The sequence below is a fragment of the Amblyomma mixtum genome, chromosome 4 (assembly GCF_055824585.1).
Source record: "Amblyomma mixtum isolate Tamu chromosome 4, ASM5582458v1, whole genome shotgun sequence".
In the NCBI taxonomy this organism is placed as follows: domain Eukaryota; kingdom Metazoa; phylum Arthropoda; class Arachnida; order Ixodida; family Ixodidae; genus Amblyomma; species Amblyomma mixtum.
In genome coordinates, this window is record NC_143015.1 from 51,941,217 (window position 1) to 52,085,395 (window position 144,179).

The 144,179-nt window shown below is 47.2% G+C and overlaps 1 protein-coding gene and 1 pseudogene across 1 annotated transcript; one reads left to right on the forward strand and one right to left on the reverse strand.

Annotated features, from left to right (window-relative positions):
• Window positions 1–38,623: 38,623 nt before the first annotated feature.
• LOC149346487 (beta-1,4-mannosyl-glycoprotein 4-beta-N-acetylglucosaminyltransferase-like) lies at window positions 38,624–74,165 on the reverse strand. Its single transcript, XM_089541353.1, has 4 exons — window positions 74,153–74,165; window positions 71,122–71,306; window positions 57,862–58,845; window positions 38,624–38,830 (listed from the first exon to the last, which is right to left on the reverse strand). The coding sequence occupies exons 1-4, from the start codon at window positions 74,163–74,165 to the stop codon at window positions 38,624–38,626; spliced, it is 1,389 nt and encodes a 462-aa protein (XP_089397479.1).
• Window positions 74,166–96,486: 22,321 nt separating this feature from the next.
• LOC149346488 (uncharacterized) lies at window positions 96,487–97,215 on the forward strand (annotated as a pseudogene).
• The last annotated feature ends 46,964 nt before the right edge of the window (window positions 97,216–144,179 follow it).

Here is a 144,179-nt window from a genome sequence, read left to right on the forward strand (position 1 = left end):
CACTTCTTAACCAGACCTTTCGTCACCTGAGATTACTTGCCGGTATAATGTAGAAGCGTGAAAAATCATGCTTGACGAGATGTTGCATCACATGGACCACAGACCATGAGAATGCCAAAGGGAATACATCCCAGTATGCGACTTCCGTCAGATGTTATAAGTAAGGTTATAAATATTTACAAGTGTGCAGCTGATACGTGCGTCAAACGATAACCTCAGCCTATAGAGAGCTCTCATTGGCCTCTAATGCAGCCTGTATTTTCAAAGATGATAAAGTGCCACTTCACTGCACTTTCGACTGCGCTGTCAATTTTATTACCATAAATAATTCAATTCAAAGGATGCTACAAACCTATGTACTCACTCTGAAACTCATTTTTTCATGCAACTCCGCAGAATTGAGCAGACGATTCTAGAGCACTGAAGCTCTAGGCGCGTATAAATATAGTCAAACCTTACCACAGGTGGTGTGTTCCGGGTACCGCACTTGTGTGCCATTCGCCAGCGCTTGGGAGGAAATAGTCCCTGCCAATTCATTGCCTTTTTTGAAATTTTGCATATTTTCCCCAAGCAACCGCACTGGAACGCTCCAGAGAATCCTGCTCTCCTCTGAACACGCTGCTGCGCAAAAACACTTGCAACGAAAGCTCCTGGAATCAGCTGTCAGCGCAATAAAGGCGCCATGCATTAAGGCGCAACGGCATTTTACGTCACTGCACTAACAGCGCTAACAACAAGCCAGCATGTGACCGGGACTGGCATAAACCGCCGGGGACCAGTCTGATGATGTCATCATCCTGACCGGTGCACCTCTCCAGCGCAGGACCGGCTATCGTAAATAATCCAACTGCAAACGGGGCCCACTGGAAGGACGCAGCATGTGTAAAAGTGAGCCCGGAATTCCATATGAGGAGGTCTTGGAAGCTATTCACCGAAGACTCCCATTTCGAGAAACCTTAATGCCGTCGGCCCCCTTGCTGATCCTTTGTGCTGTTACTTTCTATGTACTGTATAAAAATTGCCAGAAGCTCAGCTTGGTTAAGGCCAGAAATTGCGATAGCAACTTCATCCGTTTCTTCAGCCCGCCGTCATTTCCTAGCTTGAGCGAATCGTTGCAGCCTTGCCTTGTGCATGTCGGACGACATTGCATGGCTGAAACGCACAGCATGGTTACTCTGGGACGACAGCGACGAGACGAGTTGCGGCCCTGTCTCTCCCCGTATGGCGTGACGTCATCACAGCGAGCGTGTCCTCGCGAAAGCGCCACGCATCTGCTGCTCGGCGCACCGTGGTTACGCTGGGACGACCACGACGAGCCGAGTTGGGGCTTTGTCTCTCTCCGTCTGGCCTGACGTCACAGCGGAGGTCATGCTAAAGGTCAAACGTGGTTACACCGCTGGGATGACGCTGAAGGGTTCGAACTGCGAGCAGTTTTGCTTTCGCAATAAAAAACCCTTTTTGATTACCTTCCGATTGCCTTCTTTCGTCAGCTAGCCTGCCCCTACGTGGAAGACGCGCCGACTCTTAAAAAACTCAGCGGCACTAAATTCCCGACCAGATCATCCCAAGAATGGTGACAACGGCCAGTTGTCAGGCAGCAACTACGCACTGGCGTCACTATGCGAGCCTCCACTGTTTAAATGACTAGAAGATCCCGCTGTTTTACAGGGCGCTTTCGAAGAAAATTTATGTCCGGCATTCGCTAAAAGCTTTCAGAATGCATCGGATTTCGTGTTACATTCAGGCCCCTCTCCTCTATGAAATGTGCTTCGCCGCCCAGAACCTCACGGGCGCTCACGGCGAAGGAAATAAAGCCGCAACTGCATTGTAGTTAGTTCCCTCTTCCCACCCAGCATGAACCAAAATGGCACATTCCAGGTAGTGCCCTATTTGGGATCTATCTGACTGCAATTTGCAGGACTGCCGCTCATTAGACATCTGAAATTTGACATATGCGGCTCCAGGAATCAAGGAAATTTACAAGGAATCCATTCAAATTCGCATCCATTCAAGCACTGCCGTGCGGATAATAAGAAAGGTTATACAGTTCCTACGGAAACTTCTTGCTTCGAAACTGAGAATCGTCCTGGTCCAGGCTTCCAACCCAGGACCACTTCCTCATCGAGGCGGTCTCTCTACCTACTAATCAAACCGAGACGGCAGCATATATACAGCCGCCCCGCTTATCTCATTTCGTGGAGCGACTTCCCGTAGAGAGAGCCTTCTCGCACTGGAGCAGGATGAAGGTTTCTGCCGTATGGAGCCGCGGAAGCTTGCAGCACATGGCTCATGTAATGGCGCAGGCGACCAAGAGACCATCTGCTTCAAGCTGGCAGATGATGGTCTCCTTCCTAAAGATTGTACATTCTTCATGGAGATGACACGACTGATTACCAGCGTTAACACGTTTTGGCGGGCTAGTTGGTTAAGCATCTTGAATAAACAGCGCGAACAGAAGACGAGCACAAAGCACAAGGAAACGAACGACACAGCGCTGACTAACAACTGAGGGTTTATTGCTGATCATACAAGTATAAATATATAGATGTCGGCAGAGGGGCAAAGGTGATTATTCAAGATGATTACTCGTGTTTACGCGTCGCGCTTCCACGCAGGTGACGAGAGCTGTTCATCAGCTATTACCGGTATACTGCGTTAGCTGGTGAGTCATCAAGTCAAAATAGGTATGAAAATCTGTGTTGCAAGTTATTTCGGCCGACAGTAACCATCAGGATGTTCCAACATATGCTGGACCTTGTTTTGATTGCCAATGGGGAAAGCGCGTAGTGGTTTCCATTGGGTACTCTTCAGCCAGTCCAGATTGCGTCACAACGCAGAGTTGTAGCACATGATGCCATGGTCCTCTACCTAAAGTCCTTCGCATAAATTTGCTTTGGTTGGGGTTAAAGGAGTACTTTGCGAACTGGGCGGAAATGGTTCTGCTGCGAAGAGTTATTCGCATAAAGACTGAGAATGCTTACAAGAAACTTTTAGAAGGCTCGGCTTTCCGACTCATTTGTAACCGACAGCGCGATCCATTTTTCCAGCCCGGTCATTTCAAATTGCTGTAAACATCTTTAGATTTTGTCGCACGCATACTTCAGTGCATCGCAAAAAGGCAGTTCCGCGGAGAGGGTCAACCATAATCTGAAGTCCGCGCTTGTTGCACAAATAGTTCCTAAGAAGCACTAAGATATGAGGTTGCCGAAAGCGATTTCTGCGACACAAAGAACAACTATTGAGTTGGCAGATTTTTCACTAGCAATATGTTTAGCATAAGGGAAAGAACTGCGCTTTTGCCAGGACGTTTTCAACTACGAAGCATCGGCGGCAGGACATATTGCCGTGAATTTTTGTAGTTTTTGTTTTTTCGCTCCTGAAAGCTGCCGGCAAGCCTCTTTATCACTGTGCTTGCGATGGAAGAACCCACCAGATTTATCTCAGTTGATTGAATCCATGCGGAGCCACGTCTACGTTGTTTCAGACAGTTCTACTAACTTCGCACGGTGTATCTCGGAAGTTCGCTATCAGCTATAAATTCAGCATGGCCTAGGTCGGCGGACATCCTCTTCGATGACCGCCGAGCACGCCTGTTGCTACAACGACGAGTCATTCATTTCTTTGTGGGAGCAAGTCTGTGCAAATAAAGCTTCGTTTGGAAGCCATTCTGGCTGTCTTCCTGCTCTCCGGACTGCAGTCACCCCTACGTGACATCTGGTGCAGATGATCACCTGATGTCCTGCAATGGCCCCCACGATGTAACCTAGTGCACACTTAACGCCCGTCGTGCTTTGCCAGCCGGGTGAGCCACCGACTTTGCATGGAGAAGGACACGAAGGCTGGACGTGTACGACTGAACGCCTGGAACGACAGCGCCAAGATTCGTAACGTTTATTTCGCATTTGACGCTCCTGCCAGAACGTGATTAGGGAGCCACGGACCATCCCTCACGACCTAGATGATTGCAGAAGCACCTACTGAAGCATTCATCAGCGTGGTACGAAAAAAAAAAAACGAAAGCCCTGGTGCAGTCACGAATTCCGCAACCAAACGAGACCGTCACTGCTTATGTGGAAAAATCGCACCCTTAGACGCTTCAACTGTGGCATGACAAAGGAAATGAAGCTCATCTTTCTGAGGCGTGGCTTAAAGCAGCAGCTGTTCGCCGGCCTGATCGGGAGTCCTTCAAAAACCGTTGTCGAATCCGTAACTAGTCTAAGCTTCTACTGTCGAAAAGACCGTTTACGCCCTAGCCTCTCCGTACAACCGACCACTTCAAGTGCTCAAAAGAACCCCCCCCCCTCCCCTCCGATGATACCCTTGCAAAAGGGGATAACCTGCGGTATCTAATACACGAAATTGTTCGCGAAGAGCTTCGCCGACTGCCGCCATCCTCAACACAGGAGACGCAGCACACTCAGGTGGCGTCGCTCAAGGAGATCATCTATGAAGTACAGCATGACTTGGCTCGCCGTCACCGAGAACACCAACGGAAGCTGAAGGCGTAACCTACGCCGCTGCACTACGCTGTCCGGCGCCCCGACGAGACCCCCCAAGCCCTCTTCGACGGGCACCAGCTCTACAAGATCGCCGGCCCCTAGCTCCCGCACGCCAACCTTACCAGCGACGCGACAGCTTTAGGAAATCTGACGAGTGTAGGACGCCCGATATCCGCCCAGTGTTTCCGTTGGGGCCACGCCGGGCACGTACTTCGCCACTGCCCGTACAGACGCATCGGCCTGCGGGGTTTTGTTATTGACACCCCACGACCACTTCCCGGGCAGCGACCACGGAAAATCGACGACTACATGCGCAGACGGGTGTACGTGTCGTCAAGCCGCCTCTCCAGCACCCAATCGCCGTCCATCACACGGTTTGCATTGCATGGCAGCAGCTATGTCGCGGCTGTCCGAGGAAGGTCCGCGAACCCCCGTAGGGGAAACTCAACAAACCAACCTGCGGAGGTCAGGTTGCTTGTCGAGGAAACGATGAATATCCTCCAGCGACCACGCGTATGAAGACGCCGCATACAATGACAACCTCGACCACGATGAGAAAACGCCGTTAAAATGACGCCGCCATCCAAAAAGGCTTCGACCACACGCCCAACCCACGATTCACATACCTGACGAAGCCGCCCGATACACCACTTACAAGTGGTTATCGATGGCCAGAAAGTCACTGCTCTACTCGACACAGGAGCCGATTATTCGGTGATGAATGGAACATTCGTTGTGTAGCTGAGGAAACTAACGACCGCTTGGGACGGCCCAAAAAGTCTCACCGCAGGAGGCCACCTACTTACGCCATCAGGACGATGTGCAGTGCTAGTGATTGTAAGGGACAAACGTATTCCGCGACCTTCGTAGCGCTACGGCAGTGTTTCCACGAAGTAATCTTGTGCATGGATTTCCTTAATGAGCATCAGGCGATCAAAGACCTGCGATCCAAGCTGATCACTCTTTTGGCGGACGAAGCCATCTCGTCGATGAAAAGTCCGGAACGGAACGTTGCGATGTGTTTTCTGGAGGAAGAAGTGAGTGTCCCAACCCGCTCAAGCATCATCCTCACCGTAGGCGCCACGGAAGCGAATAATACTGGAGCCATCATTGAGGTTTTTATTGGATTGGTAAAACGTTTATTTGAGCCCGCCATGAAACGAGTGCGTGCGCCCGTGCACCGAACAGGGCCTACGTCGTCGTCTGGGCGCCAGCCGAGTGGCCTGGGTGCCCGCTCGGCTCGTTGGTCCCTGCCTGGCCGGCGCCTCGATGAGCTGCTGAACGGCCCAGAGTTGCTCTCGTCAAGGGGAACATGTAATTGCTTTTCGACCCAGGAATCGGCATCGCAATAGGCGTCGCACATTTCCGTAAAGGCCAAACCGAAGTACTGCTGACTAACTTCAGCGAAGAATCCCGGTAAGTGAACAGATGAACGATGAATGGCTTTTCGGAGAAATATCCTGCATACGAGACTACTCCGCCTTCTCCAACCTAACTGCGCAAGACACGCCTGACCAAGAAAACTCGCCCACTTTCGACAAAAACCCAGCCCTGCCCCGGAACAAACCAGACCAGAACCGCAATCTGCTTCGAAGCTCCACCGAGTGTTTCTCATCATCGGCGAAGGTCCGGAAAATGCCGAATGTCAAGCATTACATTATAACCGACTAGAACGTCCGACCTCACCGCCAAAGTCCCTACCGCGTGTCGCTGCGGGAACTGACTGAAGTCATCCTGCATTAGAGCCAAACAATCCAACGGAGGACAGCTGCATACTACCCGCAGATTGACCGAGCGCCTGAAGGAGACCATCGCCGATATGCTCGCCATGTATGTCCATGCCGAACACAAAATCTGGGCGTCAAACTGCCTTGCACTGTCTTTGCCTACAACACCGCAGTGCAGGAGGCTACTCAGATGACGCCTTTTAGGCTCGTCCATGGCAGGGAGGCCATGACAACGCTAGACGCAATGCTGCCCAGCGTTACCGAAGAAGATAACATCGACGTCACCGCCTACCTTCAGCGCGCAGAACAAGCTTGAAGACTTGCCCGATTACGATCAAAGACCAACAGCGGACCTACACCACACGCTACAGCCGAGGAAGACGCAACGCGGAATACAAGCCAGGCGACCGGGTCTAGACTTGAGCGCCAATTCACCTCCGCGGATTGAGTGAAAGCTTTCGCGTCGCTATTGCGGATCGTACAAGGTTCTTCGTCGAATAAGTGAACTGGATTATGAAGTCGTCCTTGACGACATGACTGCATCCCAACGACGCTGCCTACGACAAGAAGTTCTGCATGTCGTCTGTCTGAGCCTTATTATGCGCTCTAAAGCAGACTTGTTTCCATACGCGGTGTTCATTTTTTCAGAGTCCTTTTATGTGTTTCTCGCCGCCTTAGGCTTTAAAGCATCGGGTTGATGCTTTTTGGCAGCTGAGTAATGCCGCAAATGTTTGTTGTGTTTGTTGGTTCTTCAAACCTGCCGGCGCGCCGCTTTCTGACTTTGTCATGCAAGAAGCGACCAGATTTATCTCGATTGAGCGCATCCAGGCGGAGCCTTTTACGTTGTTGAATAATGTTCTAGTAACTTTAGACGTCTTATCTCGAAAGTTCGCTATCAACTTTAAATTCAGCACGGCCCAGAGAGGCGGGAATTCTGTTCGACGACCGCGTAGCCCACCTGTTGCTACGCCACCGAGGCATTCATTTCTTTGTGGGTGCAGTCATCCCAAATGAAGAGTTTCGTTCGCAAATTATTCTCACTGATTTCCTGCTGAACGCCTGAAAGACGTGGTCGACGACGCAAGGGAGCACCTCCGCGTCTCTCGAGAGCCGAAGGCTTGCCGCTAGAATAACAGTCGGCGCGGAATGCAGTTCGAGGTTGGTGGCCTGGTATCGAATCGGAAGGAACCACATAAGATGCATCAACATGTTTCGTCGCATACTTTGCCAGCAGACGAAATGGGTCATAAAGGGTCTAATGGAGGTCCAGCCTTCCATATTTGATCTATGATTGCACCTCTAGGCAATATCTGTCTCTCCTCGCGTTCTAGATGTGAGACAGTCATCATCATTGACAGCCGCACTGCGTCCACTAGAGAACAGAGGTGTCTCTCACACCTGCCCTTTCAACCCTCTCCTCTGCCAGCTGCGGCCCCCTTATCCCTGCAAACTTCTTTACCCCATCCGCCACCTAACTTTCTGCCACCCCTCTGCGACGTTCACTTTTTCTTCCAGCATATTACTTGATGGAACAGTGCTATGCTCCAGATGACGCAGGCACCAAGGATCCTTGCGTGAACTAGAATGCCCTAGCTCGATAGCCGATATCGTATCCTTGCTGGGAGAAGCTGCGCTTTCGGCGGTGAAAACAACGGTAGGTTAAAAATTTATCGCAGAAATGGACCCACTAGAGGGCGGTTTTGGCCACTGTTTAGTCATTTTACTTTTTTTCTTTCTTTTCTTTATTTCATTTCATTTCCTCACAACAGAGAAAAGGAGGAAGTTCGTTCGAACTTCCCGGCCAAGTCGCCATCCAACCCTTACTTGCAGGCTGAGTGGAGGCCCGTGGCCGCCCTATAGCATGCCTGTTGTCCAGCTTGGTACCTACCTCACCGAACGACGTAACTTGGACAAAGTTCGCCCCGTTGACTGAATCCTTGCTCCCGTTGAAAGATCAGCCGTTGTCCTGTGGTAGCTGACGAGGCTACCAAACCCTTTCGGCGGTTAACACTTGTGGAGACCTTGCTCCGCTCGTCTTCTGTGGTTTGCTTCCCCGCGAGGCGTTTCCCTTGATGGTTACCTTAACAATCATAGGAGGGCGACGGCATCGCGGCGACACAAGCTCCACGGCCAGCGTGATTGTTGGGCGTGGACGAAACGACATTCTCATCGGCTGGAGATTTCGGCGTGCACTAACCTTCAGGTGCGGCGCTCCGCTCTCCGCCAGCGGTGCGAGGCCTCATGGTGGGAACATTATCCCACCAGCTCATCCCGTCTGGCCTCGGAGTTCTCTCGCCTTAAAGTGGGCGAACTTTCGCTCATAACCGCGCTGGTTAGTCGGACGTCCACGATCCTTTGGCGTATTATGTTGCTAGCTGGCGGTATTGTTGTTGTAGCAATAAATGCCTGTTTGTGCCAGCAAGATTTTCGTTCCTTTGTTACCTCATAGCAAGGCCCGCAGTGGCTGGCATGCGCTCGTTAGCACTCGACATCATGGGACGTGGTTCAGTGGTTTTCAACTGCGTCAACCGCGGTTAAGCCAGCAAAACGTATATATGACTAATGTCATATATACGTTTGACTTATATTCGTTATACGTTGTGATATATTCGTTGACTAATACGAATATAATCACAAACGTACATAATGACTAATGTCATTTTCTTTACAACGAAAGCTGACTCCGCTGTAATTCTTGACGAGTTAAAATGTGGCACTTTCAAAGATGAAACTCGAAGAATGTTTCTTAGTTCACGTGATGAAAAATGGTTTGTTACACTCTAATCGAAATGGTATATTTGTGTAAAGAAAACATATCGTAGTTCCGCAAAGTGTGGTGAACGCCGCTCGTCATACATCCGGCTGGCAGCTATAATTCTTCGGCTGCCAGTAATACACCACCATGGTTGGAGCCCTTCATCCACCTTTAACAAGAAAACGTCTGTTGTAACTAAATATAACGCAACGCGTTCATATCCGTCACATGTCAACTTTTATAATATAAAGCATGCTTGGACAATTATTTTGCGCAAGTAATAAATACTTTCACTAATGATTCAAATTTAATAAATAACCTTACCATTTATTGCTAGGAAAGAAAAATTGCACTATATTACAGTTAGTTCATAAATGCAGTGAAATTGCACTTCAATGGCCTCTTGAAATTCATGCGCAAAAATAGTGTAAACAAACTAAAAAAACACCAATCTATATAGACGCGTCGCGCACAGTCATTTGTTTATTCCATTGCAGCCAATTATTCCCTCATCTCTCTTATGCACTTCTACAAAAAGGGCCATTACACAGATATGAGAATGAAGAAAAAAAAACTACGTAAACAAAGGCATGAACAAACATTTGCAACCTTCATTGCGCTAAAAAGAAATGATATATTAACTCATCTTTCTACTCAGAGCTCTTTCCGCCGTTTGAAGGCTCCGAAGCAAGTTATTTTCGCCGTGGTCTCAGGAATGGACATTGAGAGTCTGCGCTAGGCCATGTTCGTTCACGTTTGTACCCTACTTCGCCCTGCCCTCGCCCTGTGATGCCACGCGTAACCGCACACCGTTCCGTCCTTAGCCAATGTGACCTTGGTAACGACCCTGAACACCCACGAATTCCTTACAAGCTTACTTTTCAACGGAAAGGCTTTTGTGAACACGATTTTTTTTTCATGTACAGTGTGATTCCACTGTGACAATCAACATAAGCGCAGATCTTCCCTCGGGAGGCTTGCATTCTATCACTGTTAACGTTTATGATATCGTCAGAAGAATACCGTGTTTTTTTTATGGCAGTCCCGCTACCTTGAATATTTTCATAACAGTGCCTCACATTATTCCATAGTCCCCGCAGGGAGGCGTCTGCAGCATGCAGACGTTGGTGAGTGGCGACACCACGGGGTTAACCCGAGCATCCGCAGGGACATCCCCACAGGGGGATGATGGTGAACAATGCGTCACCACGGACCCGAGCATCCGCGCTTAGCCGTGCGTGGCATCGCCGTGTCCGGGGAAAAGGGGATCCTGGTGGTTGAGTCGATGCCGAGCGTCTGGACCTTTAAGGCCCCTCGGCGGAGGCAACACACCACTTTGGCCCCAGCTTCCTGTAGACGGCACCTCCGGCCTGACCCGACCGGGGGAAATCGGCAGTCGCCTTTTCCTATCCTCCCCTCTATCTTTCACTTTCCTATCTCTTTCTTACAACTCTCCTGTCTCCTCCTCTTTTCTTCGTGTTTTCATCTTTTTCCTGGCGGCGAGGGTTAACCGTGTGTGACCAACTACCCTGAGTTGAGTCATATTAGGTTATAGTTAAGGTGTACAGCTGGCGTGGGCAGGACTTGCTCGCAAGTTCCTGTCCCGTCCCCTTGTTGGGCTCCATGGTGGGTGGCTGGCACCATGACCGAAAAACTAGAATTTTTATGGCTCCCCCTTTTTCCAAACCAGATCGCTCTCTCAAGAGAGGGCGGAACGAAGCAGAACACTTTTTTCAAAAAAGAAAAGTCAGTTTTCCTAAGTACCATGTGATTCATAGTGAAGTACAAGATAAGCAAGCTAGAATCCTGTCCCCCTTCCTAGTGTCAAAGTGTTTGACAGAAGCCTTGGGCATTGGCTACAAGGTATCTAAAATGGCCAGCGGTGACTTACTGCTCGAACTGCGTGACAACGTCCAACATTCAAAACTCGCAAACATTGTATCTGTTGGGGATATTCCTGTCTCCGTGACGTCACACCGATCTCTAAACACCGTCCGAGGTGTTATATCCGAAAATGACTTTGTCCACATCACTGAAAAAGAGATGCTCGAAGGTCTGAGTGACCAAGACGTGATAGATGTTCACAGAATCAAGATCCGGAAGGATAATAAGGAAATAGACACAAAACACATGATCCTAACGTTCAACACCAGCACACTGCCCGACACAGTCGAAGTAGGATATCTAAAAGTTAACGTAAGACCATACATTCCCAACCCTCGCCGATGTTTCAACTGCCAACGGTTCGGTCACGGCTCACAAAGTTGCCGCGGCCGGAAAACGTGCGCGAAATGCGCCTCGAAGGATCATTCTGATCAATGTGACGCAGCCCCGCACTGCGCAAACTGTGAAGGTGACCATGCAGCGTACTCCAGGGCGTGTCCGTCCTGGAAAAAAGAAAAGGAGATAATCATTATAAAGACAAGGGAAAACATTTCATTTAAAGAAGCGAGAAGGCGTTTTACACTCACCAACTCATTCTCCTTCACAACAAAACAAAACTTCGCCGATGTGGTGCGTGGGCGCGGCGCACCACACCAGGCTCCGGCACCCGTCCAGGTCACACACAGTGAGCCTGCGGCGGTGCCATCCGCGCCCCAAGGCAGAGCAGCTAACGCTGCTCCGCCAACTGCAAGTCAGGCTGCGCAGACCCCCGGGTCGGCGGGCCTCAAGACCTCTTCCCACAGGTCGAGGTCAAACTCGAACGCGAACGTGCCTCCTGCACGGTCGTCCAGCGCCTCCGCAGAGGCGATGGACACGGCCCCGGGCAGCCCCGCGCCGTCCACTTCGGACGGTCGGCGGAGCTCACTGGATCGATCAAAAAAAGACAGGCCTCGAGTCACGGGGCCAACAACAACTTGATCTACCTTTCCACCCTATAGAAACACAAAAGTAAGATGGCTTTAATAATACAATGGAACTGTAGAGGACTTTTAAACAATTACAGTGACATAAAAGACATACTAGGAGCACATGCTCCTGTCGCCTTATGTCTACAAGAAACAAATTTAGGTCCACAAAAAAATAACTTTCTAAAGAATTACACTGTTTTCCGCCGCGATCGGGAACAGGCGAGCCGACTATCGGGAGGCGTAGCCATCATAATGAAAAGCGGCGTCCCGGCTCGAGAGCTTAAACTAAAAACAAGACTTGAAGCTGTCGCAGCCACTCTGGTTGCCCATAAAACCATCACAGTGTGCTCACTATATATCGATCCGCACTTTAATTTAACACTACATGACTTAGAGGATCTTTTAGAGCAGCTACCAGAGCCATACCTGGTAGTTGGAGATTTTAATGCACATTCATATTTTTGGGGAAGTGAGAAAACTGACGCTAGAGGCCATCTCGTAGAGGATTTTATTTTATGCAATGGCGTCTGTTTACTCAACTCTAATAAACCCACATACTGCTCCCCAACCTCGGGGAAAATGAGTGTTTTAGATTTGTCTTTTAGTTCACCGTCTGTTTTTAAGGATTTTAACTGGAGTGTTTTAGACAATCCATATGGAAGTGATCATCTCCCTGTCGTAATAAGTCTTTCATCCTCGCTAACAGTTATTCCCACAAAACCACGGTGTTGGAAGCTAAATTTAGCTGACTGGCAACTTTTTACAGCACAAGCTACATTAGAGAAAATAGTTTTAGAAAATGTTGACATCAATGAGATAAATGAAAAATTCACGAATTGTATCTTAGCTGCCGCACATTTAGCTATTCCTCAATCCTCTGGAATAGTAAAACAAAATCACAAATACTGGCACACAAAAGAATGTAAAGATGCAAAAAAGAAACAAAACAAAGCCTGGGGCATTTTTCGGAGATATCCAACACATGAGAATCTCATAAACTTTAAAAAAGCAAGAGCAAAAACACGATACATCAGACGCAACGCAGAAAGGGCATCATGGCAACAGTACATATCCTCGATAAACAGCTCAATAACATCCAAAAAAATGTGGGAGCAGGTGCGGAAATTCACTGGAAATTTTACTCCTTTCACATTTCCAATGCTAACAACACCCGGTACTCAAACGACATTAGAAGAGCAGGCCAACATATTGGGTGAGCATTTTGCTACAGTATCAAGCTCAGCCAACTACACACACTCCTTTCATAAGCACAAAACAATAGTAGAAAAACAAAAACTTCCCTTCAGAACATGCATACACGAAGACTACAATCAGCTTATTACAATGCAGGAACTAAACACAGTACTAACATCCGGTAAAAAGACAGCACCAGGCCCAGACAATATTCATTATGCCATGCTTGCTCACCTCTCTGAGACTGCCATAGAGGCGCTCCTAAAATTTTTCAATAGAATATGGATGAGTGGAGAAATCCCCCAAGCATGGAGAGAAGCAATCATAGTACCCTTTCTAAAACCTGGCAAACCACCAACTAGTCCCTCCAGTTACAGGCCAATAGCACTCACTAGCTGTATAGCAAAATCATTCGAAAGCATTCTAAACATCAGACTAACCTTCACACTTCAGTCCCGGCAACTTTTAGATATACACCAATGCGGGTTTAAAAAGACATGTTCCACAACCGATCACCTTGTTCGCTTTGAGAACACAGTCCGGGAAGCGTTCATCCACAAGCAACACTGTATCGGGGTCTTCTTCGATCTGGAGAAGGCTTACGATACCACGTGGAGGTTCGGTATCCTCCGTGACCTAGCGTACCTAGGTATCCGCGGCAGGATGCTGAGCTGTTTGAACGACTTCCTAACCAACCGCACGTTCCGAGTCCGCCTAGGCGCAACCTTCTCCAACACTTTTATTCAAGAAACTGGTGTACCCCAAGGGTGCATCCTCAGCACGACCTTATTTGTCATCAAAATGAACTCTATAGGAAAAGTAATCCCAAAATCCATCATGTACTCAGTTTACGTAGACGACCTCCAAATAGCATGCACGTCTTCAAGCATACCTACCTGTGAGCGGCAAATACAAATAACAATAAATAAACTGGCTACCTGGGCAGATAAAAACGGATTTAGATTTTCCCCTCAGAAAACAGTAGCGGTTCTGTTCTCTTTGAGACGAGGCCTACAGGCCGACCCCACACTATATCTAAACCAGACCCCATTACCTATCAAACAAGAGCATAAATTTCTAGGAGTAACTTTCGATAAAAAACTCACTTTCTTGCCACATATAAATAGCTTAAAGAAAAAAGGTTCCCAGGCCCTCAATATACTGAAACTACTGTCAAGAAAACGCTGGGGGTCTGATAGGGCATGCCTGTTACATATATATCGTTCTCTGGTTCGCTCTAAGTTAGACTATGGGTCCATAGTATATGGCTCAGCAAGACCATCCTACATAAAACGACTGGATCCTATCCACAATCTTGGTTTAAGGCTGTCTTCCGGTGCTTACAGAACTTCACCAATAGCAAGTCTGTATGTGGAAACGAATGAACCTTCCTTAGAAGATCGAAGAACTGCACTAACTTGTACATACATCCTCAAAATCCTTTCTCAGCCCAAACATCTCTGTTACCCAATTGTGACGAAATGCCCATCCCGAATACTCTTCAATAACAAGCCTCACGCGATTAAGCCGTTGCTCTTGCGCTTCGAAGAAAAATGCCAAGCTCTGAACATACTAAACGAAATTAAAGATATTGCCCCAAGACACGAAGCGCTACCACCGTGGTACTCTCTCCCCACAGTGTGTGACGTCACACTAACACGCTTCAGTAAAACCTGTACGCCACACGACCATATATTACAAGAATATCTAGCACTACAAGAAAAATACAGAAATTACACTGCATTTTATACTGACGGGTCAAAAACTCATGCTCATGTAGGAAGCGCAGTAATACAAGGTAAAAATGAAAATGCAGTACGACTGCCCTCATGTGCTACTGTTTTCACCGCGGAGTGTTATGCTATTAGTGTTGCGGTACAGAAAATAACAAATGAAAACATCAAAAACAGCATAATTTATACAGATTCACTGAGCGTCCTTACAGCATTAAACTCCAAAAATGCCACAGAGCCACTGATTGGAAGCATCATACACAATATAGTAAAGGTCACAACACGAAAACATGTTATAAAATTCTGCTGGGTTCCCAGTCACGTTGGCATTAGGGATAATGAGAGAGCCGACACGTGTGCTGCACAAGCCAGAGCCATGGAGGTGAAACATGTGGGCTTGCCTCCGAGGGATTACATGAAGTTAGTGCACAGCAAACTAAGAGCCAAATGGCAAGCTTCTTGGGAAAATGAAAGAAACAACAAGCTGCATACCGTAAAGCCTATTTTGAAAGAATGGAAATCATGCCGCCATAAAGAACGTTTTATCGATGTAATTTTATGTCGTTTACGCATAGGCCACACACACATCACCCATAACTTCTTATTAACAAAAAAGGACAAACCTGTGTGTGAAATGTGTGGTGAGGAGCTCACAGTTAATCACATTTTAATTTCTTGTTCCCATCTCGAAGAACTTAGGAGAAAGTTTTTTGCTGTATTTTACAATCAACAGATTCCATTTCATCCCGCATTGCTTTTAGGCGAGCAGACACTTGTCGAGTTTTCACTTGTTTGTAACTTTCTAAAGAAAGCCAATGTTTTAAACCTGTTATAATGTAACCTTTATACACTTGACATAACATCATCTAACCTTGTGTTTGGCGCATGATAGCCATAGTTGCTTATGCGCCATAAAACCCCATATAACTAACTAACATTATTCCATAGCAGTCTCGCAGTTAAAATTGATGTTCAATAATCCTGAAATTGGAACCGACGAGTGCATTCGAGAACCCGCAGTCAACGACCAGCCTACAGCGTACATTTACAGATTTCAAACTGACAGTCATACTCAATTTTAAATACATTTAGCAGAACAGAGAGGCACTAGCGGAGACGCATCTCATATAAAGATCAAGAAATTTTTTTACTTTTCAAGACACGGATGTTTGCTGGTACCTGTTGTATAAGCACGATTCACGCTATGCATAGCAGGTGTCTTAGCTATGCTTTCAGAGGCAGACAAAAGCTGATTTAACCTGAACCTAAAAGATTGACGCGCTTCTTAATGATAAAATCACTACTAAATTACGCGCGTATCATCTCCGATATCTTCGCTTGTTGTCAGATCGGAGCACTAAAAATTATCAATGAAAAGTCGCTGGATTTATTTTTGTACAAAGTATTGCTTAACTGACGCGCCAACCAATGGCTTGAAAATTTATGAGATTGTAGGCTTGCGGCTGTGCAAAGAACATCAAAAATTCAAACTAATTTCGTTAAAATATTTGCGGCTTTTCGACGAGTCCAGTCCTCTTCCCAGGACCTGTTACTACCCGTCTAAAAAAGAATAATTAAGAACAGCCGGTGGAATTAGCATTCAAATACCCATTCCTTCTACGTACAACAGACGAGCGGAACAAGTTGCTTCCATAACGCCAAAACAGTGCTGACGCATTTAGTATATTCGGTTGCTAACGGTATGCGTTGTCAGAGTGGAAATACAGTATGATTTTATGTTTGAAGACAGATGGGCGGTGGTGATTAGGAAATGGTGCAGCAATAATATACAGTTACACGGCAGAGCTAAAAGGAGGGGGACGGGAATTTGTGAACTTTAATTAAGAGCATTAAGAGCAGTGTAGGTTTTGGTAACTCATACATTGTGTTGCCACGTGTACTGTTCTGGTTCACGGCATTCCTATTGTGCCTACCTCAACGAGCTAAAGGACTGCGCAGAAGAACGACCGAGCAGCTGGTGCCGCCGCCTTCTATAAACAGACCGCGGTGGGCCTTTTTTCACCGACTAGCTGTAGCTCTCACCGCAGTTCAGCCAGATGTCGCTGGTACTAGTCATGGGATCGGAGAAACAAGGAACGGAACACGTGCACACACCTATCTTATCCTAACAAGACTAAAACATACTTCGGCGCTTCAGCGAATAACATAGCAGTTGATGAAAAAGACCGAGCACCGCGTACCTCTGCGCTATTTACAGTGTATGGCTCTGCTCTGGTTAGGTCTTACATGGCGGTACCAGCTGGGCGAGTGTTCTGCGCGTTCCCTCCGCACGTGTCGCCATGCTCAGCAGAGTAGACACAGAACAACGCAAGTGGCAATATACCTTTCTGGTTTTGTCACTTGCCTTTTGTGAGCTTGATCGAAATAAGAACCTCCCGCCGAGGATTTTTGTAAAACCATGCAGAATGTTGTAAATAAACTGAATAACGAAATATGGAACTCTTATGGCACGTATAGCACCTTGCATTATCAAAGAGATATTTATCTCCATAGCAAACTGAATTATGACTATTTGGGACTATTCGAGTAAAAGCTGCTAGAGAGAGAAAAAGCTCACAAAAAATTCAGTGTGGAACTGTTTGATGCGGAACATTATTTAGAGTAAGCACACATCACACTCACTGCATGACAGGCTTTGCGGTCAAAGCCTAGGATTTCTTTCCGACAGTGACATATCAGCGGATCTTGCTTGCAGGTTGTGTATTCGGCGGAATACTCCACGTTGCTACTGCTTCAAAAGTTCTTTCCACCTAAACTCATTCCTTTACATACCTCTTAACAAAAACTAACTAGGAAGTGCGGTTAAGTGCACATCTCGTAATGTATTTAGCGATTTGTTTAGGTGATAGCGTCCAAAATGTCGCCGATTAAGCTACGCAACCAAGCAAAAACCAATACACCCTGCCAACAGGCCCCTCATGAATTCTGCCGGGATATGTACGAGATATACACAGTATTACTTCCAGAACTGGGAAGAAGTCCTCCCACTTCTTATAACCTCAACATAAGTGTTAGAGTTCAGATGAGGGGTGTTTCCAAAAACCCTCGCAATGTTTCTGAAAGCACGCGCCGATGTTCAGCGCCTACATTTCGAGTTTGTGTTCACATTGCTTTACCGGTTATGGTCTAGCCACTTGGTAATTGCTGCATACAGTATGTTACATGTGGCACCTTCTGCTGTGCATAATGTGGTACGTGCTGTCTCCACATACCTCATTTTTCCCCTCGATGAGCCATACGAGGACTCCGATTAATCGCTGGCGGAACTGGGCATCCTGGCGGTTTCGAGCCTGCGTCAGGTAAATGGTACGCCGAGTTTCAATCAGTAGCTGGTGCATTGTCTCTTGCTTTTCTTCGCTGTGACTCCCTATTGGAAGGCGTCCAAAGTTCTAGCCTGGCACAGGCTGTGGCTACTGAGGGAGTGTCAGAAGCAAAATTGTAGTTATCGTTCAATGCAGTACGCTGTAGAATAAGCAACCTGGTTTGTACAATGTCTATTAAGACCACTGACGCGAATATATAGCCACAGTACCGCACAAAGGCAGATGCATTTCACGACTTAACGAACGCACCGCTGTTTCAGCATTTTTGACGACCGCATTCGCCAAGACAACAGGTGGCATCACTATACCCATTGCAAGAGAAAACAAAATACACAAGCTGCAAATAGCTTGTGTAATTTCCAATTGCCAATACCAATTAACGTCGTCCGAAAGTGACTCAGGCAATGAGGTATGCCGTAGTGAAGGGCTCCGGAAATTTCGCCCACCTGAGGTTCTTTAACGTGCCGACATCGCGCAGTACATGGGCCTCTAGGATCTCGCCTCCATCTCAAGCTGCCAATGCCTGATAGCGCAGGAGAGTCTCCTGCTAACTTTTAAATCATTGTGGCTACACGTGTTGCCCTGCAAATCATACTAATTTCTAGCAGTTGGAGAGGAGGAATAACCGCGAACTTGACAGGACTGAAGAACGAGAAGAGGACAGGACGAGCGGTAACTAGCAACTGAACTTTATTGAAAAAAGACATGTAGCAGCAAAGGTTGCATCTGCGCATAGCGTACGAGAACGGAGATAATTTCAAGCAGCTTCCAGTCTGGCTAATGTTGAAGCTACATATTAGCAGGCTGACTCACTGGCTGTGGCACTTCTACTCAGCTCCTCGGCTAGTTGCTACCGTAGCAGCACACTTCCGACGCTGCTACTGTCGTCTGCATGAAAGGATTACAACGCAAGTGTTCAGCGGAGAGTTTCAACAAAACATCCTGCGCATCGCAGCAAAATGAGCGGCGACTTGACCTGGGGCCCAAAGAGGACGAACGCATCCCTAGGATAAGTATCAAATGAAGCTGCAAAAAATACTGGAATTGCAACCTCCAGTTTCTGCATTAAAACTGCGGTCAACAACGTGCACAAATCATAAGCCAGGCAGCTAAATGGTGAATGGTTTTCCTACCTCCTGACAGCGGCGGCGACAGTGCTGTTGATGCAGTACCTGGGGGTGGTGGTGATGGTGCTGCAAAACTCGCCACGTTTATAGGGGAGCCTTCCGGAGTTCATCCTGTTGATGCATTGTTCACTGCACGTGCCGCTAGGGAACAGACGAGAACCTTTCGTTGCCTCGATTCCTGAACAATATTTTAAAAGCATCTGTAGCCTGGCAGGCAGGCCACTTCCGCCCTTGGGCGGCAACTAATCTGTCCTCAAGAGTGCCACCAACGGTCGGTTGTCTTGAAAGCCAGACATTAGCCGCTGAGCCCTTCTGCAAATTGTGAATAGGCGTGCTCGAGAGCCGCCGTCACTGACTGACAACTCCGTCGAGGCCCTTGCCAAGAACGGATACAGGAGCAGCATCTGCAGCATCGAGCAGCATTCCAGCAGCATTTGCTCTCTTCGGCGCAATTGCGAGCTAGATGTATCGCCTATTCTCAGAGCGATATCAAACGCTTCCTTAGAAAATAGCGTGGAAGTGTTTCTGTAAACAGGCATCAATGGAAAATAGACAGCTTGAAGTTGGTTTACTACAAGCATCATATGCAAGCGGTGCAGCCTAAGAAGTTATAGTCGCATTTGTTGTTTTAATGAACGCATTTAGTCATCGGTCCGGAATTGAGCAAAATCTAGAAATGCTTTGCTTTTGGTCTTCCTTGTTCCTTCTTCCTTCTTTGGTCTTGGGAAATGGTCATTCTTAGAAATGTTGTGGTCTTCCTTGTTCGTACACGCGGTGGTGGTCCTTACTGCCGCAGCTGCGTATGAACAAAACACGCTTATGCAGGCACAGCGTTTTATTTTTCCCCGCAAATCGCACTTCATAATGTTGCTTTAGTAGGTCGTCTTACATTTTGTTTTCTCCATCGTCAGAGTTGTTTCAAATAGTTGCTGCTTCCTTATTATAAGGCGAACGTGTACTGGAGCTTTGTCTTTAGCATTTCTGCTTCCAAGAAACAGCCAGGGCTGATTTTATTTAGATAGACTGATGTCAAAACCGAAAACAGGAGAGCTGACAAAAGGTCGTAGATAAAAAGGTTCGGATATTTCTTCTTCCAAGCGATATCCCCGTTCACTCCATTTGTTTTTCCGTGACAAAGTTGCAAAAACTTCAACGACTTGCGCTGCTCTGCACCAAATCGAAAGACGCCAATTTAAAGCTTTCGCACGGCTCCCTCTGCTTTGAGCGCTGTTTTCCGTTTACGCGGCACGCGCAAATCTTGTCCTGCAGATGCCTTGTAATATTTTACATCGTAGTCGGTGCTCTTCATGACAACTGTATAGTTGCCTTTGTCAGTGGGGAAGATTACGATATCCGTGTTTCTACGAAGGATCTTCATGCATCACCTTCCGAGTAAGAAGGGGGTAGCTGGCAGGACGACGTGGGAGCTGAGCTAAGACAATGGCTGGTCGGGTTCGTGTTTCACCTCGACGATTGTTTTCAACTCAAAGTATACCCTGTTAAACAGCACTAATGCTTTTTCTTGCATCCGGTGCTGGTAATGTGTTGAGGTTAGAAATATCTAAAATCTATAACATAGTGTGTCGTTGATAACGCTGGTACTCCAACAATAGTACATATTATCAGTTCACCGACCAAAGAAATGTAAATAACAATAACGGCACTCGGTTTACGAGCCAGAAAAACTGTCGACTCTCGAATGTTCACACAAATGACACTAAAATGCTATACATTTGCAGCAATTTCGTGTTTCCTCTTTAAAATGAGAATCACATTTGACACCAGTGGATCATTGAAAAAAAGCGCTGAAAGATTGGTTGCGTATTCAAAATTTTCTGCTGAATAATATTTTTGGCTTGTTTGTGCTTATGTTAGCTCAGTTTGTATTCTGTGTTATTATGGTACCTTATAATTGCATAGTCGTCCTTTGTAATTACTCGCTCCAACCTGCTTGCTGTTAGTTCATATTTCCTACACATAATGCTTAACCGAGGGTCCTCGTGCAGTCTGTGGCTCTAGGACTTTCGTCTGCGTGCAGTTATGAATGTACCTATTTTCAGTAGCAAATAAAGTTTGATTTTTTTGGTTCCAGTAATAAACACGCATTGATCGACCAAGATTTATTGATAGTTTCAGCAAAAAACAAGCATTGATTGACCATCAAATTCACTTTAGTAGAACGCCCTTACGGGCTAGTTGATTCATCTCAGTCATACGTAAGACTGCACGAATAAAACAAGGCAGGAGATATAAAACGAAAACAACGCCACGCGCACGAGCGCATATTTCCAATGTTTATAGATGTGTGAACGAACATGATGTGTAGGCGTAGGGCCGAAGCACGCAATCATTTTTTCATCTAGCATAGGCATTGTTTTAAGATAGGATACACTAATCGTGTTTTTGTTTCATGAGTACACGAAACAAAAAAAATTGAAATCACATCATGGGGGTAGACCATATAAACCAAGTGCACAATCAGACATACTGTCTCTAGGAGCTTCATGCCAAAGCAAAAAAAAAGAAAGAAAACAAGAACTGATCGGAATCAACCTTTATAAGGGTGAGGGGAAAAACAATATGAGAGTTTACTTCGGAAATAGCGGACTGGAAAACACAATAAAAGTAAAGAAAGGCAATGGGAATGAGGAAAAAGAATGGTAGCCAGTATGTAAAAGCAAGCATTAAAGGATGAAAACAACAAGGCACAAATGTATAGGTGAACATAAACACCTAAGAAATGAATAAATACTTTTTCGGGCCTGAAAAGCAAGTTACAGTCAAGAATCTGACATTAACACATCACAAAGTTATAAGTGATATTCTGAATAAGCGATTCCGTTCCGTGAGAGTGGAATAGACGGAATGCTGCCACATTTTTAATCAATTTTCACAACGTGAAAAGCTTCGACGACGTCCATTGCGGTCTTATCAATTAGGGCTGAACAAAAACGTGGTGTTTTCAAAGACCAAAGTGTAAAGCAAGAAAAATATGATTAAAATCAAACCCACATATAGCGGCCAAAGTTATAACGAACGTTCGCTTATTACGGACGATGGCGGCGCAATGGTCAAATTATGTATCAGAACCATGGTAATACACCTCAGATACAATGAACAACATTGGCCACACCACTTGACTATAGCGAACAAGGAGGCGCCGAAAATCTGATCCGAAGTCGAAAAATTCGGGCTCCCAACAAGCGCCGAGACTGAAGAGCGCCTCTCAGCACTCGGGGCGGCACTTCGCAAAGAATATGAAAAACTAAAAAGGAATAAAAAAGGCGGCATATAGGTCACTGCTGGCCAAGTGCACGGAGATTTTCTTTAAGGTCGCTCATACCATGCGTGTGCGATTATGCAGTACTCAGCCTGTCTATTTTAGGCGCATTTTTTTGCACATCTGTTCTGTACTGCATGTTTATAACGGAAGGTACGGTCGATGCTTAATTTTTATTCTTAACAGACAAGTTTCATTGTCAGTTCCGATCACTCTTATTTTGGTTCACAGCTCTGCCTGGAGAATTAGCAGCATGTACAATCAGCCCGGAATCATTCATCATCATTCATCATTTATTATCCCTTAAGGGCCCTGGTTAGGGCATTACATAAGGGGGGGGGGACAAGAAAGTATGGCCATGGTCATATTTATACATACAAGAAAAACAACGAGGCATGGTGATGTACGTGCATTTCCATGATCAGTGCATTTTGAAATATAGGGAAAACAAACGGACGAAAATTACACAGGCAGTTATGCTCCGCATACTTTTAACAAACAACAAAACAGTATATTCACACACAAAAAGGAAAAGCAATCGGGTACTGAACAAAAAAATGCAGTGTATTATTTAACAAACAACAAAACAGTATATTCACGCACAAAAAGGAAAAGCAATCGGGTACTGAACAAAAAAATGCAGTGTATTAGAGAAAAACTATAGCAAAAGAAAAATGAAATCCTATTGCTGCTCATCAGTTTATTTAGAAAAATGAGCGGATGTTAACTGCCTGAATTTTGAGTTGTCACGCTCATGGGCAATAGTTTCGGGAAGTGAATTCCAGTCATCAATAGCCAAGGGCAAGAATGATTTATTAAATGAATTTGTGGAACCAGTAATACGCTGCACGCTCAGGGAATTGAAGAGCCGACGGGACGTTCGTACAGGTGGTACCAGAAGGGAGGTTCGCAGGTCAGGACGGTTGTAATATAGATTATGAAATAAACTCAGCCGTAATGTCTTCCTTCGATGAGTTAACGAGTCGAGATCAATGGATGATTTGATGGCACGAACGCTGATCCGTGTATCATATTTTGAGCAGATGAAGCGAGCTGCACGATTCTGGATGCTTTCTAGTAAGTCAATTAAGTATTGTTGATGAGGGCTCCATATTGCGCAGGCATATTCAAGTTTAGGTCTAATGTATACTTCATATGCGAGCTTACGAATGTTACTGGGGGATAAAGAGAGAGAACGTCTGATGAAGCCAAGTGTTTTAGATGTGTCCGCCACAAGTTTCGTGATATGCTCAGACCAGTTCAGTTTGTCTGTGATATAACTCCCAGATATCGGTATGATTCTACACGTGAAATGATCATGGAGTTCAATGAGTATGAATAATCAAGGTTGGAGCGTTTTCGGGAGACTTGCATGCTCTTACACTTGGACACATTCAGTTTCATCAGCCAGGTGGCGCACCAGGTTTCTATTGTGTTGAGGTCTTTCTGCAGGAGCAACTGGTCAGATGTATTAGTGATGCGACGATAAAGTACACAATCGTCAGCGAAAAGGCGGATTGTGGATGAAATGCCTGTAGGGAGGTCGTTTATAAAGACTAAAAATAAAAGTGGACCGAGGACAGAGCCTTGGGGTACGCCTGAAATGACATTTGAGTTTTTGGAGCGATGGTCGCCAATAACAGTGAACTGAGTGCGGTCTGAAAGGAAGGAGGAAATCCATGATAGTACCAAGGGGTCAAGAGAGAGGGATGAGAGTTTAAACATCAGACGTTGATGTGGGACACGGTCAAAGGCCTTAGAGAAATCCAGATAGATAATATCAGTTTGAAATGAAGAATCCAAATTGAGGTTAAGGTCCGTAGTAAATTCGTAAAGCTGGGTATCACACGAGAAACCAGAACGGAATCCATGCTGGTTGGCAAAGAAGAAGGAATTTTTGTCTAGATGAAGAGCAACCTGTGAGTATATGATATGTTCTAGCATTTTGCAAGCAATACATGTTAATGAAATAGGGCGATAGTTTGATGGATCAGAGCGATCACCTGACTTGAAAACCGGAACAACCCTACTTAACTTCCAGTCATTTGGAATCGAACTACTTGAAATTGATTGGCTAAAGATTATTTGTAATATCTGACATGAAATTTCTCTAGAGCCTTTTAGTATCTTTGTAGGTATCTCGTCAGGTCCAGGGGCGCTAGACGACTTCAAACTGTCGATAAGTTTACCTATGCCTTCGGCAGAAATGGAGATTGGGGGCATCTGGCTGAAATGAGAGCTGTTATGGTTGGGTACATGAAGGAAGGGTTCATGAGTGAAAACGGAAGAGAAGTAATTGTTCATAACATCTGCACAGCGATCTGCAGAGACGTGCGAGCCATCTTGCTCACGCAAGATAATACCCTGCGGCGAGTTATGGTTTGGCAACAGAATCTTCCAGAATTTCTGGGGGTTATTTTTAATTATGTTTTGCAAATCATTATTAAAAAATTTCTTTTTGGAGCGTCTCAAAAGATTCGTATAATTACGGAGACATTCGAAGTATTTATCCCATTTTGAAACGGTGGCTGAATTTTTGGCTGCTCGGAAAAGACGCTTTTTCTTTTTTAATAATCTTCGAAGAGAATTGGAAAACCAATGCTTATCAGCATCTCCGCGTATGCACACAAGAGGCACATATGACTCCATCAGCGATAGCATTTTCTGTTTGTAAACCAACCAGTTACTATTAACTGTTCGAGAGGGAGCAGAGTTACGGAAATGACAAAGAAACTTTTCTAGAACCTGGTTAATTTGAGCATAGTCAGCTTTGTTATAGTCGCGAATATATTTTATTGATGGTTTGCGGGAAGGAATGGCAAATGACAAATTAAAAAATAGCAGGTTATGATCGCTAAGGCCACTGGTACACGAGGGAGACTTAAACAACTCAGGCTTCGGGACGAATACAAGATCGAGGACGTTGTTACCACGCGTTGGAGTATTAACACACTGAACCATGTTAAACATTAGAATTAATTCAAGAAATTTTTTTGACTGACGAGAAGGTGCTGACAGCTGATCCCAGTCGATGTCGGGATAGTTAAAATCGCCACAAAGGACTAAGTGTGCACGGGGAAAGCGGGACCGCAAGTCTAGAAAGACTGAATACAATTCATCAACAAAAGAACAGTCAGAATCTGGCGGCCGGTAACAGGCGATAAGTAAGGTCGCGGTAAAAGTAAGGGACAGGTTAACACAAACTAATTCAAGGCTACAGCCGACTGGCACGAAGTGCGAGCGTATGCTAGATTTTATCAGAACCAGAACACCCCCTCCTCTTCGGCCAGCTCTGTCAAATCTGTAGATAGTGAAAGATTTACTGCCCTCGAGTAGTTCATTGTCTCGAATGTCATCGGTAAGCCATGACTCAGTAAGGATAGCAATATCTGAGCAGTGATCTTCGAGTAGCGCTTCCACAGCCTCTCTCTTGGGTAAGTAGCTGCGAATATTTGTTAGCATGACAGCCATGTGATGATAAGATGGGATGGCGCGTGAAACATGCAAAGGCTGGGGCGGCGCTTTAGAGGGAAACTTGGAGGCGGACGATGACTGCTATGATGAAAGCTCGACTACTGAATCTGTGTCGGCGTTATATATGTATTGCTTTTTGTTGATAAGCAGCTTGTCGTAACGTATTTTAAACGTGACATCTCTTCCCTTGCCAAAACAATATAACTTCTTTCGGGCTAATTGAACATGCGTTGAATAATCTTCTCGAACAGAAAAGTTTGTTTCTTTCAGCTTTGGTCCTGCAGCCAGAATCTTTGACTTGACCTTAAAATGTGCCAGTTTCACAATGATTGGGCGGTTTTTCGATTCCTGAAAGCGGCCCATTCGGTGGGCGCGTTCTATATCATCACTGTTTATCGACAGTTCAAGGTGTTGTGAACAGAAGGTGACAACCTGCGCCTCTGATTGCTCCCAGGTTTCGTCGCTCGTGTCCGCGATACCAAAAAAGATTAAATTCGACCTGCGGAAGCGATTTTCTGCGTCGTCGCACTTTTCCGTGAGCATTTTAATTTCAGAGGAAAGTCGGGTAATGTCGGCGTTCGAGCTTGAGGGCGCAGCTTGTTCTTCGGTTTGACCAGCATGTACAATTTTTTCCAAAGCATCAACCCGCAATGAAAGGGCGCTGACGTTCTTTTCAATACTAATCTGTGCACCGCGTATGCTGGAAAGCTCGGACAAAACAGTATTCTGGGACAATTCAAGGCGCGATATTGCCGCAGCGATTGATTCTAGGGTTGCTGGGGTGTCGGTTTGGTCAGGTCCAGGGTTCATTTCAACATCGCCAGAGAGCATAAGCAAGACACGAAAAAAATAGGCGTTGATGCAATGTAAACACATGTCGAACAACAGTTTGCGGCAAGAATCAATGAACTCAAGTGGGCACGACACCGCGAATAAAAAAGGGTCGCTTGTACGGGTAGAACAAGCGTTCGGTAAGTAACTAACCTGCGTAAGGAACGGAGTTGACATGACCGTGTTTGAAGCGGTGACGTGCCCCAAGTCGCGCCGGTGCTTGTGCCACGTATTTATACACGAAGATCCCGCGTTCATTGTGCCACCAGGTTGCCAGATGAGAGGTTCGTTCCACTCCGGAGACAGCGTGAATGCCGAGGTTTGCTGATCAGTGTTCTCGATCCGAGGTAGCTGAAGGAACGGCTTCGTGGGATGATGTTCCTCGACCGGGTAGAAGTGGCCGAAGAAAGGCAGCGTCGATACGGTCCATATCAGGACAGCCTGCGTAAGGAACGGAGTTGACATGACCGTGTTTGAAGCGGTGACGTGCCCAAAAGGCGAACAGAGCATGTCAAGAAAACAAAAATATTTTACCTGCCTATTTTCAGCTGAAGTGTACAACTAGCCCCATGTTAGGAGAAGGTAAGTGACGCCAACCAAGTAAAATACAGGAAAAACACGACGTTTCGGGACCGGCTCGGCCCCTTCTTCACGGTGTGACTACGGGCGAGCGCAGCTTGGCTTTTTTAAGCCCCTGTGTGGAGGACCTGCGGGTCAATGGCCGCAGCCCATGGACGTAGGATGAGGGGAGAGTCCCCAGGGAACGATTACATTCTCTCGTGTTTGCTGTATGTGCCACGACTCGAGTAGAAGCCTCCTGCGTGGGTTAGCTTCCGTTTCCAATACAATGGTGCTGTCGAAGTCAATTGGGTGGTCACACCCTTCACAGTGTTCGGCCACGGCGCTGCGTTGACGATTCATGTGACGGACGTCCGCTTTGTGTTGGTTCATCCTTTCCGCGAAGTTCTTCGTTTCCCCTATGTACGACGCCGGGCAGACGGAACACGGAATTTTGTACACGACGCCCTGGGCCTTTTCTCTGGGCTGCCGGTTTTTTGGGCGGGGGAGAAGGCGACCGATAGTGCTGGTCGGTTTGTGCGTTGTCAGCACCCCTTCTTTTCCGAGAATGCGACCGAGCGTCTCGCTCACGCCTCTCACGTAGGGGATGCAAACACGTTTCCGCTTCTGGCATGCGTCTGAGGAAATAATAGACCGGATTTTGTTTTGCCTTTCTTGTTTCCTGATAATGCGCCGGATGAATGAGCTTGGGTAGCCGTTCTTTTGGAGGTCAGAAATGACTCGGTTCTTCTCCTTCCTTTTATCTTCACTTGAGGAACATATGGAGTCGGCTCTCTTCAGTAATGACGTCACGACAGATGCTTTGTGCGGGATGGGATGGTTCGAATCGAAATGTAGGTACCGTCCTGTGTGGGTTGGCTTCCTGTGCACCGAGGACTGCAGGCCTTTGTCGTGCCTTGTAAGTAGGACATCCAGAAAAGGCAGGCTGCCCTGCTGTTCATGTTCAACAGTAAATTGTATGGCCGGTTCAACTGAATTTAGATGACGCTGGAGGTTTTCTATCTCTGAGGTTTTCACCACACAAAAGCAGTCGTCTACATAACAGAGGAATAACTTTGGCTTGGGATTAAAGGAGGAGAGGGCCCGGCTTTCGACGTCTTCCATGGTTAGGTTAGCCACTGTGACTGAAATTGATGCCCCCATAGCAGTTCCGGTTGTTTGCTTGAAAAATTCTCCGTTGTAGGTGAAAAAGGTACTGCGCAGACAGAGGTCGAGAAGGCGACATACCTCATCGACGTTGAGTGGAGTTCTCTCGTGCAGCGTTTGGTCGTTTTCGAGTGCGCGGCGAGCAACGGACACAGCAAGGGGAACCGGTACGCAGGTAAATAGCGACACCACGTCAAACGAGACTAGGCTTTCGTCTTCCTCCACGGTAAGGTTCGAGACAAGTTGGACGAAATGCCGCGAATTCTGTACATGCGTGGGTGTTCTGCCGGCGAGCGGCGCCAGCACCTTGTGCAGGTAGTCAGAGAGACGTCGCAGAGGAGACAGGGTGAAGTCTACAATTGGCCGAAGGGGGACGCCAGGTTTGTGAGTTTTAGGTAGCCCGTAAAAACCTGGAGCTGAGCCGTTTCTGGAGATGAGGCGGAGGTAAAGCCATTTGAAATCAGGATGCCGCTTGAACATCTCTGCCAGGGTTTTGTTGAGTGTTGCCTGAGTGTTTGAAGTCGGATCCTTGCGAACCTTCTCATACGCCCCACTGCTCAAAAGGGCTGACGCCTTCTCCTCGTAGTCGCGTCGGTCCATCACCACTGTAGAGTTGCCCTTGTCTGCCGGGAGTATGACGATGTCGGTGTCGTCCCTGAGACCGCGTAGGGCTTTTCGTTCCAGTTGAGACAGATTGCTCGGAAATTTGGGGGGTACCTTGGCGATGACACCAATCGCTTTCAGGCGGACCTCTTCCCTGACGTGCGGCTCCAGGTGCTGGATCGCATCTTCAACAGCCGCGACTAGTTTTGGGAGGGCGGGACCAGATGATATGTTGAATCCATGTCCTTTTGCGAGAACAGAGGATTCGGGCGGTGTTAAGCGACGGGAGGAGAGGTTCTTTACAAAGCCAGAGTTATGGGGGTCAGGCTGTTTCTTCTGCCGCTGCTGTAGGGCAAACAACTTCTTGTTTTGACACTCACGATGTTTGTTGGCTGCAGTGGAGGCCGCTTCCATGGCAAAGGCGTCCACCCGCGGGAAGAGCTCAGGCATCCTGTGTTCTAGTTGGCGGCGCGCGAAGAACCGGTCCAGCTCCTTTTTGCGGAGAACGGAATGGCACTCGTGTATCCGCGCACTTAATAACTGTTGCTCCGTTTTGGACACCAGCCGTAGGCCTTCTGCGGTGGTTACAGGGCGCTTTAGGCGAAGGCTCACGGGTATCACATCCTTTTCCTTGCAGGTCTTGTTGAAGTTTAGATGTGTCCGGAAGACAGCAATACTCTTGGTGATGTTGACGTATCGCTTCACTAGCTGCATGGTCTCGATGCCGAAGTCTTGGCGTATAGACTCAAAAGAAAACATTCGACAGAAGTCTGTCTGGTTGGGAAATTTAATGTTAGGAGAAGGTAAGTGACGCCAACCAAGTAAAATACAGGAAAAACACGACGTTTCGGGACCGGCTCGGCCCCTTCTTCACGGTGTGACTACGGGGGAGCGCAGCTTGGCTTTTTTAAGCCCCTGTGTGGAGGACCTGCGGGTCAATGGCCGCAGCCCATGGACGTAGGATGAGGGGAGAGTCCCCAGGGAACGATTAACATTCTCTCGTGTTTGCTGTATGTGCCACGACTCGAGTAGAAGCCTCCTGCGTGGGTTAGCTTCCGTTTCCAATACAATGGTGCTGTCGAAGTCAATTGGGTGGTCACACCCTTCACAGTGTTCGGCCACGGCGCTGCGTTGACGATTCATGTGACGGACGTCCGCTTTGTGTTGGTTCATCCTTTCCGCGAAGTTCTTCGTTTCCCCTATGTACGACGCCGGGCAGACGGAACACGGAATTTTGTACACGACGCCCTGGGCCTTTTCTCTGGGCTGCCGGTTTTTTGGGCGGGGGAGAAGGCGACCGATAGTGCTGGTCGGTTTGTGCGTTGTCAGCACCCCTTCTTTTCCGAGAATGCGACCGAGCGTCTCGCTCACGCCTCTCACGTAGGGGATGCAAACACGTTTCCGCTTCTGGCATGCGTCTGAGGAAATAATAGACCGGATTTTGTTTTGCCTTTCTTGTTTCCTGATAATGCGCCGGATGAATGAGCTTGGGTAGCCGTTCTTTTGGAGGTCAGAAATGACTCGGTTCTTCTCCTTCCTTTTATCTTCACTTGAGGAACATATGGAGTCGGCTCTCTTCAGTAAGAAGGGGTGCTGACAACGCACAAACCGACCAGCACTATCGGTCGCCTTCTCCCCCGCCCAAAAAACCGGCAGCCCAGAGAAAAGGCCCAGGGCGTCGTGTACAAAATTCCGTGTTCCGTCTGCCCGGCGTCGTACATAGGGGAAACGAAGAACTTCGCGGAAAGGATGAACCAACACAAAGCGGACGTCCGTCACATGAATCGTCAACGCAGCGCCGTGGCCGAACACTGTGAAGGGTGTGACCACCCAATTGACTTCGACAGCACCATTGTATTGGAAACGGAAGCTAACCCACGCAGGAGGCTTCTACTCGAGTCGTGGCACATACAGCAAACACGAGAGAATGTTAATCGTTCCCTGGGGACTCTCCCCTCATCCTACGTCCATGGGCTGCGGCCATTGACCCGCAGGTCCTCCACACAGGGGCTTAAAAAAGCCAAGCTGCGCTCGCCCGTAGTCACACCGTGAAGAAGGGGCCGAGCCTGTCCCGAAACGTCGTGTTTTTCCTGTATTTTACTTGGTTGGCGTCACTTACCTTCTCCTAACATTAAATTTCCCAACCAGACAGACTTCTGTCGAATGTTTTCTTTTGAGTCTATACGCCAAGACTTCGGCATCGAGACCATGCAGCTAGTGAAGCGATACGTCAACATCACCAAGAGTATTGCTGTCTTCCGGACACATCTAAACTTCAACAAGACCTGCAAGGAAAAGGATGTGATATCCGTGAGCCTTCGCCTAAAGCGCCCTGTAACCACCGCAGAAGGCCTACGGCTGGTGTCCAAAACGGAGCAACAGTTATTAAGTGCGCGGATACACGAGTGCCATTCCGTTCTCCGCAAAAAGGAGCTGGACCGGTTCTTCGCGCGCCGCCAACTAGAACACAGGATGCCTGAGCTCTTCCCGCGGGTGGACGCCTTTGCCATGGAAGCGGCCTCCACTGCAGCCAACAAACATCGTGAGTGTCAAAACAAGAAGTTGTTTGCCCTACAGCAGCGGCAGAAGAAACAGCCTGACCCCCATAACTCTGGCTTTGTAAAGAACCTCTCCTCCCGTCGCTTAACACCGCCCGAATCCTCTGTTCTCGCAAAAGGACATGGATTCAACATATCATCTGGTCCCGCCCTCCCAAAACTAGTCGCGGCTGTTGAAGATGCGATCCAGCACCTGGAGCCGCACGTCAGGGAAGAGGTCCGCCTGAAAGCGATTGGTGTCATCGCCAAGGTACCCCCCAAATTTCCGAGCAATCTGTCTCAACTGGAACGAAAAGCCCTACGCGGTCTCAGGGACGACACCGACATCGTCATACTCCCGGCAGACAAGGGCAACTCTACAGTGGTGATGGACCGACGCGACTACGAGGAGAAGGCGTCAGCCCTTTTGAGCAGTGGGGCGTATGAGAAGGTTCGCAAGGATCCGACTTCAAACACTCAGGCAACACTCAACAAAACCCTGGCAGAGATGTTCAAGCGGCATCCTGATTTCAAATGGCTTTACCTCCGCCTCATCTCCAGAAACGGCTCAGCTCCAGGTTTTTACGGGCTACCTAAAACTCACAAACCTGGCGTCCCCCTTCGGCCAATTGTAGACTTCACCCTGTCTCCTCTGCGACGTCTCTCTGACTACCTGCACAAGGTGCTGGCGCCGCTCGCCGGCAGAACACCCACGCATGTACAGAATTCGCGGCATTTCGTCCAACTTGTCTCGAACCTTACCGTGGAGGAAGACGAAAGCCTAGTCTCGTTTGACGTGGTGTCGCTATTTACCTGCGTACCGGTTCCCCTTGCTGTGTCCGTTGCTCGCCGCGCACTCGAAAACGACCAAACGCTGCACGAGAGAACTCCACTCAACGTCGATGAGGTATGTCGCCTTCTCGACCTCTGTCTGCGCAGTACCTTTTTCACCTACAACGGAGAATTTTTCAAGCAAACAACCGGAACTGCTATGGGGGCATCAATTTCAGTCACAGTGGCTAACCTAACCATGGAAGACGTCGAAAGCCGGGCCCTCTCCTCCTTTAATCCCAAGCCAAAGTTATTCCTCCGTTATGTAGACGACTGCTTTTGTGTGGTGAAAACCTCAGAGATAGAAAACCTCCAGCGTCATCTAAATTCAGTTGAACCGGCCATACAATTTACTGTTGAACATGAACAGCAGGGCAGCCTGCCTTTTCTGGATGTCCTACTTACAAGGCACGACAAAGGCCTGCAGTCCTCGGTGCACAGGAAGCCAACCCACACAGGACGGTACCTACATTTCGATTCGAACCATCCCATCCCGCACAAAGCATCTGTCGTGACGTCATTACTGAAGAGAGCCGACTCCATATGTTCCTCAAGTGAAGATAAAAGGAAGGAGAAGAACCGAGTCATTTCTGACCTCCAAAAGAACGGCTACCCAAGCTCATTCATCCGGCGCATTATCAGGAAACAAGAAAGGCAAAACAAAATCCGGTCTATTATTTCCTCAGACGCATGCCAGAAGCGGAAACGTGTTTGCATCCCCTACGTGAGAGGCGTGAGCGAGACGCTCGGTCGCATTCTCGGAAAAGAAGGGGTGCTGACAACGCACAAACCGACCAGCACTATCGGTCGCCTTCTCCCCCGCCCAAAAAACCGGCAGCCCAGAGAAAAGGCCCAGGGCGTCGTGTACAAAATTCCGTGTTCCGTCTGCCCGGCGTCGTACATAGGGGAAACGAAGAACTTCGCGGAAAGGATGAACCAACACAAAGCGGACGTCCGTCACATGAATCGTCAACGCAGCGCCGTGGCCGAACACTGTGAAGGGTGTGACCACCCAATTGACTTCGACAGCACCATTGTATTGGAAACGGAAGCTAACCCACGCAGGAGGCTTCTACTCGAGTCGTGGCACATACAGCAAACACGAGAGAATGTTAATCGTTCCCTGGGGACTCTCCCCTCATCCTACGTCCATGGGCTGCGGCCATTGACCCGCAGGTCCTCCACACAGGGGCTTAAAAAAGCCAAGCTGCGCTCGCCCGTAGTCACACCGTGAAGAAGGGGCCGAGCCGGTCCCGAAACGTCGTGTTTTTGCTGTATTTTACTTGGTTGGCGTCACTTACCTTCTCCTAACATTAAATTTCCCAACCAGACAGACTTCTGTCGAATGTTTTCTTTTGAACTAGCCCCATTCATGTGTCTGGGTAAATGGCCTACTGAAATGCATAACCGAAAATAGGTTGTAAAGGAATATCTAGCTGCAAAGCATAAATGTATGACATATGCGTGTTCGCGTTTCATTCCGGCCTGACTGTACAGTGCAGTTGCATGGAAAGGAAATCGTTACCTTTTCAGCATGTACAGCTGAAATATGACTGCATATAGAGTTCTGTGCTTGTCTAATAGATTTTAACGGCGTGCTACGTTCTTTAAGGTCGCGTATCAACGGGTGCATTTGCCTTATACAAGGGCAGTTACTCTTCAGTCGCTCATAATAGATAGCAGATAAAGGAGAGAAAACCTAGTTTTTGCATGGCTACCTATGTTTGGAAAGGCCTCTTTAAAAAAAAATGCTTCGACTGTGGAACCGGATCGGTCGGGCGGGGCATCTTTTCTCCGGCGAAGCTCTCATGCTATCAGTGCGTGAGGCGTGAGTTTGGAAAACGAAACGCATATCTTTATAGAACTACCTTTGTTTTGCCATCTTTTAAATTTTCACATGAATTTACTAGGCGAATACCACATCTTCTCAGCACTTAGATTTCAGGGCGGACTTTTGTTGCCTTTTGTCTGTGGAAAAAACTATCAAATGTCCCCTCCTGCACTGCACTTCAAAAGCTTCGTTTACAGCTGCGCTAAGTAGCACTACAAAAACCACCGGTTTCACTACCTAGAATCCGTGAGATTTTGTAATATATATGCTAATCAAGATCATGAACAAGATTGCGATGTATTGTGCCCCAAGCAACAAGCGCTTTTTTATCATGGCTGAAATAAAAAAGGAATCTTAATGTCTGAAAATTTTTGACATGAAGAAGATGTATTAAGGCGCTGCCTACATTCCTCCCACATCATCTGCCAGCATGTATTGAGTCATCTCCCTATGACTGTAGCTGGCTTAATGCTCAGTTTCAAGGCAGCCATTCACTTTTCTGCTCTATTTTTCGCCCCAGTACTCGGACATTAGGACACAGGGTGCGCATAGGCAAATGACACGACTAACTACAGTTATAAGAGCGTTTCTCCGAAGCATAGGACGCCTCTTTCGAAGCGTGTCCTGGTCGGACCATAGAGTTGGCGGCATTCGTCAGATTCAGAGCTTCACACTTCGTCAGGAATTCTTATTTGTTCTCCGACTGCATCTCGTGCAAAAAAAGAAGAGCACATAAAGGAGGGGCCTTTCTGTTTGTCGTTTAGCGGCTGAGGCTTTGCCCGATAAATGGTAGCTATTTAAAAGACTACGTTTAGATTTGTCCACAATAGGAATCTGTAAGAAGAAACCAAGTAGAGTTTAAATTGAGCATTACGTCACAAAAAGCAAAATATTCTGATTCGAAGCAACCATGTTGCAACGTCCCACTTTTCTCGTGTCCCATATTTGTAGTCTAAATTTAGCAACTCGAATTACCTTCGATCCTGTCAAAATTAAGACCACATTTAGAAAATCACGGTTCTTAGTTCTCAAACATTGGGTAAGCGATTAAGAGAACGGTTCGCTGCTTAATCACAAATAGAGCGATCTGCTTAAGTCAGCTGATGCGAAGAGTCTGTGTGCGCCATAAGCAACGGGGTAGCGTATATAAGTAGAATAACTTCCTTCATTTTCTTTTCTACTAAACAGTATAGTTCTTTGACAACGCTGCGGAAACGATTAATATTCTTTCCAAGTTGAAAACAGCGGTCAGTGCCCACGGATAACTTCAACAAGGTCTGATGCAACGGACTCATAGGGCGGGCGCTAAAGAAGTATCATTGTAATATAAATAAGAAGTAACCACTGTGGTACGGGAGGCAAGTGTACACTATAGCCTGGTAACGTCTTGCATTCCCTGGCAATCGTAGGTTTTCCGCTTTGTCAATGAAAAGCGGGCCTTCCGTCTAGCTATTATTAAGAAACTCTTCGTGCCCCAGGCCAGCTATGTTCCTTGTTTGTATTGGTTGCTTCTACTAGTCCTAGTGACGTCGTACAAGCATGGCTGAGTTCTTCTAAAGAGAACGAGGGGGTTGTACCTTCCTCACGCATATTGAATTCTAATAACAATGGTTGGTTCACTGCAGCAGTTTTTAATCACTGCTTTCATACAATCAGCCTACTTAAGGGTATGTTTGATATTCTTGCTTTCTGTGACTGTTAGCTTCCGCCATTTCTGTCATAAAGAGCACCTGTTTCTATTCCCTTATCTTCTGAATAGTTCATAGAGGACTCGAATTTGGCAGCCTTGATGCCGTAGGTAGCATAAAGGGCTCTCCCACACCGTCCACCCTTACTGTTCAACTGCGTTTCTACGTGGCAGTCGCGGAGGACGTACCTGTACTACGTTCGGCGCTCTGAACGTGGGTGGGGCTTGCGTACTCTTAAGGTTCGCTTACACGACATATAAATATCCCCAAAAATAGGCAACTGGGCATCCATCGCCGTAGCTCAGTTGGTAGAGCACCGGACGCGATATTCAGTTAGTGTGTTCAGATCCCATGGGCGGTATGCGGTTGTTTTTCTTCTGCTTTTATTAGTCGCCCATTGATAAAAACTAAAATAAAAAACGTCCCTTATGCCCCTTGGTTTCGGTGACTGCTAGCTTCCGTCATTTACAACAAAAGGTATAGTTCGTCTGCATTTCGTTCCATCTTGCGCAACGTATTCAAGGACGAACTCATACCAGCGACTCCAACTTTCCAAGTTCGAGCCAAAAGCGCTGAGATAACGGTCAACTATGGACTACCCGAAGACACGTCCGCTGTTTCCTGTTACCCTGAGTCAAATTTTGTTGTGTTATGTAGGTGAGAAAGTTGTCACTAATTTCGCGAACTCCAGCAGTAATATCACAGCGCCGCCGGGGTTTGATAGCAATGAATATCAAGAACATGATTTTCACCGCCACTCTATTCACTGCCGGGCAGTCACATTTACTAATGCCCCTGTTGTGCAAGATACTGATGACTGCTGCTTGGAAACTTCCCAACTCCACCTTTCTCCGCGCTAATTGCCTGTTCTCATTTGCATTTCTGACCATCGCAGTCGAAAAACAAAACATTTCTGCCGTCAGAACAAGTTTTCTGCAATGTTTTGTCCAAAACTTTAGTAACAATAGACATTTTTGTTGTAACAAACATAATTGGGTGTAGTTATTAGAGAAAAGTACTACTGAAGTGCTGCCTACATAAATGTATTACGGATAAAACAGACCACTAAAAATGACTACAAAACAACTGAAGAAATCAGGCGTAAATATAACACTACAAAATATTTTGCATTATTATTGACAGACCTGGTTTGCATGAAATGTGTGATTTAATGTAATCTACTAGGGTGAGGTTAAGTAAAGTAAATATAGGTAGCGCCTAAAAGAAGTCGAAGTTTCTTGCTCCTTCGGGGTACTCACTACTACTTCCGCACGCGCTCGCGGGTTTTGTAGTGCCGAAAATTGGTTCCTTCGTACAGAGATACGGACATGCAAGATTGAGCACGGCAGCCCTTGCTGAAGTGCTCTCTGCAGTGCGACTATTCTGAGACCGTGCCAAACCTCATGACTGAAATTTAACATACCATCCTTGCCGCGACTTTTGAGCACCTAGTACTGAAAGTTTGTACGAGCCGACATATTCATCGCTAGCTGCGTGTCAGCTTATTTGTTCATGTTAAGTTGTGTTGTGGCGAACAGTTGGGATTATTCAAGTTGTTAAGAGCAAACATACATTCGGCTGCATGTTTTTATTTTGGACAGGTTATTTTAACATGCTTGGTCATTCCCGGCAGCCTGCGTACAACACAGTGACTTCGAGAAGTTTGGGAGCTATTGAAGCTAAATAACATGCACTAACACGTATCGGAGTCCTTAGCTTGTGTAAGTCCTCCTGATAATCTGCTGGCTTTACTTACAAGTGGTAAGAAAGTGATTGATTCGCAGTGCCTTCTCAGATTGTTTAGATAAGGCACAAAGCCTCAACCAGTTCGTAAAGGTTATAATGAGACTGTATGAGAGGCAAGAACCCCTATAACATACAACGAAGCCTCTCTGTACCTATTAAGTACTTCAGCACATTCAGAGTTTGATACGAAACGTAAGTGGGAATGTTTTCACCAGCTTGAAGTGATGTAAACAAGGCAGGTTCGAGCAGCAGGAACGATAGGATATTTAAAGGCACAATGTGATAACAGGGGGGGGGGGGTGTTGTTTTAATGGTCTTTATTAAACTAGAAATAAATAGGCAGTGGAAAACTATATGAGGTATTCTTTTAATTGCCGGAGATTCACGTGCGGACGACAATAGAGAACGCGTTGAATGTACGGCACAGATAACCAGCCGTGCCAAAGGGCTGGATTTCAATATAAGCGGCAAGACTGCCTCAGCAAGCAGGCAAATTGCATCTTGTCCATTTTTTGCTGACGGGGCACCAGACTCTGGGCTGAAACACTAAATATTAAGTCATTATTAAGTTATCTGTAGATAAAGTATATCTGCGGTTGGCAAACAAGCAGGAGTCTAGGAAACCATAGCTTGCAATGGCAGTTTGGCTATACGTGGGAAACCTTAAGTTTTGTCACAAAGGTAAACAAATACGTGGTACGCTTCGAAAGAGCGGCATTGTAGCTACAGCGGTCACTTGATACTAGTTCCAAGGAAAGCACGGAGTCCTTCCGAGAACCACCTGTACCTCAGCACTTTCCGGGGATCTTGAAGATCACGTCCGCAAACCAGAAATCGTTCAAGCATTTATACAGTCATGAGGTATCGGAAGCGATCGACGTTCTTCTTGACGTACATCGGGGCCGCCTCGTATGGATCACAGCTCAAAAGTGGCGGGCTGTTGTCGAAGTATCTTCCACTCTTGCGCAGAGATTCGATGTATAAGGGATCTCTCTTCTCAGCGAGGTCACCCCACCGTATCCCGTCATCCCTTTGCGCCGCCGCCAGTTTTACCTGCGTAGTGACATGCAGCACTCCATGAATGACTTTTGAGCAGAAGTTTTTGAAATGGCTGCAGAAAACGAATAAGCACAATTTGCAGCTCCGATCTACAGAAAACGGCAGAACATATATTCATACGAATTTTTCGCAGGCTGAAACTATTAGAAAACAGTGAAACAAATATACCGTTAGAACGCATGTACGAAAAACGACGTTTCCAGTCACGTAGAAGTCAGCAGAATGCCATACTACAAGTTGGAAACATTTAGGGCCCAACCGTGAAATAAGTTTACGACGCACTTAGTAACAAACTGTTAATTAGAGCTGGATACGTATTGCATAACTGCACTAGGTGGTGTTGCGCAGACTGCGTGTCGTAGTTGTGGTGTGGTATGAGGGCAAGCAAGAGTGTGGTATACAGACTGCACGTTCATAGCTTATCAAGGTGCAGCTGTGAGAATAAGGTCAAATCTCATTCGAATCTGCGGTAAACTGCACCTCTAATTTTTCTAAGATTCCTTACACGGTTCAGCCCTAAATGTTTCCAAATGTTTATTACATGCGCGTTTTAGCCCTTTTGCGGGCTCGTTTCGTAGATAATACACAATATCGAGATTAGTCCTCCTGCAGATATCCTAAATGACACTGCAATGATATGTGAGTGAAATAAACTCAAGAAGATGCACACCCGGACGCGTTTCCAAGTATACGCACGTCGAGGTTCTAAAACTGGCATGCTTTACGTTATGCGAATATTTTAGCTCTTTCCGGTCATTTTTTAATTTCATTTTATCGCAGCAGTTACTTCCTATAGCCAGACTAGAAAAAATGCGAAGTCAGGGGAGAGGGAAGTAGTCTGTGAAGAAATGCTCCGTCTTGTGTTATGATGCAAAGACAGCTATGACTTGTTTAAACCGAAGCTGCCGCTTTGTGGAGAGATAGTGGTAATGTAGAGTGAGTTCATCTTGGCAACTTTTTACCTTAGAGAAGGGAATATGTTGAAGACACTGGAGAGGACATTGATGAAATGGGCAGTCATAGAATGGGGGCGCGTTAGAAGCAGCGAGAAAGTGTAAGTAGGCTACGCTTTTCTAATAGCCTGTATATTTTACACTTTTGCGCAAGATTACTCGGCGCCGTAATTCAGGCTATGCTTTTGAGTTCTCGAGTTAGATGCAGTACGAGGAACAAACTTGATCTCTGGACGGAAGGTAGTGCGAGTTTTTTTTACATAAAGCGCTGGCCCGGAAGCAAGCGAATAATGGTTGCTGCTAGCCACAAACGGCTGTGCTCGAGGCTTTATAAATGACATTTACATATTTATTAGTTCGATATGTTAACAAAGGCCTCCACAAAGGCACTGCCTAAACGGGAGGATGTGCAGTTTCGAAAAATTATCTGACCACAAAGAAATAAATAATAAATTTTCAGAGCAGTACACACCACATAGCACGCGATTACTTGTATGATTTACCAACCCTTTTATACCGTTGGACCACTACGTCTGGCAGCCGCAGCGGTGGCTCAGTGGCTATGGTGCTCGGCTGCTGGCCCGAAAGACGCGGGTTCGATCCCGGCCGCGGCGGCTGAATTTCTTTGGAGGAGAAATTCGAGGCCCGTGTACTGTGCGATGTCAGTACACGTTAAAGAACCCCAGGTGGTCAAAATTTCCGGAGCCCTCCACTACGGCGTCTCTCATAGTCTTTGTCGCTTTGAGGCGTTAAAACCCCATAAACCAAACCAAACCACTACGTCTCGCATTAGAGAGCCATGAAAGGCAGCGCCCAATTGCAGCAAAGAGCGTGCTGATTTAAAGCTAACGCCGGTAGAAGAGATCAAAACCATTTGAATGAACGAAAGAAGGTCCCGACGCTTGTGCAAGATGTTAAAACTTAGCCCTAACCTTTGCGGCGCCTGGCACCATCTCCTTTTGAACAACCGCAGTTATGGCTTTTGTAAACTTCATAAGGCATCGACTTACACATTTCCACTGTAGGAGACACGTCAGTAATATGGCGATGGCTTCATAGAGCGTGAAAGGCTCAAAAAACGAAATCAATTAGTCAAATTTCTGCGAAGCTGAAATGCGAGGGCGAATTTGTGATATGCATCAGTAAATTAGCGCGAAAATTCGGTTCTCAGCACAGAAATTGAGAACAAACACTAGAAAATGAACAATTTGGAGAAAAGAAGTTCCAAGAAAGTAGCAAGAGGTGTCGGCTTTATTAATTTAGTCGGCTAGTTCCCAATAACCTTTTGCTTGCCGCATACCTTCCAGAACTGCTAAATGAGTATGAAAACTTATGGATCGTTGCTGTTTCTACCTGTCATTTTTTGTTTCCTAAAATGCCAATTAATCCGTAACTTTATTGCACGTCTGATTAGAGAACGACAAAAATATCCAACTCCTCCAAACAAGTAAACTGATAAAACCAAAAGTATGTGCGTGCAAAATGATTGGACTAGCAATGCATTGATATGAACGCCTCTAGGGCTTTCGTGTATTCATGGAAAAGAGACATTCTTGTTTTACAGTGGCACTTCAGTAGCCCTTACCTATTGTAAAGTCTTGCCCGAGCAGAAATGCAAAACGAAATTAATCAAAAATTCTATCACTCAGACCCAAAAATCTCTTTTAAAAAACTTATATCCCTGTAGAACGTTTGAAATCTTTGTCAATTTGGAAAAAGGGAGACAACTTAAGGCTCAAATTTTGGTGAAACGCAATAGAAGTATTCGATTCGCAATATTTTATCTCTCAAAATGCCTGAAATAGAAAATATCCCAGAAGTAGACCATATATTTCATGAAATGCTTGTAGGTCAAATTATTGGCAGATTCAGGCCAGTATAGTATGAAAACCATGGAGGACTTAAAACACTAATTTTTCCGTGAAGACATTAGCCAGCAGAGAAAGAATGCTTAGAGAGAAGCTCAGCCATGGGCGAACTCGGAAACAACGCCTGTACCAATACAGCAGCTTTTTAGGCACTTTTTCTGATGCCTTAGAGCGCTCAGCTATCAGCGCAGCCTGGCTACGACAGCCAGTAATTTTGATAGGCTTTTCGGAAGTAATCCAGTGGGTAAAAATTCGGCAGAGACGTTTAAGACTACCTAATTATGGGAATACGAAAGTGTTCAACCTGCCACAATGAAATCCATGTACGAAGCCGCCAGCATGCCCTCCATTGTCTCCTTCGTTTCCAGTCGAACGATGTATGACATCACCACACACACACCTCTACTATGACACCACCCGGAAAAGCGGTACGACGAAGAGTTGCATCAACATTTTGATACGAAAGTCTGAGAAGGAATGCAACTGAAGGTGCATAGGTTGTCGGTTCGAATCTCTCTCTCTCAGGTTAGCCTCCAATTTCGCTAGCGCATGCAAGCTATACGCAACAAGAAATATTATAGCACCACCTGCAACGCTGTAGGACAAACAGTTACGTTACAATTTTTGTATGAATGACGGGAAATTTCTCGCCACATGAAGGTCGGCCAGCGGTCTGTATAAATAGACGAAAGGCATATGTATAGGATTGTCTCAAGTGGCGGTGCTGGGCTTGCTGTGTGTGTCTACAGCATATCGGTGACGTCACCAGACTTTGCTTGCCGTCACTGGGATTTTTTCTAACAGCGAAAGAAACCTCCCCCTCTCTCTCTCACACACCCACACACACCCCCCCACACCCACACACCCCCACACACACCCACACACACCCCCACACACACCCACAAACACACCCACACACACCCACACACACACCCACACACACGCACACACACCCCCACACACACACACCCCCACACACACACACCCCCACACACACACACCCCCACACGCACACACACACACCCCCACACGCACACACCCCCCCACGCACACCCCCCCCCACACACACACCCCACACACACACACACCCCACACACACACACACACACACCCCCCACACACACACACACACACCCACACACACATCCCACACACACACACACACCCCACACACACACACGCACACGCACACACACGCGCGCGCAGACACACACACGCACACACACGCACACACGCACACGCACACACACCAGAGGTGCCCCGGCAGAGGCGGTTCGTTCCAACTGGAAGACTGAAGCTTCTTTCTTCGCACCAGGGGTGCCCCGTCAGAGACGGTCTCAAGATGTGTTGACACGCAGGGATAAAAAATGGAATAACTGAAAATTTATATACAAATATTTACAGAATATACAAGTTAGATACAACGGCAAAAAGACAAACAACCAAAAGGCGGAACTGGCTAATACTAGGGGAGGCCCCTACTCGGCGTAGCCGAAGATGCGTAGCATCTGACCTTAGCGCAGAACCTCGCTTCCGGCTCCGGGACCCGGTTTTAAAGCCCTAAAGGCCCGGCCCACATTCCGTAGCTTCCAATCATGTTACGGTCTTAACATCATTGGTTCATCCAGGGCATAGCCAGCCCTCCAGCTTCCGTAATGTAGAGCACTCTCTTCACCACAAAATAAAAACAAACACAAATAGGTATTCGTGTCAGCACGTGCGCGAATCGGTACCGCGGGGCGGGGTGGACACCCGTACCGTTGGCGCGTTCGCGAGCCGCCACGTTCCAAATAGGAGACGCTTCGTTTTGAGCGCCCCCAGCCGCGTTCCGATGACGCCGGTAACACTACCGATCCCTTACACGCCCTTCCCAAGATTCTACAAAGGGCTCAAATGCCACTTTTAGAATTGTAACAAAGGGATCGGTACGGGTCACAAAACCACCCTGTGGGTGACATGCCGCAGCTACACCAGCACTGGCACCAACAAAACCAAAAACAAAAAAATGCACAGGGCACCTACACAACATTACGCAAAATGCACACTTAAATACACACAGTGGCATGCCTGCCGTGCGCCGTAACACAGCGTCCAAGTTGGTGTGTTGCACCCAGTTCACCACCTCTAAAAACACACTCATCCTCGCGAATGGGCACACATGCGCACAGACACTTGCAACCGGAGCTTTCATTGGCACTCATATAGGGTCCGTAAGCGGCCACGTGAGCCTCCTTGGTCGCACCGAGCGTCCCTGCGCGCGTTCGAGCCACCACGCGTCTCAACAGGATGAACGCCTAATGGCCACTATACTCATTAGGTTTGTTCTACAGCGGGACGAGAGCTCGAAAGCCGGTGCCCTCCAGGATCAAAAACGTCATGATCCTCGATTGGTCCAAATATATGACCATGCGACGCCCATAAGGGCACGCTCTCGTCAGCGCGCCTGTACGGACGGCGTGCTGCGTAAGGAACATCTCTCCTGCCCAGTTCAACTGTAACAGTGCGGCCGGCTTCTCTGCCCATAATTTGGCGTACCGCCGCACGGAACGTGCTGTTCCAAACGCCGACTTTCAGTGCGAAAGCTATGCGCCTGTCTCCTGGTACTTTTGAGCATTTGGAGCTATTTGCACCGTTCCTGCACGGACAAACATTTAAATCGCCGCTCCCTGCTTGATAGGCGCTGGCCGGCTGCGTGGCATCATCTGCAGCACGAGCTGACTCGCCGTCGCTTGACCCGAGCTTGTCTTGTGGCAAGTCGTCACGCATTTCCTTCTCCTCGAAGGACCTGGTCGGACGCCCATCGGGTGCGTGCGACAATTGCGCGGCACTCTGCCCGGTAGGCGCAACAGGCCCACCTCCGTTCTCTGCCTCAGATGAAAGGGTCTCGCCATCAGCAACGCTACGAGGGCCTTCATGCGCTATGACCGACACAGTGTGCCGTTCCAGCAACGTTAGCCTTTCTCCGGTCACTAGCTCCGTGTCAGAGATCACAATCTCATGCATAGAGCCTGCAGGAATTAGATCACTCTCCTGCTTGGTCGCGGACAATTTGGTCTCGATTAGCTCTAGACCATCAGAATTGGGCGGCTCTTTTTCTTTGCTAGCCGCCCGCAGTGGCGGAAAGGCTGTGATCCCTTCAGAAATCTCGTTTTCGCTCTCTGCGGCATTTCCTAACAAAGAGGCGTCCGCGAATATCGGCTGATTGCCTACAGCGACCTGACTGCTCTTTCCTCCACCTGTGCTTGAGCAGCATAATCCGTTGTCTTCCAGCACAGGCGGCCTCACCTCTCGGGACTCGGAGCAGTTCTCCCTGGCTGATCCACTGGCTCTCCTACTCTCCTTGATCTTAGAGATCTCGAGCTCTACCTGCTGGCGTCTGGCTTCGATTACCTTCAAGAAATACTTAACCTCCTGAGGTTCTTCCTCACGAAGCAGCGCCTTTCCGCCATTCACTTTCCCGAGTTGAACCTGAAGGTCCGCTAAGCGCGCCTTCGCTAACTCAACCTGGTACCTCACATCGAGTGAGGGCTGGCATGGATAACTCTCCATACCGCCGTCTGTACTCCTCAACTGTCCTACCGGCTCGAACACATGCACAGGGACGTGAACAATGCGACGAAGGAAACTCACAGTTTCGATGCGTCGATCCGCATTGCCAGCTCCTTGGCGTCGGAATCCACCGCCACCTTCACCGGACGCTGCGATGAGCTGTCGCACGCCGCTGGTCCTGTGCCCGCGGTCGTCACTTGCTGCGACCCGCCAGTGACCGTCGAGTTCTCGACGCGCTGCTTTCCTTGACCGGATGCAGTCCCGCGTCGCTGGACACCTGCCGTGGTCCTTGCGTCCTTGCCGCCGTCTCTCCGCAGGTCCTTTCTCGAACGCTGCGGTTGCCTGATCGTCGCCTTTCTCCCTGCCTTCAGTCTTTTACTGCGCCGTCTTCCGATGGCCGCAGGATCCTGTCGACTGCGCCAGTAAAGTTTCACAGGTTCCCTGTCTTCCTCGCACCAGAGGTGCCCCGCCAGAGACGGTTTGTTCCAACTGGAAGACTGAAGCTTCTTTCTTCGCACCAGGGGTGCCCCGTCAGAGACGGTCTCAAGATGTGTTGACACGCAGGGATAAAAAATGGAATAACTGAAAATTTATATACAAATATTTACAGAATATACAAGTTAGATACAACGGCAAAAAGACAAACAACCAAAAGGCGGAACTGGCTAATACTAGGGGAGGCCCCTACTCGGCGTAGCCGAAGATGCGTAGCATCTGACCTTAGCGCAGAACCTCGGTTCCGGCTCCGGGACCCGGTTTTAAAGCCGTAAAGGCCCGGCCCACATTCCGTAGCTTCCAATCATGTTGCGGTCTTAACATCATTGGTTCATCCAGGGCATAGCCAGCCCTCCAGCTTCCGTAAGATAGAGCACTCTCTTCACCACAAAATAAAAACAAACACAAATAGACATTCGTGCCAGCACGTGCGCGAATCGGTACCGCGGGGCGGGGTGGACACCCGTACCGTTGGCGCGTTCGCGAGCCGCCACGTTCCAAATAGGAGACGCTTCACTTTGAGCGCCCCCAGTCGCGTTCCGATGACGCCGCGTACACTACCGATCCCTCACTGTCGGCCAGCGGTCTGTATAAATAGACGAAAGGCATATGTATAGGATTGTCTCAAGTGGCGGTGCTGGGCTTGCTGTGTGTGTCTACAGCAGATTGGTGACGTCACCAGATTTTGCTTGCCGTCACTGGCATTTTTTCTAACAGCGAGAGAACCCTCCCCCTCTCTCTCTCTCTCACCCACCCACTCACCCACCCACCCACCCACCCACCCACCCACCCACACACACACACACACACACACACACACACACACACACACACACACACACACACACACGCACGCACACACACACACACACACATACACACACACATGCCACCTGCTTCTCTCGTAATGTAAGTAGGAGTGCTGCCACATTGAAATGCGTTCTCCTAAGCCATGGGTACATGAATTCTTGTGAACCGGACACCATGGTACTGCCGATGCTGTATTACACGGTGCAGGACACAGAATTGGCGAGGCTCGAGACGCTCCAGGGAAAAAAGATAGGGACGATTCGTTGGTAAATTGGTCAATGTATTTGTCTATAGCAATGTAATAGCGTGAAGTAGTGTGTTTGAATACTGGTATTAAAGTAACTGTACAGCAGGTACGCTATATGCACTAAATGTTACAATAGGCTGTTTTTCATCGTCGTCGTTAGCCTAACGGCGCCCACTGCAGTACAAAGACCTATTCCACACTCACTCTTATTGTATTACTAGAATTTATGCGCTGTTTACTGTTAGACTTCAAAATAAAATTTATTTATTTATTTTTTATTTATTTCAAATACCCTCATGGCCCTGCGGGCATTAATAAGGGAAGTGAAACAAGCACAGATGAAAAAAAAATACATTACAGCACTACAGCACTACATACTGTTCACTGCACTGAGTATTACAAATTTCAACAATTCATGAAAACCTAGACGAAAAAGAAAAAGAACGAGAAAAGAGAACAAAAACAAAAAACTACAAATCAGCAACACAGAGTTCATGTTTTGCTGTCATGCTGACACATGTCATGAGCAAGAAAAGCTCATGACATGTGGGCCCTTCACTGAAAAATTAGGTAAACAATTACGACATTCGTGAAGTGCGTCATAAAAAATGTGTTCTCTTTTTTGCTCATGCAAGAAACTAGTGGTTCAAGTTTAAGCCACCTAGGTTTCTAGCTCTGCAGTGTGCCTACACATCATCATTTGCTTCAACTCTTCGACTCGCCTGCAAAACTGTACTTGGTACTGCGTTCTTTTTGTTCTGTTTCTCTCAGAAGAGGCATCTGCAAGCAGCCATAAAGATAAGACCTAAGCAGAGAGTCAGCGCTCATAACTTCTCTTTCCCGTAGACAAAGACAAGGCACCTAATTACTAAAAGAGAGATTATCTAGCAAGTAGGCCGCAACGTACGTGGAATTAATTTAGTTTAGTTTATTCAAAGTAGACTAATTGAATTTTCAGTTTTTGTAAAGTATCGAGTTATTTTTATGGTCTAGTAATTTAGTAATGTAATTAATCGCCAGCCGGCAGTAATTTCGAAGAAAAACTTATTATTTGCTTTCAAAATTGCTTTCATTACTATGCACTGCTACTCTCGAAAGCAGAACAACGCGCGGGAAGAATTACGTAGGACTGTGCCTCCGGTACCACCCGTCTTCTCTGCTCACGCGTTGTTACCCGTGGGCATTGAATGAGTAGGCGGGAGCTTTTAGGGTTCACGCAGGCAGCGTGGCAGTGTTCGGAGGAGAAAAGAGGAGGCCAGTGACGGGCAGGGAAGAAAGAATCTTATCCAGGGTATTTACAATTTAAAACTATAACGTTAGGGCTCTCGTTGCTCAGAAAATGTGGCGTCTTCGTCGGTGCTGGCATTGCGAGCATAAAATCCCTGGAATAGCAACCGAGGTGGGCCACGTAGGTCGCGTGACCTTGTGACGTCATCACAACCTGCCCACCGGATTGTGAGCAAAATAACCACCATGGCAGGGGTCAGTTAAATTTATAATTGGCCGCGAGAACTCAAACCAGCAGGAGTGACCTTACTGGCACAAGCCGCATCGCGCCAGCATCTTCCTTCTAAGGGCCATCGCTTAACCATTGTGTCAGGAGTGGTATAAAGACTCCCAGGGACCTATGAATGCGAAGTCGAGAGTGACCAATTTGCCATATATGGGCGTTAACATATTGAAAACATCGTCTCACGCCTCTAACGCGGAGTTTGTGTCGCCTCCAAATTTTTGTTACAACTGAGACGTGGCAGTCGCCGACCGAAAACAAAGCTCACCTACATTCTCGACACCATCGTCACACACTCTGCTAACACAGCGTTCCTGTCAGATAGTCGCGGCGTACGCCTCGCAGCCCGGACCCCGCACTCTGAGTCTGTCAGCACTGACGTGCAGCTGGCGCTAGGCCCCAGCTCGAAGCCAACCGGTATTTGGAACGTCTGTTTTGAAGCTGGCTTCCAACGATGTCTGCGGGTAGCAAGCGCTACTCGACCAGGTCGAAGCTATGTTTGCCGCCCCCCCTAATTTATGGTGACACGCGGGCCAGGATGCTCGGCGTGTGGAGCGCTTGGACAGATTTGAGTATTATCGCAACTTTGCCCTTGAGGTAGAAAAAGGGCTCAACAGCGTCCTATACCGTAAGCGGCAGTGCAGTGCACTTTAGCCCCCCCCCCCTTCCCCCCCCCCCCCCCGTCACAAGTAGCAGCAAAAATGAGCTTTATTTGTAAAAAGCGCAAAAAAGGGTTCTGTTCTCTAACAATCCGCGCTATTTCCCTTTTAATTTGGTCATAACGTCAATGTGACGATGCAAAGCAGGTGGCAAAGCAAAATCCCCATCACAGGCACATCCGGTCTGGTTGCGGCACCACCGCTAGCCAGCGTCCTGCCTCCTCACCAAGTTCGGGTGAGTCATATGCGATACGCTGCGCCAATTCCTCACACAAGTGACGTCAGGTTTCTTTTTCCGGGTCAGGATTAGCGGCGATAAATCTGGTTACGCATGTGAAACTTGTCCTTTTCCGCCATATGTAGGCGTTACCTCCGGTCCGCCAGTCGTCTTTGGGCTCGAGACGCTGTTATGGAAGTAAGTAAATTTTTTTTTATTGCGCAAATATGGTCTTGAGCATAAGAGAGGTATATATTTCGACCTGGTGGCGATATATACAATATACATAATTGTGCAAGCCAGTATACATGTGCAAGCCGGTGTCGGCTACAAATGCCAACATGGCCCGGTATCGGGGGCCCATCGGTCCTGATTCGAGTGTCTGGTAGTCTGCTCGATAGCAACCCTGAATGCAGAAGTGTCGCTTCTTGCCTCCCGAAGTCCTGGGCAAGTTACCATAAAATGAGCCAACGTCGTCTCTGTAGCAGAAGCGGGTTAGGAGGGGCAGTTCAGAAGGCGGTTCTGTGATGTGCAGCAGGCCCTGACCGCAAGCGTCCTGAACGCCACCACGTGACGGCGAGTTAAATCGCCGGAAAGGTTGGATCCACGCAGAGCAATGAAAGCACGCATGGAGCAGCGGATAAATTTCGTTTTGGCAATACGGCGTCTACTGCGGATAATTTCAGCGCAGGAAGAGGGTATGGAGCTTGCAGTTGATGGGACGCACTGTCCGCTTCCCTACGACGGTGTGTATTGGGTAGGCAAGTTAAATCATAGTTTTATTCATGGTTTTACGTCAAAGGGAGCCTCATTCAAATGCAGAAGACATAGAGGAATGCAAAGGGCAGGTGGCGCACGTCGCAGTTGAAAACTTGTCAGGAGAGAGCCGAGGCACTCCTAAGGTAACATCTTCTAAGGGCCCAGTGGTACCTAGTTACGCTCGTCGCCGTTATCTTTATTCTGACGAAAATAGTGTATTTTTTTCTGCGGATAATTTAGGTTCCTTAATTGCTCGTGTAAATCTATGGCCTAAAAATCTACCTGACTGGCTTGTTGCAAATGAGCTTACGTTAACTGCTGGCAAAACAAACTACATTATTTTTAGTTGTTTTTACAGACCAGTTTATATGATTAATGAAGTGATATTTCAATCGCGACCGCTAGAACGAGTTTGAGATTATCTAATGTTTAGGTGTCCGATTTCACGAAAGCCTTCGCTGGACCTCTCATGTTGACTTTATTAAACGCAATGTTGCACAATGCATTGATGTGCTTAACAGGTTCCGTCTACTGTTACCTTGTTATTTACGAGCTCTATTTCAATACCGTTCACTCGCGGCTTCATTACTGTTGACTTGCATGAGGCACTGCTGGTAGGCCAAACTGGAAAGCCTATATTTATTACAGAAGAAAGGTGTCCGAATCATTGAAACATACCGGTGCGTGACTCAACATGGTTATAAGATGGAATCTTGGACATTCAATCCTTCTATAAGTTGCGTTTGCAAAGACTGCCTTTTTATATTTTAAAAGCGATCCACAACTTTTCATATCGAAGTGTACGAAGCATGAGCCGCACTACAAATTTAGGCAAACTGCTTTTATAAAATCTAAATGTAGGACTAGCTATGGGAAGCAATTATTAAGATGGCTTATTCTTAACCTGCTAAACCTTTATCCTGATTTGTTGGGCATTAAGGAAGACTGTTCTTCTCTGCATGCTTTCCGAAAGCAGATGAAGAATTTTTCTTGACTTGCATATAAACTCGACTATGCTTGTAGGAACTGCGGTGCCATTATAATTACTGCTGCGTTTCAGGCGATCACCTTCATTCTGGTCATCTTTGTTTTGTCAAGCAAACACATTTGTGGTATTTTCTTTTTTTCAATTACTTTGACTGGTAGCAAGGGTGTGTTTTTAAAGTCTGGTTGGATGTGGAATCATACGGTATTCCTGTAGAGTTTTGATGTAATGTTTTTTTCTGGGGTGTGTTTTTTTTTCTCTTTTACGATATTCTTGCAGAATTTTGCTGAAATGCCTTTTGTGTCCATAATGCGCTGTATGAACGCAGTGTGTTTAGGAAATAGTCAGGCGACCTCATCATTTTCAATCATTTTCAAAGTAAATTTTGGCATATATGATGTTGAACTGATTGAAACCATAGAATTTAATATGTGTTCACCCTCTAAAGTACCCTATACGATAACGTTGGATCCTAAATTTCATTTCTTTGCTTCACAGTAGAGCACTTCGGGTGGTGATTGCTTCCTAAGGCCTCCTGGTAGATATGAAACGACAGCACATTTTTCGTGTGTATCTGCCCAAGACGTACTGGTGGAGGCCACCAGAGGTGGCAGCTTGCAGTCCGTCACTCTTCAGCACATCCAAACTGTATATTCCAGTAAATTAGGGCTTATTTTACTGGCATATGTTTGCGTGTATATTTCACGAAAGCATGTTCTTAGAGATAACATTTAATGCCATGCTTCATGCTTTTAGTTTATAAGCATTCTGAAATGTACCACACAAGCCTGCACAACTGTTACCGAAAAGTTGTCTTTACAAATAAGACGACCTAAATGTTCAAGCTGAAGGCAAAGTTTGCGGCGATGACGAAGCTTTTGCAAAGGAATGCAGCAGTTCATTTTGAAGCACCAAACCTTCTGCAGCCTTCTTTCAATAGGAGAGGCAGAAAAGGCTGTCATATTGATTCCTCGATTGGTAAATTATATCTGACCCTTCTCTGCTCATGGTTTAATTATTGCGTTGCTTTGCTTCCTCTCGTTTCAGGCAAAGAAACCAGTAGACGCGCACTTTGCAAAAAAGCTATTGTCTCAATTTTTTCCGTAGTCACATAAAAAAGCTGGTAGTTTGGGCTCTGCTCACCAGATCAGAAATCTTCATTGCACTCGTCAAGAACATTATCTGCTTCACAAACGCGTTAGCACGAAACTGTAATTTATTAAAATATTGCCTTTATTATTGAGGTAGGAAAGGAAAAGCATCTACTTCCCTATGCTAAATCGTACATGTCGAGCAGGAAGAGCAGGAAACAGTCATTTTCACTGCATTTGTGATGCAGTGCTAACCACTGATAAGTAAGGAAAGGAAGGCTAATTTGAAGCAGTTTACAGAGATTTTGTGCGCCAGGTATTGCAGCAGACTTTATACAACTCTATCCGACTGCCCTTTTTGTTTACTTTCCTTATTAAAATATTTGTATTCAAAACGATGGAAACAATACTATTAAAACAAGCCTGGGCGCATGCATATGCTGTATACAACTCAGGGAGGAATTTTGTTACGAACACATTTGAGAAAATGGTCGCTGAGTACTGGCAAGGTTTTGTTTTCTGAGAGTAACGTAAGTAGAGATAATAATTTTGAAACACATGGCACTTTCTTCTAATTATTAAACTGTAGTATTTCTTGTTGTGAATTTGGCGAAAAATGTCCTGTAGAATTGAGCAACAACTCGAAAAAAAAAACGAAAAAAGCTTTTGGCATCACAATCATTTTAACGAGTATTCTTATTATTTCGGTAGGCTCTGGCAGCGCACAACGTTAAGGAATGATGGAGGTGCAGACTGCGCTGAATCCCAGTTGCACTTTATTCAGAAAGAGAAAGCCCTCATAAAGAGCATTAGAGTTTTGTTGAAGTCGATGGTCAAATGTAATGCAAAAACATGCAGAATGAATGTAAAACTACAGTGCGAATGAAGAAACATCAATGAGAACCAGTTTGGGATGAAGGTACGCTGTACACGTACTTTCAGTCGCCAATACGCAAATCTATGAAACCAAAACGCTGGAAAGACTAAACATTTCTGATATTAAATCTCAGACAGGAGTAAAAACTTATCTTGAATTTCCGGCAGTCAAACTTGCACGTGTTTACAATGTCTAGACGAACGCGAGTTTTTTTTTTTTGCCTTCTTTGTGCAAATTTTCCCTGTTGTTTGATGAATTCGGCTTCCATAGTCTTACATGGGGTCTAATCCTGTCTTGAGCCGCTTATCGCCGTCATTCTCAACAACGACCCATGCTATTTTGCTGTGGCTGAAATGTAAAGTAAACTTTATAAAAAACAACTGCACAAAAAACGACGAGACAAGAGAAAAAAAGCACAAAGGAGGAGCTAACACTAAAACTAGTTGATTCACCAACGCCTCCTCCTTTCAACAAAAAACTGCACGCGCAAGAAGAGCGTGAAGCAAAAAAAAAACGTAACAAACTCGCCAACACGAGATATTCCAGCTCCTTGCGGTAGAGTTGGATGGACGCCTCGCTAACACGTTTGTCCGGCCCTAGTATCGAGATTTCTAATCATCGCGTTTGCAGGACTTACAATGCTTAGCGAGATTCTCCACCAGTGTATCATCGAAGGAATTATCAGGCTGTATTAATATTGTTTTCATGCACCATCCGTTTGCCCGACATACACCGTGCCATAGCTGGGCGGAAACTAAGAGATTACTTTGCATATGCAAGGCGTAAACTTATTGGTGGGGTTAGTGTTAGCGTGACGTCCCTCCGCCTGTACCCCAAAGAGCTGGAATTTATGGGGCTTGCGAAATGGTTACGTTTTTTTTTTTTCACTTTGTATGGTTGGTGCACATACACACTGACCAGACAACAGGTGATGCGGAGACAACTGCAGACGGGGACGCTGCCCAACCCAAACTACATATCTAAATCCATAAATAAAGATATCAATCCCTCCTGCCGCTTTTGTGGCGAGAAAGATAACTTTGACCATATGATCTGGGCGAGCCAAATCAGTAAGGCTCTCCCAGGACTCTTGTCTCATCCCTTCTAAGAAGCATGTGGCAAGCTCAGGTCCAGTGGTGACCCCGACATTCAGTCCAAGGCCGTCGATTGGGCCGGCGTCGCCAAAGATCCCCACGGCTTGCGGCACGCGAGCTAACATGCGTTAGTCCCCTACGCTTATGCGCAATAAAGTTTTGTCAGCCACAGCCTCAACTTTGTTGTTAAAGCAAAGTGACATTGAGCGATCAGCCGGTTGTTAGTCTGCGCCTGTTCTCTGTGCTTCTGCTGTCTTGTCCAGTCTTTCTTTGCACAGTTTTCGTTTTTTATAATGTCGTACCCGCTAGACCCTCACCGCACTCTAGTACTGTAAACTGCTTTTCGCGCAGGTTGTCAACGTAATTATTCGGCTCACGAAGCCGGCAATATAGGCACTGGTCCTTCCCTTCCATGTAACATTTCCCGCAGCATAAAGGTATATGACGCACCATTCTGGCTTTGCCGGATACAAAAGGAGTCTTGTGTTTCTTGAAACAGTGGTGTTTCCCATACAACTCAGTGATCTTACACAGCCTCGATAACTTTGTGTGAGCTGTGTGCTTATAATATCTGCTTCACCTTGTGCGGTAGCCTGTGCTGTAAGGGTCTCTGTGTTTACCGTCCACATGAGCCCTGGACAGTCTTGTTATTTTTCACTTTTCTATATAATTCATTATTCATCGAGATTAAAACTGACCCCCGATACACCTGCTACCTCCAATTCAACTATCCTTTCATGAAAACTGCTTTGCATGGCTTGCGAAGCGGAAATGCATTTATGATTCACAGGTTAACAACTCAACTTAACGCAAGTTCGTAATGTGCCGTGCTGAGCTCAAGGTGAGGTTTGTTGCCCGCGGATCATACATCCAGAAGACTTCCCTTCAAAAACCTAGCATTTGTGGGGACGCGCTTTACTAGTCCCCTGTGGATCGCTTCCCCGCAATGCACTCTCCTCAGTTGTGTTACTTTAACCAACAGGGAATTGCGCTGGCGTCGCAGCGACATGAGCGCCACAGATGGCGTGTTGGCTGCGCGCGTGCGGGGGAGAGACGGTTCCTTTGGCTCGGGAACGGGAAGCACGCTGACATTCTGCGCGAGGCTCCGCTCTTCACCGGCTTGCGCGAAGACTCGTGGGGAGGAACGTTTACCCGCACCTCGTCCTGTCCGGATGCGGTGTTTCCCCTTGCCCTAGCGTGGGCGAACATTCCGTCGTAACCGTGCCGGTGAATCGGACGTCCTCGATCACTCAGCGTATTTGTTGCTGGGTAGCGTTATTGTTGTTTTATCAATACATGCCTGTTTGTGTCAGGCAGTGTGTCGTTCCTTTGTTCCCTCAGAGCAAGGGCCGCCGTGGACGGCGTACGCTCGGTAGCGTACGCAACCACGGGGTGTGGTCCGCGCGGTTCTGAGCATGCCAGCCGCGGTTAAACGGGGAGAACGTATTTATCTCTCCAACTATTAACACATCTGGCACCCACATTATTCCCACATCTGCTCTTGGAACATTAGACGACTCTGTTCGGTTCGAAGAAAGCTTTGTTCGCACATGACAAGTGCTTGGCCTAGCGTGAATTTTGATTGCTAGGATCTGCGGCATGCTTTCTTGAGTGCGAGGTGTATTTTGCTGCATCAAGTTTGACCTTTGCTACATGCTCAGCGCAGTTTTCTTCCAGTTTTTCTTTTCAGGAGTATCTTCAACACGAGAACCACGTGGTCCGCATCGAAGGAGCTCGAGGTATAGTGCCCGCGCAGTTGCTTAGCCCGAAGCGAGTGAGTACGGAAGCCCCGTGGCCGGTCCGAGTTTTCTTTACATATTTTCTCTACTCTTTCTGATAGCCTGGGGCCACGGGTACCGCTCCGAGCTCGTTGGTAATGCAGTTCGGCACAGGGCGCTCCGACACCGTCCGATACGGCGGGCGCCGACCGCCCAGAAGCTGCTTCGTGCAGAGAGTAGGGTAGGACCACCCAACAAAGGTGTTGTCTCCTCGCGGATCCGCGCACGTAACCAATTTCTTTTGTTGGGGGTCGTCGTAACAATGGTAGTGAGGCTTTTCACAGCTGCCTGCACCATGTTGGAAAAAACACGACCACCGGACCGGGGTGCTGAGGGGGGGGGGCGCACTGCGCTCCCCGCTCGTTTTTTATAGCCTCGCACGAACCGAGCAGTCTCGGTAAACTCAAGAAAGGGCTTTGTTCACTCGAACTAAGCGTTTACACAGCCGCCCGACACGTGTTGCTAGCGGGTAGAGCATTGAGCCACGAGGCCTTTACGGACGCTGTTTCCCCTCCCGAGACCTACGTTATAGGCATGCGGAGTGTGTTTCAGAAATCTTGCAGATCCAGTGAAGCCACCCAGGCTTGCTGTCCTGTGCACATCGTCTCGCTGCTGCCTGCGGCGACGGAGCTGCCTCTGTCCTGTTTGGAGCATCGATCCCGGGCAGCCATGGCGAGACCAGTCAGCAGTCACCTCCAGCAGCTGTTACCCTGGCGACAACTGCAGAGCCCTGGCCCGCAGTTCGCAACCGGCCTTCTCTTCGCGGGCCTGCCGACACGGAGTACACGGGCCATGCGAGTCGTCCCAGCCGAGACCTTCACGCCGCCTTCGGAATACCGCGGAAGTGTTGCATGGACACTGTCCCTGTGACCTCCGCTGCAAGACCGGCCTCAAGCTCGTGAAGACCAGGAGGCTCCTCCATAGCATGTACTTGCAGGCGCTTGGTTCTATTTAAGGTTGCGGGAATGTGGAGATGCGAATTGCTCGTCCCTTGTGGTTCGCTTCTCCGTAGTGCACCCTCAACTCGTCCCAGGTGGTTCGCTGCGCCGCAATGCACCCTCCTTAGTTGTGTTACTTTAATCAACTGTTGAGGGTGCTGGCGTCGCAGTGAAACGAGCGCCACGGATGGCGTGTATGCTGCGCGCGCGAGGGAGAGAGACGGTTCTCTTTGGCTCGGGAACCGTGAAGCGCAGTGACGTTTGGCGCGAGGCTCCGCTCTTCGCCGGCTAGCGCGAAGCCTCTTGAGGAGGAACGTTCACCCGCACCTCGTCCTGTCTGGCCGCGGAGATTTTGCTTGCCCTAGCGTGGACGAACATTCGCTCGTAACCATGCTGGTGAGTCGGACGTCCTCGATTCCTCAGCGTATTTTGTTGCAAGCTGGCGTTATTGTTGTTGTATCAATGCATGCCTGTTTGTGTCAGCCAATGTGTCGTTGCTGTGTTCCCTCAGAGAAAGGCCCGCCGTGGTCGGCGTGGGCTCGGTAGCGTACGCGACCACGGGATGGGTTCCGCGCCGTTTGGAGCGTGCCAGCCGTGGTTAAACGGGGAGAACGTATTTATCCCTAAAATTCAAAAACCCACAGACCCTAATATAGGAAGCGAATAGTTCTGCTAATCTGCACTTCAAGCATCAATGGAAGCAGATGAAACAGCTAACGGGAAGTCGATAATATTTGCGATAATTTTGGGAAGCATTACTGCACTAAAGAAAAACAAGAACACCTCCGTATCTAAGTATTTTTATGACACTGAACCTTTCCGGTTCACTCTTAAGTCTATTTATAATTTCGTTATTAAAAAGTACCTAATGGCCTCTATAGCTCTCTTAAATCCTTTTGTAACAACAGGAGGTCCGTCGCTCGTTTTACAGTTCCTTTATGCGTTGAACAAAACCACAAAAGGAATTTTTCTAGCCTTCCTTTGCATTCCCTTTTTTTTTGTAGAGAAGGCTTAAAAAAGTAGTCCTAGGCTTGTGCTGTCGCGTAAGAAACTTTCTGCTTTTCGCTTATTTGCAAAGAGTAAGCCTTCATCGACGTCGCAAAATGGACGAAAATCAGCGCAACTTAGAAGTCCAATTGCTGAATATAGCATAGAACATTACTCACCAGTACACCTGCAGGTACAGCATACTCACCTGTATACCGTGAGTATCGAAACACCAGGAGCAGTGCCAACCGGCGTGACGGGGCGGCGTTCCTTGAATCGTCCACCGCTGCTGCTGTGTTCCAGTGTTCGAAAGATTCCTGTTGGCATAGTTCTCCATTCTGCGGAGGCGCAGAAGGTCGTTTCCGTACACGTTGCGGAGAAAGGCCACTGTGCAAGCGCCGCCCACGACGACTGGCTTTCCTTTTTCCCAAAAAAAGCCGTACAGGAACCAGCGCAGACTCACAGCCACCGGCTCCCCGTAGCCGTCATGGTGTTTCAAGAAGAGTAGCACGTCACGGCTTGGTATTTCATCGGCATCGGCTATCATGAAAAGATCGTCGTCCCGCAGCAAGTGGTTTAGCATGCGCTGACCTCTGTGCCAGATGGACCTACGAAAGTAGTTCTCGGGCGCCCACGGATTTTCGTCGCCGTCATTGAACTCGCCCACTGTCAGTGGCAAGATCTTGTGCGCGTGTTCGGCCAGAAATCCGGCGCTCAGGTTTGACCGCAGGTGCAGAGGCTTGGCGGTTCCGAAGAATGTGAAGTTGGACTCGCAGACCACGTAGTAGTCGACAGCGTCACCCAGCTCCTTCACTCGAATTTCTAGCAGGTCCAGTTCGTGGTTGAAAACTAGGCCGTTGATGATGACACGTGGTCTCGAGCGACGCTTGATGAGCCCCTGGGAGTACCACACTTGAAACCATTTGGTTGACCACACAGGGTCTGGAACGGAACACTCGTCACCGTTCCAACCCTTGCGGCAGACACACTTCTTTTTTGCAAGTCCCGGCACCGTACCTTCTTGAAAACAGTTGGGCAAGTTGACATGGGTAGAACTGTTCTTGCGCAGTGGTTGAGAGTTCCGTGAATTCCAGTGTACGTACGATCCTTTAGAAGCATTCTCGTTCGCACGGATCGCTGAATGTTTTGGAATGGCCTTAGGCCTCAAGTGGGTTTCCAAAAGTATTTTTTCCTGCAAGTAATCGGTTCGCCACGCGATGTTCCTGTGAACTGAGTACCACAAAACTGCGCCAGCAATGAAACCAGTTATACACAGCAAAAATAGCAGCTTCCATAGTTTCGCCGAAAAGATCATGGAAGTGGATCTGGTTGCCCTAACGCCGTCGCACAGAGGAGTATTTTTTCACTGTTCTTTGGTAAAACGCATACGCGGCTCACAGCACATACAGCTGTTGACCAGCGCTCCACAGCTGTTTGTAACTGGACTCGTGGATAAGAGCAGTACAAAAAAAGCAGAAAGTTACGACAGTGTGGGCCTGACGGCAGAGGAAAGGGCAGGAATGTGTCAAGCCGAAAGTGCGTATTATTCGCTGGCTCGCAATTGAAAGGCAATATTTTGAATGCGCTCGTTGCTCTTCACCCAGATGCTTACATTTACTTGTGTTGTGTTCAAACAAAGTGTTGGTAACATGTTCGTTTTGAGAGTGGTAGTGCTCTTTTGCAGTGCCGTCGTTAGGCGTGGGAAACGTCTTCTTCGGGCGACTACAAGCTGCCACAGATTTCTAAGAGAATAATTTACAACTCGCCTGAAGAACGCGGGAATTCCTGTAATGCTTTTACTGAAACATGAACAAAGTTTTGATTGCAAGGGCATTGCAATACATCTGTCAATCACAGCAGCAGCGGCAGCGAAGAGAGCAGCAGCTAAAGGCATCTTCCCCTATTTGCAGCTACAGGGAAGGTCCCCTTTCCTGGATTGCTATGTCAGGACCGTTTGGCACCGATATAAGCATATGTGCCGTCAACACGAGGGGCGGTGCCCTTCGGCCATTTCCTGGAGATAGCGCCACAGTGCTTCCGCTGGCCGGCACTGACATCACTCGGGATTGCTTAAAAAGGACATGAATCTGAAAGCCGGCGGTCATCACAGCAGCAGCGCCAGAGAAGGGAGCTGCATCTATAGACATTTTTCTGCGTTTACAGGTTAGTCCTTGGGACAGACGATATTGGTTCCATCTAACGTAGCCTGCTGTCGCTGCTGCTGGAATCACTCTTTATTTGTATTGATTTATTACTTTGGTTCCCCATCGAACGTGCCAAACTGCGTCGAACTGCCCAAAAGGAGGGGTGACCTACAATCAGAACTTGAAGCTGAGATTTATAGCATTGCAGATAACATTTTTCACAAGGTAGTATTGAAGTTTCAACACTCAGGAATAGATATTTTCAAACGAAGAGCCAGGTGAACAGCGTCGAGTATAGTGTGGCATCCTTGAAACAGCATGTAGAGGAGTTGCGCAACGAGAATCGCCTCCTTGCAGCTGACAGCCAAGTGTTCAAGTCTAGAAGCATTGAGATAACAAGCAAGATTGCTGGTCTTGAACAGCATTCAAGAATAAACAACGTTGAAGTGAAAGGCGTTCCTTGCATACAAGGCGAAGATTGTGTAACTATCACACAAACCATTGGCGGAAAAAGAGATTCCCAGGGACTACCGCTAACCACAATTCGGCTCATCATGTTCACAAGAAATCAAAGATCGGAAAAACATCCTGGCCCGCTCTTTCCCGATCACCAAAAAAGCAAATTTTGTTAGCAAAGCGCGGAATGCTCGTATCACCTTTTTCTCCATTGATGTCAGGGCATGCGAGTATACAGTCTCTTTTTTGTCAGCAATCACCTGACTGCGCGAAACAAGGCATTATTCTCTAAGGTTCTGTCGCTGAAGAGGACACGTAGAAGTTCCTCTCAATGAACAACTGCATGATTAAGGCTCAGAAAACGACATACAGTACTGTGTACCACACCACAAACGAGTCCAACCTGTCAAACATAATGTAAACCATTGGGCCAGTATGCCTCGGTTACTTTCGTTCTCCCGATGTCGTCCTATTTTTCGATCAATCAACTGAAGAACTTCATATTGGATGCCACTTGCTCAGCAATACATGTCAATGCAAGAACAGAAAAAAACTGTGATGCTATTTACGACTGACTTTCTGTGTTCCCCAATATTTTCGATTATCGGAATTTCAACAAACTTGGTTAATTGAGCTTGATAAAAGTTTTCTAAGCATGGTGGAGCTGCATTACATATATCCCATCACTTCACTTATAAACGACGAATTGACATAGAATTGAACATACCTCGCGGAGAATAAGTTTGGGTGAAACTTTATCCCTTATTCTTAGACATCTATAATACAAAATTAATTTTTGCCTGTATTTACCGGTCATCGTCACCATCAGTTTTCGAATTCTGTACCGCACTTCACGAGAAATTAGGTATTCTCTCATCTGAAAATGCAAATCTCGTAGCAGTAGTCGACGTAAACATCAATCTCCTCGATTAATCTGTTCTTGATAGCATAAACTACAGGAGCTCATTCCATAGCTTTTGTCTCGAGTGCATCATCAAGGCTCCAGATCGATGCACTACTTCTGGCAGTAACACACTCATTTTCATGCTTTGACATATTTATTGTCCCTTCCAGAAGGTGGCGTCCTTCAAATAGACATAATAATAATAATAATAATAATAATAATAATAATAATAATAATAATAATAATAATAATGGTTTATTTCCACCAAATCAAATACAATTTGATGGAGGAGGGGAGAAAAAAAGCGGCTATCCGCTTGACGGAGTTTTCCTCTCCTGTTCAGACGGCAGTGACAGAAAACGAGGAACTAAATTGAACATCAAGTCATAGATGAACAAAAACATCAATATAAGCAATGTCTGTAACCGAACCGAATACACAGAAATCAAAAGGGGGTATCAGCAACGAAAAAGGGTTATCAGCACAGTAGACGACCAGTCATCAAATAACAAAAAGGGCGGAGAGCAATTCATAAAACAGGAGTTGATGTATTAGCACTTAACCAAATGAACAATCATACTACGCAGAGAGGAGATGGTGATTTCACGGAGGTTTACGCCTGCTTCAATTAACTGGTTTTGTAAATACGGCAGTTGGTAATTAAGTCTTTGACGACCGTAGCTAGTTCTTGTGAATGGTAAAACCCATTGTGGTTTGTGGCGATGCGGATATGGTGAATCGGACATCGGACTGATGCAAAGGAGCCATAGAGGAAATGGTGTCAACATGGCGCTTTTGCACAACTGTATACACGCGCAGCAGTCTGTAAGCATAGAGGTTTAATATGGTGATAATGTTGAGGTTAGTTACCAAATCCTGAGTTGTGTGTCAAACGGGCAAGTCATAAACTATACACAAGGACTTTTTTCTGAAGTACTAATATCTTGTGTAAGTTAGTATGTGTTGTTGTTGCCCACACTAATGTGCAGTAGTTTAGGTGTGAACAGAACAGGGAATTATATAAGAGAAGTTTGACTGTCTGTGGTAAAATATGTCTGTGGCGTGATAGAAAACCTATAACCTTAGATGTCTTCAACATGACATGACTGACATAGTCATCCCACAGCATATTTTCGTGAAAATAAACACCAAGTGATTTGAATGATTTTACTATTTCAATTTCTTGTGATTTATAAGAGAGAGCTAGTTCTGCACTACAAGTTTTATTCTTCGGACGGAAAATTACAGCTTTGGATTTTGACACATTTATTGAAAGAAAATTTGAGTCTGACCATTCCTCTAGATTCTTTAATATGCGATTAGCATGCATGTTTAGGTCGTCACAGGTATCACCAGGTATAAGGATAGTAGTGTCATCGGCATAAATGATAATGCGGGCGGAAGTGTCAATAGTTACAATGTCATTAAGGTAGAGATTGAACAGCAGAGGGCCAAGGATGCTGCCCTGAGGGACACCGGTATTAACTGAGCGTTGTGATGATTTGAAGTTTCTAATCTGAACATATTGTTTTCGAGATGATAAATAAGATTTCAAGAGATGCAAAGCTTGTCCTCGTATCCCGTATAGTTCAAGCTTTTCCAAAAGAATACTGCGACTAATCCTGTCGAACGCCTTCGTGAAATCCACAAATATACCTAGTACTAACATTTTGTTTACAAAATGTTCTAATATATATTCCTTTTCGTGAAGAAGGGCTAGCTCTGTTGATTAATTCTGTCTGAATCCATACTGTGAACTAGTAATTATGTTATTAGATTGCAGAAATTTTTCCATTCCTATTAGCACGATTTTTTCTAAACCTTTAGAAAATACTGGAAGAATACTAATTGGTCTGTAATTACCAAAGTCATTCTTATTACCCTTTTTATACAGGACAGTCACCTTTGCTATTTGCATATCTGAGGGGAAGGTTGCGGTTTCTAGACATAGGTTATATATATAAGCAAGAGGAGTAGAGATGTATTCAATGATATATTTCACTGGGCGAATCTGGATGTTGTTGACGTCACAAGAAGTGGAGTTTGATAATTCATGGAATGTTTGTATAATTTCGCTTTCATCAACAGGTGCAAGGAAAACAACAGGTGCAGGGCACCTAGAGATAGATCTATGGTGCAGTTCAGATGCAGGTTGAACATATTGTGTGAAATGAGTGTTAAATGCTTCGGCTAAGTTTTCTCCTACATAATCTTTTCCGTCATGGGTCACCTTATCAATGGTAGCGTTGACATACTTGGCATCAAGGCATCGCAGCTTTTTCCAAAGTATGTCAGGACGGTCGACTGAGCCAAAGTAATTCTCATAATAATGTCTCCTTGCATTGCGGATGTCATTGTTTAACTTATTTCTGTATTTCTTAAATTGTTCAAGAATAGAAATGTTTTTTGATGCAACAAAAGAACTGTACAGTTTGTTCTTCTGTTTTATACGCGCAAGTAGCTCTAGTGATATCCATGGTTTCCGTACGTTCCTACCTCTTCGTTTGTTTTTAAGAGGGAAATGCTTGTTATATATAGAGTTAAACCTTTCTGCAAAGGCTTGATAAGCGTCATTCGCGTTGGTTTTGTTATATACATCGTTCCAGTTTACACCGCACATCTCCGCACGAAAAGCGTCGAGGGATGCTGCTGTTATGACTTGGATAAAAGATGCATTCTGCTTTCTGAATTTGGGTTTCACAGTCTGACAGAATAAATAGATACCCATGTGGTCACTCAAATCACAACAAGTTACCCCAGATATTATGGATGAAGGATTGATATTGGTGATAAATAGATCAAGAAGTGTTTCGGAACTGGAGGTTATACGGGTCGGCTCTTTGGTAGTAATCGCCAAACCGAAGCTGCGCAGAATTATACCGAAGTTGACACTATTTGCTGCATTGGATAACATGTCTATGTTAAAATCACCGCTTATGACTAACTCATAATTATGTTCGCTTATAAAAGCAAGAAAGGACTCGATGTATTCAAAGAACAAAGAAATGTGACCGCTCGCTGGTCTATAAAACACAGAAAACACAGTATTATTGGTTATTACAGAAACAACTTCCACATCTGAAGACATATAACATAGGTCTTCCACCATGTCACACTCAATTCGGTTGTTAGCAAGAATACACACTCCTCCACCTCGACGACAATCACGGTTCATAGAAAACGTTGAAAATGACGGCAAATGGAAGTTATTCGTATTCAGCCATGATTCTGAAATCATAACAAAGTCAAACGAAAAGCCAAAACTCTGGAGTAAAATTTGAAACCCATCTAGTTTGTTGTTTAAGGATCGCACATTGAGATGGAAGCATTTCAATAAAGACGAACACAGCCACTGTGGGAGCAACGTGTGGCTTATAGCACTGGGTAAGAGATAACGTACACTTGCAGCCATGATAGAAGTTGTGGTATGGCATTGCACTGAACAGGAAATTGTCAGTTGACAAAGTTAGCTAGATCGCGTGCATCGGTAACAACCTGCACGTTGTCGCCTTCCTTCTTGCGGATGAGGACTTTGCCGTTTGAATACCAAACAAATCGGTAGCTATTGCTTTTGGCCCATTCTTTAGTTGTTGAGAAAAGAAGCTTTGCTCGGCGTGTCAGGTTGTCACAGATGTAGAGATTGCTGTCCTTCTCTCGGAGCAAAGCTCGCTTTTTCATCCACTCATCTTTGAGTGTTTGCCTTTCAAAGCGCACTAAAATAGCAGGCACTTTACTTGGCTTGGATGGGAGCCTATGAAAAGCCTCAACATCGCTCTCCTCGACCTCTGCTAAATCAACTAGTTTAGCCACCTCATTGATTTTCTGGAGGATGTTTTCCTGGTCAGTTACCGGCACGCCATGTATCTCCAGATTCGTTTTCCTGCTCCTAAACTCAAGGTCATTTATATCAGCATGCAGCTGTCGTATCTCTTCACCATTATTGGCGTTTTCTACATGTTCGAGCCTTTTCTTAATCTGTACAATCTCTTTATCCTGGTTGTCAAGACGATTTAGAATATCATCAAAGTGATCAGACATAGTTTGAATTGAGTGTTCAATGTTGTCGACCTGTTCCTTAAGTGGCAAGAGGGCGTCGAGCTTGCGACTCAGTTCAGCGAACGCGGCAGCTACATTGAATTCCTGAGACGCGTCTTTTGTGTTTGCCGCGCCACTACGGGAAGCCGCTTTTTTGCATGTCGGACAAACAAAATGTTTGCGGCAGTTCCCACTTCTGGTCTTCGCAGACGCATCTGTTAACCCTGAACAATTTTCTGCGTGGTATGGGTATGCGCAAACAATCTAGCAAGCTTGGCAGCAGCAGTGGTTTGAGTATACGCAGTGAAGAAAAGTGTGGAAAAAGTACCACAAACCTGGGAAAAGAGCACAGGGACTTGTCAAAAACGCCCGTCCGTAGCTCGCCACTGCCGCTGCCGAACTGCTGTTAAAGGGGGGCGTAGCCAGTCGACGAAGATAACGCTGCGCAGTGTTTGTGATGCAGGATCCAAAAGCCACCGATTCCTGGGCGTCCAAGAAAAGCAGGTCACTGTCGTTAGGTTCCGGCCCCCGATGTAGCATCAAAACAGCATAGCCAGGGGCTTTCAAAGCTTGTGGCAGCAGGACTCGAACCACACAAACCTGGGAAAAGAGCACAGGGACTTGTCAAAAACGCCCGTCCGTAGCTCACCACTGCCGCTGCCGAATTTCCAGGACAGCTCAAAAACATCACAGATCATTTCACGATATTCTTTCCCAGCAGAGCTCAAAACCACAGAAGACCGATATACAGTACGATTGTCTTGGATAAAGAAAATTGCTTGACTGCAGTGGCTGGAGCTGACTGGCAGTCGATTATGTTATTGCATGATCCTCAACAAGCGTCTTCATAGTTTTAATCGCTTGTGACCTCATTACTTATTCCGACTCAGAAATAACAACGTGCAAATAAAAACTAGCTTCGCCACAGAAACTTTTGCTCACAGAGAGCCTTCTAAGAGTACTGCACAAAAAAGAAATCTGCACAAAAAATTAAAAAGGCAGCCTTGAACCTTTTGCTCGATGCAAGAAATATAAGAATACCTTGTCTGCGCTATTAAACACAGGAAAAACAACTTATCCTGAACAAAAGTTTCTTGAGTGCGGCAACAATATGCAGAAAAAGTGGAACATCGCTTATTTGTTTTTACATACTATGGGTCCAACCTCGACCAAGATAGGAGTGGACACAACATCAAACTTGTGGCTTACACAGACCAGCACGACCAATATACATACAGTACAGTAGAATCAATAAAATAGTGTTAACTAAGTACCATCATAAAATGCAGGTGAAGAATTGCAGTAATAAAAGATTCCATTTATGTACATTATATTTTCATATGTTTAGCAAGGCAGACGGAAAATTGTTCTCGGGACATTGCATTTACAACTTTGTTTGGCAGCCCATTCCATTCGGACACTGTTACAAGAAGAAAGGAATGTTTAAATCAGTCCTTGCGAAATTTCTCTATTTGGACACGTTTACTATGTTTATTACGGCTTATGAGTGTTCTTGTTTCGTTTATGTATCGCTCTTTTCTCATACGCCCTAAGCTATTAATGACGCAATAAAAAAAGTTTGTAGCTTTTCTTTTCGCCTCTGAGAAAGGAATGGCAAATCAGCTTTCGCATAAAGGGGTGTCAAGGAATCCAGCCTTCGGTATTGAGAGAAAATGAAAACTTTTGTTTCCCTTACCGACAACGCTATCGATATGTTTTGCCCAGCTGAGGTTTGAAGTTATGGTCAGGCCGAAGTATTCGTATTCATTTACCCGCGAAGGAGGACGACTACCTTGCAAGGCATATGCGTAGTGAAACGGCTCAGCCTTGTGAGTAATCGTCATGCAGACTGTCTTTTGCGTGTTTAAGGTCATTGACCATTGATTACACCAGTTCTGTATTTGAAATAAAATATTGTTTAGGTGCATTTGGTCCCTATTGGATTGAATTTCAGTACAAAAGATGCAGTCGTCTGCGAATAGCCTTACGTTTAGCGGCTAATCTTGAATCAGGTCATTTATATATATATAAGAAATAAAAGGGGGCCAAGAACTGACTTTTGTGGCACCCCAGACAACTTCACATAAACGTGACTTCTTTTCTCCAATGCCAGCATACTGTTTACGATTGCTGAGAAAGTCCTCCGCCCACTGAAGTGCGCAATTATTTCTGAGAACAGCTTTTAACTTAATTAGAAGTTTCCTGTGATTAACCTTATCGAAGGCTTTTCTGAAACCTAAAACCAAGCATCTATCTGACCCCTGCCATCAATTACTTTATAAAAAACATGCACACATTCCATTAGTTGCGTCACCGTTGATAACTCCTTCCGCAACCCGTGTTGATACCCACTAGAATAACTATTGCGATTTAAACACTCGCGAATGTGTTATTAAATATTTTCTTGGAATTCTAATGTACAAACTTGACAACAATCTAATCTCTCTTCCTCTCATATCACAGTGTTATCTTGTAAATGCGAACATAACCCGGTTCGCATTCAATAACAATATTGTCCTACCTAAAATATGCAGCAATTACGGGAAACAGCCATTCATTTCTCATCAATTGCTGTCTGGAACACTTTACCGATAGAACTAAAAAATGCTTATTCAATCTTCAACTTTAAAGCACAATTTAAACGATTAATTCTTAGCAAGTAGCCGTACATGTTACTAATTCGCTTCCATTTCTTCCTGCAAGCGTTCTGCACTGCCTCCTAACCTTCGTTCTAATTCAGTAACTGTATATATGTCGATAGTCCTTTTTACCTGATTTTATTTCTCTCCCATGTCCCTGCTTTAAGTTGTATCCCATATGTATATATTCAATTCTATATATTTATCTGACGTTTCGTAAGCTTTTAAATATTCTACTCGATGTTTTTAATTAGGAGGTCCCATTACATTATGACTCCTGGACCTGCTCCTGCATGATATGCTCAAGTTATCACACGTATAAGCAAATAAAGACTTCTTCTGATTCTGAATATTAGGCCGTTGACATATAGGACAAAATTTTCACAATCCGTAAAAGCGATATTGGAATATGGTAACTAACCGACACCGCGCCTGGTTTCCGAAAATAATCTGAAAGACTGCAGCATGCAAAAAACGAAGTTTAATCGAGCTGAAGAGCCTTGCATACGAACATGCATTGATAAGTTGAGAGCCATGCACACAGACTGAGTGTGGGAAAGAGATCCTGGCTTGAGGGGCTGTTCAGCACGAGCTACCTGCACGTCCTGCTGCAAGGCGTTGCGAACTATTGCATGCTTATTTTACTCAACAGCGTTAAGATACCAGTCAGAGAAGAAACCAGCGTACTTGTTGGTGTTAGAGCCGTGAGTCTGCATTAGGATCTCAAGAAAATCTTGATTGGTAGAACAGATCGTGACGTCATAGGTTCAGATAGAACAAAACAATTGTTTGAGTACAGTTGTGGTTCCGAACTCGTTTTATGGCTCGAATGTCTTTATCACATCCAAGGATATAAAATAGTTTGCTGAAAACAAAATCGCGGTATTTAGTTTGGATTCCAAGCAATGACACTTGTGTGGCAAATCGCGCATGGTACCGCTCGGCTATTGAGGCATGTTCGTTCGACTTGTATAAAAAGATGCCTTGCGTGCTTTGTGGTGTATCCGGTTGTCTAGAATTGCTACTGAGGCATGCTAATAGTATGTATAATTGCAGAGAAATACTAATTACGGATGTGGCAAATAACTATTAACACTGTCGGCCATACGGCTGGTGATAAGGAGGAGCTTAAGTTTCCCCCTGATTTTATCTTCTTCCTTCACGTTCGTGTTACAGAATGTGCAGTTTAAGGTTCTTATGCTTGTTTTGTATGGTCTAGTTATCCTTGTGGATGTATCTGCATTTGAGGAGAAGACAGCGCGCAAGCACGCGTGACGCGAAGTAAGGAACCATCGCTTGTGCCATTCTTCTTTACTCGTTTTGTGGTTAGACGCTAAGCCTCTCCCTTAGATGCATTAGCAATTACAGCCCGAAGCTCTTCCCTTCTCTTTGATCGGCATAGGCTTCTATTGTATTGTATTTTTACCAGTAAGGTCCTGTGCTGATGATGCACCGTTGCTACCAAATATTTTTTAGTGCAAAATATTTTAATGGTGGCCGCCAACTGCACTCGAAGTGTGCGGTTTTATACAAACCACAATCCTCCCGCACATGCCTGGGATTGCCAGTTCGAGTCGAATCCAGAACTTCTATGTAGTGTCGCAGGCCTTTTCTAGGGCCAATAATAGCCGAAGAAAAAGAGTAGATTAAGGCATACAAATGAATAAGAAAATGAGCGTCTCCAAAAAAACTGAAGTATCTGTAAGACTTTCACCTGAAATCTTCCTGTAGATTACATTGATTTCGAACAAAATGGTAGGTTCCCGAGCACTTTTTTATTACCAGCCCTGTTGACCGTGTACGAAGTTATGAGTCCTGATCTACGGTCTCTCCCCTACTTAAAACGCTCTAAGATGAGCTTTTAAGAGAACTCGTCAAGGCAACATGGCTATAGAAAGGGGATTCTAGCGCCATTTTTCAATGTAAACGCAAACTCTGCTCATTTTTCATATTGTATTAGCAAAAAGATCTCATATTAGCAAAAAGATTAGAATCTCGAGCGCAGTGACTTCAGAATAATCTGCGAACATAGCGAGGTACCTCCGATCAGGTACATCCTGAAGCTCGCTGTTTAGCGTCAGAGAGAATTACATTTGATTACTGTATCCTGAATATGCTGTAGCACATTTAATTTCCACGTTCACTTGCGAGAGTTCTTTTCTCTCCAGCGGCTTTAATTTTTTTTTCTCAGCGTATGGATAACACTGAAAATTCATAATGGCTGTCGATTATACTAGCAATTTTTTCGGGAGTTGTCTGTAAACTGCGATTCTGCATTCTCTTGCATGTGAATGAGGCAAATTGTTAAGATTTCATTATTTTACCATAAAGGTTTTCTACTTTTCTTTCAAAGAAACTGTTCCTTGGCCCTGTTAGTCTTGGAGTGCAAATTCTGAAGTTTCGGGTGTATACGGAAGAAAACGAAGTCCAATTTCTCTTTACAGTTTTCACCTGTTTGAATAATTTACTTCTCTGGGTTTAGCGAGCACATTTTTTGTTTTACAAAAAGGATAACACTTTAAGCATACGTAACAATGATACCGAAAAGATATGAACGACAAACATTTTATACGACATTCCGAATTGTAGCCCATTAAAACACAACAAACGGTGAAGGAGGGCACGAACTGCGCTGTCCATCTCGTTCATCGTGTCGTGTCTTTTGATGCGATACAATTCGAAAATTATAGCCGCAAGCCCAAATTTTCACGGTGCATGTCAGGTCGTCTATGCGGAGTTCTGAAATTTCTTTAGTATGGAATTCCGACTGAACGCTGACAGAATGGCTGTGTTCGGCGTCATGGTTTATGCTAAAAACTACTAATGTGTATAAGCTGACGGCGGCTGGTTCCTTCGAAATTCCCACTTAAAATCTGTAAATTCTTTACTTGAACATAAATCTACGTTTACAGGGCTAATTTTAATAGATAGCTTGGAGAAAAATATCTAGATTTGTCTCTATCGAGCAGGCACCTCCCATTGAATAGTATTAGGATATTCTGCACCTTGCCCGGGTAATTGTCCCGATGACCAAGAGTAGTTGCACTATGTTTACTGCTTCAGTGATTCAATTTTAAGCTGTAGATACCCTTTTTTAACGCATGATAGCCATTGTGACGAGCAACAACTTCGTCTAAATTGAAACCTTTGGCAGGTTCGTGGTTCGGAGGATGCTATTATATATACAGGGGTGCCGTGCGTTCCAGACAGAACGCTGGAATTGAATGGTTCGGTGACAAACAGCCAACTTCTCATACAACACATATCCCTTCTAATGTCGGCAGGCTCACTTGCGTCGAGTTGATAGGACCCGTGCGGGTGCGCCGCGAAAAAAGTCGCACCACGGCCTTAAACACTTGTGGCGAATATCTGCCCGAGTGTAGATGGCTGTCAAAGCTTGCATTGAACTCTCGTGCTGTGGAGGCAGCAGGAGGCAACGGTAATGGTGGAATGTCACCTCCCAGGCGCGTGCTGTCTAAGCGCCGGGTGAGAACAACCTCTATAGAAGCGGCACGAGTGTACCCTTTCTTGTACCGTTCGATTTTGTATACTGCACCTCAGGCCACAGGGTTTAATTCTTCCCCATCACCTTGGTTGTCTCGCGGGTAATTATCTTGCTAAGACGACAACTCTTTGCTCCCGTTCCGGCGTTTCGCGTTGGCGTAGTAGTGGTAGTAGTAGTAGCACAAGTAGTAGTAGTAATAGTAGTACAAGTAGTAGTAGTAGCTGAAGTAGTTGTGGTCGGCGTAACCGGTGAGTGGTTTTCATGGGTCCTCTAGGCAGGTGGTTAAAATGGATGGTATGACGAAAGCTGAGGTATGCGCCATTGGAGGGCGAATACTAATCGACCTTTATGGGAACTGGTAACCGGGGCGGAGGAGGGCATGAGTGGAGAATACGAATGCATCATTGGAGAGGAGTGGCCACTAGACCACACCAGCGGGTGGTTATCGTGGAACAGGAGGTAAGGTGAGCGTGAGCAATGGCCAACCAGAGGGTGGTTGCCAAGAGAACCACCACCCGGGTGGTAACCACCGAAGAAGGACGATATGAAGAGAGCTTAACAGTGCGCAACCAGAGAGAGGTTGCCACGGGAACCACCCGAAGTGTTGTTACGGGTGAAAGAAGGGAGGGGAGTTACCATGGAAGACAATTACTGCGGCGAGAGCGGCATGCGTAACCAGAAAGTGTTTACCGCGGTAACAACCCGAGGGATGGTTACGTGGAAGGAGAGAGGGACGAGAGTGGAGTGGGCAACCGGAAGACGGAGTCCTTTCTGAGGGTGGCTACGGCGGAAGGAGGAGGGTTTGGCGAGAGCGGAGGAATGCAGAACGGGAGAGTGGTTGCCATCGAAGGAACTTCGAGAGTGGCTACCGTGGAAAGAAGAGGTGAAGTAACCCTTCGACAGCTGTCTCCCAATGTCGTGTTATGCATTGGGAACCGTCCTCTTGGGGACGCAGCGCTGTGGCCGAACGCTGCGAGACATGCAACCACCGAATTGACTTTGACGGCACTATTGTATTGGAAACCCAAGCTAACCCACGCAGGAGGCTTCTACTCGGGTCTTGGGACATCCAGCGGACACGGAAAAATGTCAATCGCTCCCTGTGGACACTTCCTTCTTCTTATATCCATGGTTTGCGGCCGCAGGGCCGGAAGTCTTCCACACGAGGGCTTAAAAACCAAGCTGCGCCTCGATCGTCGTCACACCACGAAGAAGAGACACAGCTGGTCCCGAAACGTCGTTAAAAAATTAACTTTGCGGGCGTCAGTAACCGTTCACCTAAATTAATTTTCCCAACCAGACAGACTTCTGTCAAATGTTTTCTTTTGAGTCTGAGGTTTTATCTTGCGAACTTCCACCCTCCTTGTTTGCGCTCGATATCTCTTCCGGAGTTGTGCTTTTTGTCGGTTTGGGTTATGACAAGTGGCGATTACGTAAATTATCTTCAAAATCACGCGTTCCTCGTTACGCAGATACAAATACCGCGCGGAACCATCAATAGCAACCTTGGGGCAGTGGCCGAGAGGTTTGGGCTTGAATTTCGCACTCAAGAGGCTATGTTCGAATCTCAAAGAAGCCTGATCTTTTTCTGTGTATTTCGCTTTCGGAAGTTTTCCAGTGGTTTTGTCGGAAAGAGAGACAAAAATGTGGGGAGAATATAGGCGAAAATGTAACCATTACATGCATACCCGCATTAAACGCGTAGAGAAACCGTCATGCAACGTGTTTCGTGTTAAGGAAAACAGTTTTGGTAAGAATACAGTCTGTTGGAATCAAGGAGCAGACAAAGTTGAAGCAAAAAAAATAAGCAGATAAATTACTAGCAGGGACGATGTTTCTCGTACGTGACTGTCACTACTTCGGTTAGATGCGAGCTAAATAATTAGTGCAGTATTTATTCCCATATGCGGAGATCCCTAAATCCGTAAACAGGAAAGAGTAGAGTTGAGCGTCTAATGTCACAAAGGCAGGCCAACTAAAGTTCTCAGCTGCCAACACGGGGTTCCGCTGGCCGGCACAGTAAATCGCATATCGCATACGGATCTTCGCAATGAGAAACGTGACACCTTGTATGGCACACCAGCGTGCTCTGGCGGTCAGCGCAAAGACGAGCACAAAGCCTCGATAGATAGCAAAGCACCTTCCTTCGTTTATCAATGTACGGGGTTCTGTTTAACCCCTTATGTCCAATGAAATGGTACGCTGTTTTTGCGTCATCCAAATGCGAGCTGATGTACAGCAACTGCACATTACAGAACTGTAGCTCCCAAAGAGTAGCGCTGAAATGCTTGTGAACGCTGCCCTCATAAAGAACATAATGGGAGAGACGTAAACGGTTTCTGGTGGATTCCATCGGGTGCACTGCTGGCGCAGTCTGGCTGTCGACATACAGCGCGAGCCACCGCGATTTGGTCGGATGACAGGGGGTCCCCTTGCGGGAATTGTGACGACGGAAGTGGTTTGTGGCAGAGTGGCTCCTATGCCAGAAGCTTGGTTTGTCGTACCTCTTGCAGCCGTTTCTAATGTGGCATGTACTATTCATTCCACGGTGTGTTTTTCTTTTGCAACGCTGAAATGATAGCGCCCTTTTACATGTTAAGAAAGAGCTGCGGCCTTTGGAGCCTAGGCCTCTTGGCTTCACTGGTACGTTTCGTATTTTGCCCTTTGAGAGGTTTCGTTCTGGAAAATAAAACAGTATTATTTTGTTGTGATCCTTCGAGTGTGACATGTAGGTCGAGACCATCAATCTCGGATCCGTTCTGTAGATGCGCCTCGTTAAAATGTTCGACAAACGCCCTAACCGTCACCAGACTCACCGAAGTCGTACATTTACCGCTGCAGTCGGTTTCAAATACCTTTGCGCAAAAAAAAGGAAATTAAAAAATTAAAAAGCTACCTCATTCCTTCGTATATTTTTCTACTCCCTGAGAAAACCCGATGTTTTCTTTTTTTAACCGAGAATTCCATAAAGACAATGCAGTCCTCGAATACAACACTTCTCAGGGTTGGTGTTGCATGCATCGTCTTGAAATGATTAGAACATTAAACATAATCAAGCTATCTTCAAAAGAGGGAACAAAAGAAGTACATCTGACAAACGTAGGCTAACAATGGATGTTTTATTGCAAGAAGGCCAACCATGCAAACCAGAAACGTATGCGTATCAGGCACCCAAAACACCCACGTGGAACGTAACCTGAAATTGAGAGCATTAGGTGCAATGAACGCGAAATGAACTTTATCTTTATATGGCGTTTCAAGTTTTTCGTTTTGCTTCTGCCTTTCCAACAGTTTTAAGGCAAAGCATATGCCAAGGTCACTGTTTTTGCCAAGAATCGACGCGGTTTTGTGGCCTGTAGATTATTGAAAGCACTTTAAGATGCTCAGAGCGAGCAACTGGAATGGGTGTCAGTGTCGGCATTTAAAGGATGTAAAATGTTTCAAAGCGCCGCTCTTAAGCACTCGTTCGTGGATTGAGCAGCGTCGCCGCCGGCGGTGCAACCGATGTCGCTCTATGCATGGCACTTTGTCGCCGTCTTCAACTAATACTGCTCTTGGACTAACATACACATTCTCGTGCGCAGGGCATTGTACATCGTCCTCTTCATCATGTAATACTACTATCCAACTAATGGCGCCTCCAGACTTGCCGACGACGAAGCAACGGAAAAAATGAGCCTACAGAGACAGAGAGCGCTAGGCTGTCGCGGCAGCCGGTCACTCCACGTGTTAAACTACAACACACTCTCGCACCTTTGCATTGTACGTCATCGTCTTCATCTACTAATACTGCGATTGTACTAATATACAATGCGTCGTTGTATTCATGAATAAATACTACCATCAAAATAATATCGTCAGAAGACGTGCCGACGGCGCAGCAAAGCAAAACAATGAGCCTACGGAGCTTGAGACACATTTAGAGCTGCTCTAAAATTTCCCATTAGAGACTACCGTAGTCGTCCTTAGAATTTGTTTTTCAATCTCAGAGCAGCCTCACTTATGACTTCCACTTAAATATTATTGAATTGCCATTGTTGTTCTGCTCTCCTGCGGCTGTAATCTTTTTTAAACCTCAACAGAATATAAAGAAACAAAGCTTTGTGCCCTATGGGTTACGTGCTCACCTCGCATTCTAAAGGTCGTGGGTTTGCCCGCACCTAGGGAAGAAATTTTATTTTTCTGCGACACCACAGTAACGGCAATTGGGACATTTAGGACAAGTACTGGTGAGTTTCGTTGCCGATGGGCGATGGAGTCCTTTCGCGCTAAAACTCACTCAACTTTCGGACAGCGAAGGTATAGGCAAAATGTTATGCTTCTTTTATTCCTAAACGCACCCACCGGTTTTTATAAGCTTAAATTATTAATTCGCAAGCGGCTCTGACTGCGCTCACGAAATTGTCACATCCTGAGCGTTTAAAACGGAAAGCTTAGAGCATGCCTTTTTCTACTCTGTTTTTTCCTTTTCTTAGTACAAAAATCTAGTACAAAAAAGCTATGGCGTAGAGGTAGACCAATCGCCTCGGAGGAAGTGGGCAGGGCATCCAATGCCGGGCGCACGCAATTCTTCACCGGATTAAAAAAAGAAAACCTCCCGGTGACGATGAAATTGCATAAACAGGCCGCATTATTAACTTCTAATACCTACTTATGCAGGGATGCACCCTTAGTGCAAGCTCATAAAATCTTAGGAATCTCATCTTTGGTTCACTATTCCCTTGGCATTCTCGTCTTTAAGTTCACAAAAGGTAAGCTTCCCATTCCAACAATCAATAGTATCCGATTTCCTAGACGAGATTGCATTTGCTTGTAATGCCAAAACAATTTCTTACTACTGAAGCCTAGAATTAACTGCTGCAAATTCATACTAGAAATTTGTGTCTCATTTTGTGGAATTCATTACCATTTCATTTAAAGCAATCATCTCATATTCATGCTTACAAGTGTAGATTTTGTACTTTTCTTCAATCGCGATAAACAATTGCTTTCACTGCTAAGAGCATTCGGAGTACTCACGACATTTATTTCCTCTATTTATATTTCTATATAACCTGCACCCAAAATATGTCTTCTTTACAGTTGCATCATACTGTATTCCAGCGTGTTTTAAAAATTACTTTACTTAACCAGTTTCAGCTGCATCCACTGCTGTTTGCATGTTGTCATTTCTGTACGTTTGTAACAGGAGGTGCTCTGTGCAGCCGTTGGGTCTGGGAGCTCCCCCAGTGTTAGTCAAATATCAGTACGCAGTGATTGACTGATTATACTGAACGGATTCTGATTCGGATGTGGTCTGATCACAATGACGAGAACCGACAACGCACTCCCTGACCAGAAAACGATGATTTGCTCACCCTAGTTTTGTCCTTAGCGTCAATATCCTCTATCAAAAAAAAAACAGTTAACCCTTGGCCCTGATTCTCCAGCGACTGCGAAACAACTGACCAAGAGGGCACTGAAAACAGTGACGTAGAGGAGGACTAAGATGCTACCTAACTCCGGACAGGCCTCCGTTGTAAACTGAAGCTGGCAACGTAAAACGCTAAAACCTTATTCAGTGTGACTAGTCTAACTGGTCAGTTCGAGGAACTAGGGAGTATTAAATGCAATGTCACAGGGTTTACTGAGGTGCATACAGTATTAATGCCAATGCTATTCACTACCTGTTTACAGGAGGTACTCTGGGGTCTGGAGTGGGCACAGTTGGGGATAAGAGTTAGAGGAGAGTACCTAAGCAATTTGCGATTCTCTGATGACATTGCCTCGCTAAGTCACTCAGGACATGAACTCTTAAGCATGATCAATGAGTTAGACAGGCAGGTCAGATGGTGGCGCTAAAAATTAACATGCAGAAAACCAAAGTAAAGCTCAACAGTCTAGCAAGAGAACACCCGTTCATAATTGGTAGCGAGTTGCTGCAAGTAGTAAGAGAATATGTCTACTTAGGGCAGGTAGTGTCCGCTGATCCGGATCATGAGAGGAAAATAATTAGAAGAATAAGAATGAGGTGGAGTGCATATAGCAGGTTCTCTCAGGTCATGAATGGCCCTTTGCCAATATCCCTCAACAGAAAAGTATACAACAGCTGTATCTTACCGGTACTCACCTATAGAGCAGAAACGTGGAGGCTAACCAAGAGGGTTCAGCTTATGATAAGGACAACGCAGCAAGCTATGTAAAGAAAAATGATGGATGTAACATTAATTGATCGGAAGCGGGTTGAGTGGGTGAGGGAACAAACGAGGGTTAACGACATCCTAGTCGAAATCAAGAGGAAGAAATGGGCTTGGGAAATGGGCTTCGCATGTAATGCGAAGGCAAGATAACCAGTTGTCCTTAAGGGTAACGGAGTGGATTCCAAGAGATGGCAAACGTAGCAGGGTGCGGCAAAAAGTTAGGGGGGGGGCGGATGACATTAAGAAGTTTGGGGGTATACGGGAGCGGCAGCTGGCTAAGCATAGGAATGATTTGAGATATATAGGAGGTGCCTGTGCCCTGCAATGGGCGTAGGCACGCTGATGTGATGACGACGATAACAGTGGCGCGGAGCGCTATTCAGATTTAAAACATTTTCAGCAAATGTGTCCATTTTCGCGCCCAGTCTTTTGCGGATATGCCGATGCGATCCATATGCACACGGCCACAGGAGAGACGTATGTTGTACACGAGAGGTGCCGCAGATCCAACAAGGTTTTTAGCACTGGCTTGCTTTCTCTGCTCTTCTCAATTCTAGAACACATACATACTCGACAGGTAACTGTTGCACATAATACTGCAGTCACAACTTGCCTCTGACCTAATTTTTTTCTGTTGTGGTTATGTGAGACGTCATGAATGTAGGGCGGAACATCTTTTTTTTTTTTTACTAAGCAGGTTTTGCAAACGCGTGTATTCTATCGTTCATGAGAGATTGTCGAGAATTGGTTGCTAATCCGCGCACATGCGTGGGGGAATTGTTTCACTCTGAACCCTGCGTTTCAAGGCTATTGGGTGCTAATCCATTTTGATAGGCCAGCTTGACCGATGAGGCAAGAACGTAGAGGAGCACACAGGACACAGCAGCTGAAATGCAGCGGAAGTATAAGACTTATTCACTAGCGTCTGATATGGCTTAGCTGGGGCATTTAGCGAGAGCCGCTAAGTCTAGTGGTATGATAATATTTGAAATGTTCAATTATCGAATCGAATATTACCCTTATCGGTTCACTAAGCGATCAAATAGTACCGACTCAAAATTATTAGAAAATGAGGAATATTTTCGCATAAGTATTCGAATAAATTTCGAATTGTTTTCTCGTGATTGGTGTGAAAGAGCGCCAAGTCATTTCAGATACTTTTCTCTAAGGCACCGCTAGCTTCGTCCCCACACACCGTGCTGCCATAGTCTGTGTAAACGCTTCAGCTCTGCGTCTGACCGCGACGCGCTCCAATCCCGTGGAAGCATTCATAATGCTGGCCTTGTTAGCCCCGCTGCTTATCCCGGAGGCCACTTCACACGCCGTGGCCGCCGCGGTGGCTCAGTGGTTATGGTGCTCGGCTGCTGACCCGAAAGACGCGGGTTCGATCCCGGCCGCGGCGGTAGAATTTCTTTGCAGGAGAAACTCTAGAGGCCCGTGTACTGTGCGATGTCAGTGCACGTTAAAGAACCCCAGGTGGTCGAAATTTCCGGAGCCCTCCACGACGGCGTCTCTCACAGCCTGAGTCGCTTTGGGACGTTAAAATCCCATAAACCATAAACCAAACTTCACACGCCGTGTCATAGCTCACACGCCGCTCATCTACCGAGTGGTGTTGCTACATTTTTATTTACTTTAATAAAAGTTTAATTTCATCATGAATTGCTGAACATTGCTTCCTTAAGTGTCAGTCCTGTCACATGGACGTTGTGTTGATGTGCGTGGCGATAACTGGTTGCATCCCCTTAGCGGACAGTATCGTTCTTTCTTTTCCCATCCGCGGACGGGCTGGAAAGGAGCGACACGCTGGCGCAATCCACTGCCCCCTTGCCTACATCCAGGGCGTATCACATCCTCCACTCTACATCCTCCACTCCTGTCACAGTGCTGCCACAACACCGTAGCGGCGGCGAAAAAGCTCCGTTGCTTGTCCTCGTACGCCTCAAGTACGAAACGGAACTACACGAGTTTGGCAGGGCTTGCTGCTTCTTGCGCGTCGGTCGACGCGGCAGCTCCAGCGCCTTTTGCTGTCTTTTAATGGACGAAGGTGAAACCTGGGATGCGAAATGTTGAAAGAAATGCAGTGGCGTGTGGGCTGGTTAGAAACATGTTCAAGCTGGCTCGCCCGAATGCGTCCTGTGTGCGACGATTCTGAAAACGCCAGCTAACACACCATCTTTGATCAATCACCTTCGACCCCATCCAGGATCCGCAAAGAGTATGAGAACGGAGCATCTGCAGCCCAGCATTGTACTGCTTTAAAGAAAAAAGTAGGCAAATGCAGTTCGATTTTGAAGCCCCCTGTTAAGCTATCAGAGCCCCCGCGCCAAGACACTTACAGAGTAGACTGCCTTCCTCATTCATTGCGAGCAGTCTGCATTGCTATTATCTCGCTGAAGAGCCAGGTTCGCAAAACTTGCAGTGGCGCGTAGTGTCCGAATATAATGTCTCATGTCGCACAGCATTCGAAAGTGCTGTTTTGCCTGAAACATACAATGCTGTCACACGATCCTGCCATGAGAAGCTACACGTCCTCTTGGTCATGGATGTAGGCCTCATCGCCATCACAACTGACGGCTTGATAACGCAATTCGGGAACGGAGCAGTAGCGTTTCTGTGACATGCCAAGTGTTTGATTCGTGCCTCAAAGATTTGTTCTTGAGTGCCGCCACCTGCGTGCGAACCGTACTGCAGGAAACGTGCGTTTTGAAAGAGTGAGATCTAGCTGAGGACCTTCCATGCTATGTAGTGACTGACAATGCTAGGAATCCCGTTTGGCGATGTGGCCGACGCCCTGGATGAACGTTGTTTGCTTCCCCAACACCCTGACGTTTTGTATTCAGGGCGCGAAAAAAAACATCAAGTTCACAAATGTGTGTTCAAAAGCGCGGACTATTGTTGGGCTGTACAAACGAAGCAGCAGAGCGAGGAAAAGACTGCAAGAAATACAAAGAAGAATTAGTATGGAGGAAGTATTAGAAATTATACAAAATCAGTGGACAAAATGGAATAGCGATTCAGCACACCTTGAACACTCTTGAATGGCGTCAGATAGATGCATCTGTATCAGTGCTGACACCGATTGAAGAAGCCACTGCGGCTGCTTGCTATGAAGCACGCTCACCATTGTATCATGTTATTCCCCATGTTCACTGCATTCAGGTGCTGGTTTCTGGAGAGACGATTTGAGTTGAGCAACAGAGTTCTCAAAGACCCTCCTGAGCCCTGTAAAAACAAGATTTGAAGGTGTAAGAAGAAGAAGAGGACGTCTCCGCGGTGCCGCACTTCGTCGTCATCGCTGGTGGTTCCGGCGCGAGGCTCGTGCTGGAGCTGCTTCCTTCGGCTGGTTCTGCCGTCTTGCTACGACCTGACCGCTGCGTTCGTTGGTCGCCGTGACCCACTAATAAATCCACTGTTCACTTGGTGGAGGTTGCAACGATCCCAGCCCCCGACGTCGCCCTGGAACTCCACAGTCGCACGGTGTCCGTTCCCATGGAGGACCCAAGCCAGCAGCCCCCGACCCTGCTTCATGCTTCCTGCGACTTGCTGACCCTGACTGATCCTGAGAAGCTACGCGCCGTTGCTGACTTCCCGAAACCGGCCTCTCTCAAAGAGCTGCGCAGCTTCGTAGGCCTATGTTCCTACTTTCGTCGTTTTGTACGTAATTTTGCTACAATCATCGCCCCACTAACAAAGCTCATGAATGGACCCGCTAACTTGTCCTCTTGGACACCGGCCTGCGACGAGGCCTTCGCGAAGCTCCGCAAAGTTTTGACATCACCGCCCATACTTCGTCATTACGATCCCGATGCTCCAACGGAACTCCACACTGATGCCAGTGGTGTCGGCCTCGGTGCGGTGCTCGCCCAGCGCAAGCATGGTTTTTCTGAATACGTCGTCGCTTATGCCAGCCGCGCCCTCACGACAGCAGAGTCAAACTACTCCGTTACCGAAAAAGAGTGTTTGGCGATCATCTGGGCGATCACCAAGTTCCGTCCTTACCTGTACGGACGCAGGTTCGACGTTGTAACAGACCACCACGCCCTCTGTTGGCTCGCTACGCTCAAAGATCCGTCGGGCCGTCTCGGACGCTGGGCCTTGCGCCTTCAGGAATATGATATCCGTGTTGTATACCGCTCGGGCCGCAAGCATTCTGACGCCGACGCTCTCTCTCGGTCGCCGGTGACCCTGCCTGCCGTTCCCACACCAGACCCTCCCCTGACCGCTCTCACAGTCTCAGATATGCCTTCCGAGCAGCGCCGAGATCCTTGGATTTCTGTCCTGTTCAACGTCATCAATGCCCCTACCATGGCTGCATATCCGCGATCTCTCCGCCGCCAAGCTTCTCATTTCTCCGTCCGGGATGGTCTCCTTTATCGCCGAAACTACAACTCTGACGGCAGAAAATGGTTATTGGTTATCCCGCGCCATCTCCGCTCCGACGTTTGTGCCCATCATCACACTGACCCGCAAAGTGCTCACGCTGGTGTCCTCAAAACATATCACCGACTTCGTCAGCGCTACTACTGGCGTGGAATGTACAATTTTGTCCGCCGCTACATTCGATCGTGTGATGCCTGTCAGCAACGAAAGGATTCACCTTGTCGCTCGGCCGGACCCCTGCAGCCTTTACCATGCCCTGCTCGTCCCTTTGACCGCATCGGCATCGACTTTTATGGCCCACTTCCCTGCACTCCGGAAGGTAACCGATGGATAATCGTCGCCGTCGATCACCTGACCCGTTATGCCGAGACAGCCGCCCTTCCCACGGCCACAGCTCGTGACGTCGCTTATTTTATTCTGCACCACTTCGTCCTCCGTCACGGCGCACCTCGGGAGCTGCTCAGTGACAGGGGCCGCGTATTTTTGTCCGAGGTAGTTCAAGAGCTCCTCTCAGCATGTCAAATCATACACCGTGCGACTACTGCCTACCATCCGCAAACAAACGGCCTCACGGAGCGTTTCAATCGCACTCTGGGCGACATGCTCGCAATGTACGTTTCGTCTGACCATTCCATCTGGGATCAGGTACTTCCGTTTGTGACTTTTGCCTATAATACCGCCCATCAAGCGACGACAGGTTTCTCCCCTTTCTTCCTCTTATACGGCCGTGAACCATCCTGTACCATCGACACCATTTTACCCTACCGACCAGATCCGTCTGAATACACAACTATCTCCGACCTTGCTGACAAGGCTGAAGAGTGCCGTCAGCTGGCCCGCACCTTTACTTCCGACACACAAGGATACCGCAAAGACGTGCACGACAATGCCAGGCCGGCTCCGACGTTCTCCACTGACTGTCTCGTTTGGCTTTGGGTTCCTGCCGACACCAAGTTCTCCATCAAGTACCATGGCCCTTATCGCGTCATTCAACGCACGTCTCCTGTCAACTACCTCATTGAGCCAGTTACACCTTCCTCGGACCACCGCCGCCGTGGTCGCGAGGTCGTCCACGTTAGTCGCCTCAAACCATATTACAACCCGCCTGTCGTTTCTTCGCCGTAAGTCGCCAGGACGGCTATTCCTTCTCGCCGGGGCCATTGTAAGAAGAAGAAGAGGACGTCTCCGCGGTGCCGCACTTCGTCGTCATCGCTGGTGGTTCCGGCGCGAGGCTCGTGCTGGAGCTGCTTCCTTCGGCTGGTTCTGCCGTCTTGCTACGACCTGACCGCTGCGTTCGTTGGTCGCCGTGACCCACTAATAAATCCACTGTTCAAAGGTAATAGTGTACGCATATTGCCGCGAACCTTTGTAGTGATAGTTTTTTTTTTCATTCTTCAAAGCTGGCGGCACGCTGCTTTACCGCTTTGTTTTTTAGATGCACGCCATGCCCAGATTTATCTCGATTGACTGCATCTAGGCAGAGCCGATTCTATCTTGCTCCAGAATGTCCTAGCAACTTTCCACGCTTTATATCGAAAGTTCGCTATCAGCTTTAGAAGTGCACGGCCGAGAGCGGCGGGCATTCTGTTCTACGATCACCGAGAACGCCTGTTGGCACGCCGCGGCGGGCCCATTCTGTTCTTTGCAGGCGCAAGTCAGCCCAAATAAATAGTTTTGTTTAGAAGCCACTTTCATTGTATTCCTACTCTCCGGACTGCTGTCACCGTTACGTGAAAATACTCTATGTTGACGTTATGCTCAACCCTCCTTTCAAGGGTGCCTACGGCGATCATAAAAAAAATTGGAGGACGCTTAAGCTTCGCTTTTAAGAGTGAAACGCGACAGCGTCTTGCAGCGCTGCCGGCGAGTCCACGGAACGTCAATGCCAGTTCGGCGCGATGCCTTGCCCGATGGACAAATAAAAAAACCCGATGCCACGAACGCCAGCATAGCTTCTACGCCGAACGAACGGGCACCAAGCCACAAACTTCGTCGTGAACGCGCCTTGGATGTGCGCTGTGTTGTTCGCCGCTCACCGCGTGATTCCTGCGGACCCACACCGCCCCATTACGCCCGAACTGGGCGAGTGGGAGGCGCAGCCGTCGCGTTCTATCTGTTTGGGGCAGTGGCGTTCATGGCGAGGAGGAGGGAGTGGTTTTAGTGGGCGCTGCCTGATGGCGCAGCGTGCGCGCGAATTGAACAGCCAAAGTAGCAGAAACGTACATTAATACTCGCTTAAATGCGACTTCTGAAATTTCCATGCTGATAATTACTAATATACAGCACAGTACATGTCACAAAAGCGCCCTTCTAAGACACCTTATTCACTAGACTCGCCTTTGTTCATTTCAAACCATCGAGCTAGCGTGGCGGAGTGGTTAGCGTGCTCGTCTAGGACTCCGGGGGCCCTGGTTCGATTCTCTAACTCGGCCAATTTCCTACTTAGTTTTATTTATTAATGCATCTGGGATTTTTTGCACACGGGCGAAGCCGCTGACGCCGCAGTCAACACCGGCTTTTCTGCGGCACGGGGTCCTTAACGCTATCGCGTTAAAGAAAGGGTCGTATGTGTTCGTGCTGCAAGAACACTCACAGCCATTACAACTTAGTCAAAAATAATTTCTGCAGAACAATTATCCGTCTTGGAAGTCTCATATCCGAGTTTCATCAAAACAGATTGAAAGCCCATCTTCTTTCAACCAGGAAATGTCTGAGATATAATCTTTATTCCCAGTGTTCATTCGTTATAGCAGACCATTACAGTGGTGTTGAAGCGAAGGAAAAAACAAATGCGGATCACTGGAAATCGTGGCCAGAAAGCACTTTCTATTCTGGCTACTGAAGTGGAATGGGACAGGCGCTTCTCAGCTTGCTCCAGCTCGGTAACACGTAGTCGAGGGTCATTTTCGCTGGAGTGTGTGGAGAAACTTGCTTTCTTCTAAGGGAACTCGGTACGTTTCAAGCTTCCGCGACATTTCTGAACAGACGCACTGCTGCGAAAATGTTACGGTCCAGAACCACGTATTTGTGAGTATCTCCGCTTGCACTGTTTTGATGACCAAGACTGTCTTGTCTTGTTACCATAACAAAAGTTCTTTTTGCATGCATAGTGCCTCTGTAACGTGCCCTGTCTTCCACATGCTCGTTTAAAACTTTTTGAAATGTACTTTAAAATTCCGCATTAAGTTAATATCGCAGATATCGTGATATGAAATCTTACTCTTTTGGGTGGTGGGTCCTCGCAACTGTTAAAACAAGCTTCAATCCTAGTCATTTATCTTTTAATAGCTTAAAATTTATCCTGTATCATATCCACATTCTCCCTTGCTTTACCCACATGTGCTAGTGCGTGAATCTTGTCAAGCATCTGTTTCTTTTTCGTGGTAGTCTTAAGTCTTGTCTTATAGTTGATGTTACGGTGTTCGAGCGATGCATCGATGATAATCTCCTATATCGAGTGAACCGCTCTAGAGTGCTAGGTTTTCCTTCTAGCCAAGGTGTATCTAGCAATTTTATTAAGCCCTGCCTACGCTACGTAATTTAGAGAGCACTGTCTCCTTTTGTTTACAACACTGTGCATCCTTTTTGTTTTATATGGGTTTATTTCACCTGTAGTCAAGCTTCACCCAGCTGCATATTATTGATACTTTTTACTCAACAGCATTTAAAAAAACACCATTTCACACTCGTTTCCTTCTGTCATAACCAGCGCACAAACAATATGGACGTGCAAATTATAAGATTTCTATTTAACTGTGTATTGACTATTCGATTTTTTTGACGCTTCGAATTTCAGTTTAATTCCTTGTATTCGATTCAGTAGCAAGTCTATACTATTCATAATGGTGAACACCGCAAAAAAGGCGGGACAACGACAAGACAAGCGCTGTGATTAGAGATGTTAAAATTTCTACACATATTAGAGCCCAGTGTACTAGAAATCACATTTAGTAGGGCTGAGATCTCGGCGAGTTCGTATGCATTCATACTGATGAACAGCGCAAAAAAGGCGGGACAACGACAAGACAAGCGTTGTCCCGCCTTTTTTGCGCCGTTCACCAGTATGAATGCATACCAACTCGCCCAGATCTCCGCCCTTTTATACTATTCGTATTCGATGCGATTTGGAAACGCTACAGTGAATGTTTACAACAATCGAACCGGAGCGAAAGCACGGATTTGTGCTACGTAGAAGACGACAGTGAGCAGACAGTTCCGCGGGGCGGAGCAGATGGAAGTTGATGAGGACGACGCTCTTCAATGCACAGCGCGAGAGTGTCGTACAGTTTAACAGGAGGCGTGTTGGCTGCGGCTGCTAGAGCAACTGTTCCACACGATTAATCATTAACGGCCTGGTCTCGAAGGCCATGCCAATCCACTCTTCCGGGAAGCAAGGCTGTCCAATGCCTCCTCTGTTTTTTGCTCTTTATCTGGAACCGCTTTGTTTGAGTGTGTTGCGTAACAGTAACATCCATGGGTTCTCTGTTTTGGGTAATGATGTCTAATTGCTAGCATATGCTGACGATCTTGCATTTTTCTGTATTGACAAGCCCAGCATTGATGATATGTTGTCCACGATAGATCGATTTGGCATCCTTGCTGGTGCTCAAATGAATCGCTCCTATGGTTAGGTTCATGGGGCACAACTCCGTCCGTGTAAGCTGGAATATAATAGTCTTGTGTGCATCCTAAATATATTGGTGTTCCACATCATGCCTGGAGAGAGAGCGGGTTCCGGCCGTGGAGCGTTATGCTCAGACTTTTGTCCCGCATCGGCTTTCTATTTTTGGTCGAGCCCAGGCTTGCAACACCTTTCTTGCAACAACAATTTATTACGCACTCTAGGTCCTTCACTGCGGCAGACGTTACAAACAGCGTTTCCATTATGTATATGCGACATTTAATTGTTCTTCTAAATTTCAGCGCATGCGGCTGTAGCAGAGCTGATTCACTCTGACGTCACGCTGATAGCGGCTTAGCATCGTGACCTATCACGTCACCCTCCTGTCTGTTTATAAACCCGTTTCCTATCGGCAATAAACGTTGTTATTCACTGACTGCCGGCATGCTGACATGGTGGCAGCGGTCCCTAGTCGGCTCGTCGATGCCAGCGTCCCTTTTTTTGCCACCGAGGCCCTTGGACACATCAGGCAACGCTCGGCTAGGATGGCAAACGTGGAAGAGTGAGTTCACGTTGTTTTTTACCGCTACCCAGCTGAACAAGCACAGCAAAGAGGTTCAGGCAGCTACACTGCTAATGACGGTTGGTGACGAACCTAGAAAGGCGTACAACACGTTTAGGTTTGAAGAAGGAGAAGACAAAAACGACGTTGGCGTCTTGCTAAAAAAGTTTGAGGATCTCTATAAGCCCGAAACCAACCTAACAATTCATGAATTCTGATTCGGCTCAAGAAACCAGAAGGGAGGTGAAAGCTTCAGTGAATGGCTGAAAGAACTACGAATACTGGCAAAAAACTGCGAATATGGAGAGCTAGAAGACCGTATGCTGCGCAACCGCATTATTTTGCGCCTTCGCGACAGAAACTTGCAGCAAAGGTTGATCGCTTAAAACCCGTCCTATCAGAAGATTGTCGAAATCTGCCGAGCCCTAGAAGAAGGGAAAGAACAGTTCCGCGAGATAACCGAAGCGGCAGGAACCACCCATAAAACGAGCGTTCATGCAGTAGCGGCTAAAAACGACGTCTGCAATAGATGCGGCTATCAGACGCCCCGTAGGGGAATATGACCCGCGAACGGTAAAACTTGCAAGAAATGCGGGAGGCGGAACCACTTCGCACAAGTTTGCATGTCGTTGCCGCATTCACAAAGTACGATTCGAAGAAGAAATGATTTGCGGGAGCTGCAGGCTGACGAAGATGAGGATTACTTCTAGGAAAACTTTAACAGCGCAGACACTGACGGCAGACAACTGGAGTGCGATTGTGGACATTGACGGCACACCAATGAAGTGCAAATTAGACACGAGGGCAAACTGCTGCGTTATTTCAAGAAAGGACATTAGAAAACAGCCAGATAAGCCAGAACAGACCTGTCGCGTTTTTTGGGCACAAAACCACTGCCAGTGATAAAGTACGGCGTTTGCTTACTGCAAACGACGAAGCTCACGAAGAAATATTTTTACTGTGGAGCAAGATGTGCCGGTAACACTGAATGGTACAGCAACCCAAGGTTTGGCGTTTATCAGCCGCTTGCAGATCATTCAGCATGACCAACTCTACCCGCCAGCACAGCCTTTTGCAGAAGACTTCAAAGGGCTCTGCGAGCTAAAGACTTCGAGTACAACATGAAGCTGAACCCTGGTTTCGCGGGTGTCGTGCGTTTTTGCAGCTTTACTCGAGTGCGCAATACCCCCAGGGATCCTGTGCTGAACTCTCCTGTGCAGAGGCTTATGAGAAGGCAGACGAGAACTCTGCTCCCGGTACCGGCAGAACACTTGGTTCCAGAGACGGTGCCAGCAGAACTGTGCACAACAGACTCCAGGAAATTCGCCAGCGCCAGAGAACCTACTACAACCGTGGGTCCAGACACCTGCCTCCTCTGTCGCAGGGACAGCAGATAACAACGTTCGACGTGCTTCAACGGACCTGGGCACCTGCTGTCTTCCTGAGGCCAGAGGAGACACCGTGGTCCGCGATCCTGAAAACGGAAGACAGCCGGGAGATCAGGAGGACCCAGGAGCATATACGCGACGTAACCCCTCGTGCAGACGATACTTCAGCGTCTGACGACCCAGACGTCGCACACGACCCCCCAGAGCTACGGCGAAGCACACCACGTCTCCAGGCCTGTCGCTACCCGCTGCCAGAGAGACGTTAAATAAATTTTTTAGGAAAAGAAAGCTGTAGCAGAGCTGAGTCACTCTGACGTTACGCTGATAGCGGCCTAGCATCGTGACCTATTACGTCAACATCCTGTATCTTTATAAACCCGTTTCCTATCAGCCATAAACGCTGTTCTTCACTGACTGCCGGCCTGCTCACAGCGGCGTGATAACCTTTTCAGGCTTGCTTGTGCAGTGGGACTGGGCCTCGAGCATCTATATGTGAGTCAGTTGGTTGCCCGTCTCTTCTTTTTTCGTGATTGTTCCCACCCAATTATTACGGCACTTTTGAGAGTTAACTTTGAGACTCTACTTCCGAACTTTGTAGTTTCTTCCAATTTTACTGAACGCCCCTGTTTATTAGGATTTATGCCGGGCGTTTAAGCCTCCAAGCGGTTTTCGACAGTTCGGTTTTCAAATTAGTACCTATATTCTGTTTCGCGCAAAAATCTGTACAGTGATTTGATAACGACGTTCTTCCCGCCCCCACTGTATCGTTCTTTATACTTTGGGCTTAGGGGTCATGATGTTTTAAAGCGAGTGCATAAAATGCCCCTTCATTCTTGCACGAAAACAATTTTCTATACATTACACGCCGAACCTGTACCTCTCAAAACATGGCTTGATAGGAAAAACATTTGTGTGTCTTCTGTAAACTGCCCCTTGTGCAATGTGCCTGACACAATTGAACATTATTTTATAGACTGCAAAGCTGCGATTTTGTTTTGGGATGTGCTGCAGAAGACGCTACAGAAAGATTTCCTCCTAAATTCCTACAATGTGCGCTAGCTCGTTGTATCCGAACCTGACTCGAAACCCTATGATATGATTCTTCTGATTGGACTTCATAGCCTTTGGAAAACGCGCATGCAATACCGCAACGTTTAACCAGTTGTTTCGCCCAGAATTCAGTTTAGCTGAATGTTGCTGCAGTAACGGACAGTTACGATGGATTGAACTTCTTACCGGATTGGTTACCTCTCCTGATGGGCTGTATATCTTTGCTGGCCGTTTAGTTCTGTTATGTTTCCTATCAATTTGTACCACGTAGAGCCTATCTATACTCCATTTCATACATAGCAGTCAACGCTGCCAGCGGTACCAAAGTAGTCCGCTGCAAAAAACAGGCGAATTTTATCCGTCCGCCTCGCGTCGTGGCTGAGTGGTACGAAACGCGCGCCTGTCTGTTCGTTTTGTAAGGGGCCAAGGTTCGACTCCCTGCTTGGCTGTTTTTTTATTTTTTTTTATTTTAATTAAAAGATTCATTACGTAGAAACTCGAAACTGTCAAACTCTAATACCTACTTTGAAAAACGCAGCGCTGTTTACTTGTTTCGAAGTGTAAAGGTAGGCATACATACGATGTAACTTGAGTCGGATGGCGTTGAGTGCAAAGCTGTCATATTTAACACTGCGCGAGCTAGATATTGTCACCTTGCTAGGGCGTTTTTATGGTGATCTTATTCCAGTAGAGAGAACTTGTTTTTTGAACCTCGCAAGTGCCCGAGGGCTCACCCCCCTCATCTCGCCCACAGTTTCGAGAACTTCACGCACAGTCTTCTCCGGGAAGCGCTTCCTTACGCTAGAATAAACGTTGACAGTCACCTGCTTGCAGTCTTTCGAAATTTTCGGAGACTTCAGCTTGGAGAATAGGCGAGCAGATGTTTTTGAAGCCGCAGTGGGCGAAGAAAACAAGCGAGTAGGAGATAGCGGTGCCATGTTCGCAGACTCAGAAACCGAAAGACGAAAGCAGACGACATCACCGGCCGGCCTAGCTGCGAAAACCTGATACAGGAGGAGCCGGAAAGGCACTCTGTTTTGAAGAACATAAAAGAAAAAGCAATCTTTTTGAGAAATAACGGACTTTTATTATTATACTACAAATCGACCAAAATTTACTTTAATTTTTAGTTAATTTTAAGTTAATTACTCTTTTCACTTTCCACGCACTACATTACGATGCGGAAGAGGAGCGCGAACAGGCGCCGCAGCCTTCGCTGCGTTGACTGCTATGTATGAAACGGAGTATAGGTGCTCTGTAAATAGTATTTTTGTATACGCACAGACACACACACACGCGCACGCACATATATGTCCTTTCTGTTCATAACCATGTAGAATAAATACCATGAAAGAAAAAAAAATAGCCTAGAGGTCTCCTTCAGCAGCCTTTAAAGTACTTGTTCGCGCAACAGCGGGTTCGACTTCCAGTCATGGATATTGATCGAATTTTTTTTTCTCCTTTTAATGGCTTGACATCTAACTCTGCTGAAGGTCAAATTTGCACAGTCCGCGATTGAAGCCCGAGCTACCCTAGCGAAGCTTTCGCTTCAAAACTACTGGGCGCACGCCAATAGCAAGGTCGCTCCTTTTTATCCCCTTTTTTTTCTCCTCTTCCTCTGTCATCTTCTCTTCTCGGCTTCTTTTATTTTCTTCCTCTTCTTTCACTTGGGTTAAGTCTTGTTCTTTTCTTCTTCCGCTTAGATGTTGGCTTGGCTCTCGCCTAAACTAATGTGGGGGCCAGTCAGGAGATCTCAAGCTAATATAAAGTTTATACGCGACTACATGACACGGAAAAACGTGCAAAAACTGGAGTGGGTCTTTTGATTCCGGCAACAAAAGCAGCATTTCTGTGCGTAGGCTCTTAATCTAGGGCCGTCAACAAATTTAGATGGCGGATTATTTCTGCAGGAGAATTGCAGGCGCTTTGGCTGCATACTGTTCTGAGCCTGTACGCGGGCTCCCTGCGCCTCAAGGAACAGAGACTTTTTCTGTTTTTTTTTCCTGTGAATCTGGTGGCATAGCCATCGCTATAGCCATCACCATCAAAATGAGCGACAGCGAACACCAGGGGTCCAGCATTTTGTTAGACACCCTAGCCACCTCCCGAGATTATACGCGTGTGCGTGTTCGACGCAGAGCTGTCCGCTTATTGGGCGTTAATATGAAACATAATCACGTCATCACCTCGATCCTAGGATATGCAGGTCTACCAAGCGGCGTACATTGACTTTACCGTTCACCCTCTCTCAAACTATCTTTCTCCCACGTGGCGAAGCTCCACCTAAATTGGCCTCTCTACCCCTGCCACATAAGCAACTTTAACCGGGAGATTGTAGCAGCAGCAGCGGCCTCGCGCAGTAGGAGCAGCATCAGCTGCCGATGACGATAACGCCGAAGTTCCGCCGAATGGAGCTCGTTCCTCGTGCCGGTGGCAAGCACCTCTCTTCTGGCAGCGTGGCATGCAACTGTTGTGGATTCCTCCTTGTCGCAAGCGATTGCGGCGGCGGTGGAGAAAGCAATAGCAAGTGTCATGGATCGCATAGTTGAAAATCTGTCCGCGTGCATTTCGCAGGTCATGGCATCCCAAATGTCCACTTTATTGCAAGCTTCTATTGCCCCTGTTTGTGGCACAATCACTTCTCCATTGGTTGCACCTCCCCAACCTTCTGTGCCCGTGACTTCCAATCCACTGAGTCAGACTCAATCACAGCCTTCGTCTATCCGTACAACCAGTTATTCACATCACAGTGAGACAGAAATCTCATCTGAAGAGTGCGTTGATATGGAGACTGAGATGCGTGCTCAAAAGCGCAGTACGTCTCCATTAGGTGGTGCTGGTCCGTCTTGCTCTCAGTCGAAGAATAAGAAGAATCACCCTAGATCTACATCCAAAGGCAGCATTTTGGATCAGGCTGTCTCCGCTGCGGCCCTTTCGGCGACATAGGGTCGTTGAAGGTGTTGCAGTGGAACTGCCGGTCTATTCTTTCTGCTTCAACAGATTTAGTTTGTTTAATCAGTAAATTAAGTCCCGACTTAATTGCTTTTCAGGAAACATGGCTCACTAAAGATTCTAGGTAAAATTTACAAAATTATCGTTCTTTCAGGCTTGACCGGCCCTCAAGAGGTGGTGGGTTGCTATTGTTCGTACCCACAAAATTTTGCCACTGGGCAACTGTGTCATTTCAATATATGGACAGGCAGTGTGAAATTCAGGCACTTGATCTCAATATTCCTGGACATCAGCCACTCACTCTGGCTAATGTATATTTTCCAACAGGTGTGCATGACGTTCGGCCTCTTGACTCGTTTTTATCTAGTTGCAGGAAACAGGTTTTAATTGTTGGAGACTTCAACTCGCATCATGTTTCGAGGGGGTTTCGAACAAATCTCTGCGGTACGCTCTTATGGGACTGGGCTTGTGTAAATAACCTCATCTGTTTAAATTCGGGGCTCCCCACATTTGTCCGTGGTCAGTCTCGCTCAGCGTTAGACTTGTCATTTTCTTCCCTCGGAATAACTGTGTCCTCTTGGCCGCCAGTTGACTGTGGCTCCAATAGTGATCACCTTCCGATCAGCTTCCAAGTTATGTGCCAGTTGACCTCTCCTAACAGCACACGGCGCACATTCTTAAATTACGACAGTTTTAAAAATGCTCTCAAAGCAGACCTTCACGAATTATCTCATTCCAACAGTGGAGATAATGACATCCGCATTTGTTCAATTTTGGATGGAGCTCGTAAAAAATCGGAGTTCTTGGTTCAGGCACATAAGGGAACATCGCCGTGCCTTTGGTGGAACGCAGAGTGCGCTCGAGATTATAGGCGCCGAAAGGCTGCTTGGAAGAAACTTCTCCACAATCAGTGTCCGAAAAACTGGATCGATTATAAGTTCGTTGCAGCTACGTTTAAGCGCACCGTATCTCGTGCAAAGGAGTTGCACGATACTGAACGCTACGAATTCCTTTCAAAATCTGGTAATAGGCGCGCTTTATTCAATTACCTAAAATCCAGGAAACTAATCTCGTCCACCATGAACGCTGTCTCCCTAGTTCAGTCACCGGCTGAACTTGCGCAGTCCCTGGAAGAGATAGGCAGAGGCCTTGAGCGCCGGTTTACGGCTCTTCTTCCTTCTCCTCAGAGATTTCTTGCCTCTTTGGACGATTTCGAGGAGGTCACCCTCACTGAGCTCTCGAACACTGTATCCCGCCTTCCACCCGCGGCCCCTGGCCCTGATGGTGCGACTTCTTCTATGATTAAAATTTTGTTCGAGGAATCTCCCACCGACTTACTGGCACTTGTAAATTACTTTCTCAAGGGGCCATGGATTCCAAATGAGTGGCGTCTAGCAAAGATCATCCCGGTGCTTAAAAAGCAGGGAGATGGTTATGTGTTAGACAATATAAGGCCAATTTCTTTAACTTCGAATCTCGTTAAGATAATTGAGAGGGTGTTGCATGGTAGAATAATGTCTGTTATTTAAGAGACTGGGTTGTTGAACCCTTGCCAGATTGGTTTCAGACCAGGATGCTCTATGTGGTGTGCCCATACCGATCTGGAGAGCCGCATACAGTTAGCTCGGCGCCGAATCCAATACGCAGCGCTTGTTACTTTAGATGGATCTAAAGCTTATGACAGCGTTGAACACAGGACGCTCTTGCAAAGACTACAGGCAGTAGGACTTCCGAGATACTTTGTGGCTTGGGTTACTGAATTTCTTGCTGACAGGGAATTTTACTGCTTCCAGAACGGTGTTTCATCAAGCAAATTTCGACAAGCGAGAGGAGTGCCCCAAGTGGCGGTCCTCTCCCCTGTACTTTTCAACATCTTACTCAGCAGTATTCCCTGCAGTCCTCAGGCGTCCACCTATGTGTATGCTGATGACATCGCCTTTTTTGCTTCAGAGAACTACATTTCCTCTTTGTACCAGTCCTTACAGTCCTACCTGAATGTCCTAGACCAATGGTTAGGAGACATTAATCTGTCCCTTAATGTCAATAAATGTGCTTTATTGGTTTTTCCGCTCTCTCGTCCAGTTAATATCTCTATTATTTACCGGAACCATGTAATTCCTCAAGTGCAAAGTGTCAAATACCTCGGAGTAATTTATGATCCTTCTCTTTCCTGGGAGGCCCATATCGAGCAGATCACTGCGAAAGGAGTCCGAGCAGTCGCTATGCTGCGTAGGCTGAGCAGTGTTCGTTCTGGCATGAGAAGACACTCACTTCTTATGATTTACAGAATGTACGTCCGTCCAGTCTTAGAGTTCGGCTGTGTTTTATTCTCTGGTGCGCCAGCGTATAAACTTCGCCCCTTGATTCTCTTGAAGCGGAAGGCGTTGCGCCTTTGTTTGGGCCTTCCAAAATTTGTGGCGAATTCCGTTTTGTACCTGGAAGCGCGTATTCCATCATTGACTTCTAGATTTCGGCTCTTAACGGTGAAAACGTTCGTAAGAATGTGCGATTCTTCGCTTCATGCCTCCAATTTGATCTTCCTTCGTCAGCCTCGGCCATTTTTCAACGAATCCTGGTCTCGTTTCCGTACCCCTCAGATATTTTTTGCGCAATCCCTCCTTGACCCCTTAAACGTCCGCATTTCGGACATCCGTCCGGTATGCGCCAACTCTTCATCTATTCAGATTGTCTTCGATGACATCTTTCCAAAACATGCAAAGTTAATGCCTTTCCATTTGCTCAGCGGTTTATTGCAGGATTACCTGCTGTGCTTTAAATCTCATGTTCTCATAGCGACAGACGCCTCACAGTGTGAAGAAAAGGCCGGTGTTGGCATTTTCTCCATCTCCCTTGACTGGTCATTCTCACTCCGCCTTCCCGATTACACCCCTATTTATTTGGCCGAATTTCTAGCAGTAGTCTTAGGGTTGCGCAGATTAAACAGCTCCTTGTCATCTGTCATAATTATGACATTCATTATCGTTGTGTTCCTCTCTCACCGCGTCTACAACATCTCAGGCACTTCGGTTACTCAAATGCTTGGTTCCACCCCACGTGTGTTCATTACGGTTGGTCTGGGTGCCTGGGCACAGAGGAATCCATTTGAATGAGGTTGCCAATACCCTGGCGAAGGCATCTCTTCAAGGCCCAGTCGTATCTGTGCTTCCACCCAGCGCATATATTACGGCGGCCAGGTTTCGCAGGTATCTGCTCTTGAAAGAATTCGCAGCATCAGCTCTGACCTCCTCTCCCGAATTCCGGCATCTCCTTTACCCATGATGCAGTAAAGGATGGTGATCACGCAAGCTTGAGGTTTCCTTCACGCGTCTACGTTGTCGCGTGCCTCACTTAAACTTCTACCTTTATAGATCTGGTCTGGCGGTCTCCCCATTGTGCCCGTTCTGCGGAGAACCCGAAACGATAGATCATTTCTTGTTGACCTGCCGCCGTTTCTCCTCTTTACGGAGCCGCCTGCTGGAGCTTCCGTTTCGACAGCTTGGTCTAAGTCTGTCTGCCGGGGTTGCTCAGTCTCTTGGGGCTCCCTCCCTTGGGCACAGCAACTGGAATGTGCTCTCCGCCATGCAAAACTTCCTTACAGACACTAAACGGCTGTCGTCTTAAGCTCTGCTCTTTCTCATGATCAATATTCCTCTGGAACGAAAACTCTCTGAAACGTGGAATAATTAGCCCCGTTCTCTATTTCAGTCACCGATCTCACAGCATTTGTTCAGCCTATTTCAATTACACATCTGAGATCCTTTCATTTATTTCCTAATTGCTATTATTAGCATAATTATTTTATTTTTCCCAACCATTATTTTCTTGTTTAACATTTTGTGCAACTATCAGTCGCCGCCTGTGTCTTGGCCAATCCCCCGCAGTGGGTACGCGCCATTATCTAGAGGACAACAACAACAACAACAAATCAACCACTTCCTTCATCGTTCCGGCCTCATACCTTTCGGGTGCGACAAACTGGTGACTCCGGACGTCCGCTGGAACACCTGCTCCCACCATGGCCGACGCCGGCGACAACGCCTCCGCCATGCCCGGTGACGGACCCTCCAGCGCCGTCTCTGCGCTCTCCCTTCGCATTCCCCCGTTGTCGGCAGCCGATGCTCAGCTCTGGCTCGCTCAAGTCAACATCCAGTTCACTATTGGCCGCATCACCAGCCAGGCGCATAAGTTTCATCACGTTGCTGCGTCTTAACCACCTGAGATTGCCGCCGAAGTCCGCGATCTCCTAATAACTCCGACCGCCTCGGCGCCGTTCGACACGCTGGCAGCTGAGCTCGTCAAGCGCACAGCCGTCTCGAAACATTGCCGCCTCCAGCAGCTCATGTCCTCCGAAGAAATGGTGGACCGCGAACCTACCCAGTTGCTGCGTCGGCTCCAGCAGCTCCTGGGCGACAAGGCTGCTATCTTCGACTAAGCCTTCCTGCGTGAGTTTTTCCTTCAGCGCTTGCCGCCGTCGGTCCGCATGGTGCTTGTGCCCGCCCAGGGGATGTCCTTGGAGAAGCTTGCTGAGCTGGCGGACTCCGTCATAGAAGTTTCCTACTCCGCAAAATCTCTCGGCGCAGTCTCGCAGCCTTCCACACCGCCATCATCTCTTTCCTCCTGCGTGGACCTTCAGACCCTCCGTGATGACTTCCAAGCCCAGATCACACAGCTCCCAGACCAAATCGCCGCACTGTCGACTTTCTGCTCTCTGTCGCCTTCCCGTCGCCAGACTCCGGCTCGCTGACGCAGTGCTACCCCACCTCTTCAAGGCAGAGAGTGCTGGTATCACCGCACTTTTGGTGAAGCAGCGCGTCGGTGTACGCCTCCCTGTCGCTTCCAGGGAAACTTCCCACGACACCACCAGAAGCAGCAAGTGGTGTGACCCCAGAGACCAGCCGCTTATTCTCCATTCGCGTCCACAAATCGGGCCACCATTTTCTCGTCGACACCGGTGCACAGGTAAGCGTCCTCGCTTGCAGCTTTACATCATCACCTTCTCGCCGTACTGGCCTATCGCTCCAAGCCACAAACCTCACCCCCATCGCTACTTAAGGCGAACATGCTCTTACCCTCAATTTGGGCCTCCGACGTATGTTCCGATGGATTTTCCTCGTCGCGGAGGTGCGCTACCCAATCCTCGGAGCTGATTTCCTTCGCCACTACAATCTGCTGGTCAACATGAACAGCAAGTGTTTCGTGGAAGCCGCGATGAACCTCTCTGTTCACGGCCTCTGTTTTCGAGAACCGCTTCCCAGTATACCCTGCCCACAACAGGCCGTCTAGGAGATCCTCCTGGATCAATACCCTTCTCTCCTCCGTCCCTTCAACTTCTTACTGCCCGTCAAGCACGCATCACATTGTGACCACTGGCCCGCCCACACACGCTCTAGCCCGTCGCCTTGCTCCAGACCATTTACAGGTCGCCCGCAACGAGTTCGAACACATACTGGAGCTCGACTTTATCCGACCTTCCTCTAGCCTATGGCTGTTCCCTCTACAAATGGTACCGAAGAAATCCCCGGGGGACTGGCGACCCTGTGGCGCTTACCGCGCCCTTAACAGCGCTACCGTTCCGGACCGTTATCCCCTACCTCACATCGCGGATTTCAGCGCCGCCCTGCATGGCGCCACAATTTTCTCTAAAATCGGTCTCGTTAAGGCCTACCACCAAATCCTTGTAGAACCATCCGATGTACCCAGAACTGCAATCATTGCATCATTCGGCCTCTTCGAATACCTCGGCATGCCATTTGGCCTGTGTAACTCTGGCCAGACATTTCAACGCTTCGTTGACACAGTTACACGGGGTCTACCTTTCTGCATGGCCTCCATCGATGACCTCCTCGTATTCAGCCGCGACACGGAGCAGCACTTGCAACACCTCCGGCAGCTGTTTCAACGGCTCTCTGATTACGGCCTGATCATCGACAGAGCAAAATGTGAATTAGGCAAGTCGGAGCTGGACTTCCTTGGTCACCGTCTCAACCGCTCCGGCATCCGGCCTCTCCCATCAAAAGTCCAGGCCATTCAAGACATTCCGTAGCCTACCTCTATCCGCAAGCTCCATGAATTTCTTGGCTTGGTCAATTTTTATCGCCGTTTCATTTCTGACTGTGCTGCACTCCTCAAACCATTGACAGACATGCTTCAAGGCAAGAAAACAAACTCCGCACAACTGACATGGTCTTCAGCTGCTCTCGATTTTTTCCAGGCCGCCAAAACGAAACTATCAGTCCTCGCCTTTCTTGCCCATCCACGCCCTGATGCACCCTTACGCCTGATGACCGACGCCTCCGACTCCGGCGTTGGAGCCGTGCTACACCAGCTCATGGATGGAGCTTGGAGCCCTCGTGGATGGTGCTTGGAGCCCTCTATCTTTTTTCTCCCGAAAGTATTCCCCTGCCTAAAGCCACTACAGTACTTTCGACCGTGAACTTCTTGCCATTTACACGTCACATGCCAGAAGCAGCCTCGCGCAGTAGGAGCAGTACCAGCCGCCTATGACGATGACGCCGAAGTTCCGCCCAATAGAACTCGTTTCTCGTGCCGGTGGCACGCGCCTCTCTTGGGCACGCCATCTTACATTCTAACACTCCGGCCAGTAAGTCAATCACTTCCTTCATCGTGCCGGCCTCATAACTTTCGGGTGCGACAAAACTTCTACCCTCTACAAAGCATCCAAACACTCACTTTTCCCAACCTCCACCACCTACACCGCATTCACCCAAAATTACACGGAGGGTACATATTCATGGCAGGGTGATATTTGTACACTCGCACACATTACATGGACGTGCACAAATTTAGTGGCGCTGGAGCTGTAGAAGGTGACGTTGCTTAGCTGCGCTCTGGAAGACAAGGAGGCGCTAGTTGCCAGCGGCAAATCGTCGGCGGAAGCTAGTAGAGTCCCGGACTGAGGAATCCACCAACAAGCCCCTCCGGTTCTTTTTTTGCAAAATAAGTGTTCATTCCACACCTTTCTTTTTTTCACTGCAGGGAAGTGGACGGAACTCGTCGAGCTTGTTAGTTCACGTCACCGGTAGATCCTGTCGCAGTTTCCTACGCCTCTCTGCGCCGCTGAGTGCACGACACAGAAGAAAAATTTACCGCATTATTTCCTGGCTCACTTTTCTATAGGAAAAAGTTTTTTCGCCCATCTAAGCACTGCTTTTTTGTCAGGTGGCCGTACAGCAGTCCTTCTGTCGAAGGAAAAGATGTATTGACCAGGACAATGTTTTGAAACAATTTACGCTAATTATTATGCGCCACAATTTTTTTTAACCTTTCAACCTCTCCTGCCATATTATTTTATGTTTCGCACACTCTTTCGCCTACACAACTTCAATTAATGTTTTGGGTATAAAGGTGTTTATGAATTAAAAATCGCTGCTCTCACCCTTTTCCGCGCATGAATACTGACATACAAAAGTGACAATTTAAGCATCCGACAAAACGCAGTTCCCCTGCCATTCAAAACTGCTTTTCGGATGAGCATGCCAGACCGTAATAATTACACTTTAGCCAAGGCTTTTCAGTTTTCAGCGTTACGGCGCCATAGAATCCAGGTATGTAATTTCTCAATCAGTGTGCATTATTTCTAGTCAAATTAGCGGACGTTCGTTCACTGCGCCCAGAGATTTAATGCAGAGGTAAACGCGGGAACCTATACGTTCTCTTGTGAACTGAAGTGCCCATCGTTTCGGAAAGGAGGAATGAGAAAAAAGCAGACCGTGTTTCTATATTCCTGTAGTGGTTTCTTTCTTCACTTGCCTAGTGGTTTCTAGGTTGACGAGAAATACGTAACAGCACGAGAAAAAAGCAGCTATGTTCGTCCCACAAAGACTCCGCGTGGCGTTGTTTCACTGCCGTAAGATAGACTAAAGCAAATTTTATTTCGCAAGAGAATTAAGTAAGCCTGGGCCTATGCGTCACCTCATTCACAGTCTAAAAGTTCATATAATGTTGTCCAACGCTGTCCTCAACAAACGTAAATGTCGCAATAACACCTTCTTAGCGAACAACTCCACCGAGCTTTGAAGGAAGGTAGCAAGACGAGGGTGAAAGAAGAGAGACAGAAAGAGGGGCTGTAGTGGAGGGCTCCGTGATATTTTCTCCCCCCCGAGCATCCTAGGAATTTAGCGCAAATTGCATAGCAGACTGGCGTCTTTTGCGTTTCGCTTCCATAGAAACATGTCAACAGCAGCGGGGTTTGCACCAGAGTAGGAGCAAGGGGAATATTACCTAGAAAATTGGTTTTCAGAATGGAATTCATTCTTATTACTCGGTGGGCACTTCATCCATGCCATGGGCGAAGAGATAGTGGGGAGAATAAACGAACGAAGAGCGAAAGGAACATGGTTCCGAAATAATTTCGACCACCTGGCGATATCTACCGTGCACTAACATCACGTCGTTTGCGCTTCCCCTGAAATGGAACGCACAAGCCGCAGCTGAAATACCGCTCGTTATCTGAACCACAGAGGAGGTCTTGTCAGTCGGGACGCTATTTGAGGGCTAAAGGAGCGGAAGTGGCCCAGAACAGGTTGCAGTGACATACTGCAGATGTCTAGCAGGTAGAACGAGTGTGGTTTTGAATGGGGACAGTGCACCCCTTCTTCATGTCTCGTAAACGCAGTCAGTCTGTCAGGCGGTGTGTAGTTACTGTGCGTGTGTTAGCCTAAATTTCTGGATGCCCGCCATCTGTATCGCGATTCTGGATTTTTATATATATATATATATATATATATATATATATATATATATATATCTTTCTCGCACGAGGGCAAAAGCCTCATTCATCACAACCGGTTGCCGTGCCCTGAACGCTCACATATAGGGTGAACGTCTGTGTAACAGCCTGGTACAGTCTATAATTGAGCCCAGCAGTTAACCGCACGGGGTGCCTTCCGAAGCCCAGCCATGGCGGCCTGCCTCGTCTCAGCGCTGTTACTCCTGTGTGCCACTCCAGCAGCTTTCGGCGGTGCATCCCCGGTGAGAAGAGCACAAGACAGCTAACACGAGTTTCAGACACAGCTGAGGCGTCACGCGGGTATCCGTGACTGCATTTTTCATGTCTGTGTATGCCTGAGCCCATTCTTGAGAAACTTGCCATTTTGAAGCGTACGCTTGGACCTCCACCTCCCACACTACGGAGGTCAGCGCGTGCCTTTCTATTCTCCACGGAATATGATATGACCTTTTCATTACACCTGCAGTGCAAGTCGGTTATGCCCAGTTGACGACGCCATGTCACGAATTTAGGCCGGAAGATAAGAAGCAACGACCGGGGGGAGGCGGGGATGGGAAAAATTGTTAGCGTCTCGTGAAATGAGTGAAACGAATTATTCAACGCCGGCGCAAAATATCTTTTATGTAGTGCGCCGTTACAGACTTCGCGGTCTAAATTTCTCCTTGCGGCATCACGATTGACAGTCTCTGGTCTAAAACTTCCTTGAGAGTATTTGTAAGCGCTAGCAAAATACGGAGATGGGACAACACAGGGGACGAAGGGTTTCTAACAACTGCTTATTGTCTGAAGAAATATGAGTGTGTGGAGATATCAACGTCATATCATGCTGAAAAGTGGGAAGATCACAGCACGCTAAGGAGAGTGATAAGAAAAAAAGAAAAAAAGAACAAATCTTAAGTGATCAACACACGCGCTTACGGCAGCCTAAGATCACTGTTCTTCCGGTAGTCTAATTCCGTGCTCCTTAGCTTGACATAAGGTGAGCTGACGCATTGCTTACCTGGAGCAACATGCATAGCGAAAGCTTCTATAATTTCGCGTTCCCTTGAGTTTCTAGCACGGCCTATTACCTTGCTGTTTATAGCAATGGAGCTTTTTCACAGTGTGCGCAATGAGGTGCCAGATTCCCGGATTTCATAACCAGCCCCAGCAGTAGCTCTTTTGATTAAAACTTGTATGAAGAGTGTACCGAAACACCCAACGGAAATTATCGCAAGCGGCGTCCGTAGTCAACATAATGTAAGAATGTTGGTGTCATCGTCGCGTTCGTTTCACCTATAGTTCTTTATGCGCTTACTGTCGGCATACGCCACGCCGTTCTCTCACTATATATCTACTAGCTTCCACATGGCTTGATTTGGCAGCCACCATGAGCTACGTAAAAGCCAAGAACGTTCTGGTTAGGAGCCAGCGCTGTAAAAATACGCGAACGTTGCCACTTCCTCCCTCTGTCTGTCTGCCAGTTGAAGCGCACCGAACAATACATTTTAGTTTACTTTTTTTTAATTTTAGTGAATTTTTCTGCCTTTCTAGTGTTACTAGCCTCTATCCAACCTCATACAAAAGAAAAAAAAGAAGCACGCACACATGTTATCTGTTTTCCGTCGTGCTGGAAGTTTTCACAGCGCTTTCCTTTCGGCAACATGTTTTTCCTGCTGCGGCTTGGAATAGGGTGTGCTCAGGAGGATGCCAGAGAATTCCTAGCGTAGAGGGGCCGCACAAAGCAGTCTCGAAACCCGAAGTTTAGTTTTAACGTGCGCTCAGGAGGATACGGGAGAATTCCTAGAGCAAGGGGCCGCATCAAGGAGTCCCCAACCACGGAGTTTATTTTTGCGATGACCCCGACTGAAACGCAGCAGAGCGCGCGTCGTCTGCTAGGCCCTGGAGCGTATACGAAGACCCTGTTCTGAGGACAGGGCTCTCGCGACAGATCGCGACTGCGCCGCTTTATGGGGGTCTGTGGGCGCATGTTAATGCGAAAGCATTTCTTGGCTCATCAGTGGTGTTCGTCCGACGAGACAGATCCATAGCCAATCCAACACTAGCCAGTTAACAATTCATGAATTGGCTAAAGTTGCTAAACAGTGCTTTCCGGGCGAAACAAAATTAAAATGAAAAGCAAGAGTAAATAAATAAAAGGAAAAGAACGTAAAATTACGGAAAAGCGTAAAGAAGCCTAAAAAAGTCAACGTAAAACGAAAATGCAAATGGAAACTGAAAACATCGAAATAAACTGCCGCCGTGGCAGGTTCCAGCTAAATTAATGATTGGACGCGAGGGGTTCCCCAAGAAGGGCAACCTGGGGCGCAGAAGGCTCAGTGATGGTAGCAGCCGCCGTCGCCGGGCAGAGGCGCATCGCTTAACCGCAGCACCGCAGCACCAGCACTGGCTTGGTGACTCAGAAGGAAATATGAATGACAAGTAATGAATTACCAATTTCGCATATATGAGCGTTAACACATTACCGCTACCGCGTCACACCTTCAAGGTGGAGCTTAAGTGTCCCCTTCCTTATTTCTCCCATACTATTGCTTTTTAAAATATTCGAAAGAGATGTAAACAAAGCTGCCGCAGCGAGTGCGAAATTCAATTTGTTTTCTTTCAAATGTGTCTACGAAATTCTCACTACCCGCAGATTACTAAAAATTATCACTGATTGAAGTCATTTATGGTGTAGTGTTTCTGTGCGGTCTGGTGTCTCATCTAGCATTCTATGCGATAAAGCATATCTTTCCTAATTTTGCATATGTCTTAGTGAAACCAGTGTTGTGGCTGACGCAGGCTGCTTGGTATTTTGCAAACAGCGTACGGAAACATGATTGGCTCAAGCGGTCGATAGCAGGGTAGCAGGCAGTAAATATCACGGGAAAAAGCTTTAGCCGTGCCGCATGCAGTAACTCTTATCAATGGCAGGTTGTATTTTTGCGTGTAAAAATCCAAAGTATTCGAGGTATGAATAGTGGAATACATGATTACCCTGTCGCAAATTGCTCAGAACAGTTAGATAGTGTGTGTTGCAATTGCTGCGCTGGCGTCCCCTCAAAGACATTTTAAATGGAGGAGCTCATAATTTTCATAAATCTCCTCATGGTATGCTTCAAAAATTTCCTTTCAGAACAACCATACACAGGAATTGATAGATGCGGCCGCAGCGCTGGATACGGACGTAGCAATTTTCGACTCCATCGACGACCCCAGCCAGCGATGCATGTACACCACTCGGCCAGTTTTTTTCCCTGAAGAACAGTTCGCTATCTACGTTCTTCACTACCCAGACGGAAGCGGGTAGGTAAGCAGCCTGCCAGCTGTCAATGGCGGCTTTGCTAATAAACGGCTATCGCGACTGTTCGGGAACGTGCGTGTATTTGTTTAAAATCTCTCAAGTAGCAATATTGCGTTACGAAAAACAGTTACGAAATGTTTATAATGGTTTCCGACTTGATGAATTCAATCGCTCTAACAGGATACCAGCTTTTAAGTCCCGGCTTAAGGTTATATCTCCAAGCAGAAAAGACAATCTAAGTAATAATCAAATATTGAATCGTAAATGGAGGAACACATCTTCAAGATAATTTGATATTAGAATAGCTTCAATAATATTTCTAAAGCATGCTTAAAGAATGGAATAGCGTAAAAGTAGTAAAGGATAAACTTGGCACAGGCACAACTCAAATACATGCGCTGTAAGATGAGGAGGTCGATGTAATTACGTATGGGAATTAAACGGTTAAAGAAGCCAACGAGTTCTACACAGTAGGCATTGCAATCAGAATGTAGATGAAATCTCATCGCCCAGGAGCATCCAGTCTCTACCTACCTAACATTTAACGACTGAGGGCACATTTCCGACTCATATACCGGGTTCCCTCTCACCATTGTGCCTCTCTTGCCATATTTCCTCTCACCATATTACCAGGCCGCGCACATCGATTCCAGACATCATTGATGCAATCGCGCCATTCTGCTGTCCCAGTTTCAAACCGCCTCTAGACCATCCTCACCACTTTGGAGCCTGCACAATACCCGTGTGCTTCTTTCAATACCTGGAATCAGGAAGAAGATCGATTTATCGCCGACAGAACTAAAACAAGAACCTCTTCAATATTTCCATGAGCACCATGCAAGCCGGGTGCACGTCTACCCCGACGGATCAGTGAACCCTATCAGTTCATCCGGCTCCGTGGTCATCCCTGCAAGGATTACAGAAATGAGAGTTAATATAGCTCACCACACTCCTTGCACGGGTGCAGAACTCACCTCTCTTCGTGTCGCCGTTGTACATATCAACAGCAGCGCCCACAGCAGTGGTCTATTTTCACCGATTCCAAAGCTGTCCTCCAAGGCTTACATGCTGCTCTTAGCCGGAGAGGCCATGAACAACTGGTCGCGGAAATGTGACAGCTACATCACTCTGCCATCAATAAAGGGCATGGCATTATCTACCAATGGCTACCGGGGCACAGCGGCATAGCAGGCAATCACCGCGCGGATGGGTTTGCGCGAACTGCTCACGCCGACGACGGTTTTGTGTCGATCCTCATTTAGAGATCTGACGCATTGCAGGCTTCGCGCACTAGCACGGGGCATCACGCTTGCCACGTGGAATTCCGGCCAATTTTCCAATTCACGTTTTAAATCCTTGGACCCAGCTCCGGTTTCCATCCAGCCTACCACGACGTGAAGAAACTTTGCTGTGTCTCCTCTGGCTTGTTGTAGCTTTCATCAACCATTACTCTTTCTTAATCGGTATGGCTGATAGCCCTGCATGTGCCGTGTGCGGGTATGACGAGACAATATTCCACATCCTTTGTGACTGCCCTGCCTACCGCACCGAAAGACAGTCTCTCAGTCGAGCGCTGTAGCGTCTAGATCCACGACCACCGACTCAAATGAAGATTCTCGACCACTGGCCGCGGTGATTGTCCACGGTGAAGGCCTTCAAACGCACTGCTCCGCTTCTTGCGAACTTCTGGCCTGCATTATAGGCTGCGACTTTTACGAACGCTGACTTTTCATAGTAACTTCAATTTTCTGCTACCCTCTTTTCTCTTTCATTTTTGTTTATCCCCTCACCACTTTGCCCCCGTGTAGGGCAGCAAACCGATTATTCTTTCGCGTTAACCTCCCTACCTTTCCTCTTCTACCTTCTTCTCCTCCTCCTAGATGACATAGTCTGTGGTACATAGCAAAGAAACCTCTTTCCAGTAACGAAAACAGAAATAAAGAAAGCATGAGAGCAATGTGGGCAAAGAAAGGTGCTGAATAAGTATATCTATTAATTATTCCTGGGGGTTTAGCAAGCAAAAATATCCATCCTGTGCACGCGTTGCTTTAAGACCTTAAAGTGACCAGAATCTCCGAAAAACGCTCACATTACAATTAATAATAAACAGAGTTATTAGCTTAGCGTCCGCTGTCTACAACCTAATAACTAATATAACCGCTAATATAATCCGAGAAACCCTAAACTTGAAAGAAACAGATGCCCAGGCGGGCTTTCGTAAAGGCTACTCTACAATATACCATTTTACACTATCAATTAAGGCTTAGAGAAATTAGCTGAATATAACCAACTGCTATGTATAGCCTTCATAGATTACGACAAAGAATTACACTTAGTCAAAAGCTTAGAAGTAGGGGTGTCCGAATATTCGAAATTCTCGAATATAGTTCGAATATTATATTTTTAGTATTCGTATTCGATTCGATATCCAAGCATTCGTGTTGTTTCGAATATTCGACCCGACGCGAATATTCGTACCCAGCCGAATATTTTATTGCGAGCACCGGCGTTCATTTAGGTCCGCAAGTCCTACCGACAGAGACATAAAAATATGGCGGCGCCCAGAGCAATGCGTAACGTTGGGTCATGCGGTAGCTGACTACGCTGGTGAGCTTCTTTGTGGCTATACCTGCGACGCTGGTATAATCAGAGCTGTGCACGAAATACCTCGCAATGCGTGCCAGTTCAGTTCAAAGTGAGAGGGCATTTTTGTGGCTGGAGAAGTCGCTTCAACTAGAAGGGAACTAGCTACTTCTGCCTGACCATGCGGAGCAGCCGGTTTTCCTTCACGACAGCCTTTTATGTTAATTCCAGCAACGCGCTTTTGTGCTTATGGCAAGCTAGCCTTAATCAATGCCATGTACTAGTCATCTTCTCTGATATTTCCACTTTTCTAAGAATAATGTTCGAGACTTTGATACTTTTTGTGCAGCCACACACATCTTTTGTGTTCATTTCATCACTGATAGTTGAACTGTGATGTTCTTGGGTGCTCAAATAATGTTTTGTAGTGGTTAAATGCGTCTGTCCTTGATTATTCGATATTCGATTCGATATTCGGAACCCAGTATTCGTATTCGATTCGTATTCGAAAATTTTGATATTCGCACACCCCTACTTAGAAGTCATGAAGGCATACGGAGTCAGGCTATAGAAAAGACTTATGTAATAGTGCTGGAAGGTATCTGTAAGGGCTCCACAGCCACCATATTTCTTCAAAAAGACAGCAATGTAATTGCAAAAAGGAAGGCTGTACGGCAGCGGGATACTATCTCTCCAATGATATTCACAGCGTGTTTACCTAAAGTATTCAGATACCTGGATTGGGAACCGCTAGAGATAAGAGTTAATGAAGGATACCTTAGTAATGTGCCATTCGCTAAAGATATTCCGTTCCTAAGTCACTCTGGGCGTTAAATCCGAAGCCTGATCAACGAACTGAACAGTCAAACAGATAGGTGGGCTATAAATGAGAACGACTTTAATGAATAAAGCAGAGGTCGGCCTGGTTATGAGTCTAGCATGCTACTCCAGACGAGGGGGAAACAAGAGGGTTAAAAAGAGAGAAAATTTGAAAAGAAGGTAACATCAAGCATACTGAACACTCACGCACTCACAAAAACACATCATTATCAAAGTATGGCCACTAAACACGTGTCCCTAAGAAAAACTAAGAATGATTTGGTCCCTCGCGCAGCCGAAGTGGCATCACTCCTGGGTCCGAGGACATGCTGCAGGTACAGGGGCCATCCTGACGAAGTCCTAAAGCACTTAATAGTGCCTTGCGATGGGGATTAAAGATTTGGCAGGGGCAGAGCAATTACTGAAGATCCTCGCTCACACCACATGTCGAGCACAGATGGCTACTTGATGCTCCAATTTTATAAAGATAGAACTTAGTGAAGGCAACATCCAGTCGAATTCGGTGCAGGTAATTACGATCACGTCTAAATTGCGTGGCGCGAAATTTACAAGAAGGGTCTTTGGCGATACGGATCACACCACCAAGAGCATTTTGTTTGCCAGGGTTTAGTAGCCAGAAGCCTTGCGACATCACAACGAGAAAAGTGTATTGGTAGGAGCAAGGAGGTGTCACCATGCGCCGATCTCGCTGCACCGGCAGCACGATCGCTGCCTGCGAGGCCGCAGTGAGCGGGTAACCACTGATGGACAATACGGTGATGTAGCTCAGAGCCCCCATGTGTAGTCTGTTCAAGTCAACGATAATCTGCTCCTCAAAGCTTCCTGATGACTTTATCAATTGTAGTGCAGCGCAAAATGATCAAGCAGTAAACTAATGCTTAACTGTCCTTCAAGGCAACGACAGGAAACGATTGCTAGTCAGGTGCTGGACGTGGTAAGGGAATGCACCTCTGTGACTGCTGATCCGAAACGCAAGGATGAAGTAACTACAAGAATAATAATAACTACGTGGAGCGCATTTCTCCGGTGCTCTCAGGTCATGAATGGCAGCTCTCCAATATCCCTCCAGAAAAGTACTATATCTTAACCGTACTAACGTATGGGGAAAAATGTGGCGGCTAACGAACAAGGTTCAGCTTAAATTGAGAACAACAGGGAAAGCTATGAAAATAAAAATGTCGGGTGCAACGTTAAAAGAGAGAAAGAAAGCAGAGTTGTTTAGAGAACAAACGCTGGTTGAGGACAGCTTAGTCGAAATCAAGAGCAGGAAATTGTCTTGGGCAGGCCATTTAATGCGAAGGCAAGGAAATAGATAACCGTTTAAGGTAACGGACGGGAGTCCAAGAAAAGAGAAGTCAAGCAGGAGTGGCAGGAAGCTAGGTGGGTGGATGAGATTGAAAGTTAGCGTGGATAAAGAAGATGCGGCTTTCACAGGAGAGCGTTCATTGGAGAGAGATGAGAGAGGGATTACTCCTTCAGTGGGCCTAGTCAGTCCAGTGATGATAATGGTGTTCTATAAAAACAACGTACTTTTTTGAGGCATACACAATCCAAAATATCTGCCATTCTTTCCCTATATCTATTAATTGAACATCTTCAAATGATGGACACTTCAATTAGCATTTGAAATGCCCTGTTCTAGCTTTGCACCTTCTTACCAGAAACCACACAACGTTGCAAGAAGCAGCGATCGCAGCCAAATTGGCTGAAATATTTATAATAAATGAGCACCTGATATGTGGCAAAATGATAACTCTGAACAGTGTGAGTCCAGAAAAAAGGCGAACTACTTTGTTTACCTCACAGACGTTATATCCACAAAAAGATAAATGATTAAAAATGTAGAGGTTACACAAAGTCTGCGCTGGTGTATGCAACCCTTTAATTTGGCTGTGGGAACAGCTGTGCTGTTCAATGACGTTCACTGTTCAGACCGCTGAGGGCGTGAAAACGCCCTATCTTCTTATAATTATGTGTGCGGCATAACATTTTTTTTATGGTGCAACATTTGCGCACGGATATATCCAACCTAGATATTTTGAAATATTGCCTATATCGCATACGCAGATTATCTCCCGGAAAATCTCGTGTAAAAGTAAATAAAAGTCGCCTTGTGGACGCAAGTGTAATTTCGCCGCTCATTCACTACATCGCACGAAGCGCCGCGCCTCTGCAAGTGTCGCTTCTACTAAACACGTTGTTCGATCCCTTTTCGCGGAGACAGGTCGGCTGCGCGCCCTTGGGCGCCTGTAGCCGCTACCCGCGTGACCAGGTAAACGTGAGGTGTGTTTGAAGGTGGTTTCGCTTTCTTCTGCTCGTTTTTCATGCCACATCGATGTCATTTGGTGAAGCCAACCTAACTCCAGTCCGTTGGCCCTCATCGCCTGCTCTTCCTCACGTGGTTTGCTGCCGAATGCGTTGTGGATGCAAAACACATAATAATATTAATGACAGTATTCTATTCACAGTGTATTGGCGTCTGGGTTAGAGATCTTATGCGACGCAGTGGCTAGTTCCTAAGCCCCTTCTAGAGCGCCTTCAATGCGAAGCAAGTTTTCCTGGCACCGCCTACTGACCCGGAGCACTACCTGCACGCTGGCGGAAAGAGCGTCAGTGGCAGAAGCGCGTCTCTAGCGTTGGTGCAATACATTCTCCCTTCTAGGTTATAGCTTAACTATTACCATCGTTTATATACTACAACTCTTGATGTATCGAATTATTTCGTGAGCTACTTCGAGTTCAATATATCAGGTTCGACTATTGCGCTTCGAGTGCTTTTTCTGGACACTTCTTTTCTTGGGTAGCAGCGGGCTACACACAATCACTGAACATTGTACATCCTAATATGCTGCGCGAACGGGCCCGGAGAGCTAGGCAGTGTAGAGTGATAATTTATCGGGCCCGGACCGGGTTCGGGCTGGAAACAACAGACTTTGGCCGGGCTCCGTCTTTGAGTATCGTGGCGGCGCCTCTGCATGCAGGCCGTGCAGTGCTCTGATGTGCAAATCGCAGCGCCTTAGCCAGCAGCGCCGTCAGCTGCCCCCCTGCAGGCTTTCCGCAATGTTTACTTGTGCAGTTTGAAGAGTGAACTTTCCATCGTTTGGGAATAACCATCAACCATCGCGGTAAGGAAATGCAAAGCCGTTCTTCTGAGGAATGCGGTTCTGGTCTTTTATTTCCCGTGTGAATACAAGCGAGCGGGACAGACCAGTTGCAAGGAAATTGCCGGCGGTGAGGGCTATGAATGCTTTGATGAGATTGATTACTAAGAGTAGTTTCTTGCAGGTAACGCGGCATCGAAAAAGGGCAGAATTATGCAATGGAAAAGCAGTTTAACTGTTTTTTTTTTCAGTGTATATTCGTGCTAATTACAGCATAATTTATTTCCTCAGCGTGGAGACAAAACGAGCTTACTGCGTTGGTCTGAATGTATCCGAGTCAGGCTACTACCAGTTTGGCCCCTGCGAAGGTAGGTGTACTCTTTCTGCACATTTCATGTCGTTGCCTCCTACAGGGTGTATCAGCTAAGTTGTGCCATATCGAGGCAAGCTTTCTTGGCCATCACGTCTACCTTTGAGCCAAGAGCAGATTATTCTAAGATAATGTCATGAAGTTATCGATATTAATCGTCTAAACTTTAAATGGATAGTAAAATCTGGGTATTAAAATTTCTTCTGTACTCGCACGTAATCGTTAAGACTGCTTTAGAAACGCACAGGTGTTAGTTTTAACGCCATAACGTTAAAGGTGCCGTTCTCCAGAAAATCCGATGTGGGCGTCCTCGGCGTCGGAGTTGTCAGCGAAATATCCCAGGCATGACTATAGAAGGTGGTCCCTAGAGAGCAACAAAGTAGGCAGGTGGGCCACCTAGCCTACGTGATCGTGCGACGTCATCGCAATCTGCCCACCGTGGCAGGTGGCAGTGAAATTAATGATTGGGGGCTCGGGAAGAGCAACCTGAATCGCACAAACCCCACCGATGAAAGCAGCTGCCATCGCAGGGCAGTGGCACATCGCTTAATTGCTTTAACACTGCGCTAGGAGGGGTAAGAGGATTTCCAGGGATCTGTGAATCTAAAGTAGAGAATGACCTTATGTCTCTGTGGGAATTACATCCCATTACGCTATCGCGTCATAGCCTTGAGGCGGAACGTAAGTGTCCCCTCCAATTTTTATACACTAGGCAGAGAGTACATCGAATAAAAATGCGCTGTGGAATAGGACAGTCACAAAAGAAGTTCGTGGAATGCGATGCATTCTCTCCGCAGACAAGTGCACCGTAGGAGGGTGTTTGACGATGCAGCTACCTTCATTCACTCGCGATGAACCGAACTTTCTTATCTTCTTTAGATTAATCATTTTATGTTTCAGCTGCTCCTGGTTTGGCAAATTTACTCTTCATAAGCCTTTCTTAGCATACGTGAACAGAATGTTATGTTGGTAGTAAGTAGCTGTCTCCCTTTTCAGTGCTTTCTTCCCTGTCTCGTTACTTGTCTTGCTTTTCTGAGTATTCATCATGAACCACTGAGTGGCTTCAACCGAATCTGACCAGAATTGTTCTTACTACTAGCAGTATTCAGCAGGTACTGCCCTGACATTTCTGCCACTTACAATTATAGCATTTGAAGATTGGGAGTGGTTCATATGCATAGTTTGGTTGATTTCTGTCTAGTGCAGCCACTGCTGGGCCACAGAGTAATTTAAATGGTCACAGATATTGTGGAGAACGCAAAATTTCACTATCTTTGGAACATTCGTGATGTTGGCCTCCATTCTTTTTTTTATATTCCTGAACATTAGTTCGAGCCTCCAAGACGCGTTTTCTACTACCCTTGTGCACTTGGACAGCTCATAGCTCTAGCTCCTGCACCCATCAAATATGACCAGGATTGCAAACAACTTCGCAAAGTTCGGTGTCAGCCAAAATCTCTGATCACACATGATTAAAGATGGCACGATTATTCCGTCGTTGGTGGCAGCTGGACACCATCAAACTTTGGCTACGTATATGTATCCTCAGACAGCCCTAGGTATCCAGCGTTCGAAAACCAGACAGAGTACGTATGATCCAAAGTATTGTACCTGCAAAGAACAATAATGTTAACGCACAACAAACGACATTCAGGAAGATTTCCTTCAAACATGCACTGTATTTAGGATAGTGCATAAGAAGATATACTGCTATAAAACACTGATCAAAACGTGCGCATGCGACCCTTCGAACTTAAAATACCTTAAAATACCTTAAATTACCTTAATTTAAACGATTTTCTTCGCAGCAGCCGTCAATTTCTTTAGTTCAAGCCGATCTAAAACAAGAAAATAATTACAGCCACGCACGCAATAAGAACGCTGCTCCGATTTACAGGAGTTATATATCTTATTTTACATATTGCTACAAGCAGCGGTTTATTCAGTCCCGAATGGCAGACCGCTTAGTCCTCTTCCAGAGCACAAGAAGCATCTACCTCATTCTCTTTATCCTCTACGTGATTCCACGCAAAAGAAGACGCATCGCTCTTTAGAGGCGTCATACTTTCCTATAACCATACTTCCCTTTCCCGTAGGGCATGTTAAAAAGCATCACGCGAATGGTAGGGCTTTAAATGTGCAACGAGAGTAACTTCAGTAGTGTTCGCAGAACGACGGCCGCTTGCAGTGAGGCGCGCTGTATGATAATTGAGCTCGCTAATTTGGGCAGTGATGACATGGGGTCTATCGTTGGGGCATAACACTCAGACAGTCCCCGCTTTCTGATAGGCAACCAGAACAAGACAAAATCGCCGGGGCTGTAAATGACGTGACGACGGTGGGCGTAGTAGCACGCTTTAGATCGATCTTTGGAGGTGATAATATGTAGTCAGATAATGCGCAGGGCTTCTTCGCGAAGACGTAATGCCTCGGCTGCAGGGGTATCTTCGTGAGGCTACACAAAAAATGGTAGTATGCTGTCTAGGGTGTCGCATGGGTGGCGAGAGTGGAGTTTTAACAAGGGGTTAAAGCCAGTACTATGTTGTGCGGCATTGAACGCGTGCTTGACGAACGGCGTAAGTGATCACTGGATTCACTCTTCTTCCATTGGACGTATACCAAACAGCGGGTTTAAGGGTGCTCCGACATGCTATTAGATTATTTTCTCTTTCCAGATGCCCCAATCAAGGAAATGGCCCAGCATCTCTACTTCGACGGCGATATTTGCTACATAACAAAGATTCCACTTTCCGGCAGTTACCGTAAGCAAAATCGGCGCGTTCTTCATTTTATAACAAATTGCGCAAAGAGCTTCGCCGTGAAGCAGAATAGAAACGCACGGAAGTCTGGTGACCCATGTCTGTAATATTGCATGGATCTGTTCACGAGAATACTGAAGAAAATGGCGACAATCTTTTTAAAAATATCAGGAGTAGCAGGACTGCATATGTGGCGCGCATGTCCGGGCCGGTTCCTATCTGCCAGTAGCAAGGGGTGCGGACAAAAGGGCTGTGGCAGCTGAAAAACATTTACTTTAGCGAAATAGGCATGCAACTGCTGCTCCAACCGTGGGTACCCACCGTTTTGCGCGGGTTCGTTTCAACCTAGACTCTCCATCCGGACCTTTACCCTCCTTTTCTTCCAAGATCACGGGGATAGTAACTCTTCTTCCCGAACATAGAGCAGTGATTACAGCTGATGGTATACGTGGCCGTGAAAGCCGGGTATGTCAGTGAAGTCTCCGAGCTATTTTGGAGCGTTCTCTTCTTTAGCTGTAAAATGGCTTTGGCGGGCATATCAGTGTTATATGGACGCCAGAAAACAGGAAAATCATAGTAATTGGTAAGATCGCAGGAGAGTCACATTGTCCTTATAAGTGGGAGACTAAGGGGCGGACTTAAATGCAAGTTTCTAGGGCTCTGACTTCCATAGAAGTTTGTTGTTCGCCTTTAGTAGCAGCCAGTCTCTATATATTCAAAAAACCGCGATTTCCCTGCTCGCTGAGGCGTTACAAATTCTAAAGTATCCATAGAGCACAATGTTAGAAACGCGTCGAGAACCCCCAGCAATGCACGTTAGCTGCCGAAGCACGACTAACATGTTTTTCTGTGCCACCTGAAATTCGTGGGTCATCGCGATCCATTATGGGATGAACTCGGACAACGTGCGAGGCGTGTGAAAACTGAGCTGATCCGCACTTGAAATGGTTGCAGACCAAAGCACAGCATCGCAGAAATGTCTGGTCGAAATTTGATTCCACATTCACCGCTTTGTTATCGACAGTCTCTCCACCAGCAGCTTCTTTCGCTTGAAATGCCGATGGCAAAGTTATTGTTAGCAGATCCTACGCTTGACCTTCATGAAGGCGCGACCTTCAGCTAACAGCGCTACGTCGAGAGCAGCTACAAAAGGAACGTCGACAGCCAAATACGCATCTAATGGTTCCAAGTGTGGCATCCCAAGCGACTCATGATAGCAGTTTCTAGGCCTTCAGTTGACCAATTTAAGCCCCGCCCTGGCAATGCAGGTTGCCTTTTATCTTATGGCGAAACGCGGGAGCCGCATAAAAAGGAATAGAGACAGAATGAGCGCTAGCTCAAAAATTTTTATTTGACAGGAGCGCGCGCGCATAATATATCGTTGAAATATTACATTCGAAAAGGGAAGCAAAAATTACAGAAACATGGCCATGAAACGCTCTACTTAACGTTTTAAGAACACTGGTGTGTCGATGATACATTCGTTAGCCACCTTTCGGGTGAAGAAGGCTTTAATGAGCTCACGTTCCACGCTATCATGACTTCTGGCAACCTTTATATCTGTCTAGATTGTTTCGCAATTTCTACATTTTTTGCATTTATTCCGCATGTTTACGTTTTCTCCGTTCTCTAAGTTACTGGTAGCGCCCTCACAGCCTGTCATAATAAGTCTTCCAGTCTGTCTGATTTAGACATTTCACACGAAAGGCATAACTCTTTCGCAACCTTGCGGACACAGTTGACATCCGTCTAGTGTGCTGCTTGTCTGACCAATCTTCTTTCGTTCTTTTTTCTAATGAGAGTTCTGTATAGCTTTGCAAGATTTAGAGTGCGCAGTAGAAACAACTGGCATGTTGTGCTCTTTTGCCACTTTTCTAAAATGTGGCACTTTAGGTTAACATATTACATGACTCTTCCTCTAGCGCCATTTTTTCTTTACGGAATCTTTGCCGCCCCCGCACCCCCCCCCCCTTCATTTTTGTACCAAGATCTCGGTGATTGATGCTCTGGCATGCTGCGCTTTTTCCAATCTGTTAATCCAGTCGTAGAAAATATCGTCACCTATCCTAATGCAATGCCTTCATGCTGTGCACTCAAACAATAGATTTGCTACTCCTCCCTTCACAGTTGTTCGGGGCAATTTTTGAGTGAGCAAAGTCGTTTTGCCGTAATTACTTACAGGACCATGGATTACACACTGAGGGGATAGACTGCTTTTTAAAAGTAAATTTAACGTCTAAAAACCGAAAACCGCTGTCACTGGGGAGCACATGGGCCGAAGCGACGCTTTATTCATATTGTTTAAAGATGTTAAAAAGTACTCAAAATTTCTTGGAACAGTTTCATAGTCACAAATGCTACTGATAAATGATCTATTGATGCCAGAAGTAGGACAATACAGGTGACACACGACCCAATATAGGTTAATAGGCGGTTTCGAAGAGATGCAAGTCAGCCAACAGATTCAGTCAACCGCACACAGTGGTGCACAGAAATTCTGGAAGTGTTTTCAATCAAAAGCACCCTTAGGCTCTATGCCTGGTTTCATTACTGTGAACAGCTGTCTGCGTAGGAATACAATAGAACAAGTTGTCAACATCTAAGATAAAACGTTCAATCTAGGCCCATTTTTGCTCTATAGAAGCGAAAATCTCCAAAGGATTCTTTCTGGCGAATAGGTTGCCGACGACTGGGATCTTAGGTACCGGTCTACCTGAATCTGTAATTTACTTCTTGCACTCGCGTGTACCTCAAAATGCACATCGGGTTTTATATATATTGCCCCAAAAAGAACTTCAGGTTATCTTGCCGTACCACCGAATGTTGTTTGCATGCACATCGGGTTTTATATATATTCCCCCCAAAAGAACTTCAAGTTATCTTGCCGTACCACCGGAGGGCGTTTGCATGCACATCGGGCTTTATATATATTCCCCCCAAAAGTGACTTCAGGTTATCTTGCCGTACCACCGAATGGCGTTTGCATGCACAGCGGGTTTTATATATATTCCCCCCAAAATAACTTCAGGTTACCTTGCCGTACCACAGAATGACGTCTGCAAACTTGTCCCGCTCGAGGACCTTTGCACAAGGAGGCGGCCGTGTGCTCGTGCTTTCAAAACTTTGCAGTTTTTAGTAGTAGCTTTGACGGCTTGGTCGTTCGATATGTCCGATGGCATATCAAGACAACCACCTTCCTGGTTGGCTTGTGACGAGCGTGTTGATGATCCTGTAAGTAGCTGACAATTCTGACAACCGGCACATCGCGGCATGTAATTTCTATTGATTAAGAGCGTAGAGGCTGTCGGCGCCATCTTCGAGGCTCCTGTTGCAGTTTTCCAACTGAGTCTTTTTTGAAATTTTTCTGTTCGGTGACAGCACTTCATGCGGGTAAATACGTCCTTCGAAGCCATACTTCGGAGCCTCTCCCAAGACAAAGTCAATTTCATGAGGAATATGAGCATCCCTATGCCTGCATGCCTAATGTACTGTTGCCTTCTTGTCTTGACTTGTACCGTTGAGCGACTTTCATTAGCATCCACCACTGACAGAACACCATGATTTCCGATGCTAGTAGGCATCATGTTCGGCATTTTACAGCGCAGCTCTTAGGTGCATCTTTCTGTGCTTCGCGGCGTCGCCGTCCCGTTGCCGTCGCCGTTGTAACCAGCAGTGGACTCCCTTTAAGCTGCAAAGCAATACAGCAGGAGCTTGGAAAGAAGAAAGTATAAGTTCGACCTCCTACTATCTTTAGCAACAGGCGCGCCAGTAGTGGGCGCAGCTGTGCATAGCAACCGTGACGTCACACAGTAGCGCTATAAGGAGCGCGCGCGCGCCGGCGGTGGCAGCAACACAGCCGCCCCTTCGCCAGACGTCTCGGTGCAGCCGAGTGAGTGAGACGCATGGATCCGAAGCGACCCAGTGATTCCACGACAAGCGGTTTGGGGAAGCGGCAGTGGGTTGACCACAAGGCTTTCGCCAAGCATACTTTAGAATTTCCGAAGTGCCTTCGGTATTTTTTTGAGGAAAGGAAATGCGCAGTATCTCTCTCACGCACTTCGATGGACACCTGAACTACAGGGAAGGCGCATCACTGCCCTCTTGGAACAGTGGACACGTTAATAGTGTTTTAAGGTTTGCTGCATGCTTTGACATTAACAACGTTGTGCCAGAAACGCTGCCACCTGCCAGGGTGGCAGGGTTACAGTGTGAAGATGCCACCGCCGCTGAGTTACGGTGTGATGATGCCTACCAGGGTAACATTTTCGCGGCTCGTAACGTGCGTGAAAAATAATTAATTAAAATTGTTTTTTCTCGGTTGGACTGTTTGGAGAACGATCTCCAGTTCTGGGAATACAACATACCCCCAAAAATAAAAATTAGAAAAATTTATTAACATATTTAGTCAATCAGCGAACTAATTCAAGCGCTTTTCTTCTTGCCTGGCGCCCGCCGTAGCCTCCAGTATAGCCCCAGTGCTAAAATAAATCTAGAGCAATTTACTTTTTTTCAAAATTTTAGACCTAAAGAAAAAACAACCGGTATACCTCGGCAAGTTGCCCACCACCCATTGGGCAAATGCTCATGTTTTTGCAACTGCAAATGCCTCTGCAGCCTAAGCCCACTAAAAAATCCCTTTTCCCAAATGTTCATCCTTCTTCTCCCTCTGCAGACTGCGTCCTCTTTGTGAAGACCGAGCAGAAGGATTCGGTGCCGCAGCACTGCGTCACGCAGTTTGACAACCACTGCGGCCCGCAAAGGAACACTCTGTACAGCAAGGAGCTGTGCTCCTAGGATGATCGAAAAAATAAAGTGTTCCCGAAAGGAAAGTTGTCATTAAGAGGTCTAAGAGCAGCAAGATTACTACACCATTTCCTATGTTTCCAATATTTCGATATGAATGGTTCAAACGTTCCACAGGCTTTGCGTGATGTTTATTTTGTTTTTCAGTGCTTACTAACTTTGATAAACCGCACAGGCCATGAGTTCAACTTCTCTGAATAATAAAGAACCATGGAGCGAGTTATTTAAGTTCAACGCTTGCCCCAGCTACTGTGCATTCTCGCTAGTATTAGTTATTTTCTGATTGTCATCAGTTGCCTTGCGTTCTTTTAGATATAGTGTGTTACATATAGGTCATTCGCTTCAGTGAGTGACTTATGTATTCAATTATGTAGCCAGTCAAAGAGATTGCTCGGAAATGGTCACCACGTACGCGTAGTTTTAAAACGCTGAGTACGCTCCCCGATGCTACAAGTGCTTCCTTTGATTCTGTGGCCATCTCCAGTCGTCCAGAGTAAATCCCCGGGTCTTGGTTCGGGTTTTTTTCTGAAAGCAAGCTGACTGCTTAAATTGCTAAACTTTAAGAGAATTTTATTGCACAAAAAGATACAAAACGACGACTATTGTCGGCCGAAACACAAAGAAACAGAACCGCGACTATGGTCGCCCGAGACCAGAAATCTTACAGAACGGCGACTATTGTCGCCCGCCACAAAAATAAAATAAAATAAAACAAGTGTCCCATGAAAGTTCGCAACATTTAAAAAAAACGCGGGGGAAGCCCGCGGATAAACTCTAGCTACCACCCCACGCACAAAGATCGCGCACAACATCGGCACGCAACACTTAATATGGGAGGAGACGCGCACTGTCACACGGCCGCTGCTGGCGACGACGAAGCGGGTTCTCCGCCGTTGCAGGAACTCGACTTCCGGTAGCGAGAACCAGTCTAAGCGTACCGCTCGGCCCCAGAAACAAACAGCTGGGAAAAGTGACGCATAAAAGCGTCAGAGATGACGGCAGCGCTGCAGCTCCTGGTACCGTCGGGAAAAATCACCTCCTCCACGCGGTTCTGTCGCGACTCGTCGAGGCTGCCTGCCCGCATTTGGCGTAGCACGTTGAGGTCCAACACCGGCCTACCCTATACTACTGCCTGGCTTCCTGCTCGCGAGGACTGGTGGAGTAGCGTGTCGTTGCATGCCTTGAGCAAGTTGAATTAATCGCGCATGGCAAAAGTGAGCGACGCGGTCGCGCTGCACGACGCGAAACGGGCAAGAGTGGTGTTGATCTCGTCCGAGAAACGCTTTCTGCGTTGGCGCCTTTCGCAGAATAAGAGCTCCCGCCATGCCCGCTTGTCCCAAGAGTTCGGACTTTCGACGCCTCCACACGGGCTTTCCAGCGTGCGTTGAATGGCTGTCAGGCTCGACCAGTTTGTCAGCAGGCATGGATCAATGCGCCACGCGTCTAAACGTGGGGCGCCCCCGCCCATGTCCAGTCCCGCTGACAGAGGTCGATGATCGCTAATCCGTGTGGTGCCCGGGAAAACGCGAGCACTATGCACTCCACAAAAAATCACTCGAGCTTGCGTTGGAAGAAAAACTTGTTTAGAAGACTAGCTTACCTGCCTCGCTCCTAGGTACCACTAAAACTCTCACCATGTAGCTTGACTCACGTGTCAAAGAAAATGGAACACAAATATCCCGCAGTGATCGAGCCCCGGCGTAGGGTCGCCCTTGGCCTGGACCGCGGACACCACGTACTGGATCTAAAACACAATTGAAATCACCGACAAAGAAACAAAGATGACAGTCTAACAGAAAGGATTCTAACAAATCAAAGAAACTAGACAAATCGGAACGGGCGGCTGGTATGTACACCATTACCGCTTGGTCACGCCTGCCACCCAAATAAAAATCGACGGCAAGTGTGCGGCCGTCGATATCATAAATGCAGTGTGCGCCAGAACAAAAGAACCTGTTAACAAAAACTACACCAAACCCCTCACGCAACAGAAGATGTTAACGAAAAAAAAAGTATAAACACATAATCTAGACTTAAATTCAGTGACTTCGCGCTGGCAGCGTAAGTTGGTTTCGTGTAGAAACAGGATGTCGATGCCCTGTGTTCACGCGAAGTGCATCTCTTCTCTCTGCTTGTCCGGTGACATAAATCCCCGAACATTCAGGAAGAGGAGACGCACTAACGCCATGATGGTAAGACAGGGCGCCGACTTACAGGTGATCCATTTAAGGAGCCCCGCCATGAGCGGAGCTTGGGGCTGACTTTTGTCGCGAAAGCAATACTACGCGAGGTGTCGTCTCTTCGCGGTACCGCAGACTACCCTTCACGGTCGGTGGTCGGTCATGTGACTACTGACGTCATACCAGAGCGAGAGATGGGGCACCAAGTCGGCTCTTCAGCGCGCCGCAGCTAGGCTTCGCGGCCGAACGACAGTTGGCGGTCGGTCATGTGACTACTGACGTCATACCAGAGGGAGCGATTGGGCACCAAGTCGGCTGTTCAGCGCGCCGCAGCTAGAACTTCGCGGCCACTCGACCATCAGCGAACGGCGGCAAGCGATTGACGTCCTACAAGTCGCAAGAGCTTGCAGGCCTTGCTGCGGGGATGCATGTGTGTTGCAGCGTGTGGTATGACGTCATCCACAGACATCCAGGCGCTATCGGGTGTAGAGAAAAGTAGCGCCTCCTAGCCGGTTCTTCGGTATAGCTAAGAAAGACTTCGGAAGTGAGTCATGATTCTTCTGTTGTGTTACCGTTTAACCTGATGGAGGTAAGGATATCGGAGATGCGACAAGTTACATCACTTGCTTTGCAATTACCTAGGCTTCACCAAAGCTAAGCCTCAGCAATTTTTTATTTTTTGGGGGGAGGACGCGGGGCAGCGCCCTCCGAGTTTTCAGAGAGTCCGAGAGTTCTGCCGAGCGTGCTTCCCTGCGAGCTTCCCTGTGTCCATCTCCTCTACGGGTTGCGCTCGCATGTCCAGCGGATGGCTCACCGAACCTCGAGGAAGCTGTGCTCCGAATGCCTTCACCGACGCGTCGGGAGCGTGCGAGGAGTTCGGGCTGGTGTTTCGTAGCGTGTCGTCTTCCTCGGGCAGCTGTCGGCGGGGCACACGGCGGGGCAGGCCCTGGTCGCTCGACGGTGTGAGGGTCTGGCACTGCTCACAGGTCAGGTCCACCGTAAGCCACAGCGCGGAGCCACCCTCAGCTGAGTCGTCACCCTCCGCGGAGGATCTGGTGGTCTCCTAGTCTCGGCTCGCCTGGTCTACTGATCCAAGCTGTGGTAACGGATCGGGGAAGGAAGCTCCCGTCGTGTCAGAGACGGCCCGGGACGTCGCGGACTCGAACGCTAAAAGATCCCAGGAGCTCTCCGTCTGCGCGCCGGCGGCGGTGTTAGTCGGGTTTGCAGCAGATTCTCCGGCCGGGTCCTCCCGGGGGCTGTCGGCCGGGTGGGGCTCGACCTGGTCCTCCTTAGGGGTGTCGACCGGGGGGTTCTCGGCCTGGTTCTCCTGGGAGCCGTCGGCCAGGCGGAGCTCGGCTAGGTGTTGCGGTTGGCCGCCTCCAGCTCCCTTGGGCGGCTCGCTTCGGGAGGGCGGGAGCTTCCTACTAGCAGCCGCGTCCGCGTAGGAACGCGGCCGCAGGCACTCTGCTGTTGCGTGAGGTCCGCCGCATCGCCTACACGCCGCCTGGCAACCGGCTGTGTCGTGACCGAAGGCCTCGCAGCGCGAGCACCGCGGCTTCTGGCATGCCGCGCCCACGGGGCCCTCCTACCCGCAGCTGAAGCAGACCTTTCGGACGCCGCGGTAATCGCACATGGTACGGTGGCCCAGGACGGAGACCAAGTTAGGCACAGCCTTTCGCCTCTCCATCTGGACCAACCGCTGCCCGTTCCCGACGTGCCGCAGGCCTTTCAGTGCCGGGTGGCCCACCTTGAGCACTTTCCCGTGAGGGCTTAGTGCCGAGGTGACAAAGGCGACGCCTACGAAGAGCGGCAGCCGGAACACCGTCACATTCACGACTGCTGGGTCAACGCAGGCGATCGGGTCTGGGGTGCCGTTCACAAAGAAAGCCCCCTCTGCGAGTAGCTTCTGAGTCGCCACAGCCGAGGCTACGGCGACGCAAAACTTGAAGCCCCCGGTGCTGGAGCGGCTCCAGCCCCCTGGGGCCGACAACTGCCTCAATGCCATCGACGACGTCGTCGACCGAGGCCTCGATCTTCAGCTCGAAATTGAAGCAGTGCTCCTTCGAGGGAGGCGCAAGAAACGTCGGCCCGCCGGAGGGACCGGTGGTTGCCATGCTGGTGCCAGGCTATAGCCCGGTATCTCTAGGTGGGACCTGATGGGGGGCGGAGGGCTGGGGCAGCACCTCCACCGAGCTCCTGGGTGAGCAGGGCAGCAGGAATACCCAGGCAGCCGGCAAATTAAAAGCCGGGCGCCGGGTCGACGACCCTCCGGGGGAGGGGGGGGGGGGTGTCTCCTCTTGCTGGAGGTAGTCTTGCTGAACTGGGAGAATGCTTGAAGAAACGGCAGCAACGCGCGAGTAACGAGGTGATGAACGCGTACGTAGAGCTACATGTCACGCCATTCGCTTTTCTCGTTGGTTCACCCTAGTCACCCACTAATAACATCGCTGGAATTTTGCCTGAATCCGTGCAATTTCATCACTGGTTAACTTCAGTGTTGTGGTAGAATTCCCGGTAAGATTCACCCAAATTCTGAGCAACCATTCGTCGTACGGCATTCCGGATGGTTACATAGCATTTCTCTTTACACATAGCTTAAATGTTTTAGTCAAGTTGGAGGCTAGCTTGCAATAGTGATTCCGACAACAGACATATGCACCTCTTACAGTATGCTTTCTGAGACTACACTGTTTCTTAAGCTGTAGTTGAGCAGTCCACGGGGATTATCGGATGCGAGGGGGAGAGATAGAGAAAAAAAATTATTGCAACAGGAATTCGGGGCAAGCACCAGGGTCTCTGCACGACCCCACTGCACTCAAGTGTTTATGTTCCTATATTTATGTGTTTATGTGTTTAGAGGCCAGAGGGTCTACTGCCCCTCTCCTTTCCTCAAAAGACTTTCGGTTCCTCAAAACACCTTCTTTCGCATTCCTTGGTGTGCTCGGTAGCTGTGTGTCAGCACAGACTACCAATCCTCTGCTTTTCACAATGCAAGTGTTTACCCTCGCCCTGAAACTGCTTTTCGCCGCTCTACCGTCTGCCTCCAGTTCATCAGTGCTTACGGCCGCCCTGAGGTGTCATCAAAAAGGCTATTTTCATCAGCCTGCCCCATCTTCATTGCTACCCCATCAACTGCCCTCATCGCCGGCAGAGTACGTCATCGTGGACCATCAGTGGCCAGCCTAATCGCCAGGAACATCAACATCTGATAATTCTGTCAGGCATATAAAGCCCATGCTGTCATCGCCGCCGCTCTGCTGCGGGGGGATATCTGTGGCATTCGGCGGCAGCTTTCCGGCGGCAGCTTTCCGGCTGCAGCCGTGTATCTGTTTTTTCAGCCAGCGTCCGTCCCGGCGGACGCGGTTGTTGCGACGCGCGTCTTTACTCTCTATTACTCTGTCCTCTGATCTTTCAACTCTTTTCTCTCTGCACGTGGCAGCGGTGGTGGCTCGGCTTGAGCCAACTGGCAGGCCCGTGCCAGACGTTAAACCCCATAAACCAAACTAAACCAAACATATTGAAATCGGTTAGATAAATAAGCCGCAACCCAATTAACAATAAAAGAAGGAAGACCTATAGTTTCAAGTTTATGGATAAGTTTATTGTGCGGAACTAAATCAAGAGCTTTCTTAAAATCTAGAAATATGACATCTATTTGGCCGGAATTGTCCAGAACTTGAGCGAAATTGTGAATTACGGGTGTAAGTTGGGTCACCGTAGAAAAGCCTTCGCGAAAACCATGCTGGAAAGCCGATAATTTGTTGTTGTCATCGAGAACTTTTTTAATGTAATTGGCTACGATATGTTCAAGAAGTTTGCAGCATGAAGAGGTCAACGATATGGGACGGTAATTATTAAACAATGCGGCATCACCTGTTTTGTGTATGGGAACGACACGGGCCACCCTCCAATCGGGTGGTAGACTTAAAGACAAAAGAGAAGCACGAAAAATGATAGCAAGAAAGTGCGAAACCATCTCAGCATAACGATGTAAAAATGAATCAGGTATTTCGTCAGGCCCAGGAGTTGCTTTTGTTTTAAGATTCAAAAGCACAGCAAAAATACCAGGTTGAGATACAAGATCGTGCACAGGCTGGGAACAAGAATCACGAGTTGTGAAATTATTTGCAGGCTGGGAGAACACACTGTGAAAATATGAATTGAACTTGTCAGCAATATCTTTTTTGTTGGTGAGCAACGTGCCCTCATGCATCATCGCAGGCAGGGATTTTTTTTCTTTGCTTAAAAAATTCCAAAATTTCTGAGGAGCGTTACAAATGAAATTCGGCAAAATGTTTTGAAAGTAATGTCGCTTAGCAGCCGCAACAGCTTTGGTCAAAGAGGCCTGCTTCATTTGAATGATGTTGTGAGGACACGGGCTCTTCTTAAGCGTTTAAGTTTTCTTTTGAGATGCAAGATTTCTCGCGTAATCCAGAGATTAGATTTGCCACTTTTTTTAGCTCTTGATGGAATAATATTGTTGATACAATATGTGCATATGTCTTTAAACTTGGTCCAGAGATCAGAAGAGTCAGTTCCGGCAAAGGTTCTGAGACACAGATCTAAATAATCTAATACCCTCTCATCCCTGGCACGCGAGAAATCTTTTACAAGTACAGTTTTGGACGGTACGGCACATTTATCAGCGACGAAATCGCAAGTGAAATACACCAACTCATGATCAGATAGTCCTTGATGGATCGAAACAGAAAACATTTCAAAAAAGCGGTTCACAAAAATCAAGTCAAGAATGGATGCAGATGAGCCATGAATACGTGTAGGTTGCCCGACTACCTGTTTCAAATTGTGACACAGCATAATATCAAATAAGTGTTCAGCATTTGCGCAATGTCATGAAATAGATGAGGCCAACTCCCAATTAGTGTTAGGTAAGTTAAAATCACCGACAAGAACTGCGTTGTTATGTTTGAATGATGACATGTGTTACGACAAATAGCGTAGAAACTGAAGAGGGGAATCTGGAGCTCGGTAAACAGCAAATAGAATAATGGAACGGCCCCTAAAAGATAGCTTTAGGGAAATGCTTTCATGGTCATCAATTTGCCGAGTTAAAGACGCATGAATATTGTTTTTAACCAAAACCGCCACTCCACCACCTCTTGGTAATCTGTCACGCCGATAGATTTGATAAGTTTAAGGAAAAACGTATTTGTTATCTATTTCATCGCGAAGCGATGTCTCCGTAATGATGATGATATGTGGATTGTACCCAAGAAGAAGTGCCTCAAGCTGTTCGCTTTTGTTGATTATACTCCGCGCATTAATGTTTATAAGTCTTAATACCTTCTTGATCCGCGCGCTACGTCATTCACTTTTTCGTGTGTTCCGCGATGGCAGTTTCACCCTTGTGCTAGTGGTATCATCCCACGAAAACATCTGGCCAGCAACGAGCAACTTGTCATTGATTAAGGTCACCTTCATTTTCTTGTCTCTCTCAGTTTTAGTACTATCCCATAATAGTTTTCGTTTCCTGAGGGTTTCCTTTGAGTAGTCATTCTGAATAGATACTTTTTTTCCTTTGAGCTTGTGAGCGTTTTTAAGGACTTTTTGTTGTTCATTGTAATCCTGAAAAAATATGATCACAGGCCTGTTGACAGTGTTCTTTCCTAAACGATGAATTCTACCGACAGAAGTACAATGGACATCAAGTGTTTCCGAGAAAATTTCAGTCAGAACCTTCTGTTTTAGATCAGATTCTGTCTCATCTGGTTCCTCGCTTACACCAAAAACGACTAAATTGGAACGTCTACTGTAATCTTCCATATAGACCAGTTTCGACTGCCGGCTTCACGATTAAACCATTTTTACATGTAACAACTAAACGAACTATCCTACTGTATGATAAAGAAAACTGTAAGGCCGCTGCTAAATTCTAGCTGCAACTACTGTGTAGGGCGGTGCCCTCGCGGCGGTGGCTGTCCATTGTGAACGACAGCACCGCCGCTACCTTCAGGGCGCCCCCCACCCCTATCCCCCCTTATGCACACGCTAACGTCGGAAATGCGCCTGATGGGTCAACGCTCATTTCCAGCTACCACGGTGCAGGGCGCTGCCCCCGCGGGAGGGGCTGTCCATTATGAACGAAAGCCCCTCCAAGCACAGTGCAGTAGGGAGATCGTCTTTTGACGCACTGCTATCTTCACGGTGTCTCTATCAATTTGTGGGGGAAAACAGGAACCCTGTCGTAGCTGGTATGCCGAGCCGACCGAGAGAGCCCAGGAAAGGACGATTCGAGCATTTTCCTGGCGACGTGGGGAACGACATGCATTCCTCACTTTTATCCGCCCGCTCATCGATCACCCTTGTCCGAGCGCCCCACCGTCTGTGCCGTACCGGCTTCTCTCTCATCTATTGTTTGCATATGACAAGCACTGAGGACAGGGGGTACGCATCTGTAACAAGATCTTGACTTGCAGTGCGAGTGGAGAGGGGGGCGGCGGTGTGCTTGGGACAGGTCGGAAGGAGAGCCCCAACGGGAGAGGATGTACATGCTCTTTCCGACGAGAGAGTGGTGTTGTATTTGTTCTTTATTTTTGTTTTCTTAGCGAGACCCTGGGTTTGAGGCTGAGCTCAACCCACGGGGTAGGTCAATTATTGGAGAATTGATGTTTGGGGCGGGCCACTGAAAATCACCGCCCCATTTCTTTGTTTGTTACGGTTATAAAAACCGAAGTAAACGGATGGAGACCAGCCTGAGCTGGGGCTCCATGCTTAGCATGTAACATTCTGCTACTTAGGCTCTAACCTGCTGGGTCGAACAGTAAAGTAGCGCAGTCTGTTTTTCCCTTTGTAAATTCATGTCTGCTGTTTTCCAGTTTTACTCCTTGTACATGTATATGTTGTAAATATATGCTATTCTATCTCATCACCTACAAGAATGCCTCCTGGTCTTCCTTCACGCCGAATTAACTAGAGGAAGGGTTTGGAAACCTTCCGTGTAATGAAACGAACAACTTTACTGGCGCAGTCGACAGGATTCGGCACGTGTCATCACCAAGAGCACTCATCGCAGCGACAACCACAGGCCACCCGACACGGAGCAGCGAGGAGCTGTCAAGGGACGACTTCACCTCGGTTGCTACCGACGCTGGTAGAGCGGACGCATCATCCGGGCTCTGGGCGGCAGACAACAGAAGATCTGCGCCGGGTGAGTGGGATTTCTTGCGTTTTGTCGTGGTTGGCATGGTTGCTCTTCTGTGAGGCTTAGGGTGCAGACGCGGAGCACGTGAGCACCATGGATTAAAATTTCAGCATTAAAAACTGCTTCAGTTCTAAATTAGGCCTGGAATTGAAAACGCGTCAAGGTGTTATTCTCTCAGAGGCAGGGCAAGAAACTATTCGCCGCCTTGAGTTGAAATTCTATGAGCGGATGAGAGAGATAGAGAGGCAGGAGCAGGAACAGCTAAGGATGCTCGAGCTGAGGTACGCGGGCGGCGGTCAGCATGGTACTGCTTCCGATGGAAGGAAGAGAGACCATGCAGACCTAGGCCCTGAAGCTCAGAGTATTGGGAAAGTTAATAAGGACCTCACTAAAAAATTGACGGAGGCAGAGAGCCAGGGCGAAAAAGAAAGAACTCATTCCCAGGCGCGGAACATGTCGACTGACATGAAAGGACATTTCAGTCATGAAGGACCCTTCAGGTCTGAAGTTGTCCCCGGGTGGGAAGCGCTTCAAGGCGTTACCCTATCTGAGGCAGGGCAGAATACTATTCGCCGCCTTGAATTAAAGTTCCACGAGGGAATGCGGCAGATTGAGCTGAATGAGAAGGAAGAGCTAAGAAAGCTGGAGCTCATGTATGCGGGCGGCGGGCAGCATGGCACTGCGTCCGATCGAAATGACAGAGACCATGCAGACCTAGGCCCTGAAGTCCAGTGTAGTGGCGAGGTTGATAACTTCCCTGAAAAGTTGACAGAGGCACTAGGCCAAAACAAATTGGTCACCGAGATCCAGGTAGTGGAAGCCTCTGAGGCTCTGTCAGTTCAGGTTGAAAAACCACTGTCAGGAGAAGCAGCGCTCGAGATAGAGCTATTGAAGGTCACGGAGACCCAAATGACGGAAGAGGAAAGTTGCGAAATCACGGACGGTGTATTCAGCGCACTTTCAGAACTTCCTAAAACTCAATTGCAGCAGTCGTTTCTGGACAGCGCTAATTTAGAGCTAGTATTGGTGAAAGAAAATATTCACCATACGACCGAGACCAAGTGCGCTCAAAATGAGGTTCTCATGGAGAGCTTAGGTCAATCATTGTGCGCCAATGAGGCGTTCCTTCCTAAGCATAGCGGTAGCCATTCCGCATTTATCCGCAGTGACCATGAAGAGTGGGCTGATTCCGCCACTGAAAAGGAAAGTGAGCTAGGTATTAAACTCAGGCGGAGCGGCTCACTGAAGCTCCAGAATAAAGTGCGAGCTACTAAAGTGCGAGCAACGAGCAACTTGTCATTGATTAAGGTCACCTTCATTTTCTTGTCTCTCTCAGTTTTAGTACTATCCCATAATAGTTTTCGTTTCCTGAGGGTTTCCTTTGAGTAGTCATTCTGAATAGATACTTTTTTTCCTTTGAGCTTGTGAGCGTTTTTAAGGACTTTTTGTTGTTCATTGTAATCCTGAAAAAATATGATCACAGGCCTGTTGACAGTGTTCTTTCCTAAACGATGAATTCTACCGACAGAAGTACAATGGACATCAAGTGTTTCCGAGAAAATTTCAGTCAGAACCTTCTGTTTTAGATCAGATTCTGTCTCATCTGGTTCCTCGCTTACACCAAAAACGACTAAATTGGAACGTCTACTGTAATCTTCCATATAGACCAGTTTCGACTGCCGGCTTCACGATTAAACCATTTTTACATGTAACAACTAAACGAACTATCCTACTGTATGATAAAGGAAACTGTAAGGCCGCTGCTAAATTCTAGCTGCAACTACTGTGTAGGGCGGTGCCCTCGCGGCGGTGGCTGTCCATTGTGAACGACAGCACCGCCGCTACCTTCAGGGCGCCCCCCACCCCTATCCCCCCTTATGCACACGCTAACGTCGGAAAGGCGCCTGATGGGTCAACGCTCATTTCCAGCTACCACGGTGCAGGGCGCTGCCCCCGCGGAAGGGGCTGTCCATTATGAACGAAAGCCCCTCCAAGCACAGTGCAGTAGGGGGTTCGTCTTTTGACGCACTGCTATCTTCACGGTGTCTCTATCAATTTGTGGGGGAAAACAGGAACCCTGTCGTAGCTGGTATGCCGAGCCGACCGAGAGAGCCCAGGAAAGGACGATTCGAGCATTTTCCTGGCGACGTGGGGAACGACATGCATTCCTCACTTTTATCCGCCCGCTCATCGATCACCCTTGTCCGAGCGCCCCACCGTCTGTGCCGTACCGGCTTCTCTCTCATCTATTGTTTGCATATGACAAGCACTGAGGACAGGGGGTACGCATCTGTACCAAGATCTTGACTTGCAGTGCGAGTGGAGAGGGGGGCGGCGGTGTGCTTGGGACAGGTCGGAAGGAGAGCCCCAACGGGAGAGGATGTACATGCTCTTTCCGACGAGAGAGTGGTGTTGTATTTGTTCTTTATTTTTGTTTTCTTAGCGAGACCCTGGGTTTGAGGCTGAGCTCAACCCACGGGGTAGGTCAATTATTGGAGAATTGATGTTTGGGGCGGGCCACTGAAAATCACCGCCCCATTTCTTTGTTACGGTTATAAAAACCGAAGTAAACGGATGGAGACCAGCCTGAGCTGGGGCTCCATGCTTAGCATGTAACATTCTGCTTCTTAGGCTCTAACCTGCTAGGTAGAAGAGTGAAGTTGTGCAAAGTTTGTTTTTCCCTTTGTAAATTCATGTCTGCTGTTTCCCAGTTTTAATCTCTGTACATGTTTGTTGTAAATATATGCTCTTCTATCATCCTCATCTTGAAGAAATGCCTCCTGGTCTTCCTTCACGCCGAATTAACTAGAGGAAGGGTTTGCGAACCTTCCTTTGAAGAATCTTTACTGAAACTATACAGCAATAAATAATGAACTGCGCGCATTTTTACTGATTTACATTAATGATCTGCCATCCAACATTACATCAACCATTCGCTTTTCCGCATATGACTGCATAATTTACCGCAAAATCCGATTACCTGCAGATCATCTTCCACTTCAAAGGGACCTCGATCATGTAACCGCTTGGTGTTTATCATGGCAAATGTCACTTAACACTGAAAAATGCAAGTTAATGACATTCAGCCGCAAAAAATCTAACTCTTCGTTCAATTACATGCTCGATAACACCTTAGTCTCTCAGGTGTCTTCTTACAAATACCTCGGTGTCCATTTTTCATGTAACTTGTCCTGGTCCACTCATATACAGAAAATAACAGCTAAAGCATCCCGGACCTTAGGCTACCTAAAACGGAAACTTCATGGAACTCCTGCTACTACCCGTAAGCTCGCCTATCAAACATTTGTTCGTCCGCAACTCGAGTATGCATCATCCATTTGGTCACCTCACCAGGCTTATTTAATTAACTCCCTTGAATCAGTCCAAAATCGTGCTGCACGTTTCATCTGCAGAAACTATGACCGTCACTCAAGCGTCACAAACATTAAATTATCGCTCTCTCTTTGTACCTTGCAATCACGAAGATTAATTGCCCTAGTCTGCTTATTTCACAAGATAGTCTATAGCACTAATCATTCGACTCTCCCTCTTGCCCAACCTCACCACACCGCGCGCCGTTTAAACAACCATCTCAGCTTCCAGCGCCTTTCAGGTAAAACCGTTGCATTCAATTCATCCGCTTTGCCGCAGGCTATTGTTCACTGGAATGGTCTTCCTGAACACATCGTCAATATTCGTGATCCAGCTTGTTTTAGGACCGAAATAACAGCCATTTTTGCTAATTACTGACGCGTCAATAACTATTGTATAATGTTCTTATTGTTTGATGGTGAGTACTAACAGTCAGTTGGCATTGTGTAATGATGTTCTTATTGTTTTACGGTGAGCACTAACAGTCAGTTGGCATTGTGTAATGATGTTCTTACTGTTTAATGAGTACTAACAGTCAATCAGCATTATATCATCATGTCATTCATGCTCCTGTTATTACCCCTATTTATGTATTCCCCCCTCACACAATACTCCATGCTTGGAGCCTGTGAGGCAACGTGAATAATAATAATTTCTATCCAGCTTTTATGAAAGATCCATCCATGATAACTGGTCCTTATTTAAGGGAAAAATCGAAGATTTGGTCGACAGGTTTATTCCGCACATAAATATACGAAATAACCCTCCAAACCCAGGGTTCACAAATACTCTCAAACGTCTTGAAAAGAAAAAGAAGCGTCTTTCCGAACGACTAAGTTGCTTCCTAGTCAGAACGCTTGGAACACATATAATTCAGCCGAAAAAACTTATTTATAAAGTATTCTAGAAGCCAAACGGACTTTTTTAAACTCCAATCTGCCTAAAATGTTGTCAACTAACCCTCGTAGGTTCTGGCAAGTCGTTAACCCCCAGCACACACGCACTGTTTCCCTCACCGATGCTCCAGGTGCAACTGTCTGCGAAACTCAATGGGCCAACATGTTCAACACAGCCTTTTCATTCTTGTTCACTAATCAAACAGATCCGACTTTTCCTCCAAACCCCCGAGTTATTCAATACACAATGCCTCCTCTGCTATTTTTTTCTGCTGGAATTTTGTCACTAATAGAAAACATTATCATCCTCTGCTGGAATTGACAATATCAACGCTAAAATACTGATTAATACCAAAGATATATGTTCATCTCTGTTCTGATTGTTATTCGCTCAGCCACTCTTCACAGGTTAAATACCCATAGACTGGGAAAATGGGAAGGTCATTCCAGTCTACAAATCAGGTAACAAAAAGTCGCCGCTTAATTACCGCCCCAAATCTCTAGGTAGTATTCCCTGAAAAATCTTGGTCACGTCATCTATACCCATATCATGGCATTCCTTGATTCGAAAAACTTTGTTTTCCATCCTGCTCACCACGGGCTTCGCCGGGGTTACTCCTGCGAGACCCAACTAGCCACATTCATTCATGATCTGCATGCTAACCTTGATTCTAACCTACATATTGACATTATTTTTCTATATTTTGACAAAGCCTTTGATAAAGTACCCCATAAACGCCTGCTGATAAAACTTTCTCGATTAAATTTGCACCCCCGTATTTTGAAGTGGACTGAAGAATTTTTGACTAATCGTACGCAGTTTGTCTCCGTTAACAATAAGAACCCTAGGTCACTCTTAATAACGTCGGGCGTCCGACAGGGATCTGTGCTTGGCCCACTACTGTTTCTCATATACATTAATGATCTGCCTTCAGACTTAACATCTAACATACCCATGTTTGCTGAAGAATGTGTACTTTATCGTGGTATTCTCACCAACGCTGACCAATCTTCTCTTCAAAATGATCTTAGTGCTGTTTTGGAGTGGTGTAAGAAATGGCTAATGGAACTTAAGCCCCGCAAATTTAATCTTTTGTCCATTAGCCATCGCCATAAACCTCTAACCTTCTCTTAAGTAATATCTGAAGTTCCCGTACAACTAGTTCAGTCATACAAGTATCTAGGCATAACCATTTCTAGCGATCTTTCTTGGAGCCTGCATGTTACTAATATAATATCGTCAGCAAACAAGACGTTAGGTCTCCTAATGCACCATCTTCATCATGCCCCCATAAAATAATTAATACATTTTAATGAAACCAAAAAAAAACAGTAACAAGTGAAATAAAACTACTAGAAGCTTACAAATCATTCGTCCGGTCCAAACTAGAATTTGCGCCGCCCATCTGAAATCCTCACCAAGCATATCTCATCAATGCATTCGAATCTGTTCAGAATCGGGCTGCCCGTTTCATTCATTCGTCCTAATCTTATGACATCAATGTTTCGTCCTTAAAAACAGCATCCGGATTATCACCATTATCGCCCCGCCGTTGCATTGCCAGCATGTCTTTATTTCACGAATTCTTCTACAACCCTATGCACATCGCACCTTATATTCTTCCCCCAGCACGCATATATCACCGCACCAGCCATCACATACAAGTTGCCCGAAACTTTCCTGTTATTGTGATATTGTGCTCTTATTCTTGCCACCCCTTATGTAAGACCGTCTTTTAAGGAGCCTTTAAGGTAATAAAATGAAATGAATTGAAAGTAAGCAGACTTCAGTGCCCACAGAACTTTCGTTAAGCGGAACACGAGTTATGTGGATCAAAACTCCAATTCCAGCGTTTTCGCGCCCTCCCTTTTCTCTCGCCACTTCTTGGACGCTCACTGTTGGCGCTTCTCCGGCTGCAGATGTGTGCGACAATTAAGCTGAAGGTTGGAAATTCCTGACCTGCTGAAGCGGGTGACTGGCCGCGGCCTTGGTAGCTGCAAGAAGACTGAAAGATTTCAACCGCTACATAGCCATGTCTAACAGAATCACGCAGCCGACAGCGACGAAGGAGGGCGCGACCTGGAAAGAGACGCCGGAAAGAGACTTACACGCACGCATGTAGGTGCTCTGCTGGGTGCATAAGTATATTATTCGATTAAGATATTTATCATATTTATCACGAGAGAGTGTAATAATTCAGCAAGTTTATTTACTCTATTCACAAAGTGTTTCAGACCCCTTTTAAGAGCCAGCGTGAAGACTGAAAACAATTCTACTGTACCTGCCATGTGGAGCTGATATGGGTGCCTGCGCACTCCGGGAATCCCGGAAACGAGGCCGCCAACCTTTTAGCCCGAGGTTCTTTAAACCGGGCTCAGGTGGCCTCAGGTCGGAGATTCACGAAGGAGCGCATGCACACATTCAGTGAGCTGACCCAGGCATACAGAGCCTCACGCCAGCTCTAGCCCCCGCCCCACCCCTCCCTAGATAACAAACATGCAACACTCCGGCGCAGACTACAGACACACACTCTCCCCTCACCCCTTAACCTAGCCCATTATCATTCATCCTTTCCCACTCCCGCATGTTCCCTATGCCCAGAACCCTTCGCTTCTTCCCTCCACACCCTTTCCATCTTCCGGCGGACCCTCCCCCGCGGGACCTAGAGAATCTCAAGACCTCGGAGGAATGGGAGACCCTGCTGCGCTCGGAGGACCCGGCCGTGCATACCATCGCCACCGGACGTGCTGCCAGTGTTATGGACCTTACGAACATAAACACTTGAGTGCCGTGGGGTTGTGTGGGGACCCTGGGGCGTACCCCGAATTCCTGTTGAAATAAAGTTTTTTTCTCTCTCTCTCTCGGTTGTCATGTAACAATCAAGTTTGTTGACAAGAAATCATCTTATTGGTCTAGAGGCTCGTCCCGGAATCAGCAACGACGAATTTGAAAATGTGACTGGAATGTTCGATCACCCGCCATTGGAGTCCCATATGAAACTATAAATCCCGAGCAAAACTTCCACCACAAGCCTCCCACTTATCCACGACATCTGAGATCCTGTTCAATGTCCCCACAACGACAAGGTGGTTCTGGCCTTGGATCTTAAGGGCGCATTGGACAAAGTCAAACACGAAGTAATCCTGACCCACCTCAGTACACCAACTTTGGCCAAAAAACATTCCTACAGATAAGACAATTTCTTACAGACCGTCAAGCATATATACTCATTCAAGATGCGGAACACGGGCCATACACCATCGGATCGAAGGGAACACCTCAAGGCGCGGTCCTGTCTCCCCAGCTCTTCAATTTGGCAATTCTTTATCTTCCCTTCAAATTGCCTTCTTTGCCCAGGATACATCACGCCCTTTATGCGGATGACATTACAATCGGGGCCACGCAAGGTAAACTGGGCAAAATGAAGTCATGCCTGCAAACAACGGCGACCCTAGTCGACGACTACGCGGCCTACTGCGGACTCCACTGCGCCGCAGCTAAATCAGAATTTGTGCACGTACGTCCCTCGCCTTGGGACATAACTCCGCTTCGCAAAAGTGTCCCCTCAGTGCAGATCCGGGAGGTAAGGAGAGCCGCGTCCTTCGCCTCTTCTCCAGCAAGGGGGGCGGACTACGGAGCAAGGATGCACTGCGGCTTGTCCATTCTTTTATAACGAGTAGAATCCTCTACTCAACCCCCTAGTTGTACCTGCGCAAACACGATGATGACCAACCGGAGGCCATCCTCCGGAAAATCATCAAGCGGGCTCTCGACCTCCCGGTCGCCACGTCCAACCAGAGATTTCTGGCCTTAAGCGTGATGAACGCATTCCGGGAGGTTTGGAAGCCCACTTAGTCAACCAATGCACGCGTCTTGCACAGACCACGTCCGGTCGCCGCCTCTTGGACCGGCTACACATTAAACATGAGTAGCACATTGAGAAAAGGGAGAGAGTGCCAGAACCCTTTAGACGCGTCGTCCGGGTCCGGCCCCATCCCCGCAACATGTTCAGAAATTACTATAGCTGTCGTCGCCACGCGCGCTCGGAAGAGTTGGCGCGATACTATGGTAATCAACAACACGTGTATTACGTGCACGTTGCCGGCTCACACCGCCGGGGGTGGTACATGGCCGCAGTCGCACACAACACTAACGCAGTTAACGGCCTGACTTTCAAAGCGAAACACACGCGGAGGAGTTTGCCATTGCTCTGGCTGTCACTAATCCCAAGCCGAAACACATCGCCACCGACTCGCGAGGGGCCTTTCGTAACTATGAGCTGCGCTGGACTCCGCCGCTTGCCAGGCGCGTAATGTAATATAGCGGCTGATGCGACGATCCAACTCCAAGCACCTTATTTGGGCCCTCGGACACAGGGACTATAAGGAAACGATCAGGCCGATCAGGCCGCCCGCGAACTCTCTCCCCTGGCTATCCCCCGTCCTAGGAAGCCTACTCCCAATCAGACTTCACTTCACTTCACTTTATTACCTTAAAGGCCCCCAGGATGGCCCTTACATTCACACGCATCACCGATTGCTACAAAGAGGAGCACAGGCGCTGCCTGGCCCCTTGTAAGGGACTGGATCGCGCTGACAATTTCCTCCTCATGAAAATTCTCACTAATACTGCTGTGCCCGGCGGTGCTTAAACATTACAGCACATCCTTCGATGCCGCGTGCCAGTTCTGTGGGGAGGTGGCTTACATCTTCCGCATGCTTTGGGCGTGTCAGTCAAATGCATCAGTCCCCACCATCCCCAACCCCACCAGACAGGAATATGTGGCGGCCCTGCACGGCTGTCCAGACCGAAAAACCCAAAAGGCCTTGGTTCACCGGACGTATGCGGCGTTGCTTGCCAATGGTGCCCCAGAATAGGGGCTCCACCAAGTATTGTGAAGGTGAAAGGCCAACAGGGCCCTACACCACTCACCTCACTGTAAAAATGTAATCAACAATAAACGTTTTTCACCGCCATGAACTCAATACTTAATCACTGAAAATTGTGCTTCAACAGAAAACCTCCACGGGCTATTATTTTTATATATCACTAGGTGCAGAGTTTCGTATTTCGTCCGTCTCCCCGTCCTTTACCGCACAGATAAGGTGTGCATTCAGAAGAGGAATTCTTCTCGTTTGTTTACGTGTTGTTTAACTTCCAAAAGCGACTTAGTCTATGATGGACACCTTAGTGAAGGGCTCTACAAATTTTAACCACCTTCGGTTCCTTAACCTGCACTCATATCACAAGTAAACCAGCCTCTACCGTTTTCCTCCATCGAAATCCGACCACTGCGGCCGGGCCCCGGCCGCAGCCGGGCCGGGGTCTTCTGAGTCAGCAGCCGAGTAGCACAACCACTGAGCTACCGCGGTGGCTGCCTTTAGAGCGGGAGCTCTACTTCTCCCATTCTTCAAGCTCATGTCGGCATAGAAAACGACCTTGGGAGGCAGCACCGCCAAATAAAAATAGTAAAAAATATGACAGCAAAAGTTAAATGAAATAATCAAGTTTAATAAAAGCAGCAATAACACAATATCGAGAAAAATAAAATGATCAGAAAATAAAATTAATCAAGCAGAAAATAAAAGAAAGCGAAATGGAAATCACGAAAAAATAAAAATAAACCAAAAATAAAACAAAAATTGATCTAAACAGAGGTGTGGGCAATAAGAAAGAAACAAAAATGGTTTAGACGCAGCGCGTAGGGAGCAGACGTCACTTAAGAGTGGCTAGAAGATCGTAACAGTAGCCTGCTCTGTTGGTGTGTTTTCCTCTCAATTCTAGATATGTGCCCTGCCTCAGAAATACCTGCAGAATTGATAAAACTGCGACTAAGATCGTCAACGACGGCACCACACCAACAGAGCGCATACGGTAAAAGTGGTGACTTTACAAGAATAAATATTGCACAGGAGAAATAATGAAACTAACCGACCTTAAAGGGGCAGGAGAAAGAAATTTGAACTCCTCTTTTTGGCGCGCGAACTCGATCGATACATTCTGAACATTCTTAGAAACTGCGGCGTATTGCCTTGTGTGGTCGATTTCCCTAATTAAATCGAATTAACGTCCGGCTCCCGCTTTCATTTTTTTAATTCCCCCCTACGGTGGGCGGAGTCGACCAACGCGTGGAGTGCCCTTCAGCCAGCTCCGTGGATGATTTGCTTTCGCTTTATTTTGTTTTTTTAGCCTTCCGTGAATACATAGTTACATTCGCGGATAGTATAACCGCAAAATAAGCACACATTAATATATACACGCGCGGACTATTTGCTACTACGGATTACTACGTATTACTCCGCCGATGGCAGAGCGGCAAGCTGCCACGGGACTGGGTGAAAGGCACCGCACGTGTTGGTGGGCTCCGCCCACCGTACGGGGAGAATTCAAAATAAAAGGCGGTTTAATTCGATTTAATTAGGGAAATCGACCACACAGGCCAATAACACGAAGCTACTAAGAATGCTCGGGCCTGTAAATTAAGTTCCCGCGGCAAAAACACGAGTTCAGATTCCTCTTCACTGCACTTATAAGAGACAGTGAACTGCACCCCATAGGATGAGCAGCATCCTGTTTTTCGTCACACAGGCCACTGCAAGTGAAAAAAAAAAATTGCTGTGGTTTGGGCAATGGCCATCCCGAGTCGGGTTGCGGAAGCAACGGTGCGGCAATTGCTGTGGCGTCGGCATCTCAGGGGCACTTTTACTGTCTAAACTGCGTAGAGGCGAAAGCGTTTTCCTCACCACATTGACTGCCTCTTTTGCACCGGTGACGTCACCACCGGATGAAGTCACACATATTTAGTACTAATCACTAAGTAACGAAAAATTACTAATTAATGGCTAATTACGGATTAATGACTAAAAATTCGGGGGCACTTTGTTGACCTAAAGTGCGGTGAAGCCTTAAGCGCAGTGTTGCTGCTTGTGTCACTCATGTGTGGTTAAGATGTTAAGCTTCTCTTCTAAGAGTGGACCATCACAGCGTCTTGTAGCTGCCTGGGAGTCCACAGAATGCCATCGCCCATTCCGCTCTACGCCTTGCTCGTCGGTAAATTGATTTTTGAGTAAAGCAAATGCGCCTTGCTCGCATATCACGGTGGAGGCCTGAACCTCGCCATAAGGGAAGGGAGGGAGATGGGAGTGACTGAAAAGACCGTATTAGCTAGACGCGCCTTTGTTCATTCCAAACCATCGAGCTGGAATGGCGGAGTGGTTAGCGTGCTCGTCTCGCACACCGGAGACCCTGGTTCGATTCCCGAACTCGACCAATATTCTAATCGGTTTTATTTATTTATGTTGTTTGACTGGAAAAGTTAATTAGGCTAATTGGTATTTACTGTCGTTCTAATATCATGCATCACGTCCTCTCACTGAACTTTCAAGTGACGGAACTGTGTAGAATGTTCCACAGAATGCCTATGGAACGTCTAGAAACATCTAACTATTAATAATAGTTAATGATTGTTAATAATGACGCACATTTCGTGATAATAGTTATTATATGGTAGTGACAGTTAACGTTACCTTATCAAGTACGCTGATTAATTAGTGTTAAGGCACAATGCACAGTCCCACATGCCACGTCTTTACTACTACTAATTACCAATTAGTCATTTAGTCTGTAAGTACAATGATATAATCATGAAATCCACTTCTATCATGTTCTGATGTCTTTCGATTACACCAGATCAAGTATCGATTGGCTATTGATTGCCATATGCCCATATAGGCACGCTTCCGAAACGCGGACACATTTGCTAACAAGTCTTGGTCACGAGAGTATGAGGCATTAAAGGCTTTCGCCTTAATACTAATTAGCTGCCTATTAATGGCGCTTAAGCTTCGCCTTTAGGTGTACAACGCGACAGGTGTTGCGCTGCCAGGGAATCCCCGCAATAGCACCACCCGTTGGGCGCGATGCCTTGCCCTTTGAACGCAACGCTTTTTGAGCAAAGGAAATGGCGCAGTAATTCTCTCTAATCTCGGCGGACATCAGAACTGCACCGTACAGGAAGGGAGGAAGTGGGCGAGAAAGAAGAAAGAGGAAGAGGGGCCGTAATGAAGAAAATGAAAATTGTATTTGAGGAAAGGAAATTATGCAGTAAGTGTCTCACATATTGTCGCGAGTGGAAGATAAAGACGAGGAGTGTTTTGCCGCGCGCCGACGACGACGTTGCTGCTGGTGGACCGCCCTGTTTTTCTGTGCTCCCTGTCTTCACCCGTTCTCGCCGCCGGCCTGTACGTCAAGCCGTGACATTTGGTGCTGGTGCTGGGTAACGCATCTCATGCAGCGCACCCCGCCTCGTAGTTCGAGCCCCGTCCTAAGTCCTGGCCGTCGAGTTTTCTTGGAGGAGCCCTCGGCGGAAACTGAGACTCGCGCTAGCCGACGCCAGCAAGGCCAAGCGCCGGAATTCGGACTCTTGCCCGAGGGATCGCGGACATCTAGGACAGCCAACGTCACCATGGCGTCCCAGTCACAACAAACCGACCCCGCGATTGCATCGAGGATCGTCTACGTGCCTCTCACTCCAAGATCTGTCGTGCCGTTCCGTGGCGATGGCCTTGACGATGTTGAAGACTGGGTCCAAAACTATGAAAGAGTAGCGCGACATAACGAGTGGACTCCAGACCAATGCCTGCAAAACCTGTACTTCTCCCTGGAAGCCACGGCAAAGTATTGGTTTGAGAACCATGAGGCTTCATTAACATCATGGGAGACGTGCAAGAGCGAACTGGTACGCACGTTCGCGAACCAGCATCGGCGACAGCAAGCTGAAGATCTGCTCCACGATCGCATCCAGGGACCTACCGAAAGCGTCAGGAGCTTCGTCGAAGACGTGCTGCGTCTGAGTGCCCGCGCCGACCCGCGGGCTACTGAGGAGAAAAAGGTACGGGCGTTGATGAGGGGTGTCCGGAATGACATCTTTGGAGGCCTCATCCGCAATCCTCCGACCACAGTGGCCGGATTCGTCGCCGAAGCTACCAACATCGAGCAGGCATTGGCGACAAGAACCAGTCACTTTCAGAGACTGAGAGCCCTTCTTGTCGTCTCAAGTCTTGCCTCGTCTGACCTGGGCGGAGTTGGTCTCGCCGATGTTCGAGAAATAATTCGCGACGTGATCCGCGAGGAGCTGAAAAAGCTCTTCCCTACTCCTGAGCAGCCCGCCTCTGTCTCCATCGCGTCGGCCGTTCGCGAAGAACTGCGACACGCGCTGGCGCCAGAAGACGTCCCAATTGTAGCTGCAGCCGACCCACCAGCTCTGAGCTACGCCGCCGCAGTTCGTCGTCCTCCTCCCGCCCATCGCCAGGACCAGAGCCAGGACCGATTCCGGCCTTCGACGCCGTGAGTTCCTGCACTCGTCTGATGCACGCCTGGGACCGCCGAGACGCAGGAAGACCGACATCTGGAGGACTGCGGACCGGCGCCCACTGTGTTTTCACTGCGGTGAGCCTGATCACATGTATCGCTCCTGTCCATACCGCGAACTCGGCCTAAGGGGTTTTCACCGGGCCGATCCGTGCCCCCGCTACGGTGAGCAGCCCCGCGACATACAAGACTACCTTCGACGTTCTCCCTCACCGATTACAGCTGCTCCTCGCACCTCTCGGTCACCGCCACCTCGCCGCCCACCATCCCCTTCTCGCGGGTCTCGCCGTGAGAGCCTTTCGCCACTTCGGGAAAACTGAGTACGGCGACGCCTGGAGGTGGCGTTGCCGGAGTCGCACGAAGCAAAGAACCTCCGTCTACGTTAGTGTGTCCCAGCTCGACCGATGGTATCCTTGGAAACGCAAACCGTTTAGTAACCTCTAGCAATGTGAACATTCTGATCGACGGGCGCGACGTAACGGTGCTTGTGGACACCGGCGCTGATTACTCGGTCTTCAGTGGCAGTTTCTCTCGGCGTCTTCGCAAGGTTACCACCCAGTGGGACGGACCGCCCATACGTACCGCGGGCGGCCACATCGTAAACCCTGTTGGCAAGTGCACTGCCCGCGTCGAGATCCACGGTGAGACGTGCCCCGCCACTTTCGTGATATTGGAGAATTGCTCTAAAGATGTTATTCTGGGCATGGACTTTCTCCGTGAATATGGCGCCGTAATCGACATAGGGCAGAACAGGTTGACCCTCCGCGCACGTTCTTCATCGCCAGTACCGCCCCGGGCCACAGGCTTTGCGATGAAAATTGATGCCGACCATGTCCACTTGCCGCCGTTGTCGACAGTTTTCCTGCCGGTCCGAGCCGATACAACAGCATGTGGAGAAGGCGTTCTGGAAGGCAATGTCCAGATGTTACTTACGCGCGGCATTGGTGTTGCGCGAGGGGTCGCAAATGTTCAACGAGGGCGAGCCAACATCTTCGTGACCAACTTCAGGAACGAGCCGCAGCACTTGACGAAAGGGTCAGTAATAGCCCAAATGGAAGAGCTTAGCGACGTTCGTGAAGCAGTTGCGCTGCCTAAGGAGGCGGCCCCGCCCGGGTCACGAGACCCTACAACGTTGCCCCTGGATATCGATCCCAAACTTGAGCCTTCCCAAACACGCGAACTGCTCTCCCTTTTGCATCGGTACAACGACTGTTTTGCGACGACATCTCGAGTTCGACAGACGCCAGTCGCCAAGCATCGAATTATTGTCGACACCGCAATGCACCCGATTCGCCAACCGCCGTACCGCGTTTCTTTGAAGGAAAGGGAAACCATCCAGGAGCAAGTGCGCGAAATGATACGCGACGACGTCATCCAGCCATCCAACAGTCCGTGGTCCGCACCTGTAGTGCTGGTCAAGAAAAAAGACGGGACCCTTAGATTTTGCGTTGACTACCGGCGACTCAATAAGGTGACCAAGAAGGACGTGTATCCACTCCCACGCATCGACGACACCCTCGACCGTCTTCGTCATGCCCGCTATTTTTCGTCCATCGACTTGAAGAGTGGATACTGGCAAATTGAAGTGGATGAGCGCGACCGCGAGAAGACCGCATTTATAACCCCGGATGGCCTGTACGAGTTTAAGGTGATGCCGTTTGGCCTGTGTACAGCGCCCGCGACATTTCAACGAGTCATGGATACTGTGCTAGCCGGCCTGAAGTGGCAGACATGTCTCGTGTATCTGGATGACGTCGTAATCTTCTCAAGCACTTTCAGAGACCATCTGGTGCGTCTTGAAGCAGTTCTTCAAGCTCTTCTGAACGCCGGACTTACGCTCAAGCCTTCGAAGTGCCGCTTCGCATACAGTGAACTGAAGTTCCTTGGCCATATCGTCAGCCAAGTGGGTGTGAAGCCAGATCCCGAGAAAACGGCTGCCGTTGCATCCTTCCCTCCACCGTCGGACAAGAAGACCGTCAGAAGCTTTCTCGGTCTTTGCGCATACTTCAGGCGTTTCGTTCGAAACTTTGCCCAGATCGCGGCGCCACTTTACCGCCTTACGAAGGATAGCGTTGCCTTTGAGTGGAACGAGGAGCAACAATCAGCATTCCGCCAATTAAAAGACGCCCTTGCAACATCCCCCATACTAGGCCATTTTGATCAAGACGCCGACACTGAGCTCCACACGGACGCCAGCAACAAAGGACTAGGAGCAGTGCTTGTGCAATTCCAGGATGGCG

Bases quoted from the DNA above. Each gene is read 5' to 3' on its own strand.
- LOC149346487 (XM_089541353.1), bottom strand. The intron at 58,846-71,121 runs GTGAGCCTGCCG...GATTACTTGCAG, and splicing joins GTCCTATCAACTCGACGCAA to GAAAAAATACTTTTGGAAAC. The intron at 38,831-57,861 runs GTGAGTATGCTG...GTCACTACGCAG, and splicing joins TCGATACTCACGGTATACAG to GTAAAACTGGCGGCGGCGCA.